The following is a 127,506-nucleotide window of genomic DNA, read 5'->3' as shown; positions in this document are numbered from 1 at the left end:
ATTCAGTAAATGTTGTAGAAAAAGACCTGAAGAATTCTTCTGTGTCTAACAACAAATTCTATCTATATTATTTTTATCTTTTTCAGAGCATGTCTTGGGCACTCAAATGTTTAGAATTTGCTCCTAAGTTCTGTAACTGTTCTACAAATGGCTGTTGCCAATGCCTGAGTAACAATTTTGTTCATTTCCAGTAGAGAGAGAAAACTGCAGCTGGAAGTAGGTAGCTGCTGATCATCTGCTGCTGAGCCCTGTGGAGAGTAGTAGTTCCCAGTCATTAACGTGAATTCTGTTTGCTTGCATTAGGAGAATGAACTTCAGGAGAGACAAGCTGTCAGCACTGTTTTTACTGTCACAACTTATTCCAAGTATCCTCATACACCAATTAAACATTTCAGCTGCAGCTAATAAAAGGGCACCACAACTGCCAGTGTTCCATCTTACATTCATGATTCTTCCCAAATCTAGTTCCACAAAATGCTAACTGGGTTAGCAAATATCTTTCTATTTAAAGTGCTGAAGCTAGCCATGTTGTTCAGATGGTTGTTATTAAATGTGTCATAGACCAAGAATACCTGCAGCAGAGCTAGAAAAATGAGAAAGCCTTCTCTGGTGGGTCTTTTCTAGAGATAAGCAGTGGCTTGGAGGAGCAGCAGTTGAGATCATGCCTGTGATTGCCTGTAGGCGATGTTCTACCCATGACAACAGTAACCAAAGTTAGATGCCAATTCTGAGTTTGCTGGTGGAGGAAATCAGTATTAAGGAAAAAAAGTTGTGAGTACCATTTTCTAAAAACAAGGTTTACAACACTGTTAAAATGCCAACACTGTATTTCTTTTAACAACAACAAGTTAATGGTTCAAAGTTTATTTGTGACTGCTTATGGATCATTTTTAAGTTGACAGGGTATCAAATGACTATTGATATCAGGGAATTGTTGTGTAATTCATTAATATTTCAGCAGGACACAGAGAGGACAGAGGAAAGGACTGACAATCATGAATCTCCTACAGGTACATCAATATATGCTAAACCAAAAGTTCACTGAGTACACATAAGCTCATGTACAAAATATGTACTTGTACAAGAACACATTTGAATATAAGTATTTATTATTAGAGTCCATTTTCTTGTATGTTCTTTATGGAAGCCCTTACATAGTTTCCTATAACCTGACTCTGTATCAGTAACAAAAAGCATTGGTTGAGTATTATGCTTGCAGTAAAGATACCATATCACACAACAGCTGATATTTCCTGACTTCCAGAAAGACTGCTCAAGGAAAATTTCTACCGACTATAAAAATAATGGTGTTGTGTCCTGAGTCTTTTTTTTTTTTTAAGCAACTGACTGAACTCCACATTGTCATTTCTGGAAATATTGTGTAAATAATGGCTTAAAGGAAAGAATTATGAGTATCTTAGTGTGTTATACAAGTATCTTATATACCCTTCACATGATCTGTGTCCTGTAAAGACTACTTCTTGGCGATTTTATCAAAGCTGAGGTAAAAGACAATTTCAGTTAGAAAAATCCTTAAAACTGTATCCATTTTCTCCAGAAAGCACACACAGTATTTCAATTATGCTAATTTAGATGTAGAAGTTACAATTAACTTTTAATATTAGCATTTGCCACAAATCTGTTTAAGGTGATGTGAAATTAAGAAGCACATCCCTGTCAAACTGGGAACTCTGATGAAAGGAAAAATAAATGAATAAATAGCAAAGATTTGGCAAGTCAAGCGTGAAAAATCTCCTGATGCAACATGAACCATCATAAATCACTTGTTATGACTCCTGTCTTTCCTCAAGAAAACATACTCTTTTTATATTAATGTCTGTTAAATGCATGAGCAGGTTAAGATTTGAATGGAATATAGTTCCAGTATATATTTTTATGCCATAATGCCAACTGTATAGTTAAATAGAACAGTAATTATTGTGAATGCCATTGTACCAATGTAACTGTATGATTTGGTGAAAATTAATGTGGTTTGTATGCAGATGAATGCAGAACCACATTAATTTATAGCGAATTTACTTGATTCAACAGCTGACATTTTACCAACCACTCTCCAAGTGAAATGAGTGCAGCTGTGCAAGTTTATGCTGCAAGGAGTTGGACAAATACTGCTGGACTAAGTGATGTTGCAGAGCACTATGTTACAACATTATAAAAATGAACCTCTGAAATTACATTAGAAAGTATAGTAATTCAGCCCACACACCTACCAGTTAAAGTGAATAAGATGAAGACTAGGGTGAGGACGAATTAATCAGAGAGGTAGTTGGAAATAGGTTTGGCTGGGAAGTAGGGTGGAAGAGGAAATTAGCTGAATTCTTCATGACTCATTTCAAGACAAGATTCACTTTAATGATAGTAAGTGAAGGGGATTCTTACCAGAACCTTCATTTTTAGCCTCAAATGTTTCTGAAACTGGCAGACATTTTAGGCAGACTGTGAGATTTTTCTGGTGTGTTGTTGCTATTACTGTTTTTAATGAACCCCCACATTTATAGTAGATTAGAAACTAATCTAGGAGGAGTAGTACAGTATGAATTACAAACCTTGACACAGCCCAGGACCTTCATTAAGGAGAGTCCTGTCCATAAGGGATTATATCTGTGTGAGCTCTCAGTGCAATAAACAGTGAAAAGGGAATGGGACAGAAAAAGAAGTTGTTACATATCACCAGACACCTGATACTTTTTATCATTTATGTTCAGGAAAAAAACCCACATATTTTTATAAAATGCCATGTGTATTAAAAGTACTCTTTCTTTCAGTTCCAATTTCAAGGAAATTTCTTCTATTGTTTATTAGGACTCTTCTGGGCTTGCTACAAGTCAAAGGTGACCGAGATTTCCACCTGTGACAGTCTGCACCTTCCACACTTTCCCTATTGTACTCATCTCATTCCCATGTTATTGACATCCCACTTGTATTTCTCTGTTCTTTGTTCACCATGCTTCTGTTCTCTTTCCTTTTCATGCATGTCTTCTATCAATACTTACCAAAAATCCCTAATAGTGAGAACTAAGGAACACCCAAAATGCAATTTGTGTATGATGTTTCAACCCAATACTTAAGATACGATTCTCTCTCTATCCCTTCCAATTCAGCTTTGTCATTTTTCACCACATATCCTCCTTCCAGGTACTCACATCAGCCTGACCAACACAAGTGCTTATACTAGACACACGACACAAGTGACTACTGGTTTTCTAGTCATAATGGATATTGTATTTGCTGATCTTAAAAAATCATCATTTGGTTTTATGCTAAAAAAGCTGGGGGAAGACTGGGACAGAAATGGTAACCACAGATTTCAGAGATCCGGTGGACAAAAAAGGAAACTAAAGGAGCATCTCGGAATTGTTTCTGTGTACAGGTATTCAGGTTCCTGTAGCTTAACCCGAGAGGAAAAGTAAAACAGATTAATCTTAGGAAAAACAGAAAGACTCTTAAATAACAAAGGCAGCTAAGTAGAATAATTTCTATTGCTAGCATGATAATTTTACACTTATTTCTTATAAGTAGGCTCTGATGTTTCTTGGTCTTAATTTTTGGCTGATCTGTGGAGAGGGAGTCTTTCCTTTTCCAGATTCTCCATACACCATGCCTCTGTGAAATCCATCATTCATGCCTCCCCTGCCTAGCTAAATGTGTGCATGTTCACATGAAAAAGTTCAGCTGATTTCACCTAAAGCCACTCCTGATTCAATACACCATCCCCAGTGCTCCTGTTTTGGCTGGACATAGATTGATTGTTCAAAATCACCTGTGATACCTGAAGGTGGAGACACCCCCCACCAGGCTCCCCAGAGTGTGTCCCGCTGTCCCTGCCCTCCATGAATTATGTGCTGAGGTCTGCTCATCTGGCAGCAGCTACTGCCCTGCAGTGATTCATACTTGCTTCAACTGGTAGGTCATGGGGTGGACGTGGATGGTTTAACCAGTATCTGAAAACCCAGCCACAGGAGTAAATTTACCTCTCTGTTGCAATCCAAAACTAATTCCAGCAGAAGGAGTGGCCCTGTGGTCTGCCTGGCCTTGAGGGCACTCAGTCACCTGTGTGCACAGGGCTTCCTTTAAGCATCTTGGATCTGATGATAGTTTAAAGCTATTCCTACCTTTAAGATGCTTCCCAATGGCAAAACACCCAACCTAAGCCTTTCCTCTGTTATTGCACATAAAGGAATTTTCCTGTGAAATATTTCTACAAGGCAGTTGAGATTTTGTGAGTGCAAAATTTCTTTATCTAAATTGTGCTAAAGGAAAAAGTGAACCTTGGCTGAGGAGCAGCAATAATATTGTAATACTTAGCAATTACTTTGAACTTAAATTACATAAACCAAAGAGTCAAATAAATTAATTATGATGCCAAAAAAAACTCGAACTGCCAACACAATTTATGGCCTAAGGTATTGATTATGGCAATTTTATCAACAAAAAAAGACATAAATGGCAGGCGATACTACTTTGTTGTTGACGTGTACTTTAAAACCTGTTGCTATTTAAGAACAATTAAATAGTAGTGGGGATTTTCATTAGTTAATTCCAGTTTACTAAAACCCAAACATTTAAGTGGACCATACCTATTCTTATAAATCTGTCTTTTGGAAGTCTTCACATGATCAGAATGGTGTTCCTGGCTAAAGTCACAGAGGAAGGAAAAACTTCAGAACTGACAACGTCAAGAATCTGCCTAGTTTAGTGCAAAGACATAACCTTGAATTTCATATATTTCAGGTGAATGCCCTTATCATGACTCAGAAGACGTTAACATCGTTCTGATTTTATTTTATTCTGCACTGAAGCAAAAGCAATTGCTGAAACTTCAATTTTTGAGGGAAAAAAAAAAGAAAACTACTTTTTCTCCAGTTTGGGTTATTAAAACCAGTTATTATATTATTACACAAATCTGCACTAAAAGTTACAATCAATTTGGAGAAGTTTGTAGGTCTTATTTCAAATGTCAATTTAAAAGGAATGCTGTACTTGTTTCGCAGTCCATTGGACAGCAGTGGAGCGGAATGGGAAGAGACAGTCTGTCGCTACTGGTGTAAAAAGTGACAGAGATTCTTTGAAGTCGAAGGGCACTCCACTTTGAATTGAGGGAATCTGAACTGGATTGCTGCTTATCTCACTGAAGTTCCAAAGGCCGCAAGGTGGAGAGTATACATAACATGCACTTCCACATTACCAAAATAGCAGCCATAAACTGACTCAGGTCAGTAAATGAGTAAGTAAACAAACAGGAAGAGGGATGTTGTCCAAATATGCAAAATTATTTGATAGTATTATATTTAATAACCAACTACATCAATCTGCTATGGGAAATTTTTGGCATCAGGATGCCTTGATTAGAAATATTATTAGTGAATTTTCAAGAATACTATTTAGAATAAAAACATGAAAACTTTAAAGTGAAAACAAGAAAGGAAATGACAAGAACATTATTCCCATGAAGCTGTATAAATAAAATTAAGCAGTGGATCCAGGCTTTTTCAGACTAATGTATTTTAAACTGCTGTTTCCTACAAAGTCACACTATTGGAAATAGAGAAAAATAAGCTGAACAGTTGCAGAGAAGAAGTATTAATTTCATCTCATACATGAAATAAGAATCTACATAGTAAACACATAATTTGGGAAACCTTTCTAAATTTTAACTGTTGTACCACCTTGTTCACACTGTTTGATATGATGACACAGGCATGCATCCAGTTTTGGGAGCTGCTGAAAATTTTCTTCCTGGGACTAAGGATTCAATCCTATCATTTGGCCTCTGGGTGCACATTCTTACAATTTTCCTTCTATTTCCTTGATGGGGCCTTTGATAAGCCATTTCTGCTCACTGTAGTGCTGAAGTGAGGTGACACTAAAATCAGAGGTACTTGTTCTGAAAGGCCATCACTAGCTTAACCTTGGTTCAGGACATCATCAATCTTTATGGACTGTACTCTCGTCTTAAAATGTGAAGAAAAATTTGTGGAAATGCAGGTAATACTGAAGAGAGATACAGAAAGATGAGACTATGAGGGCTGCCCTGGTCACTAAATCCAGGGACTACAGGCACCACGTTGCATATTTCCTGCCACACATTGTCTTGAGAACCTTATCTCAAGTACTCTCTGCTGGTTAAGCATATCCATATAATTTCTAGCCTAAACTTAATCTGGAAGCTCACAACCTATTTATTCTTGTGTGAGTATTGTCCTTTAACACTGTTTCTTCTTCTATTGTTTTTTACCCTTTAAATCAAATCATACACTTCAAAAGAAGTTTTAATTAATCCTTCTTGAACAGAGCCAACCAGGACACACACAAGTGAAGTTTTGCTAAGCTTTGTAGGCTGGCAACAATACTTCCTCATCACAAAAATATGGCCTGAAGCACAAGTGACTGGTATTTGTTCCCAATGGGTACATCCCAGAACTTATCACAATACTCACCCTGAAATCCAGTAATATACCCAAGTCCTACTCTTTTCCACTGATTCCAGTGAATGAACCTCTAGCTGATTACTGTATTGCCATTGTATACCTTTCTTTTCATTATGTTAAAACTACCTGAGTCCTCAGTATCACCATATCCTTTCAATACAGTCTTCCTTTATATGGATGATGACTCCAAAGTTTGCATTATCAGCAATCATTTGTGGATGCTAAAAGCACTGATGAAAATATTAAAGAAGATGAGCTGCTCCTCTTTTGGCCTTCTTTCAGCCTGATTCTCTCTCTGCTTTTTCAATAGTCCTTGTCCCCACAGATCCTTGCAGTCTACAAAAAATAACTTAGCACCTTGACAAGATGAACACTGAGCATGTGGTGCTCCTGCATTAAGTTGAGGTAAATATTCACATGTCCTAAGCATATTCCCTGCAAGAGTGGGAAACCAGGATCATACTTGGGCATCACCAAAATTCTACTTTTCCCTATGCCTCCTGTCTCATAAATGTCTTGCTTTAATTTTTCCTTCTCTGAGTCCTAGAGCTCTTGAGTGTCTATAAAAGCAAGCATCAAGAATTATTTTAGAGATCCAGATAAATTTATAGACTTACTGTTCTTGATATTAATATGAATATTAAGACAGAGTAGGAAACAGTGCATAACTAAGCTTTTCATTTTTACTTCTGCTTATTTATATTTCACTTAACTTTTACTGTGAAAAGAGGAATCAATGAGAAGTAAAGCTAACATGTTCCTTATTGAGATTCAGTAAAATGATTTTAAAACACTTGAAACTATGATCTCAATATGCTTTACTTATTTCTCCTCTTAAACAAATATAAAATTGCCTTAATCTATTTTTACATGTCCAGATTTACTTTCTTTTATAACTACTTGTTTGAGAGAGGCAGAGAGACAGGGAGAAGAGAGATACATTTTTATCTCACACTACTTACATTTTGGTGTCTGTGTTATTTAATTAATTTGGATTAATTATTAGTGATAAAACATAGTGCATACGGGCACTGCATCTTTCATTACTATAGGCTGATCATCAAATCTAAAGATGAATCAAATTGCTTTATTTATTCTGGTATATATAGTCTTTAGATAATATTGAATACTCTGGATTATCAATGGTGGTAGTTCTACAAGAAATATTAGTAAACATCTGTGTTTCTTATTTTTCTCTTGAGCAAATGTGTTTTCTTTCTCTCACATAATGAATTATGGTAGATTAAATTTTGGTCTCTTTATTAAAAAAATAGGTTTATCATAATTTAGCTTATGGTATTAATATGGGGCACTATTCCTAAAATCATATTTACTTTCAGTTATATCAATGGAAGTATGTTTATAATGATTTGTAGGCTGTGGGAGAGAGGAAAGAGGAAGAGGCCCAAACGTATTTCAGCGGAAGTAAGTAATTGAAATTCCTTTATTATTCTCTAGCTGCAAGCTACGGAGAAAGAAGTCAATCCCAGTTAACTGCTACCAAAGCACCTTCAAAACCTGCAGGCTGCTCAAAATTGTAATAGGAAGTGGAAAACAACATTCAAACAAAACTCCAGGAATAAACACACAGTTTCCTTCCAACAAGAAGTACCAGGGGCATACTCATCCTGCTCTTGAACTCCTTACTAAGCAACAGGTACTTGCCACTGTAAGAGAACTAGGTGACTGGTTTGAATCAGGGTGACCTTTCTTATATTCTTCTGTTCATATCTCATTTAGCTGTAGCAGTGGTGCTTATCAGTAACACTTAACGTGAAGCTTCATGATCTAGAAAATAATCTAACAAAGGAAAAAGAAGCTGAACAGCGTCAGTTTCTCATTATAGGGGAGGTTTCTGAAAGGTCAGAAAGTTTCTGAAATAGAAAGCAGTGGTGTATGAGCAATACAGCTTAAAAAAATTAAAACCATCAGCAGGAGTTGAGTCTAGACAATATTTTGAATGTTGAGGTTTTATATAAGCAAGAGACATTTTTAATAAAATTAGGAGACTAGAGCATTCAGTGATTTTATTATTTACTTGAAATAATGTGACTCATGCCCACAAGAATTGACTAAGCTCTTTACCACTCCTACCTCTAATTATTAGGATTGTAGTCATGGACTGAGTGATTTTTCTCCTGTTCATGAGTTTTATTATCCTACAATTTCACAGAATATTTCCTTGTTCCTGTTATTGATAGGAAGAACAAAAGATTCCACCATCTTGTTTCTTGTGTTATTTTACCATATGCGTTTAGCACACTGTTACTCACTTTTCTCTTAAACCATGTAATGCTTTGAACCTTTTCTTTAGATGTAAGAATTTTTGCCATGCTTCCCAGATTCATCAGTGTGGCTTCATTCTGAATTACTACTTCAAAATTTTGGAGTTGGATACAAGTTAATTTAACCTTACATGATATACCTCACTAAAGTTAGGACCGTACTCACTTCAGCATTCCCTAATCAATGGAAAGACACAGGCAGTCCATAGGGAAACTCAGGATATTCCAAAATAAAAATTAACTTCTTTCTGGACATGCCTATTAATGTTAAAAATAGGGTTAAGTGGTCTATTTACAGAATTCAGCTATCTCAATGATACTCCTATCAAGTGAGAAGAATGTGGACTGAAGTTCCAGTGAACAAAATATTCCAAATAAGATTGTAATTTCTTTTTTTCTTTTCCTTTTCCTATTTTTTAAGTAATTCTAATTTCCGTTATATGCTTGCCAGGGTTGTTTGATTTGTTGGTTTGGGGGGGTTTTCTTGAGTTGCCAAAAAATGACTACATACAACCTGTCCAGAAGATGGTAAGATTTACTTCCAAATTTTCTGAGTGGTTCCTCACAGTTATGTGAGTGAACCTAGTGGTTCCTGACTAGTTTCTGTAACATAATGTCACTTGGATATTTTTAAGTGTAGTAAATTGGAGGCTACTACAATTTAAGTATATTTGAACTTAAAGCATCTTTAACCAAGGAATTATTGATTTCAATAGGCTTGATTTCTACTGTTTCAAAAGTTCTTAATCAATTGCTACAAAGAAAACCATATCATCTGAACACTTGTTTTCAGAAGCACTATTTGAAAGCTAAAATCCCTTTGCATTTTCATAGTTATATAAAAATGGCTTGTATTTTCTTTTGAACTGATGAGAGTATGATCCTATTATAGATCAAATAAGACATCACTTTAGTTTGCAAACTGAACTGTAGTCCTCAGTAAACTCAAATTTTGGCAATGTAACAAATGCAACAACAACAAAGCCACTTCTACATGTTGTTCTTCCTTGCAGCTTTGAGTAACTTCCCATACATCAAACAAAAAGGCTAATATAATCTTGGTCATTCTTCTCCCTCTTGGGGGCCTTTGTAAATTGTATTGCTTTAGGAAATTGAATACAGTGACCACCCCACCAAAGATATCACAGACGAGTGGGGAATACACACTAAGCAAAAAGATCTGTTTACTTGTAGGACCTCTTTTTCCTCCTACATGTTACCCTTTCAAAGCTATATTGTTATCTAGCATATTTGAAATGTTTTAGCAGAAACTGAAAGATTCCATTCAAAAGAAAAAACAGAATTTACTGTTACATCTTTTCCTCGGAAAATTTGCTTTATTGCACTTAATTTTGTTCTGCATATATATGCACACACATACATTCCATCATGACCATTAAAATACTTTTTATAGAAAATACATTTGAAAGCAGATTGATAGCTCACGGCAGGAAAGCAAATGGCTATTCTGCACCTGGGACTCTGTGAAGGCAGGCAGAAGTATTTTTGCTTGTAGAGCTTGGTAATCTTTTGCCTGGGATCATAAGTGTATCTAGAAACAAGGGCTCTTCTCTTGTGGCTACCTTTGAATTTCCATTAAAAAATAATTCATGTCATTTTTAACTATAAATAACAAAGATGGAAATGGTCAGCAAGTATACAGTAATCATTCTCTTGATTTGCCCTAAAAAAATTTGGAAAACAGAATTAATTGGTTTTTATTCTTTTCCTGCCATGAGTGCTAGCTTTTTGGTATCTATCTATTAATAAGGCAGATTCTGATTACAAACTTATACCTGAGTAGAACCCAGAGTCCATTTCAGTTTTCACCAGCTGTTTGTAAACATTGTGGGATAACTTGATCTGAAGCTGATTGCTCTGTACTGAGTTCGTTTTTGGCAATTAAAATTGATTAAGAATTAAAGTGTTCCAGTATTATTCCACTGGACATAGGGACATAGTAGAAAATGAACTTTTCCTGTTATTGATTGTAATACACAGGAAAAGAAATGAAATTGCACTGATCAATAGGAACGGTAATATTTGGAAAACAAATTTCTATTATACTAATTCCGAATGTTGATCTCCCAACACATATCGCATAAATCTTCCAATTTATAGTAGGTCTCTCATTAAGTACAACTTGTTATTCTGGTACAGTACTGTGTGAAGAAATAAGTGAGCTAAGATTTAGTGTAATAGAGAATGAGTTAATGTCAAAGTGTTTCTGCCCAGACTATGTCTAAAACACAGTCTATTCTGAAGCAGATGTGAAGTACAAGGAGTTGTCAAGTTCCCTGAAAAGCAGTTTGCTTACTCTTGTTTACATTTGGCTGGAAAAGGTCTGACATTCTCTTCTGTTATTTGTATGCCCAGAACCTGAAGCTGTAAGGAAAGTGCCCCAGGTGCCTTGCAGCTGCTCAAGGAATTTAAAGTTCACTAGCTATCAGTATTCTTCTAACAAATTAATAATCAGAATTGACAGGAACAACAATTTCTCTGGGAAACCTGTGTGGGCATCAAAACCTGTCCTCGGGGTAGATCCGATCTGCAGGCTGCCCAGAAGCCACAGACCCATGAAATCTACACTAATACTTCATGACCCCCAAAGTGTAGAGGGAGATTAGACTCCCAGGACTTTCAGTGCCAAAGAAGAAAAAGCCAATTGATGTTCTGCATAAAGAAGTCAGTATTTTTCGACAAATTTTTGTTTCACTTAAAGGTTTATTACTAACTGTAGTATGAAGAAGACTTGCCAGTGAGTGAGAACTGTCTATGAAACTTCCTCAAGAGATCCCAGGAAAAGAGAACACTGCATATTCCTCTCTACTTGTAGTGGTTTGGTCCAAAATACTCATTACTTGCTAACCTATGACACTACTAAGGGAAGTTGAGGTGTAAGCTTACTCTTCTTTTGCATCTCCTCACACACTGAAAAACCACAGAGCATCACCAATGAATAGTGAAATATCTCAGTGAGATACGGATGCAGAAATGATCACAGTGTCATTATTTAACAATTAAATAACTATACGGTATAGTAAGAGCTGGCAAGGCTTTGCTGGCATTTCAGGTTTTGTCAGCCTGGATATATGGGACTAACTGTGAATATAACTATTCTCACTTTCACACATCCCAGGTTTTAGGGATAGTTCTCAGCGTGAATGACTCCAGCTTTTGCTGTCAAGATGTAGCCACAGGACATTCATTTACAAAACTTCTGAGAGGAGATACAAATGAGAGAAAGTCAGAAACCTGGTTTTCAGGTATTAAGGGAAGGCACAGTATAAGCAGTGTGAGTGGTGAAGAAAATTGGAAAAACCTGAGATGAAAAACAGGGACATGATGAACACGGGGCAAAAGAAAAGCACAGTGAAACTTTACTTGGGACAGCAAGAAAATGCCCTGAAATAGAAAGAGGTGTGGGTGGTGGCCTAGGGACCATGGTTCTGGCAGACACTTCATGTCTTGATGACTGTCCATAATTTGATCTCACTGGGAAGAAGCTTTACACCAATTTTTGTATTTGGAATGGATCTCTTGCCTCTCAGTAGGTCATGGATGGTGGATTTTGCAATGCTAGAGACTGAAGCTGAGAACAGAGGCAGGCACAACAGGAAGAAATGGTTTTTGCCATTCCCTCTGTATCACTGTAAGATTTGTGATACTGTTGTCCAGTTATTACAGTTCTGCAGCTGAAGGAGCATATAACATTATCAGACTTTGATGGGGGAGAGAAGTAACAAAAAATCTCTTTTTTTAATCGATATTTACTTTCTCATGAATGTAAATGAGGAGGTGAATATCTTGGCAGGTTTGATGAAGCATGCTATCCATGCAAACTCTCTTCAGACCCAAGAAATCATACTTTTAAAGGCACAAGCAGGATTCAGTAATACAGAACTAGTCTTCTATTAAGAAAAGTTGCATACTACTTCTGATATTCTACAGGAAGGAAAGTTTTCTTCAAAAGTCAATACATACATCTTTGATTCTTTCTTTTTTATATTAATTTAAGCTTACTGTAACTTCATTATTTTCAAGAGGGTGGATGAACATGCTGTTGTATGTTATAGGAAAATGGCTTCTTACTGAATTTCCCAGTCCTTGAGTTCTTACCAGCAATAGCTGATACCATTTCCATCCCATCTTTCTCCTCTATTTAATATCCTCCTGAATTGCTTCTGTTTGCGTTAGACAAGTAGGCTTTGCTCACTGTTTTTTCTACAGCTGTGGTTCATATCTAAGGTAGCTCAGGAGCCCATTAAGAGCAGCTATTAATTAAAGCAAGATAATTCAGCCATCCCATTCACACACTTCTTTGAATTTTGTGAACGGTCTACTTGCATTTGGGATTTCTCATCTGGTTTACTCATAGCCATGAGGACTCGTCTTTAGCAAGCATTGTTGTTCAAACTCCTTTTAGCTGCCACTCCCAAATTCAAATTGCATGCCTGAGTATCACAGCTATCCCAACAATCTGGTCTTGTTTTTCTGGACAGAAAAAAATTACATGAGTAAGCCATTTCTAGTCAAGAACAAAACAAAACAAAAACAGGACAGCATCAATTATAAAGGGATCAAGACAATGAATGGATGAATTTTATATGATTATTAAAAACTGTGAAACTGAAAATTGCAATGAGAACAAAACATTAGAAAATTAAAATTATTTTTCTTCTACTACTCACTGATCAAATAAAAAGGGGTCTTACATTATAAACAATACTAAGTACAGATATTTGCTAGTCACTGTTCACCCATCCATTTCAGTCTAATGGCTTTTCTTCTTAAAACTAGCTTAAATTTCCTTAGGCAAAGCCTGCAGTATGTTTTTGCTTTTCCAGAAGCAAACTTTGTTACTCCTGAGACTCCTCCTATTCATCTGACATCTCCTATTCATCATAGTCAAGTCAGAATTTTGAAAAATAGCAGTAGATAAAGAAATTACTGCCACTGAAGGAAGAGGGATGTGTACATGGTCTGCTACAAGAGAAATGAAATAGCACGAAGAACCATTCACTTAAACCTTTTTCAGTGGTAATGATTCCCACCTGTTGCTTTAACAGATTAAGAGCTCAAATAACCACAATCTAAGTAAATCTATCTCTTAAAACAACTTTAGATGGATATTATGGACATATTCTAATCAGACTGAGATTTTGAGTGAATTACTTCAAATCAAGTCTTTTGGCTCCAAGAAGCCCAGACAAATTGAAGAACACTGATGTTGGTATTCATGTACACTCAAACCTTTACCTTAAAATAATGTGTAAAAGTGTCTTGACATATGTAGGTGTGCTGGGGGAATCTGCAACTGAGAAGGAGAAACATTTTCTCAAACTGCAGCACAGAGACACAGAAATACTGATGAGTGCTTTTACATTTGCCAAAAGAAAAAGGAAAAAAATAGTTTCTTTCTGGCTTCCAAGGCCAAACAAACTGGATGAGCTAATGCTGTTCAGAACTCTCACTGTATCCCTGCACTGTGCCGCTTAACATATCTGCTTCCAGCAATGTGGGCTGCAGACAGCAGAACTGCACTCTGGCACAAGCAGAGTCTGTCTATTTGGGTCCTGTATTATATTTCATCTCTAGTGCCCATGTGTCCTACTCCTGTGAACCATTCATTAACAAACAAGTGGGAATTACTTGTACAGAACATTTATGGTTGTCTTTATACTGTGCCCAGGAGGAAAACACTTCAGTGCATTACTTCTACAGGAACAAAAGTACACATAAACCAGACAAAACACATTACTGCATTTCTTAAAGTTAGTACCCAGACCCTTGGATAAAGATGGGCACATGCAATGTGTTCCTTCAGTACTCATTAGTAACTGGTTAGTAACTCACCAGAGGACATTAAACCATAGTGTCTTTGTTGTTAAACTACATTTAGCTGTTATGAAGGCTTCTGTGGAGTGGGGCACTTCTAAAAATTACTCTCATTTTGTAGACACATACACATTCTTCCTCATGACAGGATTGTTAACAGACAATTTACAGTTTCTTTTTGTCTGGGCCTCTGCTGGTATTTTAGCAAATCCGCACAAACTGGTACAAGATAAACATATTTGTCATTCAGTCCTACCCTTTTATATTCATGGGCAGACTTCCTACAAAGGCCATTTGCCAAATGGGGGTACTTAGTTGTTTAATAATTATTTTGACATCAAAGTGAGACAAAAGAATAGGAAATTGCCCTCCAGCTGCTGTAAAAGACCAGTGCATGGATATTCCCATTAGGAACATGTCTCTCTTTGTGCATTATCACCTACCACTGTGCAGAGTTGTTTACCACTTCATTACTTTCTGTATTTCAGGACACTGGAATATTAATGTTGTCAATGAATCAGGGAGTTCTATTGGCCATAGCCTATCATTAACCAGGGAGAGCAAAGGGCCATTTTATGACCTTTGGCTCCTATCTGGGAATCTCTCTCTGAATAAACTAACTGAAGTAATACATGTGGAGGCTTAATAATGACTTTCGGAAAGTTCTGGGATGCTCATTTTCATATTGATTATATCTATTTGTGTCCTGTAAGTTCCTTTATTGGTTATTTTCTTTGTGTCCTGTAAGTTCCTTAATTGCTAGTATTAGAAGACATGACATTATGTGAAATCCTCTCCAGCCTACTTCTCAAGAAAAATATTTACTATGTGCTCAAAGCTTAACAACTACGCCTGGTAGACATGTGCAAACTGAAAAAATACAGGGTAGGCAGTCCACTGCTTTCAGTGACCATCAGCTTAGGACGTCCAGCAAATTGCCAGTGATACTGCAGTTACTAAGATGTAGGACTTCCTAATGCCTGCCCTAAGCTATACAGTAGCTTTGAAATACAGAATAAGCAGGACAAAACAAGTGCTGAAGTAAGTCAGAAGCCTATATATGCTTCCTAGTTTCAGGCAGACATATATTACACAGTAAAACTCCGATAATGTAGAAATGTTCCACAGAAACCTTGCAGAAAATTATGGCAAAGAAGAAATTATTACTGAATACTCTAAGTAACAAATAGCATGGGTAGAATGCATTCACATTATTTTTCAGCTTTATTTGGCCATATAAATAATCAATCAAAAATTCCTAGAACCATTGCCCCCATATGCGATGTATTAATTAACTGCACTATATAATGGCACTAAGATATACTACAACATCCACATTGGCAGCCAAATTAAAATCTGAGAAAATATGGGAGAAGTCAAGATGCTAAATTACGTTTAGCCTCCACAACCACATACATATAGGAAGCAGAGCAGAATTGAAAGCCCATTGCCCGAATCATGAATGCTTTAATGAATATACAATCCTTTAGAAAATGCGTCTTATAAACAGAAAGTATTCTGCAGCCCAGGCTACCACCATCATTTTGCATCAGTTATATGCCTCTTCAACATTCAAAGCTCAGCCCACCTCTGGGAAAGCCAAAGCAGCCAAAAAAATATGCCGTGAAACTAAATGTCATCTGCATCTTTATGAAACTAGAGCTCCAGAAGCCACAACATTTCACCTACAACCAGGTACAATGATGCAAAATTGATTCAAGAATATCTGAATACTGGTCAGGCTTTGCTTTGCACCCTTACAGTAGAAGACAGGGCCACCACCCCATTTCTTGGCTGACTGCATACAGCTAAGAGCAGAAATAAAAGCCTGAATTTGCTTCCAAAAGATACTCTTGGGCACAGCCCTAAGCAAAGGTTGGTGTTTAACCTTCCAGTGGGAGTCACGGGAGGTAACGTGTCCCAGAGCCACACCTCAGGGGCCAAACTTAAATACGTTGTTTCCTCATTGCTTCAAGGGGGTAATAATTTACTACTCAATCAGTAGCATTTCCCATCACCTTGTGGCATGTCTGATGTGAGGCTTAGGCTGCTTCTCTTCCATGTTTTCTGCCGGTCTCCATGCTCTGAAAGGGTTGTGAATGTTACCATGGAAGGTTGCCTGCACACAGAAAGAAATGAAATTGTGCATGAGAAAGTCTTTCTTCCACAATTACTTTTGTAAGTGCCTAGTCCAGATAAGTCACCAAGGAACTGAATCTCCAATTGAATTTATGTAGACATTATCCACAAGACCTGGCACTTTCCTTATGGTACTTATTCATCTTTTCTACATAATTTAGATTTACTGCTTCTTTGTAATTCCTTATTTTACCTGATTGAGGCAAAGAAACAGAAGGCAGTATTTACATCCTGGAAAACAGTGATCAAATAAGGCTTGGAGGGAAGAAAAGCATACTTGCTCTGCTCCTGTTATTTATTTCATATAAATAACCTCAAAAGAATTTATATGCTGGACTTTATTTTATTATATGTACAAATAGTCAAAAAATAGTTTGCAAAATCTTAGGAAGAAATAATTATTGAAAAATAAAAGAGAAAGCTTATAAAAGGTTGTAGACTCCACTAGAACCCATGAAATAGTTGGAATCCTAAAAGTATTGATATAAGTAAGTTTTTTCCAAACCTAGCCATATACCTTAGCATAGAAAAATTTGCCTTACTTTTTGTTTTGTTGGTTCCTTGCTTGGTTTTCACTTTGAAACTCATCAACCCATAAAAATTCTCCTGCCATGAAGAAAAATTTGCTTCTCTGTTAACTGAAAGACAGTGTAGGTGCTTCAATTCTTTTTCTATAAAATCTGAATTACTTTGTTGTTTGGGTTTTGTTTGTTTGTTTTGCTTTTGGTTTTTTGTTTTTTTGTTTGGTTTGGTTTTGGTTGTTGCAGTTTTTTTTATTATTTGCAGTAGTCCACATGCATTATCATTTTTAGGGTAAAGGATTAAACTAATTTGAAGAATGGAAAGTAAAACTATTCAATAAAGTTTTAGGGCAAGAAGTCTTACAGACATATACCAATTTCCCATTTCCTTTAAGAAAAAGCTGACTTTAGACTCCCTTTCTATCATGTTTTACTGATGAACAAACTAAGCTAAAGAACTGGCTTCTCTGACTCGTTCCTATTAAAATAAGTTTTGTTAGAACTCAACACCTGCCACTAGTTTTAGAGTTTCTCATTATCCTGAACTGCAATTCCTTTACAGACCTGCAGAATGAGTTCCTGGGCAAAAATTGGCCCAAAGAGCAAAAATTGGCCCAAATACAACAGGATTCATAACTGGCATTGCTTCTAGTCTCTTGTGATAGCCCACTTGGAGTACTGCCTTCAGCTCTGGGGCCCTCAGAAGACAAAAGACATGGATATATTTGAGTGGGTCCAGAGGAGGGCCACAAAGATTATCACGGGGACAGAACACTTCTCCAATGAAGATGGAGAGAAAGGCTGAGAGAATTTGAGCCCTTCAGCCTTTAGAAGAGAAGGCTTCAGGAAGAGCTTGTGGCAGCCTCCCAGTGCCTCAACGGGGCCTACAAGAAATCTGGAAAGGGACTTTTTTACAAGGGGATAATTACAGGACATGGGGTGATGGCTTTGAACTGAATGAAGGTAGATTTGGACTGGATATTAGGAAGAAATTCTTTGCTGTGAGGGGTGGTAAAATACTGGAAGAGGTTGCCCAGAGAAATTGCAAATGCCTTATCCCTGGAAGTATTCAAGGCAACCTGGTTTAGTGGAAGGTGTCCCTGTCCATGGGAATTTGGAACTAGATGATTCCCAAGGTCACTTCCAACCCAAATTATTCCACAATTCTATGATTCCTTTTAAAACCCAGGTAATTTCTGAAATTTTGGAATACTGATCTTGTCCCATCTAGGTGTAGCTCCCTTCAAGATGCACTGTGTTCATTCACTCTTACAATTACATGTAAGGATTTAGGCCTTCCTTGTTCTTTCTGTTGATCCTTTTCATTCTCTTCCTTATCTTGTTCTTATCCTTTGAAATTTGAAAATAGTTGATGAGCCAAATAATGAAGACGGAATATGAAGTCTCAAGTACAATATGGCAGGATGTGTTAAAGTTTTAACTTAACAATACATGGAAAAATATATGGTCTGATATTACAATTTACCTTCCTTCTAAATCTGTAAAAGGAACAGAATTAACTGGTATGAATAAATCTGGCATAGTTTAGTCATATACATGTTCATATTTGCACCAGAACAAAATATACTTTAGACTGCTGTCCTACCCATCATACAGACTTCATGGCAACTGGATAACCAGTACAATTATGGCATTGCATAGTTATGGAAAGTTATATATGTGTAATAGTTATGAAAGTGATTTGTAACCAATAGGTGAGGACAGGCTTTATAATTAGGCAATTTAAAATACACTAATTTTTATTTCATTTTTCTGTAGACAGCTGATCTCCATCAACAACAATCAAGGAAGGACACCTTTTGTTATTTATTTTCAAGAGTTTACCAACTTAGCTGAAGTGGGAGAACCTGTAAGCCTGGGCATATCTGGAGTAGGACCATTCTTAAGAAATGCACCTTCAATTCATCCAGTTCTGAAACTTTTGAATTTCTGAAGTAAAACATGGGCACATGACCCCTTTCTGAATGCAAAATGTATACAATACATTACTATTGTAATTTGTGTGCAATATAGAATCATAGAATGGTTTGGGTTGGAAGGGACCTTAAAATCACCTTGTTCCAACCCCCCTGCCATGGGCAGGGACACCTTTCACTAGACCAGATTGCTCAGAGCCCCATCCAACCTGACCTTGAACACTGCCAGGGATGGGGCAACCAGAGTTTCTCTGGGCAACATATTCCAGTGCCTCACCATCCTCACAGGAAATATTTTTTTTCTAATATGGGGAAAAAGTCACTCTCCAACTTTCTTGTAGCCTCCTTTACATAATGAAAGGCTGATCTAAGCTCTCTCTGGAGATTTCTCTTCTCAGGGCTGAACAACCCCATTTCTCTCAGCCTGTTTTTTAGGAGAGCTGCTCCAGGCCCCTGATCATCTTCTTGGCCCTTATCTGGACTCACTAACACTACTTTTATCATGCTCATATCAATGACCAGAAAAAAAAGTACAAAATAGTCTTTATTTTGGTGTCTAACTCACGCCAGGGATAAATCTAAGTACCAAAAGTACATCTGGATGTCCAGAATGTTCTTCCATTTATTTGTCTTTCTACAAGCACATAAATTCTTTCCCCATACCAGACTTGGTGCATGACAGGAAGTAGTATATTAAACTTTGCCTGATCTGATAGCACACAATGGACTGGTAACCTTGAAACCAAGATTCTTCCATTAGGTAAATCATCATATCCCTGTTCAAATTCCAGTAAGACAGAATTTTCTTTATTTATTTGCCATCTTGAGACGAGCAAAAGTCAAATTCCAACCATTATTGTTCTGCTTTAAAGCTTCTCTCTTACAGAGGTGTATAAGGGAAAACATATTGTCAAACTCTACCATTTTTTGGGTGGGGGGTTTTAAGTTTAAATACCTGAAGTACATAAGTTTGGATAATAATAATAATAATAATTCAACACTGAGTACTCTGAATTTACAGAATATAGTGCTTTGGGGAAGCTATAGCTACACTTACGCTATGAAAAATGACTTGAAGAGGCTAGGCCAGAGGGACAAAAAGACTGAATAAAATTATAAATATCAGCTTGTATTTTATGCTGAATGTATATATTAGGTTGTCTGCAACAATTAACGTGCTGTATTGCTGACAGTTGTCACACTGCAGGCAAGATGATGTCTCCATGAAGGACTATGCTTGAGAAGCAATGGGATGCCAAATTAAAGTGGTGATAAAGAAAAGTCTTGCTGGCAAGAGATCTTTTTCTGATCTAACATACTGAGAATCTGGGCTCACACAGAAAATGAAATCAGATTAGGATGAGGTTAGTGTTTTAAAGATAAGATCACTTGAAAAAATTCTTTGCTAAATTTATATTTCTGATTTTCCAGAGATGCTGTCCCTAAAGGGATTTACCTAGAAGTACTGGAATTTGACCTGTAATTCCACTGATGGAAACAACAGTGTTCCATATATTCTTACCTGGCTATCTGCCCTACAGGGCACAATGTCACACCAGTACACAGTAGGACTTGGTCAGGCTCAAACAGATCTGTCCAGCACATTTCAACCTAAATTTCCATCCCTCTGCAACATCTGCCCGCTCCTCACTTGCTAGCAATTTTTCTAAAGTAAGGCCAAATGTCCCAGAGTTCTTAGCTCATCTGTCACTGTCTGGATCTCTCACATGTATGGGAAAATGTACTCTGTAAAACAAACCTTATGAGTTCATCATGAAAGAAAACTAATAAACATGACAAACAAGGGCTCAATCCCATTTGTGTAGAACAATATTAACATAGGAATTCACTAATTCATTATTTAATTAATGAGGTTTCTAACTCAGATGGTCTCTAAATCATAACCTGCCACTCATGCACCTATGAACAAAGTAGTTACCTAGCTGATGGTGAGAATGTTTATCCTTCCTCCTTCCCCATGATGCAGGCACTCCCTGTATACCACCAAGAAGCATGAAAATTTTGGGAGTCCAGCTGCTCAATCAATCCACCTCAAATTTTGGGGGGCTAAGCTGATGTATTTATACCTTCCAATTTGGAAATCTGGTCTATTTCCATCCATTTTTACTGGATTCTGGGGAAACTTCCAGACAACTGCTAATGCAAGGATTCTGCAGGAGATCACTAGCTGTGGGTGACAGTGACTGCACAACGACCTTTAGCCATTTCTGCCCAATCATACCCTGCCTACATGTTGCCCTCATTTTGAGCTAATGGCAGCGCTCCCAGCATGGCCTTAGCATGAGCTGTGTGACAGCCAAAATTTGAGCAAGGTTTGACTGAACAGTCACACTCTATTTAGACAGAATTTTCTGATCATTATTCTGCTGTCAGTGGTAGGGCCACTCAAAGAAAGGTCTACAAATTTCTCTACTTCAGACATGAAAATATTTTGTGAAAAAAAAATTAAAAAGAAAAGTTCTGGAGATCATTTTCAGAAATGGGACTCCAGCATACATTCTTCCTTTTTTTCTGGCAAACTGTATTTACTCTTTAGTAACAGAGTTTAGCAATATGCAGCCTAATGGTATTTAATTCATGCCTATTTTCATTACCAGTTGGTGCTGGTGAGTGCAATATTTGCATTGCTATATAGATTAGATGTAGATAAAAATAAAGGATTTTAACCTTAATAACTGAACAGTTATGTGTAACTTTCCTCCAGAAGAAGAGCTGTGTTCAAGCTGGCCTCTTCTTAACAATGATTGCGCCATACTGCAAATTTGTTTTATAAATTCTCAAGCATGCAAGTTAAAGAAATGAGAAACACACATTAGAACATGCTCTCTATTGTCTCTGTAGAATAATCACTGTGCTTGTGTTGGGGTTTTAGGAGCTCTCCTGGTTTTTTGGGGGCTTTTTTGGTCTGTTTGTTTTTTTCCTGTTAAAGGAATTTTCCCCATACAGGCTGCTAGGGGGAAAAATTGCTGGGTACTTCAGAAAAACAAAAGAGCTACCCACTGAGGGTGGGGTGCATCTGGCTACTCTTTTGTTTCACCTGGGTGTGTGGACAGTCGGTCGCCGGCATTTGGACAGAGAGAGAGGCTGCTTCTTCGGCTGCTTTTTCCTTCTACCAGAGAAACCCCAGGATCCCAAGCCTGCCTTCCCTGCCCCGCTGGGAGCCGGGCTGTGGCCGCCCTGCCCCCACCATTGCTTCGAGCCTTCATTACGTTGTAGCCGTGCTCGCCCTGTCTGCCCAGACCTCCAGGGGGTTCCCACCACAGCTCTGCAGTTTGGATACATCTCGTCTGCCACCCAGGATTTGTGCTCGTCCCTGCCGTTCCAGCCTGCTGTTCCTGAGGATCCGGCCGGACACTGGGATCGGCTGCCCAGGGGTTGATGAAGCCTTTGTCCCATCCCTTCCCGGGATCCCAGGCCACCAGTGCCACGTGCTCCCTGAGCTCGCTCTGGAGCGCCCCCTGCAGCCGCGGGGGAACCATCGCACCTGCCCTGCTCACCGGGAGCCGCCAGCGCCCCTGCTGGCTGTGAGCGGAACTGCACCCGAGGGGAAAGGGCCCGACAGCCGAGAAGGCTGGGACTGGGTTTGTGATTGTTTGCTGTTACTGCCATAGTTATTGTTGTTTGTTTGACTGGTTATACACATATAGATATATAATAGTAAAGAACTGTTATTCCTATTTCCCACATCTTTGCCTAAAAGCCCCTTGATTTCAAAATTATAATAACTCAGAGGGAAGGCGGGTCACATCTGCCATTCCAAGGGAGGCTCCTGCCTTCCTTAGCAGACACCTGTCTTTCAAACCAAGATAGATCTTGGCGCCCAATATGAGGCCTGAGGGCATTAAGAGAAAGGGGTGAAAAAGGAATAACAGTTCCTGGATAACTTAATTTTGTGTGCTGAATATAGGAACCTTGTTAGGCAGCACTATGTGGTCTACTTTACCCTGGTTTGGGTTGCAGGTGGTCGTGGTTATATTCTTCCCCTTTCCAGCTCCTTACCTAAACATGGGTCCTCTGACTAAGGCTACCATTGCTGCTATCCAGTTTGCACTATGGGTCGAGAAGGTGAGGAATTCATGGGCTTTTACCTTCCTCCGGAATATGGGCACGTGGATAAAGGGCTATCACACACTAAGTGCATGTTTTTGGGGTTATGTTAGAAATGGTACCTTCTGTGAGGAAATGACACCAGGGGAAGTTTTCTCCCAACCCCTCAACCAGTTCTTTGGGCCCACCCCACCAATTTTCTAAGGGTTTATATTTCCTCTGGGTACTAACCAACTGGTACTGATAGGCCTACTCTATTTAGCATTCAGGAATAAGTTGAGATTGGTTTGGATAACTACCTAGACACCGGCCCCAGAGACTAGAGATCCTACCCCAGAGCCTGATCCTGCCTCAGCACCTGACACAGCCCCACACACTAGAGATCCTATCCCAGAGACTGATCCAGCCCCATAGCCTGACACAGCCCCAGACACTAGAGACCCTGCCCCACAGCATGATACTGCCCAGCAGCCCACCTCAGAAATGGACTACCCGAACTGGGTGGGGGTACTGGTGAACAGGATGCAGGGAATATGCCAGGAGATGGGCCAGGTGCGCCAGGGGATATGTCAATTGCTAAGGGAATACACCTCCTCAGCTAGTGAAAAACCCTCTCCCTGCCCCAAAGAGGGTGAGTCCGATGGTGCAGCAGTGGAACCCACGGATGTTACAACCGTCCAGGTTTCAGCTGAACCACAAGGACAATCACAGCCAGCAGCAGTCACCCCTGTGCAAAGGAGGAGGTATAAAACCAAATCAGTATGACCAGTTAATGATGATGGGGAACCAGGGCCCTCACAACCAGCAGGAGAGTCAGAGCCAGAAATCATCACCGAGTCCCTGTCGTACGACAGTCTCCGTAGTATGTAAAAAAACATTGTGCGAAGGGGACGTGAGCCTTATACAAGCTGGCTGCTTCAGGTTTGGGACCTTATGGGCATAGGTGTGCAACTGGATAGTGGTGAGGAAAGGTATCTGGGATCGTTGACCCAGGACCCAGGTGTGGACCAGATATTTGTGAGGGAGCCAGGGCCCCTTTCTCTCTGGGACCCCGATAAGGTCAGGTGCACAGGACAGATGATGTGGAACCTAGCAAAGATAGGGCCACCGCAATACACCACCTTCATTGCAACGACTGAAGCTGAGAACAACTGAGAAACAGTGGGCTCTGTCGCCAACAGGCTCAGGAATTATGAGAGTATGGTCAATGGCCCGCTGAAAGCTCATGTCTCTGCTGTGGTTAAGGACCTCAAAGAGGAGATGAAGGAGATGAGGGAGATGAGGGAGGAGATGAGGAAGATCAGTGTGGCACCAGTGCAAGTCACAGGCCCCCAAGTCAGAGCCCATCATCCCCCAGCTAGAGAGAGAGGGTACACCCCATGAGCTGAGCTGTAGTTTTTTCTGTGCGAGCATGGGGAAGACATGAGAAGGTGGGATGGGAAACCCACTTCTGTCCTGGCAGCGTGGGTGCGTGAACTCAAGGAGGAAGGCACTAACCGAGGGGGTTCTGCTGAGGTGAAAGTAGCCTCAGCCTCCCGTGACCGAGCTGCCAGGTATTACAGAAGAGAGGATGATATGTCAGATCCCCTTGAAGGGACCTCTAGCATGTACGCCCAGAGAAAGAATGATAACCAAGGCTAGAGGGGCCCTGCCTCTAGCCAGGAAGAGGCACAGGAGAACCGGGTTTTCTGGACGGTGTGGATCCGATGGCCTGGCACATCAGAGCCACAAGAATATGATGTGTTGGTTGATACTGGGGCACAGTGTACTTTAATGCCATCGGGACATGTGGGGGCAGAACCTGTATCCATCACTGGGGTGACCGGGGGATCACAGCAGTTGACCCTGTAGGAAGCTGAGGTGAGCCTGACTGGGAAGGAGTGGCAAAAAGCATCCGATTGTGACTGGCCCAGAGGCCCCATGTATTTTGGGCATAGACTTCCTCCGGAATGGCTATTAAAAAGACCTGGAAGGACTCAGGTGGGTGTTTGGGATTGCTGCTGTAGAGGCAGAGGGCATTAGGCAATTAACACCCTGCCTGGACTATCAGAGAATCCTTCTGCAGTTGGGCTCCTGAAAGTGGAAGAGCAACGAGTGCCAATTGCCACCTCGACAGTGCACCGCCGGCAGTATCGGACAAGTCAAGATGCTGTGATCCCCATCCACAAGATGATCCGTGAGCTGGAGAGCCAAGGAGTGGTCAGTAAGACCCACTCACCCTTCAACAGCCCCATCTGGCCTGTGCACAAGTCTGACGGGGAACGGAGATTGACTGTGGACTATCGTGCCTTGAATGAAGTGACACCACCACTGAGCGCTGCTGTGCCGGACATGTTGGAGCTCCAGTACAAGCTGAAGTCCAAAGCAGTGAAGTGGTACGCCACTACTGACATTGCTAATGCATTTTTCTCCATTCCTATGGCAGCAGACTGCAGGCCTCAGTTTGCCTTCACCTGGAGGGGCGCGCAGTACACCTGGAATCGACTGCCCCAGGGGTGGAAACACAGTCCCACCATCTGCCATGGACTGATCCAGGCTGCACTGGAAAAGGGTGAGGCCTCAGAACATCTGCAGTACATTGATGACATCATTGTGTGGGGGAACACGGCATTGGAGGTACTTGAGAAAGGAGAGAGAATCATCCAAATTCTCCTGGAAGCTGGTTTCGCCATCAAGAAGAGCAAAGTCAAGGAACCTGCCCGAGAGATCCAGTTCCTGGGAGTAAAGTGGCAAGATGGATGACGTCAGATTCCCACTGAGGTCATCAATAAGATCACAGCAATGTCTCCACCAACCAACAAGAAGGAAACACAAGCTTTCCTAGGTGCCATAGGTTTCTGGAGAATGCACATTCCTGAGTACAGCCAGATCGTGAGTCCTCTCTAACTGGTTACCCACAAGAAGAACGATTTGCACTGGGGCCCTGAACAGCAGCAAGCCTTCGCCCAGATCAAGCAGGAAATCGCTCATGCCGTAGCCCTTGGCCCAGTCAGGACAGGACCAGAGGTGAAGAACGTGCTCTACTCTGCAGCCGAGAACAATGGTCTGTCCTGGAGCCCCTGGCAGAAGGTGCCTGGTGAGACTCGGGGCCGACCACTGGGATTCTGGAGCCGAAGCTACAGAGGGTCTGAAGCCAAGTACACTCCCACAGAGAAAGAAATCTTGGCAGCTTATGAAGGAGTCCAAGCTGCCTCAGAAGTAATTGGCACAGAGGCACAACTCCTCCTGGCACCCCGACTACCGGTGCTGGGGTGGATGTTCAAAGCAAAGGTTCCTTCCATGCATCATGCCACCAATGCTACTTGGAGCAAATGGATCACCCTCATCACGCAGCGCGCCCGAATTGGAAACCCAAGTCGCCCTGGGATCTTGGAAATAATTACGAACTGGCCAGAAGGTGAGACTTTTGGGTTATCTTCTGAAGAAGAAGAGGAGCAAGTGACGCACGCCAAAGAAGCCCCACCATATAACGAGCTACCAGAGAGTGAAAGACAATATGCCCTCTTCACTGATGGTTCCTGCCGAATTGTAGGCGCTAGCCGGAAATGGAAAGCCGCTGTATGGAGCCCCACATGACAAGTTGCACAGGCTACTGAAGGAGAAGGTGGATCGAGCCAATTTGCTGAACTCAAAGCTGTTCAATTAGCTCTGGACATAGCTGAAAGAGAGAAGTGACCAAAGCTCTACCTCTACACTGATTCATGGATGGTAGCCAATGCTCCGTGGGGTTGGCTGGAAAGGTGGAAGAAGGCAAACTGGCAGCACAGAGGAAAACCAATCTGGGCTGCTGAGGAGTGGAATGGCATTGCCACTCGGGTAGAGAAGCTATCCATGAAGGTCCGTCATGTAGATGCTCACATCCCCAAGAGCTGGGCTAATGAAGAATATCATAACAACAAACAGGTAGATCAGGCTGTGAAAATAGAGGTGTCCCAGATAGACTTGGATTGGCAACATAAAGGAAAGTTGTTCCTAGCTCGATGGGCCCATGATGCCTCAGGCCATCAGGGCAGAGATGCCACCTACAGGTGGGCACAAGATTGAGGGGTGGATCTAACCATGGACAGTATCTCCCAGGTGATCCATGATTGTGAGACATGCGCTGCGATCAAGCAGGCCAAGTGAGTGAAGCCCCTGTGGTATGGTGGGCGATGGTCCAAATACAAGTATGGGGAGGCCTGGCAGATTGATTACATCACACTGCCTCAAACCCGCCAAGGCAAGTGCTATGGGCTCACAATGGTAGAAGCCACCACTGGATGGCTGGAGACCTACCCTGTGCCTCACGCTACTGCCCGGAACACCATCCTGGGCCTTGAAAAGCAAGTCCTTTGGAGGCATGGCACCCCTGAGAGAATCGAGTCTGACAATGGGACTCATTTCAAGAACAGCCTTATAAACACCTGGGCTAGAGAACATGGCATTGAGTGGGTGTACCACATCCCTTACCACACACCAGCAGCTGGGAAGGTTGAGCGGTGTAATGGACTGCTTAAAACCACCCTGAAGGCACTGGGTGGGGGGACTTTCAAAAACTGGGAGGCACATTTAGCAAGAGCCACCTGGTTAGTTAACACCCGAGGTTCCACCAGCCGAGCAGACCCTGCCCAATCCAAACCTCTACAAACAACAGATGGGGATAAGGTTCCAGTGGTACACCTAAGACATATGCTTGGAAAAACTGTTTGGGTTAATTCTGCCTCGAGCAAAGACAAACCAATCCCTGGGGTTGTCTTCGCTCGGGGACCAGCTTGCACCTGGTGGGCGATGCAAAAAGATGGAGAGACCTGATGCATACCTCAAGGGGACCTTTTTTTAGGGTGAACTACCCATGGCTCTGTACTTGTATCAGTATCTGCATATATATATGTATATAATTCAGGTGATGCATGTATTTATATGGTTAAAAGGGTTACGTTTCATGGAACGTGTTAATATGGGAAAAATTCAGGGTGGATAATGTTGGGGTTTTAGGAGCTCTCCTGGTGGGGTTTTTTTGTTTTTTGTTTTGGTTTTTCTTTTTCTGTTAAAGGAATTTTCCCCATACAGGCTGCTAGGGGGAAAAATTGCTGGGTACTTCAGAAAAACAAAAGAGCTACCCATTGAGGGTGGGGTGCATCTGGCTACTCTTTTGTTTCACCTGGGTGTGTGGACAGTCGGTCGCCGGCATTTGGACAGAGAGAGAGGCTGCTTCTTCGGCTGCTTTTTCCTTCTACCAGAGAAACCCCAGGATCCCAAGCCCGCCTTCCCTGCCCCGCTGGGAGCCGGGCTGTGGCCGCCCTGCCCCCACCATTGCTTCGAGTCTTCATTACGTTGTAGCCGTGCTCGCCCTGTCTGCCCAGACCTCCAGGGGGTTCCCACCACAGCTCTGCAGTTTGGATACATCTCGTCTGCCACCCAGGATTTGTGCTCGTCCCTGCCGTTCCAGCCTGCTGTTCCTGAGGATCCGGCCGGACACTGGGATCGGCTGCCCAGGGGTTGATGAAGCCTTTGTTCCATCCCTTCCCGGGATCCCAGGCCACCAGGGCCGCGTGCTCCCCGAGCTCGCTCCGGAGCGCCCCCTGCAGCCGCGGGGGAACCATCGCACCTGCCCTGCTCACCGGGAGCCGCCAGCGCCCCTGCTGGCTGCGAGTGGAACTGCACCCGAGGGGAAAAGGGCCTGACAGCCGAGAAGGCTGGGACTGGGTTTGTGATTGTTTGCTGTTACTGCCATAGTTATTGTTGTTTGTTTGACTGGTTATACACATATAGATATATAATAGTAAAGAACTGTTATTCCTATTTCCCACATCTTTGCCTAAAAGCCCCTTGATTTCAAAATTATAATAACTCAGAGGGAAGGCGGGTCACATCTGCCATTCCAAGGGAGGCTCCTGCCTTCCTTAGCAGACACCTGTCTTTCAAACCAAGACAACTTGCAGTTTACTTGTATAGCTAAATATGGGTTTTTATTACGGGGAGCCAAATTAATCTTTTTTCAGCACTCAAAAAGAGAGATCCCACTTCCTCTTTCCTCCATCTTCCTTGTCTAATCAAACACTGTTTTCACCTTCTGTTAACTCTGGCACTTGTCTGCTTGCATTGTGAACTTACTCAAGCTAAACACACAGATATTTTTGCTCGATTAGTGAATTGAGTCATCTTAGCATGTGACCAAAGAAGTAGTGCCAAAAGCTGGGAAAAGGCAACTACACAATTGAGAGTACAGAGACAGAGATCTCAGCTGCAAGGTGACACCAATTTACACACACACATATACTCACACTCTCTCCACAAAACCTTACTATTACTGAACTTTTTATTGTAGGCAAAGTTATTACTGGAGCGAGGCACTGTGTTGCTGTTGATTTTATTATCACACATTATGGCTACATAGTTTTTGTATTAAAAAAATCTTGTCTAGATTTGGATAGAATTTGTTTAGTTTTATTTTATCGCAAGTGATAACAGCATGCAAGTCAATCATTGCCGGTTTATTTTTAAATACACTTCATGTAATCCAGGACTGTATCGGTAACTTTTTCCTGAAAAATGGGAAAAAACTTGCAGTCATTTGTGCTGACTATAAAGAGCTTAGGTGAGAAAAAGCAGAGGGAAAGAGGTTTTATTGTTAATGAGAGACACTGTCAAAATAAATATTCAATACAGAGGAGCAGAGTTACACAAAACCATCAAAGCACCCATCGGCTCCCTTGGCTTATTAAATAAAATAAGCACATAAAATACAACAGTTAGAAAGATATTCAGTAAGTGTGTCTCCTGAAATATTGATAAAAAATTTTCAAAAATAAGATAATGGGAAAAAATTCTTCTTTTACCTTCCCCTTAGGTGACTTCTTAAAGCTCAATTCCCTCTAAGGGCTTGAGGTCAAGGTCAACCCTTTATATCTTTTAAGTGCTATATATGTCAGAGTGTAGCACAACTACAGTACTGTTTTCAGGGCAAAGAGCAGAGAACAGACCTGTGCTGAGCACTGACGAGATAGCAGGTTGCAACCTTAATAAAATTAAGCCAGGCTCCGCCCTTCCAGGATTGTGATACCTACTCCATGCTGTTTCTGGGGAAGAAGAATAATTACTTATTTATCAGCACTGAAATGAAGCAGCATGCTCCTTAAGAGACGCATTCCAGGAAATATTTGAAGTCTGAAATTACAAGCAGATTTGGATTAGTTAGGGAAGTTTTACACTTTTATCCCAAATCCTTCTATGCTCAAAAATCCAAGATGATACAATATATGAGCATTGCAGTATAAAATACCTCTCTGCAGCACAGGGCACAGACTTTCCAAGATATTTATTCTAACTGAAAACCAGCTAGCCAAGGGTCAGCATTGTGGCTACCTCAGTGCAAAGCTCTGTTGTTGTGCAGTTATTCTAACTGGGAAGCAGGGTATGCTACTGAAAGTTAAGTCTGAGCTGGTGTCAGTCAAGGCTCATATTTTCGTATGGCACTGAGCTGCCCTCTGTAGACACACCAGCTTACTCAGAACTAGCTCCAGCTTTATGTGTAAAGCTGCCCTCTGTGATGGAGACATATCCAAAGTTTCAGGCTTTGGACAGAAGGATCTGCTTTACAGTCCAAGTAAGGTTCCATTGTCCTGCACCATTATCTGGGTGAGTCTATTGCTCATGTAATGAGCCATTTATTAATCACACCATGGAAAGCACCATGTTGCAAGTTCATCACTGTTTGCTGTTTGAAGCAGTATAACCCAAGCACTTAGAAGAGTCCCAAGGGAGTTAGGGACTCTGAAGCCGTGAGAGAGGTCATGTTGCACATATTTACTGGTAGTACCCAATTATTCAGTCAGCATTAACTTACTCATAATTGAGATAAAGCAGATAAGTGGATGGGCACAGCATTTCAAAGGAGTTCTAACAGTCCACTAGCTCAGCACATTATTTGGTTTTGGTAAAATACATGAACCATCAGTCCAGTGGAAATGCGAGAGATATGGACTATAATCAAGAAACTGATAAACAGAGAAGCAAAAGGAGAAAGGTGATTTTAAAGCAGCCACGCTACCATTAAAGCTCACAGAATTGTTAAATAAAATCTTAAAAAAGGGACCCACTGCTCATTGAAAAAAACACTTGGAAGCTTTGATAGAATATCTAGCAAAGGATATTTCACTGTGTCCAACTGGAGAGAAATCTTGATAATCCGTGGTGCACAAAAGCATAATGTACAGGATACAAAACTCACAACAAGTTGAAAACAGAGATACTGTTATTACTTTTACTGCATGTTAAACATGTGTATTAGCAGGAATTAGTAGGAACACTAAGAACTTTCAAAATGTATGCACAGAACAGGTAGCTAACCCCAATACCTATTTTATTTCTTTTCAGAAGGCATTATCCTATGAAGTCCTATAACGTGGACTTTCAGGTCTATGGAATTCCAGTCCATCAATATCATCATATTCAGATGTGTAAAGTGACTTGTAGGGTTTTAAACACCTGATAACAGAATACTTCCATGTGAAATCACCAAGTTAATACAGGTTTACATCTCTTCACTACTGTTTAGTATTGTTGCAAACTTTGTGATGAAGAATTGAAAAGACAACAGAAACACCAGGAAAACCACACCAGACCCAGATTTTGGGTCTATCAAGCACACTTAGGGGATGCTACACAAGAGGAAAAATAATGTGTCAGAAACAACAGACCTGATTCAAAATCAGTTAAGACGTACTCAAACCCCCATAATATCAAAAAGGATCAAATAAAAAAATCAGAAAGGAAATCCATCAACAAAGGAAGAATGCTTGCCAAGCACTAACACACAAGCAAAGACATAACTCAGCAGCAGCATTTACTATGTTATTGGTTTATGCAGAAGAAATAATGTATATTATGTTCAATGTATTTTAAATACCATCTCTCAGAAGGATGTTTTTCCCTCATAACTGAACTGAACTACAAGCAAAAGACATGGGTCATCTTTACACGTTTGCTGCCCAGCTACTTCTTTGGACTTTCCTAGAAAGTACATGAGTTACCTTCTAGTAAGAACCAATAGTTTAGAAAGTTTTTAAGATCACTTTCCATTTTCCTAGATGAATTGCACAATACTGCTCACCAACACATGAATGAACAAGAATCTGAAGTTCTGTTTCATGATTCAGGTTCTAACACTACACATATAATTACTGGCAATAAATAATTTTTTTAAACTTGAACAAATTATTTCTTGCAAGGTTATATGTATGCCATGACTTGTAAATGTTCTTGTATAAATGATAAGCTCTTCTGAATAGAAGCATTTTCCCATTCATCATCTGTACACATCACATCATCTTTTAGCCAAATTCACATTACAATCCAATTAAAAATAAAAATTTTAAAAAGTGATCAATAAAGAATCTAGGTGTCTGAGTGATATGTTTCTGTCTCTACCTATGTGTATATTTTATTTAACATAAAGTCCCTGGGATAAAAAATGTCTGTAATTGCCATGAGGAGGTTACTTAGATTCTGGGTTTTTATAAAAAGAGAAACTGAACAACATTCTTACAATAATTCTTACACAGAATTTTTTAATATGCTGTGGAAATAGGTCTAAATCATTATCATTTGCAAATCAAGATACAATGACATAAAGAAGATTGCCTAAATTCACTGGCTACATCAGAAACCGAGCTGAGAGCAGACCAGCCCTGCTCCCTGTCCCCGACATTTCTTATGAAACTACAGGTCCTAAGGAGGGATGGCTGCAATCAGGCTGTGTCTGTGGTCTTAAGCAATGTGCTACCAATGCAGAAGCATTTCCCTGTCATTTAACTTAATGCAGGACATGTGACAGGAAACCCTGTCACCAAATGCAAGCGAAACCACATCCCTCTGCCATTACTATGCACCTTAGCAAAGCAAGCCAGGGTATTTTGGTAAAGTTACATCAGCTAGAACAGGAAATTGTTTTTTACTTCTTCTATATAAATGCAGTGCTTCAGCCAGCTTTAAGAACTGGATGAATCCTTTGAAGTCTGACCTAAAGTATGGAAGCAGAGGTGCTCTGTTACAGTACACACAACTGGGAAAAGCTAAACTATCTAAGTGACCTAGTGACAGCAGAGCTGTGGGACCTCTAACAATTCCAAGAGATAAAAAGAATTTTTAAAAAGCCACCATTGTTCTCAGTTTGCATGATGTAAACATAAAAATCCCCATCTGTAAACACAGAGAAAGGATTTCCCGCAAGTTAGGTGGGGTATTCAAAGCTTGTATCTGAAACAAATTGAGCCAAAAATGCAAGAATTCTTAGGACATTTAAACTCTTATACAAGGGGATGTGCCTGTGTCTGTATGTGCACATGTGAGTAAAATCCTAAGTGCTTCCTATCTCTTAATTGTTGCAGAGGTTATAACAGTGTTTGTACAACAGCAGTTTCCTTCTACTAATATTTATGTATTTTCTTTTTGAAAGTATTAAACTCTGGAGCAGGGACAATCTTGGTTTTGCTGTCTGAATCACTGAATGTGCTGTCAATTGTCTTACTAGACATCAGTAAATTATATTTCTGATACTAGAATGTAAGAACATATTCGTTTTAATATTTTAATCAACATACACTGTGGTCTCAAGAGAATATCCTGTAACAATTCATGCAGCTTGCAATGAAACCCTCAGATCGGCAGGAGCTGGTCTGTGCAGACTGGCAATGATTAGATGCAGTTCATATGGAAGTTTAAAAATGCATTATTTTTCCAGCTAGCTAAACACATTTTAAATGGAACTGAATTATGTACTGACCAACAAATCTCCAGCACTGCGATTAATCAAATCTCATTGTGGGTGAAATGTTTCCATTAGGATCCCAAGTTTCTACAAGGAGAGATGTCTGGATCTCTTCTGCTCAGAGTACCAAATCAAGAAGATCTGATTCAAAACCAGACATCTGACACAAAGAAATGCTCATAAGGCTTTGCCTCTTGTTGAAGGATGGAAAAATGTAGGTCAAAATCTCAAGTTCTCATGAAAAACTCTGATACCAGCTTTGTTCAGCATTTCTGTAATTATGATCTTGCTAAAAAAAAAATATTTTGCTAAACAAAGATCTTTGGTTACACCAAACTAAAAATATTACATTTCACATCCACATAGAGATGGCGAGAGACTGTCTTTAAACTCTAATGTAGTTCCAGTCAGTGTTGCACCATTGTGAACATGTCAATCTTACAATTAAAGAAAAGCCCTAGTTTATTGCTCCAGCAGAAGTCCTTGGCTGCTTTTTGATTTCACAAACTAAGTGAATTAGTCAACTAGTTGAGTTGAACACTGGTTCAATGGGTTTTTTTCCTTTTAAATAAAATAACTTTTTGCTATACTGGTGAAAAAACAAAAGCAGGAATTTTCCTTAACTCCTGAAAGGATGCAAGTTAGTGACTTGTCTACATACCTGAAAAATCTATTTTTTCAAGAGTCAGCATTTGCCTGAAACTTATCTCAGTTTTTTCTTTGCTGACAAAAGACCATACCCTCACAGTTATGTTAGCTGATTAGTGAAATACATTTTTTAACTGAGGCAAATGCTCCTTTTTCCCACCTGTCATTTCATTAAGTCTGCAACTGCTGTCAGCTGAGCTGTTTTCACTTGTTTAGCACCTGCTGAATCTGCATTCAAATTGAATGGCACAGTCCCAAAAGACGATGATGTCTCAACGATCCCAAGTGAATTTTCTGTGGTCAAGAAAAAAATGTGATTAGATAGGCTCCAGATCCATTTGCAAGGACTACAGGAACAAAACAGCTACTCTGCCTTAGAAATTATCAGTTTCCTGGCCCAACCTCAAGCACCTCCAGAGTTCATGACAATGAAGGCGGAACAATACCATCTTAATTACTCTTCACACTGGTCCCAATGTGTCTGACTGGGTTTTTAAAGAACTGTGTGACAGTAAATAGCACAATTAACACATATATGGTGTTCAATACTGAGTGCTTACATCTACTGAGACATGCTATAGCAGGGAGCAGCAGACTACAGTGAGAATCTGGGTTCATCACACGACCCTTGTCCTCCTCACAATCACTCACAGATCACAAATATTTGCTAGTTATGCTCCATAGCACTCTGGTATGTTCATGACCTTTCCTCATCTTAAAATACATTAAAGAAAAACGCTGTAAAGACTTTTGCTGCTAGAGCTGTTCATGTTTCCACACCTTGGGGCTAGGTGGATACACAGAATGACAGAAATAACTTAGAATCATAATGACAGAATACGCTGAGTTGGAAGGGAACCATCAGGGTCATTGAGTCCAACTCCTGGCCCATGTTGAAGACAGAGGCAAAGAACACATTATACACTTCTGTTTCTCTCTATCCTTGTTTGTGAGATGACCATCCTCATTCTATAATGGGCTGTAACTGTCTTTTACCATTAACTTTTTTGAAAAAACTCTTTCTATTGCCCCTCCACAGTTCTTGCCAGCTTCATCTCTAACCAAGCCTTGGCCACACTAATTTTCTCCCTACACTGGCAAATAATATCTCTGTATTCTTCCCATGTCACCTGACCTTGCTTCCACTGGACATAACCTTCCTTTTCTGTCCTTTTTCCAAGATCCACATACAGCCAAGCTGTCCTTCTGCCTTGTCTGCTTGACTTGGGACATTTAGGAATAACCCTTCTTTTTATAGCATAAAACTACTCAGAGATGCCATAAAATGAATTTTTTTTGAGACCAAAGAAAAAGAACCAGAATGAATTCTTCAAATTACTGTATAATGAAACACTTTTATGGCACTTCTGCATTTACACCATTCCTGCACTAAGGCAGAATTTTTAATTCTGATTCAAACTAAGTGATCTTTATCACACAGCCAGTCTTTGGAAAATAAGAAATTCTGTTTTCCCTGGAGCAGTACGTTTGTTCATATACTCCACATTGAGTGTAAAGCTCACAGTAAAACAAGCTCAGATGGGATCAGGATAAAAAGTATGAATGAAAAGAATAGGGAGTGTTCATGCAAACAGCTCTGTAAATAGATTTTAGAGGCTGTAAATAGCAACAGGAGCTAGCTGACCACTAGGAGCCAACTATTCCTGCTTTGGAGTAGTAACCTACTTGCTTATCTCAGCAGCTAAGTGACTTACACATAAATCATGGATTTATACACCTAGAGAAATGCTATCATCTCCAGAACAAGCAGTACATTCCAACAAAGTTTACATGTATTCTAAATACTCCTTCCAGGAAATCAAGACGTGTATGCACATGAGATAAACACTTACCTAGAGTGGGAAAGGTCAGTCTGTTGTGGCAGTGGATAACTTCTTGGTGTCTGCCAAAGTTTAAGTTTTCTTTGTGTTTCAGGAACTTGACACTACCAGTGTCAGGAAGGTCAGACAGCCAACTGTAGAATTTGTGTGAAAGAGCTAGTCTAGAAGCCAATGACCTGTCATATTTTTAGTCCAACAACAAGTTGATAGATACAGTGTTCACTAGAAGTATGTCATTGACACTGCAATATTCATCCAAACTGGCCAGTTGCACAGGACCTAGTACTGATTGAGTTGTCACAGAGCAGGGTCACAGCAAATCATTTTGACATCTTGGGCAGCTTGCCAGGTCTTGCCTAGGAGAACTTTTGCTTTCTTTGTTTTGAGCAGGTGAGAGGAGAGTTTGAGGTGAGGCCAGCACAATTTTTCTACCTCCTCTCTCTCCACTCAGAGAAGCAAATCTTCAACAGTGTGCCTGAAATAGTAGGAGTGATCCATGTTTTCTGGGGATGTGAAAGATACTTATGAGAGTGAGACAGCTGGTCACTGCTCAGGAGTCAAAGGTATCTAACTGGTCCAAGGCCAGACTTTGTCCACATGGAAATGACCTATTACAGGATGCTGCTCATCAGTGACCCACCTTGCCTCTATCGTACTTACCACAGCAGATGGAGCAGGACACTGTGTGATAAGTCTGTGACCATTGTGCTGGACTATACTCATTTTTTGTTGTCTGACTTGGTTTGTACAAAGCGTGTTTATCACACAGCCAATCTCACTGCCCAGCAGGCCCAACCAACTCCTACAAATTCATTCAACCTTGAAGCTCCTCTGTCATTAGCAAAGTTTCCCTTCTATTGGTCTTATTGCCATCTTGGTTCTATTACCCTATCTCATTTTCATAGTGAAGTCAGGCAGTCAGGAGCAAATTATGATGAACACAGGTAGTTGTTGCAAACATATACAAAACTGGAGAGAAACTTGTGAATCAGGATGATCCGCAAAGGAAGGGAGTAAGCTTCAGGCTCAATAAAAACCAAATCATTTTACAGAGCTGACATTCTCTAAATCAAAGAAGTCTATTGATTGTCAAAATGTTTGGGTTTTTTTTTTAACTCTATACCCCAAGGTTCATAAACAGAGAAAAATCTTCCTCTGTGGTATACCAGTGTTTAGTCTGCATATGCAAAAATTCACCTACAGTAATGAGATAGATAGCAAAAACCAAGACATAATACAGTGCCACAGCTACAAGACTGAAAGACCAAGATTCCAGAAGTGAAAAAAAAACCCAAACATGTTCCCTTTGATTGCTGCTGAATGAGTTTTGCAGAAGCTCAGGAGGGCAAGTAAGAAGGGAGTGCAAAGGGAGTAGGAGAAAAGCAAGCTTGGTAAGTCAGAAAGGAAGAACTCAGTAAAATGAGACAAAATCAAACAATGAGGAATGTTTTGTACTCACTGATACTAATTTCAGCTTTTCCTCAGTATACATTTTTTTCATAGAAGACGTTTTAGAAACGCTACGTCTTCTTAGCTCAGTGTAGTTTATCATAGTTTAATCAGATTTGATAAGTGTTACCACATTGTGTTACTTTTCTGCACATTCATGCATAGTTTGTAATACAGATCTTGTAACAAAGTTGAAGTTCCCATGTTATTTCACAGTCTTTGAATATGTTACGATGATGAAATAAAAGGAGGATCAATGATCCAAAACAGTAAGAAGAAAATGTCAAGTCTTTTATTCGTGAGAAAGCAATACCAAAAAATTACCTTATCTTATAAAAATCTTGTCCTAGGCTTTCATAGCACTATGCAGATTCAAGTGACTACTTTGGTATGTATGTTAAGAAGTTGTTTGCCTTCTCATCACCATTCATTACCCCTTCCCTCTCCCCATCCTTTCTTTTTCACGGTATTAGAGCTATAAGGCAAAAAGGAGAAAATGTTACCTTCCTCACATGCATAGCTACTCCCCAGGTGGGATATGAAACTTCGCAGTAAAAACTGGTTGCCCTGCCAACCCAGAGAAATGAACGACCACTGATAAACTGGATGTTCCTGTGAATATTGTAAAGACATATATTGACAGTGTATTAGTGAAAAGCTGAGAGTTATGTGTGCTCTTTGATCCTCTCAAAGATATCACTCACCCTTCCCTGTACGTCTGTCTTCAAAACTGTCACCTGAATAACACCCTTCTCAGAGAATCAGAGTCACCTTGGCAGAAAGGAAGAGATGATGCACCATGATCCCAGACAGAGTGGGACACTGTGCTTACAGGTGGTGTGCAGGACAGCTGAACAGAAGCCAGGATGCAGGCAAGGTAGTAGGAAAGGCAGTTAATCCACAAAACAAAAAAGGCTCGAAAAATGTGTTTGTGCCATTAAGCTATTTAAACCTCCCTACCCTCCTACACTGAAGTTGAATACCACTGTATCAATTTCTATTTACTGGATTTGACCCTATGCATTCATTTTGTCCTCTGCTTGTGGTTCAGGTCGATTCTTCAGTGTTTTCCAGGGTCTTCTAGTTCCCCATTTCTCTTTAGGGGTTTCTGAGATCCAGTGTGTCTGACATTCTTGTGTTTGTGTTACTGAGACTGCCAAAGCCCACTTAGCAAGGTATCATCAAACTTTCTGAAAAAAACACCGGATCACTGTAATTCTTATCCAAAATCTACTTAGGAGATATTTGGCAAAACCAGATTTAATCCCAGGTATTCCTTCATCTGTATAATGGTGACTGTTTATACAACTGCAGATCAGTTAAAATAACACAGGTCACTCTGGTGAAAAAAAGTCTTCTTTCCAAGCTTCTCAGAATATGACTCCATCCACCATCATACATGGCAGATGAAGCACCAAGAGCTTTGGTTTGTGAACTCCTTATGAATTAGGCACAAACACTTAAAAGTCTTCAGATCAGCATTTAAACAGCACAGTAACAATTTCTGTACCATGCCTTGAGGACAGAAAAGGCTACATGGATGGACAGAAAGCCTAGAAGCAGAAAAACAAAATAACAGTGGTAGGTTTTGAAAGTCTTGCAACATGACATGTTTCGCAATGCAGAATAACCCATACTGATTTTGGCACATGAAAACCTGTAATATTATTTAAGTAAAATTTCAATCACAAAAGCACAATTTAATGTCAGATAATTTACAATAAAGCATTTTAATCTGAATGTAAGACATTGTAAAATTCATCAACTCAGAGTAACCCACAACAGTTTTCAGATGTATGCATACTCGAATGACCTCAGAACTATGCATGCTTTGAGATATATTTGTCCTTAACCCTTAGTAGCGTTCTAACAGCTTTATTAGTTTTACACTATCAGATATTTCTAAGCAAACCAACAGACTCAAAAGGAAAATATTCAGAAAAGATTTCATGCTCAGTTATGTCAAAGAGGTGACACACTTGTAACAGACACAATTACAGATTGGTTGTGTATTAAGTACTTACATAGGAACATATTTGGATTTTACTGTTGTATGTTCATATAATGCACTCTGATGGTGTTATTTTATCAGCCAGTAAGTGGCTACTGCCATCTAGTGGAAAAATTATTAAAATACAGAAATTACATTATACTGCCAGCAAGGGACCTGGAGTACAATATCCTTTCTGGAAATAAATTCTCAATAGTTTATCAGATATAAAAATTGCTACAAGAATATTATCAGGGGCTGTTAGCTTAGATACAGATACATTGCAGATATGAAAGTATAAGTGAAAGAAATTTAGCTTAGCTCCATTTCAGAACTGCTGTTAAAAGTTTGCTTCTAAAATTCCAAGTGATTGTAACTGCTTTCATGCTCATACTCTGCACCACACAGCTCTGCTGACTGCTACTCTGTTGCCTTTCATCCCTGTTTCCACTTGACCTGTGATACTCAGAATCTAAATTCATACACTAAATGCTGCAGTATCTCAAGTATCTCATGTTACAGTATTCCCATGGAAATCAAGTTCTTAATTTACAGGTTGCATGACACTCATAAATTGGTTTCTTTTTTGGCTTTAAGTGGAAATTTTCCAGTTGTCAGTCTTACACATAAGGATCTAACTTTTAAAATTATTTTTAAATTTGTTTTTCAAGATACACTTTCCATTCTCTGATCAGATTTTTAACCAGGACCTTGGTTTTGCTTGAGGAAAAAAACCAGCAACCAAGTGTCCTGACATGGCACTGTCTGATAACTAACTGGAACAGAAGAGCAGCATCTACTGAGTAACCACCTCTGCTTGCTACAACATTTAAGGATGTTTGGAGATTTCCTCACAAAGGTCCAATCCTGCCTGATCTTTATTCATTATCCCAATAAACCAAAAACACCATAAGGTTAAATGCACTGGTATGAAATTATTTCATTTGCAAAACAAAAGACACTGAACTCAGCATGCCACTCAGAGTTCAGATTACAGATTTAATGTTGCACAGCTTCAGTTAAGGCAGTGCTGACAGGCAAAGTGTATTAACACTTCTGGTAATGATGTCAACACTGAGCTAAACATGGTGTCTTGTCGGCTTGGATGTGAGCACACGACTTGAGCAGACGTCAGAAAAACACCTCTCTCACATGGATGATGAGACTGTCACTACTCACAAATCACTGTATCTGTGTTCACTGGTTGGTAGGCGCAGCAGTTCTGCAGAGTAGAATGGTGAAACTTGCATGAAGAAACAGAAATGACAAACATTTATTTGTACCTACTTTGGATTCTTGATTGTTGCACACCACAGGATACCTGTAAAACCTTATTACTGAGAATTAAGAAATAAAAGAACAGATGTGACTTTACTTTTCAAATGCCACAATTTTTCTAAAGAATAGTGGTCATCAAGTCCAGATTCCTACATTTGCAACAGAAAATCCTTGCCACAAGGACCACATGATGCAAGCATTTTTATGGTAACTGATTCTAGGGTGACACCTGTTTCTAACCACCTATTTCGCAATTTCAGTAAGAAATACTTTTCCTTCCCATTGTATCTTGAAGCAATATGGGACAACATGTTTTATGACCTGCTTTAGTTTCTTATAAATAGCCTTAATCTGCCTACAGCTTCTGTCAAATAACTTCAAAAAGGGAGTAAAAACTGTGGTATGCTGCTCATTTGGATAACCAGCTCCTTTGAGCTTTTATCTACTAGAAATATTTAGAAAAAACATGTTAAAATACTCCAGTTATACCACTGCTTTTTGGTTATTTACACTTCACTCTTCAAAATGTATTCAGTCCTTTAATCAATTTAATCAATTCTGACTTCATATTCATCAAAGTGTATAGAATTTCATTAGTTATCAAAGCAAAGTATTATCTCTGGTAGACAATTGAAATTACCAAATAATTCAAAAGAGAAAATAACAATTAAAAAATATAACAGTTTTATTGATTTATATTTATGTACATCTACACATAAAGTATATATATGTACATACTAGAACTGAAGTCAGATTTAAATGGAAATTGGTGAGTACTAATTTACTGTACAATTTCAATCATGAAATTCAGATTTTTAAGAGCTTTTTAGAGGAATTGGGCGCACAAAATTTACAGAAATTAAAAAAAAAATTAGAAAAAGAAAGGAAAAAAAACCCCAACTTTGATTTTTGACTCATTCTTCACCACAACAGAGAATACAGATCTGAACTGAGAATTAGTCCCCAACATTCCAGATTTATTTTCTCTCTAGACACCAAACACAACACAGTAAGCTATACACTTGGCTTTGCAACTGGAAGAAGATTACAGAATTCTGAAAAAACTTCTCAAGTCTCTAAATTATTTTTGGTACTGTATCATTGACCTGCAAAACCATCCTTTTTTATTGAAATGAAGGCTTGTATCGGTTGAGTCAGGGAAATATATTGATACTTAAATGAGGAAGGACCAAGAGGGTTGGGGTTTAGTTTAGTAGAGAAGGCTCAAAGGTAATCTTGTCAAGTGTTTATGTTATCTGAATGTTGTATACAATTACAGAATCACAGAATGGTTTGGGTTGGCTGGGACCTCAAAGATCACCTGGTTCCACTCCCCCTTCCCGCCATGGGCAGGGATACCACCCACTAGATCAGGTTTCACAGGGCCCCACCCAATCTGGTCTCAAACACTTCCAGCAATGGGGCATTCACAACTTCTGTGAGCAACCTACTCTAGTGCTTTACCACTCTTTGAGTAAAGAATTTCTTCCTAACATCTAGTCTAACATCTAAACCTGCCCTCTTTCAGTCTAAAGCCATTGCCCCTTGTCCTGTTACTGCCTGCCTGTTTAGAACCACAGAACCATAAAATGATTTGGGTTGAATGGAACCTTCAGAGATCCAACACCACCCTGCCAATGGAAGGGTCTCTCACCAGATCTGGTTGCTCAAAGTCTTGTCTTTCTCTATCTTTCTCATTAGCCCCCTTTATACATTGAAAGGCTACAATAAGGTTTCCCTGGAGCGTTTTCTTCTGCAAGCTGAGCAACTTCTTTCAGCCCTTTTTTTTTTCCACAGGAGAGGTGTTCCATCCTCACTCTGATAATTTTCATGCCCTCTTCTGGACCTGCTCAAACAGATCCATGTCTTTCTTGTATTGAGGGCTCCAGAAGTGGGTGCCGTACTCAAGTGCGGTCTTATGAGACCAGAGCAGAGGGGCAGAATCACCCCCTCAACCTGCTGGCCATGCTGCTTTTGATGCAGACAAAGATATGGTTGGCTTTCTGGCCTGCAAGTGCACATTGCTGGGTCATGTCTGATTTTTCATCTACCAGTATCTCCTCAAATCCTTCTCCACAGACCGGCTCTCAATCCCTTCATTCTCCAGTCTGTATGGATACTGGGGAATGCCCACACCAAGTCGTAGGACTTGGCCTTGTTGAATTTCATGAGGTTCACACAGTCCCACTGCTCAAGCCTGTCAGGATACCTTTGGATGGCATCCCTTCCCTGCTGCATCAACTGCGCCACTCAGCTTGGTGCCATCTGCAAACCTGGTGAGTGAGAATCCCACTGTATAAAGATGCAGTCAGACTCTTCTCAGTGGTATCCAGTGGATGGACAACAGGCAAAAGGCATAAACTGAAATTCAGGAAATACCATTTAAACATAAGAAGAAAAAAACATTGTTATGGTAAGGTCAAACACTGGATCTGGTTGCATAGAGAGGCTACAGAGTTTCCATCCTTGGAGATGTTCAGAAATTACCAGACAAGGTATTAAGGAACTTGCTTTAGCCAACCATGCCTTGAACTGGTGGGGGATGGGGATTGGGCACATGGCCTCAAGAGATCCCTTCCATGACATCCAAGAAACAGCCTCACACAGAGCAACAACTGGCTCCTAGTCTGGTATGGCAAACCTCAGAAATAGACACAAGAGTGAATTCCATTCACTTACACAATCCTCAAAGTTGTTACCCTTTGTAGCATGATTTTATGATTATGTAGTGTCAGATATTTTTAGGTGTCCTTAATCTTTCTGCCTTTCTTTTAGCAACCCATACTGGTAATTTTTTACTGGAACATGGAAAGTCTGATCAAAAATATTTTAATGAGTTTGAAATTGAGGTAACACATTTATAGCTGTTTTAATGCCAGTATTTTCAATCCACAGATTTTTTCAAAAACATTTTGTAGACTTTTTAACCTTACCCAATATCTTCCAATTCTCTCTTTTTCACCTGGCCAATAAATCTGGGGTTAGGATCTTCTTAATTTTCCCCCTAAATTAGACTCTTAAGAGAAATCTAGTCTTTTATCTTGAACACAATGTATCCTTCTAGCTTTACTATCACTGCATTTGGAATCGTTTTCTTGTAGGTCTTGCACAGGAAGAAATTCTCTGGGGCACATTTTTCAAAGGCAAAAACAGCAGGTAAGAAATCAATCATCAAGAAAAAATATTGTCCATTGGGTCCCACTTTCCAGCAATGCCTTTTGAAATCTCCTTGCATACACTTGAATGAGAGCTGCAAATGAATGTTAGAATAACAGACAGAGATTAATTTTTAATAGTTATGCATCATTCTTGACAGCTGAACAAAAACTTAAGCACACAGGAAATTAGCGCTTCATAAACAGCAGCTGCCCTGAGCAGAGGGAACGTGAGCACAACCAACAGCCAGTTGTTTTGGGGTGAAGATAACTGGCATTAGAATGAGATGTTCAGGTGGTGAAAATTCTGGTACCTAGTACTGTGTTTGAGTCTCTTCATTGGCAATATTATGAATCTGTTCCTTTTTTTGTCTTACTTTATTTTAAGTAGATAATATGTTGACTGCAATAAAAATTTCTGAGACAAACTGTCTATACTGCTCTGAAAAATCCAGCATTTAGCACCTGGTTCAGAACTGTGTATGCTTGCAAAACACATCTCCACTATGAAAAAATAACCTTCCCAATGCACGGAAATACTTGACAATATCTGTTTTAACATAATGAGTTCTCCTTGGCTGGTATGTATTTGTTGGAGAAATCCTACTAAAGATAATATAAACAGTTCCAGACATTATCATCTTAAAACCAGAATTAAAGAGAAACTTTTGAACACTGGCAGAACATCAAAATACTTTCTCCTCTGCTTCCTTCACAGAATAACAATAATTAATTTCTTTTAAAATCTGCATTATTTGTACAACTATGATTAATGGAAAAAATCCACTGAACAGAACATGGATTAGCCACATCAACCCTTCAGCGTATGAGCAGAATGCAATTTCTACACAAATGCAGGAGACTTATTTTTCTGAGTCAAACAAAAAAAAAAAAAAAACCCTGCATAAACCCACTTTCTTTTCTTGTGAATCTTGTTTTTTCTAACTGCAACTTTCAACAGCTACTCAAAATCCTCTTTTGACTGTTTTATTGCAGGGACTTCTTGGCAGCTTTATATGGAGTCGGGTTTGTTTTTAATAGGAATGTAAAGGATTTGGATGCCAAAAAGATTTGGGGACAGTAACATTTCATTTTCCCCTGGTTAATGTCCAGTTGAAGGCACTCTGGGAACTAACTACACTATTTTAAACTTGTGAGAGTAGTTTTTGTTTCAACAAACTTGTATTGCAAAATTCTGTAATGGTAGACGTAAGTTATTATTCTCTCTATGTCTAAACAATATTAATTTTTAAAATATTAATGATCTGCAAATTTCTTAGTCTTCATATCCATTAATACGATGAACCATGGAAACATTGAACATGAAAAAAAATTATTGGATTAGCATTTCCACTCATGAAAAATAGTCCAGATGGGCTACATTACATGATCAAGCACTGCTGAAAATCAGGAGATCTGCAGAGGAAAATGGTACTGAATACCATATTCAATATACTTGGTATATTCACTTATAGTCATTACCTTATAGAACCTTTTCCTCTCATTCCTGTCAAAATTCATATGGTTAGAATAAAATGGGAACAAAATACACCTGAATTTAGGGTGAATGGGTAATGTACATAGTAAATACACTCTCTCTATTTTATCCACTTTAATACTTACAGAACTTGACTTGAGAATAGCATTAGACTAAAATCTGAACAAAACTTTGATAGATCTATGCCAAAAGCCTCCTGCCTGGCTTAGGTGGGATAGAGAGTGGTCTAAAACTGTCATCCAATCTCTGAAAGTTTTCCCTGGCCATAAGAAAAGAGAAGAAATCCTTCCCAGACTTACTAGCAAAAAAGTGTCAGATTGGTTGCTTTGAAGATGGTAACATGAAAAAAACCTGACTCTACTTTTAGAAGTTATTTTAAAGGCAATTATATTTATTTGACCCTGCTGCTTTTCAAGTTTCACTTTTGAGCTTTTGTCTTGCACCCTACTGTAAATAAAGACATTACATGTTAATGTCAAAGTAACTGATAATGGCTTTAATAGATTGATGAGTGTATTCTGTTAGCAATAAAATACTATCCAATTTCCAAAAACTGAAAAAGAATTTTAAAAAGCTTACATGGACAATCAGCCATATATTGTATTGGCGACAAAATTAGGCCCTAAACAGCTAACATAAAGAATGGCAGGTAGCCTAAAGTAGATCAAATTGAAAAGGTAAGATGTTTGAGCTAAAAAAAGTCTAATATTATAGGGAACAAGTATGTTTACTATAAAAAATTAAATTAAGGAAAAAATCTTTAAAAAACATCTACTAAGCAGAAAGAACACTAGGAAACTGAGACAGGATGCGAGGAAATGGCATAAAGCTCTGTCAGTGGACACAGATCGGGTATTAGAAAAGAGATTGTCACTGCAAGAGTGGCCAAGCAGTAGCACAGGCTCCCCAGGGAAGTGGTCATGGGCCCAAGCCTGTCAGTGCTCAACAAGGGTTTGGACAGCACCCTGACATGCTGTTCAATTTTTAGGCTGCTCTGTGTGGAGTCGGGAGCTGGACTTGACGATCATTGCGGGTTCCTTCCAACTCAAGATATCCAGTGATTCTGTGGGTTTGGATTCACTATACAGGTATTTCAAGACATGAGTATAATCTAAACAAAGGTGCTATCTAATGTATAGGAATTAAGAGAAAAAAAGCACACAAGTCAGATGTTTAACACAATGATAGATACGAATGTCGCAACTACTTTGCCCTTTGAGTCTCTTTTCTTCCTTCTCCCTAACATCCCTTAAACCACAAACAGCCAAAGATACACTATATAACCTGCACTTCAAGTTACAGAGGAATATAGTAATAACCCATCTGCACATTAACATAACTACATACGTCCTGGCCCTCTGTCCCAATTCACAGTACCTGCACAGATTCTACACTTACCAGCTCTTAAGGCAGGAGATAATGTGAGAAGATCAGATCTTGTGAGGAGATTTGGTTTCTTTTCTCTTTAAGAAATTCACCACTACTCAGAATCAGGCTTTTTATCTGTTCTGTATCATTAATCCAGTTCCCTTGAAACCAACAAAAAGACTCCCTATTAATACTGAAAGGAAATACATCAGATTCATAGTAAACATAATGTAAATATTCTGGGAAGATCAACAGAAATAAAACCAGTTAGACAATCAGTGCTCAAGAGAGTTTGTCTTTATATCAGTTTTTTAAAAAGCTGGCAGTACAGGCAGGTAAAAAGACAAGACACTTTCAAGGCTGAAGACTAAAATGCGACATGGTAACAGTTCAAAGGACTTTAAGGACTAGTTCACTAAACCTGAGTATAAGTTTGCTGTTTTAAACTGAAACTTGGTAAAAACTGATCGGCTGCATTCACAGACCATACACATATTACAGCTCAGAATGTCCCCACAGCAGTTTAAAAAATTCAGGAAAGCCATCATGTTAAAACGTATTTTATTTTCTGTCATAATGCAATTTTACACGAGAATACGATTACTTTCTCATCACCAATGAACAAAATATTTCAAGTGAACAGTTGACGAGGGGTAGCAGTGCTGCACGTACATGTGCCGAAGGGGGCCAGGCGCAGGGATTCCGCACCGGCTGGCAGCCGGCCGCAGTTGCTGGCGGGCCCGGCAGCCCCAAGGCCGCTGCTCCCAAGGCGCAGCCCGGATCGGTGACGTTTCCCGCCCGCTCTCCCGCCCGGCCCGGCCCCGGCCCCGCACTCCCCCCGGAGCACACAGGCTTCCCCCGCCCCGCACGGAGCAGAAGCCCCGCCGCCAGCCCGGAGAGCGGTAGGAGAGGAGCCCGCTCAGCGCCGCGGCTCCCGGCGCCCGCGGAGGGCGGATGCGCGCAGGGCTGGGCGGTGTCTCCGGCCGGGAGCTCCCGGGGAGTGGGCGGGACGGGGAGGCAGGGAAGGAAGGACCGGCCGCGGCTGATCGTGCCCCGCCCGTAGCCCCTCGCAGCGGGCGGAGTCAGAGACGAGTACGTGCTACCCCCAGTGCTCCCTCGGCTCTCCATCGCTGCAAACCTGAGCGATCGCAGTTACTGTAACACGGGAAAATTTAACTGGTGTCGCTTTTCCCCGACCAACAATTCATGCATTGATAAAATGACACCGCAGTGGTTCATGTCAGCAGACCATTTAACCCAGGATTGGGGTTTGGCACCACAGATAACTGTCCTCTCTGAATATTTAATCATAAGCACTGTTCTGTGTTTTGCCTACGAATGCAGCCAGTAAAAAAACCCAACCACACCATAAGAACACACTGATTTTTAGTTGCTGTGTACAAAATACACCAGAATAGCTATAGTGTTTCATTAAGTCCCTTGTCATCTTGCATTTTAGGTCGTAGTTTGCTTTCTGTGTTCAAGGGATGTAAATCTCTGCAAAATCAGAATGTGTAACTTCTTATTCAGATGTCTGTATATCACATAAAAGTACTGGAAGAGAGAAACATCCTCTTAAATTTGATTTCTTAATACAGTAATTAATAAGTAGTTGATTTTTGGGGGTGTTTTGTTTTTGTTGTCTTTCCTCACTGCTCTTCTTTCTCTTTTCCTCATTTGTAGTGCTATATCTTTCTACTTTGCACCATCTCTGGTGTTTATTATGTTGTGCAGTACAACAATTCAACTTGGTAACCCAGCACAAAGTTCTTGCATAATTCTGGTTTTGTTATCTGTTATTCCATGAAAGTTCATTAAATTACTACCAGAGTCAATGCAGAATAAAGCATCAGGAGAACATATCTGGAAGGAAGGTCAATATGGGAGGAGTGGGACCTAAATGTTTTCCAGCTTTAGGCAGTGGGTAAAAAACCCTCATGTTGCCTTATCTTTCTTCTTAAATTTGGCAGAAGGCTTGGAATTCCTGCATAAGAATTTCTATTGTTTCCCATCCCCTTTTAATCTGTTTCCAGGTACTGGCAGCAGCTGTTATTATTGGTTTCAGCTGAGCTGACATTAGTAACCCTTTACCTCTATTAGTAGATTATGGATCACAGAATTGTCATCGTTTGGCCTCTAAAGGATGACCTTTAAAGCTCATCTAGTCCTATCCCCCCACAATGAACAATGAACATCTTCAACTTTAGCAGGTTGCTCTGAGCCCTGCCCAACCTGGCCTTGAATATTATCAGGGATGGGACATCTACCACCTTTCTGGGCAACCTATTCCAGTGTTTTGCCACCCTCATGATAAAAAATTTCTTGCTTGTATGTAGTCTGAACCTACCCTCTTTTAGTTTAAAACTGTCCCCCCTTCCCTATCACAGAAGGCCCTGCTAAAAAGTCTGTCCCCATTTTTCTTATGAGCCCCCTTTAAGTACAGAAAGGCCACAAAAAACTCTCCCCAGAGCCTTCTCTTCTCCAGTTGAACAACCCCAACTCTCAGTATTTCTTCAGAGGAGAGATGTTCCAACCCTCTAATAATTTTTATGGCCTTTCTCTGGAATCAATCCCACAGGTCCATGTCTGTTCGTTGCTGGGGACCCCAGAGCTGGATGCAGCACTTCAGGTGGGATCTCACCAGAGCAAAGCCTGTGAATCACCCCCCTTTACCTGCTGGCCATGCCGCTTTTGATGCAGCCCAGGATGCAGCTGGCTTTAAGAGCTAACTTAATTTAGATGTGCCATTGGCATACTTCAGTCAATTTTTAATTGTTTCTTGAACTTTGAGTAATGTGAAATACAAAGGGTTTTTCATAATTCAATGCTTGAAAACCAAAAGTTTTCGAAAATGATGTAATGCTCTAACATCCCAGGGTACTTGGAAATAGCATTCCTAGATACGGAAACTACGCTCATTAAGGCTTATAAATCCTTCACAAAAGAAAATGTTACATGTGGAGTTAAATCATGGGAGGGGTAAAGGTCATGCCCGATACACAGACTGAGAGTAGGAGTTCCCAGTTTAGAAATATATACTTTGTTTCTTGTATCCTGGCTAGATTTTACTCTGAAAGCCTCCTGCACTGTATTAATACCCTTTCTTCACAGTTGTTCCTACAGAAATACTGTCATAGAGTTCAGCAGAGATAGGCCCAAGACTACCACAAAACTCAGGGAACACACAATCCACCTTCTCTCTCATAAACTACCTCTACATTAAAAAAAAAAAGAAATTGTATTTATGACTCATATGACACATGTTCTTTGTGGACAAAACCCTCATATATTTAGAAACTGAGTTTTTATTGTTCCGTAGCTTCTTTCCTAAGGAAGATCAAGCACAGGTCTGTGTACCTGATGTGTGTTTTCCTTGTACATGAGAGTGATTTGCATAATATGCACCTGCTATAAATACTTGTTTTCAAGGAAAAGTTGGAAGCATAGAGGTTATTTTATCCTGGAGAGTGGGTATGCAGGGTATTGAGCAAGTGTTGGCTTTATATTAAGTAGCATTTGAAAGACGTAATAGCTCTTTCTAGCATCTTTTTGCAATGGTTACCATATTATTAGTATTACCAGCTCTACCATTAAAAAAACACCAAAAAGCCCCTCAAACAGCAGCAAGAAATTAAAGCCTCCTATTTTTGTTTAATACTGAAAATGCTGTCCAAATTTTTGACATTCTGTAGAATAGTTTCATCATGCATTTTGTATTAGCCCTATTAAGCATTAAAATATGTAGAAGATGTTACCTGCCTTTCTTATAAATATGCTGAGGTTATGGATGTTCCCAGTCATGCCCCCACCCTGCCTGCCCTTTTTCTCTGAAGTAGGTGATGTGCCATCCTTGCTCCTTTCTGACAGGACAAAATTACTCCTTTTTGAAATTCTCTGAAAAAAATAGTCACCTGAAATCCCTAGATCTCTCTCATAATGCAGTGGTTATTCTGGAGGTAAGAACTTTGGTTGGTTGGTTGGTTGGTTGGTTGGTTGACTGGAGTTTTCTTAACAACGAAGGTTAAGAAAGATGTAACCAATACCCACAAAATCTTAAAAGCCTATAGAAGACAAGGTTACAACAGTGTCAGCTGTGCAGAGCAACATTGCAACAGTTACATTTGTGAAATGAGGGACTTTCAGTGCCTAAGTCAGTTGCAACATACCACTGTAAATAAGGCGGTGATTCCTGAGACATGTATCCTAAGAAGTGGGTAGGTTGCATGCAGAGGTGGTAACTTTACTTCTGCACTTGATCATCAGCATCTAAAACATATTTTCCTGAAGCTATTCAAAAGACCCTTTAGAACGCATGCATGGATTTAGTCTATTTCAAAGTGAGCACTCGGAACAAACCAACCTTTGGCAGTGACCTGAGTGAAGTAGACTTAGAGCTTGGAAAAGCATTTCAAACTTCTTGTCTTTCACAAAGACTGCATTACACCAGTGGGTGAGCATGTAGAAGAACATATTGCCTCTGCATGTTGAACTGACAACACTTGAAGGAACTTCTCTTTAATAGCAACTGATTTCACAGGAACTCACAAACACAGCAAATCGCAGAACTCTTGGCAGCATCATGGGAATCCAAGGTGCTTCACATGGGGATCCTGAATAGTTGTTTCTGTTCCAGAGGTACTTTAGCTACTTACGGTTTTTTATTGAAAAATGGCATCAGTATATTATTACTTTTGAAGTTTTTCTGACTCAGGTGGGATAGCAATTAAGTCTATATGTGAACTGAAGCTGAGCAGTAGTGTTGCTGAAACAAATGTATCTGCTGCTTCCTATCACAAACACTAAGACGTTTGTATGGCCGAATGTCGAAATAAATCTAAAAAAAACTTATATATATATTTGAACACTAAAAAATACCCCAGTTGGTAATCTTTCAGCTGGATCAGCTTCCCAGTTTGGTTAACTGTAGAGATTTAACACCTGTTATATTCAAAAGATACAATGTAGAAAATGGTGTGAGAACTTGAAAAAGTGACTGTAAGTGGCAAAGGAGAAATAGCATTTAGGTTTCACATGCTGCTTTAAAAGCTGGTTGTCATGCATTACACTAAGATTTTTTTTGGGGGGGGTAATTAAAATGAAATTTGTGAGTTTTACTTTTTGTAACTTTTTGCGATGGTAATACAAAAATAAAATCACTATTCTTCCAGGTTTGTAACCAAGAGAGTATTTTCATGAAAAAAAAAATTTGAGTGAATGAATGCCTTGCTGATGCAGCACGGCTTTTGTTCCTGTATCCTTCCTTGTCATGGCAGAGATCCTAACTCACTCCTTGGTCCATGGCTCCTGGCCACTTAGTCCTGCACATTCCTTTGCTTTCCCTCTGGCACTCATCAGACAACTCTTCAAGTTCATTAATCTAGCAAAGAAGAGAGTCTTCTTTTTCCTGAAAGACTTGTTTTTTGGCAAGTTGACATATGACATGAGCTCACAGAGGAATCCAGAGAACACAAGAGTTTGTGCACGGTAAAAGTATGTGCATTGGCAACTTCTGATAGGAAGCATGGAGAATGAAAAAAAACGGGAAAAGGACTGTCATCTCCCTCTCTTTCAGGGTACGTGAGCTTTTACATCAGGTCATCTTGACATGTAACAATCCCAGGTTGATGAATGCCAAGATTAAAGAGCAGAATTTGTAATTCAGTCTTGTTTATTTTCTAACTTTATGCTCATCTAAATTAAAAGGTTCTTTTGGACTACTCTGGCTTCTGTAAAATATCAAATTTCTATCAGTCTGGAAAGATAAAATTATTTCCGACTAAGGTTGTTTTGAAGTAGGGATCAAAGTAAAACCCAGGAAATACAAAACAGTACTATATTTTGTATTTAAGCTTTTATATTACTGTCCTATCAGGATATGACATGATTCATTTTCAGATATTCACAGGTATTCACAAACCCCACTTAGAAATTGACGATACACACATATGTTTTTGCCAAGATAGCTTTATTTCCTTTTCCTTGGAAATGTTGTCTTATCTTGTGCTCACAGTAGCATCAGGGAAGAAAACTAGATTCTGTTTCCCCTGGGAAGCTGTGCTGTTTCTAATTGCCTTTGGAGCTGCAAAACAAATTGCCATATTATTGCTTTGTAAACTTCCATCTGTCATCCATATTGTAGTTTATTGCTTTACCACTGATACAAAGGCCACAGTGAAGATAGCTACTTCTATTAATAGTTACTAGTGTAACTAACACTATTAACTGATTAGTTAACACTGTTAACTAACTAGCAAGAGGTATATTGGGAGTGGAAGTTAACTGTGAGACCTTCCTATGTTTTCTGTGACTTTTGTAGAGTTATTTCTGTACTATTTTTTGCAAGTAAAGTTATTTTTTCAATTTTCCCTGCTACCAAATTTCAAAGCAGACAGTTTGCATGCTTACCTTTGTGTGATTGAAATCACATAGTTTCATGTGTAAGACTAAGTTAAAGAATAGTCATCATATTCAAACAAAGTATTCGGAAGCTTTCCTAGTTGTACATGAAGTCCCAATGCTACTGACATCAGTCATCAACTTCAGCCCCAGAACCTATTGCCGAAAATTCTCATTGTTCAATACCAACCTGAATTTTCTACATGTCTTGCTCTTGCATGTTGCTGCTCTATATTTGTCATGCTTTCTTTATATTTCTAGATATTCTAAAAGTATCATCAAAATAAAGTCAGCAAGTTTGTTCCTAATGCTTCCTTTATAGCTCTAACATATGCTGTCAATGGGAGATGAATTTCAGCAACTTACATAATAAAACAGATTTTTCAAAATGACCATCACAAAGCAATCTTTTCCTGACATATGAGTTTAAAAAAATTAAAATATTCTTTTCTCTGAAAAATGGCTAAATTTACATGACTTATCAAGGTTTTGTGTACAGTTACTATGTCGGCATCAATGTCGTGTCCTACAATGCTATCTTGAGTACACTTACTTTTATCAACAACATTTTTTACCCACCTCAGTATTGATTCATGACATTACTGAAATAAAAGTTCATCAATCAAATCTGAAAGATTTCGTGGCATTGCTCAAACTTCCTGACTTAAACACTTGTACAAGTCCTAATTAAATCAATTCCTTTTGTAGATGATTGTCCAGTGAGTGATAAGTGAGTGAAATGCATCTCTGGTGCAATTTAGTACAGATAATGCATTAAAATTAGGTCTTCCTCAGCAACAGAATTGAACAATCAAAGGAACAAATGCATTAATTGAATTGTGATATTGCAATGCTGTCACACAAGTTTGAGCTTCATTCGAAAGTGAATAGTACAGTTAGATGAGATCAGGAAAAAAATGTAGGGAAACACGTAAAAAAACCTACAAGACTTCACTCACCATTTAAATTTTGCCTAAGTATTAGGAAGGATAATTACACATATAGTACTGCAGCCTCGCAGTGTGGTGAACTGGTTACATACAGCTTCATGGTTCAGCGCCTGGAATGTTTCTGGTACATCACATGTCTCATTTAAAAATAGCTGTCTTGCAGCACACTCAGCAGCACAGATGCAGCAGAGACATCTAACAAGTCTTGTCAGTTTCTTGTGCATTAATTCACTTTTGAAGGCACCTTTTCAGTTGGCATCCCATGTAATCAATTAGTCTCTTGACATTCATACATGTTTGTGGACTCATTAAGACATTAATTTTCAACACTAGCATCCTATGTTCCTGCTAGCTTGTTTCTAAATCTGGAATGGGTTTGCAAGCATTTTGGGAACTGAGTATCACTAGTTAGCATAGGGGAAAAAGAATTTCTGATGTGTTCAGAATGGGTTTGCTGTTTTGAAATACCTGGTTTGTGTGTGGTTTGGCTGCATTTAAATTTCCATTCTGTTGGTTCTTTGTGTTTGTATAACTGCATATTGTGCCTTTAAGTACCCCTCTGGCAATAAAAAACAAATTTATGTTTTGAATGCTAGCTTTGGCTCTATTATTTTGTTATGCCCAGATATAGTATTAGAATATAGTAATTACAATTAATTTTAGTATTCTGTTTTTAATATATTTCTGTGAATTTTTTTTATAACTTTCTATTTTTTTATATGTATGCTCACATAAATAGAGGCACAATATAATTTTTAGCTTGCCCAGTGTTTTCCAGTTCAGCAGTACTCCATTGTCTCCTCCTTACCTAGAAGATTGCGGCCTTCTGAGCTGCTCTCAGGCAAACCACCCTGCTATTAACTGGTCTAAATTAGCAGACTTATTTTAGCCATCTGATTTTAATTGTGGAGATCGTTAACTCATCAGGCTTTTAGTCCTACATTTTAAAAGCTCTCACAATGATTTACTTGTAAATAAAATAAAGGCTTTACATCATTTTTACCAGACCTATCACTGTCTGGAATACTTTTATAAGTCTCCTTTCTGTAAAGCTATGGGTAGCATGTAGAAGGTTAAGCAATATAAACTTCTAACAAGAAGTTGTGTTGTCTAGTTTCTATTCAGCTGAAATGACTCTGCAGCATGTGTTGTCTGTAGAACTTGCTCACATGGAGAATCCATACACTCTAGTATCTCTATTCTTGCTCCTCTTAACTTGTTTTATTTACATAACTTCCTTGGCATGCTCAAACTTAGGTGTCTAAGGTGGACCCATCAACTTATATTCAGGGCCGTCACCTTCAGTTATAACTGCTTTTTTTATATGAGCATGTGATTCTATAGGTATCTTTAAAAAGGTGAGTCAATAGAGCAAGTTATTCTGAATAAATGTATTCTGGGTAAACTTACATTACTTTTCCTATTCCCACCCAAAAGCAACAAGATAATTTCTAAATTACATTAAGTTTCATGTTTACAAATGTATAGCAAAGAGCAAACTAGACTTGGTTTACTGTTAAGAAGGAACTTAACCAAGCTTGAGAAGTTGGCAGACATAACTGAGTTCTGCAAAGACAAATGCAATGTGTGGTACCTTGGGTAGAACAAACCCCTGCATCAGGTACAGGATCTGACAGGTTATGTACCAGCTCTGCAGAAAATTTGGGTTTTTTCCAGGTACTGAGCTGAACGTGACTGCAATGCAAGTTGGGCTTTATTAATGAGAGCAGATTAAGGGAATAAATTATTTCTGTCTACTCAACACTTATGAGGCAGTGCTGTATCCCACTTTGGGGTTCCCCACGTAAAAAAGAGGTTATAAAACATAAGAGTCCAGAGAAAATGGTATAGGCTGGAACATACACTAGGAACAGGCTGAGAGATACAGTTTTGTTTACCCTGGAGGAAAACTGGGGAAAAGGGAGCAGGACGAGAATCTTAAATGCTATCTTCCACATGGGGGCATATGGAGAAGATTAAGCCAGATTTTCACAAATACACACAGTAAAATAACAAGAGGCAGCTAACATTTCCATGGCAACAAAGACAATTCCAGCTGGATGTAAAAGGATTTTTTCCACTGGTCAAGCACCTAGGATGACTTTTGAAATAAGACTCAACAGAACACCATGCAGCAGCTTTGTTGACATTGAAGTTAGAGAGCTCAGTTAAGCAAAAGTTGGACAATTGAGAACATGGAGAGGTCCCTTACAGCCTGAGTGATTTTATGATTCTAATTAAGATACAAGTAAGTTACATACAACATAGCATTTTAGATTTGATTTCTCCTCTAAAGATGGTGTTGGAAAATTTTCAAATTCATAACTGTCTTTCACTGAAACCCTGTTCTGAAGCTGTAATGTGAATTAGTGGAGTCACATGCAGAAATGTGGTGAAAAATTACACAGACAGTAAGTCAGAAAAAATTATGATTGACATCTCCATTTTATAAAATGGAAGTTGGAACACAGAGGAGATGACCAACACAAGAAAAGTCATAGAAATTTCTGATAGTGTCTTTACTGAAGAAAAGGCTGCAGTCTTTAGTCATTTGTGTATACCTGCGGTGGGTGGCTGAGTTTTGTGTACTCTGGCCAAAAATTGCCTCTTGCTTACTAGCAGGCAGTTTATGTGAGAGTGCTTCAGGGGCACAGGGAGGTAACGGCTTAGGTAAACATAAGGGAATTCGGCTAACAACTGGAGGTAGTGCTGTGGAGGAAGACATGCACATGGGCTGTACTGAAGAGTTTCTTGAGCTAACACTGGACATAATGGACACATATCCTGCAGTGGAAATGACAGGGGACTGATCCACAAGCCCTTGTGCTTCCATCCTCCTGTGTGATAGGAGAAATGGATGTGACCTTTGGGTTTCAGCTCAAGGTCATGCACTAGGTATGGTTCACAGTCGCCCTGCTCTACTCTAGCAATATCATATTGTGCAGGCTTTGGGACAAAAGGTTTTGTCTTTTTAGCAGTAAGATCTGGTTTTTTTCCAGATGTAGTCATTGAATCTGCATAGAAGTGCAAGGAGACTTTCATTGGCAAAGTTAAATTTGCTTGTATCCTGGACTTCTCATTGAGGTGTTTCATCAATGATTTTCAACTTTGATTTTTAAGTTACTTTTAATTCTTTGTGATGACTTCTTTTTTTAATTGAAAACAGTTTCCAGGTGGCAGTTAGATCTCCTGAGCACTGCCCGTCTCCCCTAAGCCTTGTGCACCACCTACTGGATTCTTTTTAATATCCTGACGAAGATTTAGCCTTTCACAGGTCCATGAAATACAGGATTTACTTGTTTCCAAAAGGAAAGTCACAACCCCATTACTTTGGTGAAAAAATATGTCTTAATTCATCACAAATATGGCTTAATTCGTGCCTTCTGTTCAACATCCAGTTGTATTTAGCAACATCATAAAGTGTTCTTACTTTAACATTTGGCATCAATAATCATAATTAATGGCATTCTGTTTGGCACAAAATATCTGAGGGAAACAGCCACTTATTTAATAATTAAAATGGGAGTTGTTATATGGTCTGCCTTCTGAGAGAAGTAAAACTTTAGGTTAAAATGAAATTTTAAAGACAATCTCATAGTACTTCTAAAACGAATTAGAAACACCACTTGGTCCAAAATTATCTCAGGTAATGTTTAAATGAGATCAAGCTATAGCCCAAGAGTATGTAGAAGCCCAGACAGTAAGGGGCTAATGTGTACGTCTCAAACACGAATAACCAGACAGCCATGGAGCCAGCCAAGGGGGTTTGTCCAAGAACAAGATTTGATTGGAGAAGAGGATCATGTGGAGGTAGAGCAGGGACAAACATCATTGTTCTAGTCCCTGGAGGGACAATAAACAAAAGACAGCATCAGTGAAGAAACAGGCACGAACTGTGAACCAAGGGCCAATCCAGCAGGAGGATATGAGACCACCCAAGACCCCTGTGACCCTCCAACCCATGTCCAGACAGGTCTGGAAGAACGGACTGCAAATGGTAACTAATTTGCATAGAAAGCAAGAAACCTGTCCTCAGGGCAGGCAAAACTGATCTGTAAAAAGGTACTCCCATCTAGCCCAGGCACGCACTCCCAGGACTCTGCACATCCCATCGGCCAGACAGATGATGTCTCTCTTTCTCTTCCCCTCTTTAATTCATCTCTTCCTTTCTTCTCTTCCTTCTGATCCTACCCCTTTACCCAAAAGCCACTGCTGGCTTACAGCGTAGGTCAGGGACTAACATACCAATTTCCATGCTAAGTGTGTAATTTACTAATAGAACTTTGTGGGGCCTCTGACTTTTGTCATTCCTTTCGACCACGAGCCATTTACAAATCTTGGGTGCTTCCTTCCCCATAGGGTGGGACAGACAAGAAACTGAGAAGAGCAGAACGAGACACAGCTCAGCATGAAAGCCATTGTCAAGTGCTGTTTATGAGGATGACGAGAATGAGAAGGCGGTAACAAGCAAAGATTGCACATAGGACAAAATGATGTCATGCTGCTTTAAGGCAGGCAAGATTTACTTAAGTAAAAGAAGTTTACATCCTTCAGGATGTCTGTGTCATGGCAATTAGCTAAAGCAGGATCCCAAAATCAACATACAATATCACTTCACACTGGTGACAGTGCCTAGGAACAGAGATGGAATTTCAAATAATGGGAAACATTTTATACCAATTTTATATATATATATATAGGTATGTTTTACATATAAAGATACAAGAAATTTTAATCTTATTGACACTGAACCATGCCATAAATCAAATCCCTCCTGATGGGAGAGAATTTTCTAGAAGTCCTTGCAAGGAGTTTCAAAGATAAACCGAGACTTTTCCTTGAGTTTCAATGCTTCCAGATAGTTGTTTATTAAGTCTTATCAGAGGAACAGAGCCACTAGCGTGACCCAGGTACAGCATAGAGCACAGAAAGCAGGACTGAAGTCTCTAATTAACACGATTTACACAGCCTTTTAAACATAATGTAACAATGGTTACTAAAAACATACATTATTTTCACTTTCCTACCAATTATTCAGTAACACGGGCAGGAACTGCAGAATTCTCTATCCAATCATTCCAAACTACTTTTACTGCAGAACATGGAGTAGTAGAAGAAGGAGAAGAAGGTTTAGAGAACAACAACAATCCTCCATTTTGATATTTTTTACTCTTATCTATTTACTACAAAGAGAAGCCCAAAACCTCTAAATTTTTCACCCTGTGACAATCTTACATAGTAATCTATCACCTAATTCACACCACTGTATTTTCTAGTTCCTGTCTGATCGTTGGTAATTTTTTCCAAGGTTGGAGGTCAAAACTGTTGTTCAGGGGGGTAAGAACCCTTAAAAACAGGCAGAGAAATATTCTCAGCACTCTGGGTTTCTACACTTATATTTAAAAAACTGTATTTATACTTTTCATATTTTATACTCCATCTGGTCCAGCGACGTCAACATATGAAACCTACTCTCACTGAATAAATGTCAGTGTATAACTACAAGAATTTTTTCCATTAAGAAACTTATAAGAAATGTTCCTTTAAAGAGTTTGCTTTGCAGTAAAAGTTCAAATTAGTAGTACTAAAATAGAATAAACCCACCAAAATACTACTGAAAGGAAACATTTAAAAAATAATTTAAATTAGCTGGGGAAATGAACAAAATTGGTTGCCTGAATTGTTTAATGTAAAGAACTTTAATTTCTATCAAGAATTAGCAGACATGCACATGCCTTGAGACTCATTTCGAGCAGTTTAACGGGAGCTATTATCAGTTAAGAAACACAACAAATCAACGTTTTTGTAACAATACAGACAACAACAGATGTTAGTACCATTGCAAAGAAGGCAAAGTTGTTTCATGATGGTAGTGTTGGTGGACACAGCAAGAAATCTTCCAAATTTAAAAAAACAAAGCCAGCACCACCAACAAAACCAAAATCAGTTCCAACAACCTGTCTATGGCTGACCAGGATGAAGGGCTGCTATTAGGAAACATGCATATATTTAATGTGATACCCTGCAAGACAGCCTATCCAATGTCCAGTGCCTGGATCCCTATTTTCCCCTGCTGCTGGAATCTGGACATGCAAGTCTGTGAAGATCACAGCTATACTTCATCTGCTGGGACAGTCCCATGTCATCATTCCCTTCCCACCCAATGCAGACCAACACATACTGGATCCCTTGACTAACTGAGATGAGATGTGCAGCCAGCTGAGTAACTATCCTGCAGACTCTATCATCTCCTGCATAGAGAGACACACCATCAGACCTTGTAGCCTCCCCAGCAGCTGTTACAGACTGCCTGGTCCCTTTGGTATGTGCTTCCAACTGTCTCAGAGACATACATGTATCTGGCCCAGTCTTATGAATGCTTTGCTAACTGATGCTAAAGCCCCTGCTTGCAGTCTAGGTTCAGCTCAGTATCTGCTGGCAGCCAAATGGTGCTAGACAAGCCCTCATCTGGCCCAGCTGCTGGCACCACAAGCACATGGGTTCCTGTCACCCACAGCCTCCACTCTAGTTACTGGCACCACAGGTAACACTGGCTATTGTGACCCACGGTATGACTCCAGCTGGTAGCAATTAGACTTCCATAAGCACATACGTACACAGAACAGATAATCCCCTCACCCAAGAAAACAGTTAGAAATTAAATGTAATAAGACAGGACAGCTGGCACTGAGGAGGTCCAGGGCATCACCAAATAACTGCATGGACCAGGGACTACCCCCTTATCCCTCTATTTTCCTGTGCTTGTTCCTCCCCAGACCACCTACATCCCTGCCTTTGGTTCCTTCCATATATATTCACTATTGCTGTGGAGAAGAGATCACTGAGAGGGGATCTAATGAATAATTATCAATAAGTACGTGAACTTTCAATGTGCTTGTGTTAGTTTACATTATTAGTAAATCAGTGCAGTGAGTTAAATAGAAAGCTGAGTAAATTAAAAAAAAGGCTAACTAGAAGACCAGGTTAAGTCCCCTGAAGACTCAGATTTGGCAGAGGTAGCCTTTGCCTCCACACTTTCCTCTGTGCAGTCCTGGTTGTGGTAGAACAGCTGACAGAAGCAGGAAAGATCAGCCTGCACAGCACATACGGACACGAGAGCAGGAGTGCATAGTTATTGCAACAGTAGCTACACAGACTGAAAACTAGCCCAAATAATTGTATTCCTGGAGTAAAGAGAACGCATCCTTGCAGAGGGGGGTTATTTTTCATTTTAAAGTCATGACGTGTAAGTGGTGTGTAGGGGTGAATGGGCATTTCTAGAGGCCCGACAGGAAAATAATAAAAAATCCCTAACTCTTTTGAAAATACAGATCTTTGTGTCTTACATTCTCATAGGGCAGAAGAGTACTATCTTCCCCTATCTTAAAGGCTTTTTGAATGGTAAAGAAAAATACTGATTTTTCTACAGGGTCTGCTTCACTATGTTTTTTACAGTTTTTCAGTAACCATACCTACTAAGAGTTAAAAGGAGTACAGGAGGGGGCAGTCCATGGTCTCGATGCAGGAAGAAAAGCTATATCAGGACACAGCTGTATTAGATTTCACTTAAAAGGCAGTTCTAAAGAAGGTTGTCTAGTGTGTGAGAACAAGGAATACCATTTCCAGTTTGAGAACAACTGGAGAAGAGACAGGGTAGCTGTAAACTGTTTAGTTATGTTTCCTTGCAGTTGCTCATCACTGGATTAGCAACTGACTGCTCATTTTGTTGATTAACAATTGATAAATTGTCAATTGACTGCTGCATTTCTAGAGCAGCACTGTGACTTGGTTTTTTATTGTCACATTATTAATTATGCTGTTACAATGTTCTGAATTAAATTAAATACTTCAGTCTTCCGCTTCTTGAATAAAATCATGGTATTTTTGCTACTGGAAAGCTGAGTAATATTGTTATTTATAAACAAAAGGTCCACATTTCCTTTTGGATGTAACATCATTAAAACAATGCTCTATGTAGCAAATTACTTTCCTTACAAGTAAAGTGTTTTCAACACCACTTAAAGAAGGTGAGAGCAGTAACTCAGGCTTTTGCACTGAGGATCAAGCTATCTTAGGTAGCTAGTCAAGAACAAATGGCTTAATCCCTGTCAGATCTCATTTGGTGGATCACCATTATCATGGCTATTCAAGCATCATATTAGAATTCTCAAAATATTAATGGTCAGCTTTAGTCATTATTCAAACTGTGAAAATAAATGGTAAAGAAGAAATAGATTCTGCTCAGAACCAGACAGCTGGATGTTCAGAGAGTATTTTGATGTAATTTATAAATTCATTAGCAATTAAATTAACATATAAACTGTAAAATAACTGTTGCTTACAAAGTTTATCAGCAAATACGATTTACTTCAATAAATCCCAGAACTGACATAGTAACACATTTATTGATCACTTTACCAACTAAAAATACAATTTTATACAGTCAGTCAACAGCAGTAACGTACTTTATGAGAAGCTATACTTTAAAGAAATGGTGTTTAAAATATGGATTTCACTATAACTTTTCAAGCCAAGCTTTTACAGTGCTAATCAAAACAACTGCTGCACTTGAACTTTTCCCCTAAAACATCAACAATAATGTTGCAGACAAAGTAGCTTTTCCATTGTTAATGTGGGTTTAGAATTTAACAAGACAACTTCAAAAGGCTTAAAACATCCATAACATTGTCATTACTTTAACATTCACACAGATAAAGTGATACATTTAATACTTTCTAGCATTAATAAACAGTGTAAAAATATATTGCATATATATATATATATATATATAAATTTGTTTCCTTTTCCTGAAAAAACCTAGTACAAACTAGTAGTATATGATTCCCCCCTTCAAGTTTCTTTTACTTGTTTTAAAGATTGAAGAGTAGTAGTTTTAAATTAACAGAAACAAAAGACATGGAAATAGAGAATCACTGTTGTGCTCCCCCACAACCTCTTGTCATGGTTACTAAGCCTATTAACCCCTTGGTAATGGTGGTTCTATTTTTGCTAACACCAGGTAGAATTTTGGAACAGGCTGCAGTGGGGATAAGATTTTGCCCAGCGTGCTTTGCACTGAATGGTGCCTGGCCCCCTTCATCAAGTGGTTAAAAATCTTTGCTTAGGACATGTTTATCTACTATAGTTAAGATTAAGAAATGCTACGCTCAAGTTGTTCATTTGCAATAATGAAGATTCAGTGTTAAATTGATGAGAAAAAGTAAACTTGTAAGGTTAAATGATCATGTAAAATTTTTACCATGTTGAAAATTTCACAGTGAACACAGTAGGCTAATACAGCTGCATGTTAATATTTGCAAAGCCTGCAATTAGAAATATTGCAGGTAATTATTAGCACACAGCACCTTCCTGGTTGATGAGAGACAAGTGAAAATAAGAACAAAAACTAGTAAGCTTCACTGGAAGTTTTTATCATGGTGTACAGTGCTCCAAGGAAGATTATGTCAAGACCTATCTCCATATCCCAGCTGCTTAACGATTAAATTTTAACTAGTGCTCTAGGTAATCATAGACAAAACAGTTTTGCCTCCACCCTTTATGATCAGGTCCTGACAGCATGCACATCCAGATTTGTGCAAACAAAGAATCAAAACATCTAATTGAATTAGAAATGGATGTTGGAACAGCATGGACTGATAAACAACCTAGCAAAGGAATAAAGCATAATGTGGATAAATAAATTGTTCATGACTGAAGAAAATCAATCTCATTCAAAAATTATACTTCTGTATAAATATATATTTCCCCTCTAATATTTAAATCTGTGAAACATAACACCTTGCTAAGAATAAACTTCAATATACTTATCCAACATTGACCATTTCTCTGCTTTACAGAATGTAAAGACATATTACTTTGTATTATAAGCATTATACAAAAAAATTTCCCTGCTGCAAGAATTTGCCAAAGCCGATATATTCTGAAGCCAGTACAAAGATTAAAAACAAACACACTTTTTTGCACCCTATAACTTGTTTTTGTCTATGATCTTACCTTTTCATACACTACAGTGCTAACAAAAGTAGTTTGCCAACACGATTTTACACAGGACATCAGTTTGTAGGTTAACTGACTTTACACAAAGCCTTTGTAAAGATCTATTACATATTTAGCATGAATATTACAGACATACACAGCATTTCAGTTGCATTAATAGAACCCTATTTAACAGAGCCCAGGCTGTATTATTTCACATTATTTAATTACTTTGTTTAAAAATAGCATTTGAGCAAATGTAAGCATACAGAAACTCATCTGATGTAAACTGGAACTTAAAATAATTTACCACTGTAGGGATTCAGACTGCCATCTTTTTTTATTTTGTTGCTGATCTATAATGTAGCTCCTGATCAAAATGCAAAGATGGATGAACTGAGTGTACTTTTAGGGCCACATTTTTAATTTACTTGACTGTAACTTTATTCATGTTTCTGATCTTTTCTGAAAAATATGCAAAGTAGTAGAAAAATTTTGCATGAAGATAACTGGAGGTAAGGGCAAATTATCATGAGCATTAAGACCTTTACAAATGTTGACATCAAAACTCACTTTGTACAGTGCCATAAGCTTTACAGTAACTCACAAAAAAGAGATGCTGTATAACTGTATTTGAAAATTAATTCATTGGCTATTTAGCTGCAATGGAATATGATAGTAGCTTAGCATTTTTTCCAAATCAGGTTAGTCAGTTCGGCATTTCAATGTCAATTTCTAAATGCAAGGTTTAAAGAGAAAAAAAAAAAAGCCTCTTCTGTAGTTTTGCCTTCATGTATATCTGTGCATGAATACAAAAGATAACTTCTTTTTTAAAAAATTGTTTCAGACTACCAGAACTGCAAATATCTGGAAGAATGCTCAGCAAAGAGGCTGGATTTTTCCCCTTTTTATTTATGATCAGGCTTACTCTTGCCAAAGTCTACCTTGAGTGGATGATCAATTAGTTTGAATGAAATAAGCCAATTCAAATATTTTCTGACAACAAAGCCAAGAGCTGTATCTTAAACTTGTGTTGAAATCCACCTTCTCCATAGGGTTTTTGAAGCAATATACCAAGGTTAATATACTGAAAAACATGAAAAAATACTGAATATATTAATAGATTTTTCTCCCTGCAAAAATAAATTACATGGACAACTAAGACGTGGAGGTTCTATCTGCAATATTCTTTTACTTCCAGAAGCATTACTCTTAGCTGGGACATCCTTCAAAGCATTGGTTTTGAATTTAATGAGCAAGCACAAAAGCAACTACAGGTTTCTTAGTAGTTCTAGGATTCTGAAGACTTAAAAAGAACAACCCTGACCATCACTTCCAGCTCATATTAAGTAAGCCAAATGGGCACTTTGGGGTTGCACAAAATGAGCAACTGACTGTTTAAATGATATTTTATGGGCGAACACTCCAAATACAGGAGGTACACATATCAATTTGAGGTACTCCAGACTTTTAAGAATTTCACACAAGTTTAAGAGCTGTCATTATGCTTCTGGTACTTAATTTTATAAAGGTCCAAGCAAGACTTGACTCCATAAGCAACGTATGACACTCCTGTTTCCTGTTCCCAACTCATTATACCACAGCTTTATACTTACTAATGGATGATGAACAACTGTTTACACTGTTTACACAGTCAGTGTCAGCTTGCTTCACAAAGCTGGGGCAAAGGAAAATATAGGGCCCATGGAGAGTATAGTTTTAAATGGTTTCTTGAGAGCACTCAGAGGAAAGCTTGCTTTTACCCTAACTCTCTCTCTCCTACTTCCTTACCATGGAGAAACTTCCCTTGTCACACCAAGTCTATGTTAGAATTGCTGAAGTGATTTCTCTCAGAACAGGGTAGACAGGTAAAACTGTAAAGGCCTCCTTAGATTGTTACCTTTGTGCTATGAAGGGAGAATGACAGTGTCCCCAGCTGGCCAAGCTGAACAGCACTGGCTGCAGAACTAGAGCTTGGCCTTCATAAGATTCAAGGTTTTCATCAATATTTATACAGTTTAATCACTTAAGCTGGATCCAAAGAGTATGTGTACACACACACAAACCTACACAAGTCTTGTGCATTACATTACTTAATACCAACTAAGTGACAAGCCAAGAACATAATATTCACACTACAAACAACGTACACAAAGGTGTCGTTATTTTGGCACACACGCAAGGCTGACAGTCAGTTAAGAGGACACATACCAGTGCAACATGTTACATTTGCTCTATCATGAAGGTAAAAGGTTTGCTCTTGGCCAGTGCAAACAGAGAATTCTTATTCACAGATGACAGGCATGTGCCCCCAGAATACATGCATCACTGAAGGCAAGGTTATGTTTTGACTGTCATACATGCAGGCACAAAGAATTGAAATTCATTTTATAACTATGAAAAGCCTTACAGAAAAAACCTATCAATTACAACTTTAAAGTTTTGGTTTTGGAGGAATATACATGAGGATTTTCTCTACAGATGGTTACAGATGGCTGGGATACCTATCACTTGCAAGCCAACGCATAGTAGTCATTTGCCTTTTTGTTCTGCCTAATTCCAGCTACCATAAATAATATTAATCGAGATAACAGAAGTGAAGATACGGATGTCTGAAATGGTAATGTGTGAAGAAAGCTTTTTGTAATGCTCAAAAATTGTCAGACGAAATTTTAATTTAGGTAAGGTCAGTAACACACATACTTCAAAGTATCTTTGAAAGACAATCTCTGTGCTGATGAAACACACAAGCTGTGACATGTGAGTAGTTTGGAAATCTCCCTTTCCCTCCCCTAAATGAAAAGGAGGTAAGAAGTATTATAGGTTTAAAAAAAAGGGGGCTAAATTCTGGCTACAGCCTAATATTCAACATTTCCCTTGGGATTCCAAATATTCGATTACAATTAATGACAACTGTTCATATAGGACTCATGAAACTATGTGTGTGTTGAATGTCTGCTTCTCAGTAATACTGTTGTGATAGCTTTGATAACCACGAAGAGCAGGACAACCATTTTTGGTTTTAATATTTCCATAATGATGGTTGCAAAACTTTCAACTAAAGCTCATGGAGTGACTAAAGGGAATTAGTAAGCAAGCACTTGTAAGAAAATCCCTTTTGACTGCTGTGTATTTTACTTAAAAACTAAGTTATTTTTAGAAAATTATTTGTAAGGACTATTTATTTGCCTCAGTAACGATTTTTATTTCTTGTTCTTGTAAAGGTTTTGATGGTCAGGTTAAGCTTCTGTAGACATACTGGTAAGGATTGTGTACTGCCACAGCATTTAAATAAAATTTGAGTTTGTTCTTTAAGGCGGTTATTTCTAAAAGCCATCTGAACTTTCTGAGCACATTTCTTTTGGTAGCATCTTCTGTAATAATGAAAGCAAAGATAATTAGGAACAACAGGGTTTTATAGAAGATGTCACATAACACAGTGCTATGTAGTGTAAGATGCTGAAAATCAGGCTGGAAATTTAGATAGAATGAATTGAGATGCCCCTGAAAAAGAGAGGACAGTAAACCTTATTAGGTTCCCATGTCCTTACTTCAGGCATGAATTTAGTTACAGTCTGCAGCATGGTGCATCGGAAGAGAATATGCTCTACAACACTCTAAGGGCTGAAAATGGGGCACCTCCTGCACCTCCTCAGCTATCCCTTCCTGTCATCTTTGAGGTATAAGCTGTACTTACTGTCCTGAGAGTTGAGGGAATAGCAGAATAAGAAAATGTACTTTGCCTCATTCCCAAGCAGGCCTGGAACTTAAGAGCTAATAATCAAGCAAGTATTTAGACTTTTAATTTCCTACCAATATTAGTGGAATAGTAAGAGTTAAGTAGGTAGTGAACCCCTAATACACAGCTGCATAAGATGCTTTTATTCATAGCCATTATCTTTCACACCAAGCATAGTAAAAGAGAAAAACCTTTACTAAGTACTATCTTCCCAGCCACAACTTTCCTTTGTAACTGTCATATCAGAATGACTTCTTTTCATGCACCACTTTGAGGTTTAAAACTATCAGACTGTAGAAACAAAGAAGAAACAAAGGAGTGTGTTCCTCAAAATACTGCCATCTGAACCATCTTCTCAGATTCCGATCCCAAGCTTAACCATGCCATTGAAAGAATTTCAAAGTTTGCATCAAGTCCATATAAAGTGCTTTTGGTTCATGGCAGGGATTTTATACTGCACAAGCAGTGCAAAGTAAACTCTGGCAGAACCTCAGCTCATTCCATCAGCCTCTTATAACAGAATAGAGTAGCTCAATTTCTAGCCAGTGCCAGCTTGGATCTGTCCGCGCTCTCAATTCCCTTGCATGCCTCCTGTCTTGTGAGTGTGCTGATCTCGCTCACTTTGAACAACTTCAAACCTAATTATACCTTAAAATCTTCCTAACCAATCACTCCTCCTGTATGGAAACATTCTGGCATTACTGACACTCTGTATTTGGGTACCTGAGAAAGCCTGTCCGTTGTGCACCTAAGACCTGATGTGCCAGACACGGCAGACAGCTAGCAATAAACAGCCAGGTCAAAAGTGTGCCGGCAGGACTCTGCAGTAGACTGGACTTCACCTTTTAGTGAGGCTTGTCCATTACCAGTGAGTTATTAGTCAAGTCTTAAAGTCAAAAGGAAAAACAGGGACACTGATTTTGCCTGTAACTTACTGAACGATTCATGAGGGTTGGAGGCTCAGCTTTTTTATTCATAAAAAACCAGGACTATCCTGGAGCCATCTTCAGGTGCACAGGCACCAGTAATGAAGAAGGTTCTTTAGATTTAGACAGTTTACTCCCATGCCAGAATAATTTAGCCGCTGTTGGTGTCAAGTATCCTATTTTCTGCTTTGGAGTGTGACAGGTCCCCATTGGCTGCACAGGAGTGGATAACCCTTCATTCTTCAAGAACACTGGGTAACTCTTGGAAAGGGTTCACAATGAACATTTTGCATCCTGAGCATCTTTACACACATCTAAAATCTACCCAGGTAACCAAAGCCATCCGTGCGAAAAGCCATTTAAATCTTTACGACAGTGTGTGCTGAGTTTCGTCAAACTTCCCTCCCCCTTAAAAACAAACACCAAAATAAACTATAAACAAACAAAAGGATGTCCAAGTCCACAAGGAAGCCCTTGACTTTCGTTTGGCATTGTTTTGGTTTTAGGCTGATGTATGGGCTCAAAGGGTCACTGAGGGCAAAGTTACAAGACAGGATACCACACAATGTCAGTAGAACAAAACATGAACAGTTTAAGGGCTGAAAAACAGTGCTCCCTTTTCCATACATTGGCCAAATTGAGACTATTCACCTGCATGGCACATAACAGCACACACTGCTCACCTACATTTTATGTACTCTGGGAATGCTGATAGGGGTGGGGGGAGAGCAATACATCTATTAAGCTTTATTCAGAGTTGAATGTGAAAATCAGTGCACAAGCTCTTTTTGAAAGAAAGCAAGGAAGAACTGCAAAGAGCTGGTTTTGAATACTGAACATCCTATCTTTCATAACTTTAGAGAATCAGAATAATACATCAGGGTACTTGTTCAGCTCTTGCAGAAAATTAGAATGGCCTTTTCTCTCCTTTTCAACCCATACTTTAAAAAAAGTTATTTTTATTCCAATTAATTTCTTTTGGCATTCTGGACCCCAGCTAGGTCACACTCAGCTGTCTGTACCTTAAACCTGTGGGACTGGTTCTCCTGGTAACAGTGGAAAGCCATTCCCAGAAATACTATTACTCCCAAGTCTGGCAGCAAGAGTGAACAGAGAATCAAAGCCCTTGGCTTCAAATGAATCTAACATAAAATGTAGCCCAGTTATAATGGTTTAAGGGTTTTTTGTGGGTAAATGCACCTAATTACATAGATATTAATTGTAAATGTCCTTACTCCAAGGGGCCATAAGCTTTCCTTACGTATGTTAGAGCTTAAAGGGACTACGTGCCAACACATGTGCAAAGTAACGTTCATTTAATAGCAATCTGATTGGCAGTGTTCAGTCATAAACAATATTTTAAAGCATTATTAGCTTAATGCTCCCTTCACTTCCAATGCGAGGCAGTGCAAACTTGAAAACAGACTGTGAAAATCCTTTGCTAGACTTTCTTAGTAATGTCTTGTTCTTTACCTCTCAGGTTAGTACAATAGCGCCATCCAAATCCAGCCAGTCAGAACCGTGCTACAGTACACACAATAACAAGCACAAAGTATAGACAGGAGGGAAGTTAAGGGCTGGTATTTTCCAACTCTTTCTGTTGACATAAAATACTTTAGGAGCCTATACTGTCCTAGAAATAGCTTTTTTTTCAGTTTTTCCATGAGTGGTATATGACAATCACAGGCTAGCACCTAGTATATTACTACCATTTACTTCCCAATAGTATATTGTTGAATGGTTTAAGAAAAGTGCCAGATCCCATATAAGACATTTAAAGAAAAACCCCAAAACAGTAGTCAAATAAAACTGCATTAAGTAATGGGATATTCTTCAGAAAGACTGCTACAAAAGATCCTCTTCTCAAGAGGTTCTCTTTGACATAATCAGGGCAACTGAACATTAGGAATGTTTGAGATATTTTGCTTGAATTGACAAAGTGTGGTATAACTGCTCTTGACTTTGGCTTTGCTGTTTTTTCGTTTGGGTTTTTTCTTCTAAAGCTCAACAAAATGATATATTTTTTTTATACCTACATATTTATTTATTTTTGCCAATATATGCATGAGGAATGTAATGAAGTGGCATTGTGCTGCATGTAGCTCAGCAGATGTTGAAATCAGTTCCAGTTCCTGAAGACAACTTCTTGACAACATAGTCTCAACATTCACAAAAACCGAAACATGTGGGATTCATAACGTCATCCTTACAAATATATACTCTATCCCCCTCTGTGTTGTAAACCCTCAGCCTTACTTGTTTCCTTGTACTTTATGATCGTATGTGCCTGCATGCTTATAACCAGATACATATCCTGAGTTATCCACCAGATCTTCTCGGCCAGCTCTGCCTTTTCCTTTCCCACTGGCATCAAACCTCTCTTTGTGAGAACCTGTGAATTTTGAAGTGTCTGTAAGGCGTGAAACAGTTGGAGATGCAACGGTTTTCTATTGGAAGAAAGAAAAGAAACAAAACAAAAAGACACATCAGAAATCAGTTACTCTTAATACAGATACTTTTACATGCTACCAAGATTTAAATCTTTGCTAATGACAAAGACTATGCAAATACCTACTCATTTCCAGGATAAAAAAGATGTGTGTTTCTTGCCATTACATACAGTGATAATAATAATATAGCAGAAAAGGAAATAGCGCAAATTACGTCAAAACCTTTTGGAAGAGACCTTCAGTATGAGATACTTCTGATTAATAATCAAGTTCTAAGTACCAAAGATACAAAGAAGTCATATCCTGATTCCACATTTTGAACCATGTTCAAAATCCATTATGTCACCATCAAAGCATAAAAGCCTGGCTCCACCAATATAGAAAAAGTATTCCAATACAACTAGAATTCATTTCTTCGAAAGACAATTTTATTCTAAACTCTAGGATTCATGAGTGAAGTAACCAACTGCAAGGACTGAAAGTGACTTCTAATGTCAGCAAAGTAGCAGTCTATGAAATGGCATTGAGCAAACACTTTCCTTCCACTGAGTTATATCAAGCTCCTCAAAAATCAGTTTTGTTGTCATCAAGACAAAGAAAATTTGACTACACAAACAGAAAAAAAATGTATTTCACAACAACATAGAAGCATGCTAACTTGTGTGCTTGGACTAGGAGCAGCCTCTTTGATCCTTAAATCTGTATTTTAAAATCAGGGGAAGAAAAAACACACAAGACTTTTGAGCTAAAATGAATAAAGACTGCTAAAATCTGGGCATCTTTTTTATGTGCACCACCTGTCACTGTCTGAAAGAAAATGACCCCTGGAGCATTCTTTCCTCAAAACAGCATTGCTAAACGCTCTTTAGGGACTTCTGCCTTGTAGACTTAAGAATACAATTTGCAGAAGTGGTTATTTTTCTATACTGAACAAATAGATATCAAGACAATGCTTAGGAAGAAGTATTGGTCTAATATATACAGTTTACTTGTTCAAAATGACCTGGTAGCACCTTATAACCAGGAAAATTCCAAATGCAAGACAAGGGCAGTATTCAATATGGAATTAATTAAACTTAAAACATACTTACTTTCCTTGCACTTAAAAACCACTACCTTACAGAAAAACAGTTTTATCTAGATGTGCATACACTCTCTACTGTCACATCCACAGAGAACTCTCAGAAACTCTAGCTGACTGCCTTTTCCTTTACCAAATTCATTCTCAGGACGCGCTTCTATTCTGAGAATTTGTAATGGTAAACTTAATCACTATTTGAAAAAGAAAGACTACAGGTTCTGCTCCTCTGTTTCGAAGGTGTGGCATGAAATATATGAAATTTTCCTCAATACATAAACTACAATAAAAATACATGAGAATTTTTGTACAGTAACATATTTAGTAACATACATACTAAAACTTGTGTGAGTGGATGGAAATGCACACATGTTAACATGAAAGAAGAAACAGTAAAATGAGGATTAATAGAATGGCTCATGTCAATAATGAAGGATATTCCCAGAAAACTATTCCCAGCAGTAAACTTGAGAAATCTGGTGTTTATATCAAGACACCTGCATTCTGGTAAGAACACAACACAGATGACTTATCAGAAAATCAAGTTGGATCTTTACAACAAGATGATAGCAGCATGCCACACAAGCCCTTCCTTTTCCTACTAGTCTGTAGGGAAAACAGCAACATGTTTCAAACCAACAAGAAAACTGAGGATGGGCAACAGCTTGGTAGGTTAAAAAATATGACCTTTTTATCCCAAAAAAACAAACAAAACCTAAAACCCCAGCACAACGAACATACAAAACCAGAGCAAGAACAGTGATCCCACATCCTGTGGTCTTTCAGCCTGAGATGGATCAGGCAGCTTCCTGCATCACATGAGTCACGATATGTGAAATGAACACTAAGGCAGTAGCTGCAAGGCGAATATTTTTTCTCCAAATTGCTTTCTACTGAGTAAGAACTGCAGCCGTTTCCTAAGTTGCATGTAAAGTCACTGGTGTGCCCCTTCCAACACGTGACAGACTATTACAACTGAAGTCCTGTTGATTTGCTGTTGGCAAAATTTCTATGAAATGGGAGGCTCACTTTGTATCCAACAAAATTCAAGCAATGTTAACTCCTTGTACATTATGCTCTCACTCCCTGAAATGATATATTTATATAAAAGATCAGAGATGAGATGCCACCTCATTTCTCCTTTTTTATTTCTTTTCCATCATTCTTACGATGAATGCGTATACATTAAAAAGAAAATACTCCTTTCTTTTTAAGGTTGTGTAAACATTTTTAAGGCTGTGCTAAGACGCCTTCATTCAAAAAAGCCTTTGTAAATACAGAGTAGAATATACAACAACTTCATATCCACCTTGGGCTCCTCAACCAGAAGCAGCTAGTGGTACTATACATCACAGAATCATAGAAAAGTCCTCTGACTGAGCACTACTGAAAAAAGCCTTGCTCCACCATCTTTGCACCCTCCCTTCAGGTATTTATATACGTGGATGGGATTCACCCTTGAGCCTTCTCTTCCCCAGGTTAAACAGTCCCAGCTCCCTCAGCCTTTCCTCATAGGAGAGACAGTCCAGTCCCTCCATCATCTTTATGGTCCATTGCTGGACTTCTTCCAGCAGCTCCATATCATTCTTCTCCTGGGAAGCCTAGAGCTGAATGCAGCACTCCAGATGAGACTTCACCAGGGCTGAGCAGAGGGGAAGGAACACCCTGTTTGCAGCCAAGATACCAGCAGCATTCCATACAGCAAGAACACCACTCAGGTTCATGTTCAACTTGGTGTCCACATTAACTCCCAGGTCCATTTCAACCAATCTCCTTTCTATCTGCATAGCCCCCTGCATGTACTGGTGTGTGGGGCTCTGTAGGCACCTCATTCAAGAGATGGGACCATCACGGTTATCACAATTTATTACTTGAAAAATCAACAAGGCATCAGTCTCAGAGTCCATAGATTTAGTAACAAGTCGCCATAACTGCAGACAGTCACGAGTTTCAAAGTTACATGGCAATTCATAACTTTCTGGTCCAATAAGCAATTAACACAAAGCTTCATTTTGACTTTGTAACCTATCACCTTTGGTATTTTTTACTGCATTGTGTCTGTTTCTCAATCAATAACTTGCTAGCTCACGTACACACATGTACTTCTATTATAACATCTAAATTCTTAACTTAAACTATAAAATCACATTACTATACTTAAAAACCCTTCACCATATCACCCAATACATATTCTTACTTATAACTATAGAAACACAGATTTATAATTCTTCTGCTTAAAGTCTGTGTAGCTTTGCCACTACACCAACCCAAGCTCTTTCCAGGGGTGTAAATCAAACTCATTAGTCCCTGTGGAAGTTTCTGCTCTTCTGTTTCCCACAGGGCTCTTCCTCGCCAATTGCAGGACTTTGCACTGCTTGCTGAGCTGGCAGAAGTTCCTGTCAGGCCGTATCTCCCACATGTCCCTCTGGATGGCAACCATCCCATCTGGATGACCTATTAGCCACTCCTCCCAGTTCTATGTCATCAGCAAACTCACTGAGAGTATACCACACCCTGTCATGAAGATGATTAATGGACTCAGTGGACCCCTGGGGTACACCACTGTTTTCCAGCCTCCAACTGGACTTTGCACTGTTCACCACCACCCTCAGGGCCCAACTATTCACCCTGTTTTCAGTCCACCTCAGTGTCTCCCCTTCCAGCCCCTACAGCAACAGCTTGAGGGGCTGTGAGGCTCTTGTAAGAGACCACATCAAAGGCCTTACTGAAGCCCAGGTAGACACTATACCACTCTCTTCTTCCCCTATCTCCTGGGGCAGTAATTTAATTGTAGAAATTTACAGGTCAGTCAAGCATGACTCTCCTTTGGTGATCAGCCATGCTGATTACTCCTGATGACTTTCTTGTCCTTCATGTGCCTGGATGTGATTTCTAGGATTAGCTGTACCATTACTTTCAGTGTCTTAACGTGAAAGGTTTATCCATAAAGATTCCTCTATGAGCTGATGACTTATTTTTAGTGAACGGCCTTCATGAAGTGAATGTGCAACCAACTGTTTTTATCAAAATGTTTTTTTCTGTTTCTGAACAACAAAACCAACTATGCAGATTAAAGTGGATATTGAGCAAAAGGCAGAAACAATTGAAAGGGTAGCTGTGAGCTCATTCTTCTCTACAACCCATCTTCTCATTTTTAATTCTACAAGGGTATTGGGAGACAAATAAAAAAGGTGGGGGGTGGGGGGAGAAAGCTGACCATCCTTCTTAAGTGAAGAAAAATGTAGGAAGAAATCTAGTGAAGAGCACAAAGGGCTGGATGAGGACAGTTTCCACATTAATGAGTTACTACTCCCCTTTCTTTTTCACAATTAATCACATACAAATGATTCTGTCCTTTATAAAGCAATTCTGCTTGAAGTGTTTACTATCTAGAGTAAGTTACATAATGTCTCTAGTTACATTATTCTAAAGGCAATAAATTCCTTGGAGCCAACCTCCTCCCTTTTCTTTCTGTGAGACCATAGAAGCCTTCCTTTTCCAGCTCTTACTTGAACATACGATTAACCATAAAGTTGGCATATCACAGAAGGTGCCCATGGACTTTAATTTTTTATTTAAAAAAAACTTTCTCATAGGGAGAAAGTTTTACTTAGCACAACAGAATCAATCATTTAGTGTTCCAAATTGAGTTTATTCATTTTTTTGTGCATTTTTTGTTAGCAATTCAGTATATTTCCTCGCTTTGTGTTAGTGTTGACTGAGAAGTGCTGCTAAGAGAGCAAGGGGCTTGGAGCATGTGACATACATAGAAAAGATGACGGGAATGTGTTTATCAAGACTCAGAACAAAAAAAAAAAGGAGAGACAAATCTTATTCCCGTCCTCAACAGAGTGATTATATTAGAAACAGAGACAGTTCAGGAGTAAACAGTAACAGACATGATTTGGAAGACACGAAATTCCAACTAGACACATAAGAATTTTTCACCACTGTGGTTGGTCAAGCCTGGAAAGAGTGGGGGATTCTCTGTCCTTGAGGAGTATCAGAACTTAAAATTACCAAGTCACAGAACAATTTAGGTTGGGAAGAACCTTTGAATATGAGTCTTTATCTAGATAAAGCCCTGCTTACAGCAAGGCTCAAACAGGCTTACACAGAAACTTCTCCAGTCGAGTCCTGAAACCCTCCGAAGTTCCACAGCCTCCATGGGCAACTTATTCCAGTGTTTGACCACACTGCAGGTAAGTAAACAAAACAAAACAATCCAACATCTCATCCAAATTACACATTACCAATATTCCAACTTCTGTCTCTCGGAAACAGCCCTCATACCAAAGACAGGAAGTGAAAGCTGTAGTCTTTGAACCCTGGAAACCTTAAATACCACATTCCTCCCTTGCCCTTTCTTGAGAAAGACAACTCTGTAAACTTACACAGATTTTGTCTTCTACTTGAAGATAACTAATGAATCAAGAAGCAGTTTACAGAGCAAGCAACACAACCCATTTCATCAATTTGAGAATTTGAACTAGTTTCAGAAATGTATTATCAGTCCTTAGGAAACTGAAATGAACTACAGTAAAGAGGAAATGAGAGCACAGAAGTCAAGAACATGTATTTTATCTACAGTAGTACAGAAGTATATAGCAGTTTGCTGAAGGAAAATATATCCACTGAAAGTTCTGCAGCTGCACTGGATTGGCTTGTTTGCAGCAGGAAAACTGCATGAATTTTATGGACTCAAAAGACCCCATAAAATCAACTTTTGTATTAAAAGGCTAGAAGCATCATATGAATCTAGTGCCACAGTCAAGAAAATAGGGTAACAGTGTGAGACTGAAAGATTTCCCGGACTTTCAGGACTTTTCCTTCCAGAACAAAGTTGAGGCAAAGAAGAAAAAAGACGATTCAGTGCTGCCAAGGTAGCGTTCCTCATTTTCTGTCAGCACACAGTACCATCCCTTCTAAAAAGCTCACAGTTCTCATCCCAAGCAAATGCCACAAAAGCTTTGCACCTGGCACACTGCAGTGGGCTCCACGAGCAGGGCACTGCAGTGCAGCACCACGCACTTGCAGCTGCACGGGGCTCACTTCTGCAGCACCACACCCCTGGCAAGCTCGCGGGAACTCTGTGCCAGGTGGCTCTGCACACAGCATGGCACCATTCCCAAAAGGCTCTCCACAACCAATTCCTGGGAAGGAAAAGCACCGAGAAAACCTACTGGACTTCAGGAATATCACATATTCAAAACAGACACCGAGTGCCCTCGCTTTCACAACGAACTCTTGGCTCCACTGAAACAACTCTTGGCTGAAGATGTTTTCCACCGCTTGCCACTACTGACAAAGATGCAGGTTTGATTTAAAGCTGTTCCACAGCTTAGGCAGAAACTTAATGATGCAACACCCTGCAGCAGGGTTTTCTGGTTGGTTTTCTTTCCTGAATTACAAATGTCCAGATAGTACAGAAACAGTCCCTGCCTGCCTGAGGACTGACTGTGCCTTTTCAGCAATCAGTGCTGGGACTGCGTGCACTGCCAAGAAGGATGGTGACAGGCAGTAGGTGAGCTGCTCATTACTCCTCACCACATCTTAGCCACAGCACTTCTGGCTACACTGTCACCTGCAGTCAGCTTTCCTCACTGAAACTGAGTGCTTTCCTACATCTGCTCCTTCAACCATAACAATTCAGTATCTAACACCACATTTTCCTAGAAAAAGTTGCCATGGAGATTTCTTTATGGAATTAAAATGTTCTGGGAGCCTGCAGAATCAGCACCAACATTCACAGTCTCAGCAAGGCTTAGAAAATTATTGGTCTGCTGGTAATATCCACAACCTTCGTAAAAATGAGAAACAAAAAATGACTGTAACATGGAAAAAAAATTTCAAAGGGAAAGTTTGCCCTTTTTTGGGGGGGGAAATTGTACCAGAACTCCCTACCAAAATTGTATTTACTTGGTTTTTACATTCATGGGAATACATGCACATTCATTAAAAGTCTGCACAAAGTCAGAAACCGAGATCAAGCTTCAAATAAAATTTGCATTTTGTTCGTGTTCCTTCAGTTTAGTGTGTGCACAGACACACTCACACAAAAAAACCCAATAAGCAACTCCAATAATGCCAGAAAGTGACACCATTTTAACTAATCCTGGTGAGGACTTTCAATTGAGTGGTTCCCAGTAACGCCACTCAGGTGATATAATATTCCAAGTCCAAACTCTATATACTGTACATAAACCTTCTTACCAACTAGGAGTCCAGCCAGAGCTAGAGCAAAAGACATCAAAAAGGTGCCTTACATAGGCACTTCTATGTAAGACTCACTTCTAGCAATAAATTCACATTAATCTCTCAAATCTGCCTGACTCAGGTGTAGCTCCAAGAGAAGACCATGTAATGTCCAGCCGTAAGGGCAGATCAGGTGTTGCCCATTTGGCACCTACAAGAGACCCTTTCCTTTCCTCCTCTGTAAGATTAGCCCCTTAACTCCAGTTCTCCAGCATTTCAACAGTGCAAGTCATTACATGGTCTCAACTCGTGGGATCTAGCAGCCTGATTAACATGACCTTCCACAAAGCTAAAAACAGTGTGCCAACACTTCCCTGAGGAGGAGTTTTTCATTCATATTGATGCGAAGACAAAACAGAAAGGGAAGTATATTATTACAGAGTTACTTTTTTATTTTAAGTGAGGGTGTTGCTGAATCCTTCTTACAACCAGTCTTTAATGAGACTTGTTCCAAAGCTAGATGCTGTCAAAATAGACTACAATCCTTCATAGACTACAATCCTTCTTCCTCATTTTTTTTCATGTATTTCCTGAAGAGCCTCTATTCATCCAGTGCAGCCCTCCAGTCACAAGAGCGGTGTTAACACACCTGCACAATCCCAATGAATCACATCTCTGTGACTAATTTGCCCTGCTTTCCCCATACTATATGCTTTTGTGCGCAGACGTAAGAGATGGACCATGTCCTGCTGCATTTACAGAAGGGCAAGAGCCTCCCTTGTCAGGCTTGTCACCCAGACATATCTGCTCTGCCCCTTATGATCTTTCATCTTCAGGTTATGGTAACCTTCCATACCCAGTCTAACAGTCTCCTCAGCAGATCAGTAAGCCTAGTTTGTAAAGTTACTCTTGTTCCACTTTGTTAAATTTATTCCATCCCTGCTGAGTAGCCCTCATTTCTCTGGTCCCAGAAGCCAAAGCCCCATCTTCAACAGAAGCCATACAGTCCATGTCTGCCCAATCTTTCCTCCTCCCTGGATTGGGAAGACAAAATCTGAGCTCCATACCCATCAGCCTCACTTCTAGACCTCTGTAGTTCCTCTTTATATGTTCCAGGTTAACTCCAGAGCAGTACTCTTGGTACCCACAAGGAAGAGGAAGAAGAGGTCCATGTTAGGAGGCTGGACAAATATTGTCCAAGCATCTGCAACAATCCCAGATCCCAGCACCTACCAAGCAGTAAAACTCCTGAGACATCGGGTGAGATCAGAAAATACATGCCTTAATCATCCATGAGAAGAATCTTCAGTGATCTGTGATTGGTACCCATTACTCCTGACTCCAGGTACAGCACTGTTGCTAGAGTATAGTGTCACCCATTTCGGAACAGGGAAGTGTAATAACACATGAGATATTGGGGATGGCAAAATCTTCTGCGACTGTTCACTCAACTCGTTTCCAGATTTTCACTAACACACAGCTCATGCTAAGGCCTGATGTAACCACAAATCTGTGGCCAGCTCTCATTCAACCAAGGATCCTTAAAAGAACCTGTCTGTCCCCACAGCGTGAGACCATGCTGGTCACCACTACCACTCATTTTCCCTCTTTTGTGTGAGCACTAAATTCAGGCTCAGCTGACTCTGATCGGTCTTGTTGATCCTCACCAGTGCTCAGGATACTGTATGTATTCTGAAATTGAAGAACTGCAGGTGGAGCGTATCTATGACTTTTTGCTGCCAGACGCCACAAGCTTTCAGCCTTCTCTATCTCAATAGTCTCTGTCCACTTGGTCTCCAGCTGTCACTCCCTCCTGACCTTGTGTAGCTTGGGTTTTCCACAAATACCACATCAGTCTCCTCTTCATCTTCTCCCGCCATCTGGAATCTCAGGACCTTGACCACAGCACGTCTCCCACAAGAGTGGCCACCACTGCCCTGACCTCCATGAAGACAGAGGAGCTCTTTGAAGCATGCAACATGGATATAGGACTTCTTCCTAACGGAGCCAAGGACTCTGATGTGCTAACGGCAGTCCTGCAGACTTCTTCTACATCTTAATGGATGTCCATGTGCTGGACAGTATGTCCTGCAGCTTTTTCAGAATACTACTGTATAGTCCTCAAGCAGATCCACATAGTCTTAAGTGGAATTTCTAGGCCTCTTTGCACTTCTGCTGCAACAACTCTTTTGTCTCATTTACCACACTCTGTGGGCTGCACTCTGGCTTCCTTGCTCTTGCCCTAACAGGTACATTTTGGTGAGAATGTGATCTCGCCCACATCAACATCTCCCTGAGCACCCATCACCCAGCTTTTAAAGTGCTGCTGCTGCTGTACTGCCCTGCCACCCATACTCCTCTCACAGTGAATCTGACTGGACTGAGCCCTAAACAACCTGATCTGGCTTTAAGTAAGCCCTCTTATGAACAGAAGGTTTGAATGAGATCATTCCAGATCCCTTGCACTTGAAATTGTTCTGCATTTCTATGTCAAGGACCCTGATGAATATACACTGAAGTTCAACTGGTTTTATTTTAACAGCAAGCAATGAACAAAGCAAGGATCTGTTACCCTGGAGATGTAGAAATGCATTCAGCATTGTTATGGCACACAGCTTTTGGAACAGGAAAAGAAAGAACCTCAGTTTTGCTCTTTGCAACCTTTGTGTAGGAATGAGGCCAATTAAAAGGCCCTAGACATCATTTACATGACTGTTTACAAGATGTCCAAGTTACACGGCCTGCACTGTATATTCTATTGACAGATCACTACCAAGGGAGCTAAATAAAGCCACTGGCTTCATTAAACCTTATCACTTTTCTGTTGTTTTTCTTCCTGTGTGACAAAGTCAATCATACATGTTCTGTTGCAAGATTAGAAAGTGGCCTAAAATTCACTCAGTTTCAATGTCTGGCTGCTGAGCCTTCTCAACCACATCAACCACAAGCAGGGATTTTTGTAATTCTACAACATTCTGTAGGAGAAGAAAAAATAAACAGAAAGAGATAAAAAATCTTCTATCACTTCTATCACAACAACATGCACTAAAATCCTGACTGTCCAATGTGAAGGTAAACTTTCCAACTGTCCTTTTGCAGGAGTGCTTTCTCCAGGCTGACATTTAGTCCAGACATACTGCCCCTGCTGCCTGCCTCCCCAAAATACCCAACACAGAACATAAGGAGCTAAGACTCAAAAATCCCCACATGCTGCTGAAGTATTCTTATTCACAAGCTTCACTTAATCACACTTCCAGCTCGTTCCCTAATATGTTTAGAGTAATGTGTCAGTAATCACATAAAGTTTTCTGTCTGAAACCTGAACCAAATCTACATGACCTATAGCAGAGTTTTACAGAGCAGGGCACACACTACATGGCATGACTGAATTACCCTAGAACTTCTACGAAAAGCTTAATGTAATTTTGTCTAACCATACAGAAAGCAGCACAAACTAAAATTTCCACAATATCGACTTCCCAAAGTAAACAAAGCATTAGAAAGCTTGTACAGAGATTTCACATATGCACTCCTGGGTTGCAGAAGGAGAGTGGCCATCTATTCATTTACTTACTTTAATGTCTTTAATTGCCAAGTTTGTGGGTCACTTTTACCATCCAGGAACTAAATTAGCATGACAAAACAAACATGAAGCTTGGTTTTACATACACACACACACATGCTCCCAGCCTGCAATCTCCCTCCTTTTTAAACTCTGCCTCCTGCCCCTTACTTTTCAAGATAGCAGAAGATATTCTGATCCCCCTTTCTTCACTTTAACTCTCCCCAGAACTGCACATATTGAACAGTCAAGCTTCACATTGCTGGCTCATACTCCCCCTTCACTCTTTTCCGCCTGCTGCTTGCACATACTTATACCTCTGCAGAGCCTATATGACACTACTCTGCATCTGCAAAGCTCTCTCATCCATGTCCCCCACACAGAAAGAGGCTGTTCCCTTAGTGGTAGACACAAACCATTTCAATGTCTGCCTGCTGAAATACCAAAAATGGAATCAGGAGTGAGGCCTAGAATAATGTACACAATTCAAACCAAGAATCCCTGAACAGATGAAGCTGTTATTCAAATTTACTAGAGTAAGTGAAGAAAAAAAAAGAAGGTTCAATATTTTAAGTCTGTATCAAAATTACCGCTTGTTTTAAATGAGAGTACAAGAGTAATAAAATAAAATCTTGTAAAAAGCTGACTATTTTACAACTCAAAAGAGATCTTTCCACTTGATACTTACACTGATCATTTGCAGAGAACCAGTTTCTGAAAAGATTGTATTTTTGTTCACAGCTTTACAGGCAAAATTCAGAAGCATCACAAATTTTAAGCAGATGAACTAAACCAACAGAACTATTCAAGTATAGTACTGAGTATCTCCTAAAATACTGGAAAAAAGCTTGCCTAGCCTGGTCACCTAAAAGGACAACCAAGCTTATGTACAGCATGCTTTATAGCTTCCTTTCCACATACAAAGCTTAATACCAATATTTTAAAATTAAAAAGAAAGAATATTATAGCTCTGACAGACTTGGAACAAACAAGAAACAAAGACCAGACCACATGATAATTATTCCCAGATTTCCAGTGTTCTGGGATTCACATGGTGTAATTAAACGCATTTTAAGATGCCTTTGCTTTAGTCTTTTTGGTATGTCACAAAACATCTTAGAACTTTTTTATCAAGGCTCTAAACTTAATGTCCTTCTACACTTTTTGATTTGGATACACCACTCTTCATTAATATTTCATTGTTCTAAGCATACACAAGAGCTCAGGATATTCCTGAGGTGCTACTAGGTGGTAGTACAATTTCTAGAAGGAGCAATGACAGTGCCACACAAGAATACACAGTAGTGCAATACTCAGCTGTTGCATAGTCTTTGCTCCCATTCTGCTTAGCAGTTGCTGCCTTCGGGCTCACGGAGAAATTGGATTTGTGGATTGTAAAGGGAAGCAGGTGAACATAACAACACTGCAGTAGAACAAAGGACAGGTAGAAACAATCTGTCCATTAGACCAGTAACATACCGTTACTCCAGTTAAACCTGGGCCTTTTCCTTCAATTAGTTTATATATCTCTTGAAGTGCTTCCTCATCACTTTTGCCTTTAAATCGCTTCTTGGAGAGTTCTTGAAGAGCTTCCTTAAACTGTTCAAAAGTAATAGTTCTTACAGACTTTCCCCTGTTGAAACACACAGCAATTGAAAGAAATTACAAGACAGTACAAAAAGCATTCCAAGAATAGCAGAATGGTTTCAGTTTACCACAGTGAACAACAGAAAACTGCAACAGAACAGGAAGACCCATGCAGCCAATTTATGGTGTCAAATAGAACATATCCCAGGAATATCACTTTTTTTATATGTACATCAGTAGACAGCACTTCATAGACTTCCCTTGATGAATGTTCAGAAATAAAAAGGAAATAAAGGGACTGGGTCTACTGTCAAAATGCCTGCAGCTCATCAAATTAAATACAGTCTCATTTGGTTGATCACTTATAAAGCCTGCATGTATAAGACAAGAACTGAAGCATCTTAGGTAAGTCTTTTTATTTACTACTTTTTTATTCCACTTTGAATAACTGGTTATCATATTATTTACAAGTCACCATGTATTCACAAGTAAATTAATTCTACTATTGCATAAAGCAAACAATTGAAAAGCATTTAAAAACTTGAAATTCCTCCTCAATCGAAGACTGACAAATTTTCAACTGACACATTTGAATTCAACACCTGTTTTCCTTCGTAGACCATCACCTTCAAAAAACATTCACAGATACACAGAAAATACAATACAGTAGACCAGTGAACTCATGAATCTCCCAGAAATCTGGAGCTGAATACTTGCTGTAGTTTTCACTAATAGGAAGACCATATTTTCACATTAGTAAATTACTTACCTATATTTACTTTTAACTGAGAGGATTTTGCTGTACAAGTGTGTGGTGCAAAATCTGACTAATGGGAAATTCACACTTTACGAACACCAATTTATACCATCATTCCTGCAGATCTTTTTTGGTCCATCACACCAAAGGGTTCAGTTGATAGAACTCTTACAAAGCATTCACTACAGAGATGTGTTTAACCAAAAGGAGGTTAATGCATGTTTTTTTTCTAGCATTTTAAAATATTTAGTTCAGGCAGGAGATAATGTTGTGGAGTATACACTGTTCTACTCAATTCCCTAATATTAAACAAGTTTTAGTGTTCCTCATTTTAAAATCCATTTTAAAATTTTAAACTCACAGCATTAGTGAGTTTACTCACCATTTAAAAAAACCCAACTATTTTAGTTTTTATGAATTACAGCAGACACAAACCACACCTTTCCCTGTATTAGTAAATTACATATTCTCTGATCTTTTGAACAAGAATTTACACCCCAAAATTTAGCAGATCAAAACAGAACCATTTTGAAAAAGATGTTTTGATACTTATGTTGATATAATCTTAAATAGTACCATCTTCAAAAGCAGAAAATGTTTACAACATTACAAAACTCTCAAAGTTAAAGTAATATTTGAGAGTCCACGTTGCTGGGAAACATGCTACTATACAAGCTTTGTTTGCTGCTTGAGCATTTCTTTTTATGCCAATTTAGAGAACATTTCAAGCAAATCAGGGGAAAAAAATAACCAAGCACCACCACACAACCCAGACCAGTCCTTTCAACAGAGACAGCTGTTTATATAGGAATAAACAGTAGATGCTAGGATAGTGTGTGCTTGCAACAGAAATCTCAGGCTAGAAAAGCAGTATATAGAAATCTAATTTAAATTCAAGTGTCAAAAAGACCATTATGAAGGGAATTTCAGTGATAGGTCATGGATTTATCTTTGATCTTCTCTTACACACCTTCAGTGGTCAAATCCCTCTCAGCTGGAGGATGCCTCCACTAATGAGACGGGGAAGGGAGATTTCTGGTTTAGCAACCAACAACTATAAAGGGATTCCGACTCAATTAACTAAACAAAAAATGAAATTTTATCCCAGGCTTTTAAAACAAGGAGAAAATGGCTATTCAAAACAAAATTCTAAGGGAAACACTTTACATAATTGCAAACACTAAGGGAACCCTTTATATAATTGTTCATTACTAATAATTCTTTATTTTCAATGCAGCCCAACATACGTAGCAAACATCAGCAACCCCCACAAAATAAACTTGATGTGTTTTTTGACCAAACATTGCTGTTTGCAACTACTTGTCTGCTTTAGGTAAAGCATGTGCTGGAGTATCTCACAGGATTAGCTAGTAAAAGAACATCATGACACTAGAAATGAAGAATATAATCCAGCATTTCATTAATCAGAAAGACACGTGGAATAAACTGCAATTAGCTACCTGGAATTTCTCCAGGATTCTCATTAATAGGATTAACATCCCTCTTCTGATTAAACATGTCCAAGAACTTTTAAGTAGCTCAAGAGGTCAAGACTTCATTTTGTTTTGCCTCTCATATAAAAAAAGAAAGCATTGGCAATCGCTGCAAAGCTTCAGCACAACAACACCCTAAAGCCCTAAATTCTCTACAGACTCACAGCCAAGTCTAGCCACACAGGCCTTGCAAAGGCAGTTTTCTGCAGCACATAGGTTTAGTTTCGATCATCAGTCAGGATCATCGCAATGGGAAAGAGAACGAACACTTTTCAGCAAAACCAGCAGAAATTCGTGTTGACTTGTTTATTTTTCACAGAATATTCTGAGCTGGAAGGGACCCACAAGGATCATCGAGTCCAATTCTTATGTGATCAAACTCATGACCTTCTCACTATTAGCACCATGCTCTAACCAAATCAACTGATCTCAGAGTTTTAGTAACACATGAAGATTTTTTTGGTTCACATGCATTAAATAGAACAGCATAACTTTTTTTGTGTGTGAATTAAAAGGAAAAATACATAAATATGGCTGTCAAAGGGAACAAAGAACACTTGGTCTAAGATACAGGTATACCTACTGCTCACATTTGGTCTTTTCCCTGTCACTTACACGGGGCAAAGAAATGAGTGGATTTTTCCCCTTCAGCTTAAGGTATAAGGCCAAACTGGACACATATAGACAAATGTAGTATTGCAGCTAAAAGAGAAACAAATGGGCATTGTAGCTGATATTCTCTACCAGGAACAACATTAATTGGAGTGATGTTAAAAATAGGATTGAGAGTAAAGGACTTTTACAACTGTATCCCCAGTTTTTTAAATAAAACAGCTTTAATTTTGAAATGTGTTATCTTTTTCTACACTCCAAAAATACCCCCTCTCACTCCCCCATCTATTACAATATTATCAAATCCACTTGTATAGCATCGTAATTAACTCCAAAACTGTACAGTTGCAACATATGTCAAGTCTTGTGGAAAACCCCAAGAACACAACGTGCTCTGGCACTTTTGGTATGTGAGGTATGGTACATGTATGCCATGTACCAGCATCTAAATTACCTAGCAGCAATCCTACACCCCTCCTGTCTCTAGAGACAGTCTTGAAGAGCTCTGAGCAGTTGCTGTCATCATGACTACTAACTACTACAGCATGCTCCCCTCGCTTCTGTTTGTACAGTCATGGGTTGAATGTATAGGAGACCACTGATGGAGTAGGTAGAAATGACAGAGGAAAAGTCTTTCAACCAACCTTGATTTACACTCTCTCCAATCCAGGTCCACAAAAACACCCTAGGGATAATTACTTGGGAGTACTATTGGATGGAAAATTGGACATGAGCCAGCAACATGCACTCACATCCCAGAAAGCCAACAACCATGTCCTGGGCTGCATCAAAAGCAGCGTGGGCAGCAGGGCAAGGGAGGGGATTCTGCTCCTCTACTCTGTTCTGGTGAGAACACTGGAACACTGCATCCAGCTCTGGGGTCCCCAGCACAGGAAGAACATTGACCTGTTGGAGCAAGTCCAGAGGAGGGCCACAGAGTTGACCAGATAGAAGGAACACCTCTGCCATGAAAAAAAGTTGGGAGAATTGAGGTTCTTCAATCTGTTGGAGACATGGATCCAGAAGACCTTACTGCGGCTTTTAGGGGGCTTACAAGAAAGGATGGGGGCAGGCTTTTTAGCAGAGCTGTTGTGATATGACAAGGTAATGGCTGTCAACTAAAATAGGGTAGATTCACACTAGATATAAAGAAGACATTTTCAGGAGGGTGGTGAAACACTGGAAGAGGTTGTCCAGAGAAATGGTAGATGGCCCATCCCTGGTCAGGTTGGATGGGGGTACGAGCAACCTGATCTCATGCAATATGTCCCTGCTCACTGGGGGAAGGGCGAGGTGGTGGTGTTCACCTAGACGATCTGTAAAAGGCTCCCTCCAACTCAAACTATTGTATGAAAAATTATAATCCTATGAACACTGCATAACACACAAGGCTGTCCCCAGTTAATTTTCACCTGTTCACATTCAGGATACCCCTTCCTTATAGCAGCTTTTCGGACCTCATGAACTAAAGAAAAAAACCCCAACCCATAACCCCCCAAATAAACTAATTCCTTTCTATTAAGCAACTGCTACAAAGAATCAGCTTCTTTGTCTATATTTGTAACTTTTTTTAGAAGCTCATTATAAATACCTCGTTTCCATGGGAATAGCAAAACAAATATATTCAGTTCCATTTTCCAAGTGTTACAAGTTCAAACAACTTGTCGACAATTAAGTATGCCAAGGGTGATCGCTCAGCTCTTAACACTCATCTCTTAGGTTTAGCATTCCAGAGAGTTAGTATAGAAACAAGAGAAAAAACTGTACATTAAAAAAAAAAAAAAAAAAACCTAAAAAATCAGACATCGGAACGAAAATTAAAACTGACCAGAAAATAAAACAAAATGGAAAATAGCAACAAACAAGGGAAGGAAGGAGGGAAAAAAGGTTTTTACAAATCTAGGTGTCATAAGGTTGGCCACATCAATGAAAAGAACAAAATATATGATGGACATTAATACTAAAATATTTTAAAGCCCTATACTTCATTATGACACAAAGAAACCTTTATGTTTAGAAAGGATACATTCTTACATACCATTCTATTTTAAGCTCTGCTTCTTACAACAAACAGAATTACTCTAATGCATCATCCTTCAGTGGTGGAAACTGTGTTCATGGCACACTAATGACAACCTCCTGTATCTATGCCTACACTTGGGAACAGAATGAACATACTCAGAAGAATTATAGGAAGCTTCCCATCACTTCCCTTTCCTTGGTAAGTCTCTCCACATGTGGCCACTACATATTGGGAGATTCTGAAGTTTGAAATCCTCAGTTTGCTCTTGGGAGCCCAAGCTCACCTATACAAAAGCATCAGTTCTGTGTCTAGACATTAGCAGAGTAAACAAAGTGCGAAGTATCAAACATTGACCCAAAGTAGATTGGAACAGCAAGTGATGCAGTTTTCATTTGCAAATATTACTACTAACAGTGCCTTGAGTTCTTAAGTGTGAAAGTGTACTGCTGCAAATGGATACTTGAATACTACTTGGATTAACAGTTGTCCACAACTTCAGCTGAAAAGCTACACAATTACACTCCACACACCCAATACACAAAATTCTTGGCTAGTATTAGAGACCTTCATCTCCAAAGCACTAAAACAGCTCAGTACTAATACAACAGTCTACAACTTAATAGGTCCTGATGTAATCTCCAAGCTACCCAAAGTCATCCTAAACTCCCATCACAATAGGACGTTTTTCTATTTTCTTACATTGAAGATAGGAAGGAAGATGTAGAATTACTGAGAGAAGCTTCTATTTTTGTTAGCATGCCAGGGAGGATTATGGCAGGATACAATAATCAGGACTGTTCTGCTGTGGAAATTGTCATCCACTCACAAAGGTCTAAGGAGTATAGTAGGTCTGACAAGGCTCTAAAAACACCATAACTAGAGGTGGGAGCCCAACAGATGTTTTTCCATAAACTCTAACAGAAGGAGTTTTGTTTGTAAGGTTTATTTATTCTAAATTCACCAGGGACTTGGGTGTCTTGATCAACTGAGCAGTCAAGTAAAACTCAACAGCATCTTTTCTTGCAAAGCAGAACAGGACTTTGAGTACTTCCTGTATTTATTCTCTTACCAAGGCAGTCTCATTCATTCAGAAAACAGAATGAAGGACCAGGCTGGCAAGAGAATGCATGAGCAGCTTATTTATCACAGTTTCTGACTTACTGGCACAATAAGACTGATCAGGCTATTTCTGATTTGCCACTATTGCTCCCACATCTACATAGGCAACTGCTAACCAATATTAAACATTTCTAAATTATCAGAAGTAATCATTGAAAATTATTCAAATTAATGATATAAAGGCATCATCACTGAGAACAAGACCATTAGTCAGGCGTTTCATCCTAAGGGGGTATCCAAAGGCATATTTCATAATGATATTCAGCCCTGACTTCAAACTTCAGCTGTTTCTCTTTTATCTTAACAAGCCATACTAAAAAACTCACTACAGCTGAAACTTACTGATTTTCACACAAAGACTTTTCTTATTTACCACTTTACAGCAGCAACTTTATTATTATTACTGTTACAGCCCAGAGCATTCACCCCTCTTTGTTTAGTAGAACAGATATTTTCTCTTACTTGCTACTTGCAAAAACACCAAATCTTCATGATATGGTCTATAAACGTAATGTATGTCAATAACAATTGCTAGTGGTATTTGTACTGTACACTTTGACAATCATAAGGTACCACAGACAAATTCAAATTCCTTGAAGCAAAATAGGTTTGTACTAGTCTCTGCAAAATACAACACTCATCTAACAGATGTATTTTTTTCCAAAAATGTCTGCTGTAACACTATAATCACAAAGTTCAAGGCTGTTTAACCAAGAAGCAGATTATGCTGCGGTGCTGGTGGTTTATTTTTTTCTGTTTGTGGTTTACAATTTTCATTTTCTCCTCTCTTATACAGCTCTGAATTTTTGCTGGCTATTAGCATGATAATTCATAGCCAAGAAGCCCTGAACTAAAGGTAGGTCCCTAAGTAGCTAACCAGCCTGGTAGAACCTTGCAATCTAATGGAGTATTTAAGATATCCTGTGAAGGTCTGGTTTTTGCTACGTATCAGTCAAGAATAAAATAAAAAACCTGCTAGATATATAGTGCAAAAAAAACCTTAAAAATGAAAAAGAGAACATTTTCTTGGATTAAACTGAAAAATGTATGATTAACCCAAAGCACAGGCTTGTGTATAAATTTTACAAATACAGCTGAAGACAGATGAGCAAACGAAGAAAGCTACTTTAATACTGTCAGGGTATTTGCACTGCACTAACAGCTCTAAAGAGACGTGGCTAATAAAACAAAATTAAGGTAACAAAACTTCGGATATCACTTCACATCAGACTTCTGCCCCAATTAATGGGTAGAACTGGGATACTGAAATTAGACATCTGTGTGTTGGTTCAAGCAGGAGTAATTTGGCAAATTGTGAGGAAAGAGGCATAGAAGATACCTTCAAAAAAATCATCCTAGGAAGAAGCTACAACAGATCTTCAGCTGAAATAGTGGTCACTTTTGAATGCAGGGCTATTTAACACTAGCGGATTCTTCTGAGGGGAAGAGTACAACTGACAACGAAGACATCCAGATGACCTTCACAATTAGTCTCTCTAAGATAGACAGCATCTCAGCCAAGTCACACTACAGGATTTGGACTAGACGGCTTCATTTACCATGACCACAGGGGAATGCCATTATCAGTTTTTCAAGAAAGAAAAACAAGGCAAGCACAATGCAGTACAGAACTCTCTCACTGTATCACTGCAAATAGTCATGACTTACAGAAACCTCTCTGGGAGTGGGCTACAAGGGCAGAACACCTCAGATCATTCACTCAGAAACTGAACCTGGAATGGCCAGTTTTTCCTCCAGGTGCTTTTGTCTCATTAATGAGCAAGGGTAAAGCAGCATATGCCCAGTTTATTCTAAGTATCCAAAACTGGGACAGCTGCTACACTATGAAAACCTGAAGCAAGAGGATGTCAATGGCTCACTAAACCAGCAGTTGATACCTTTATTAGACTTCATTGCAACTTAAATATTTTAGGCTTCTCTTATGAAAACAATTTCCTGAGACTTAAGCCAACACTTCTCTCCTCTTGACTTTTTTTTCTATCCTATGTGCTTCCTATGTGCTTCACTCATGGTGAAAATTCATTTCCTTTAAAATAAAACCTGAAATTTAAGAAAAGACAAGCCCAACAGCTATGACCCTATCAGATAAAATAGTACTGGGAAGGGAACGAAGGGGGACTGGAGAAAGAATATGATTTGGCAAAAACATTAATAAGTAAAAGCTTCCAAAAGAAAGCAAATCCCAAAATGAGTTAAAGGGGTTGAAGAGATTTAGGGGGATTTGCAAAGGATGAGGAAAAGAGAAAGTCCAAGCAGACAGCAGGTCTGATAGTTATATACGGCTTAGATTAAAAGATTAAATTAGATTAAAGAGAGTAGCAGAATCCAATTATTTCACATTTGTTTGAGGTTTTTTTCAGTTTAAGAGAACAAAAATAATGTTACATTTGAATATTTAATAATGAAGATTCATTTAATGGTTAGCTACTGATAAAAAGCAGTATTAGGAAAACTCTGTGAAGCCTGAAGAAAGCACATACCCCAACTTACATCAAAGGAGTTTGCAAGTGTATCTGGCATGACAGGCATGGACCAGAGTCTGGAAAGAGAAACGTGCTACCAAGTAGTCTGAGAGTACTTCAGCTTTTCCTTGTTACAGAAGAGAGATCATCCATCTTCTGGTTGTCAATCCTGTGGACCCTACACAAAGCATGTAAAAACTGTATACACACAACAGATAAAAGACAATAATCTTATCACTCCTTAGAATGCTGTCTACTCCTGTGAAAGAATCCAATAAATGACATAAAACTTGCAGGTAATGTTGTTCAGTAACATAGAAATCCATCCCTTGGGTGTATGAAGGACTGATACCATTTGACAGCACAATTTGGGTGGAAGTTAAGACAGTAAAGGACATGGCAGGGGTGAGTGAAACTAGCACGAATATTAGCCAAAGTACAGAAAGATGTAGGAAATTAGGAGCAATTTAAAAAAGAAGGCAGCAGATAGGTCTTCGACATATGGTAGGGGACAAACTAGTGCTGAAGCAGAAAGACAATGCCTCAAAATCAGGCTGCCGACATATATGCTGGTTTCTTCTCTAGAAGGCTCAATTTATTTGCTGTTCTCTTTGGTTCTTGTCATCTTAAGGATATGCACTAGGCTAGGCATACACACAGACCATAGGGAAAGGGAGCAGAAACTAAGCACAGTGTAATAACCCAATACAGTGCACAGCTGCCAGAGACACTGCTGAGCACATCCAAAATACAAAAATCCAAGAGGATGATCTCATAGTGCTCATTAAGTCAGCCTCAAACAAAATAAATTAATGCAGTTAAGAACAGTTGAAGATTTACTAATCAGTCTTAACAGCCAATCACTTCGTCTGTCAGTCTTCCCCAGGCTCAGCTTACCACACAAGCTAGTGGTAACAAGCTATTTTCATACAATAATACTTACCATTTTATCTTCAGAGAGCTGAAAAAGCTGATAGAACCACTGCAGTTTCAAAAGCTCTTTCTGCTGTTGAAGTGCAGGGGCTTAGGGCAAAGGCATAACAGCTGAGAGGACAGGGCGAAGAACCAACATCACCTGTACTTCCTCCACCAGTTAAAGAAGTGCACATAAACACACTGCCTGATAACCCAGGGAAAGAAAAGTAGGATACACAGATAAGGCATCCTCCTACAGGTCGGCAGCAATCCCATGTGAGCTGACATGTCTCATTCATGTCCCAGAACAAAAAAAACTAAAAAACAAAAAACCAAAAAAGAAACAGCACAAAAAACCCCAGCATTTGGGTTTCTTTTGATTTTCTCTCTTGATTTCACACTTAGTGTTAAAATATTTGGTTAAAAATGAGACCAATCAAAGTATAAGAAACAACATCCAACACAAACACTGTTGAAAGAAAACTAGAACATTGTGACAAGCCATGACCAAGAGTAAGGTCAATGCTGCATGGCCAAACATCCTCTAAGCACAAAGCGCATGCATTTGATCCCAAGCAGTCAATCCACAGAAACTATACAAAATTGTTTATAAGTATGACTAGAAAAAGATTCGCAAGGACAGCTTTCAGATTACTAGCTATTTTTCAGGACTTCATTTGTATTACTAACCTGAATTTATATAAATACATGACACTCAGAGATAGGAAAAGAGGCACAACCTAATGAACTTCCATGTTAGCACCCTCAGGCTATTGGTAACCTTACTGCTTTCTCTCTACATACAGCATCAATATTTTGACTGAGTTGACATTCAGGGAAGACATTACCTTTTTTCATGAATCAGTTAACCAAGGACAGGATATGACATTTGACAGGGGAATAAAAAGCAGAACTTTTACAATAGAAAACAGAGTTGCATAAGACAGTGCTGGTTTTATTAATGAGACCCAGAACAGAAAAGCTTCATATCTAAGAACTAGATATTGAATGGTTATATGGTATGACATCCTACTCAATTTAAAGAAAATTCAAAGTCAAGGGGATAAAGAACAATGGCATTATTAAATAGGACTGGACATAGTAACACCTTAACTCTTAAGTCTCAAGATACTAGAGCTTAAATTATGCTTTCATTAAGAACTGAATTGGACTTTGAAAGTAAACCATTGCACAAGGGACAGAATAATAACTGAAGCCAACTCTTTATCATGGAACAAGTAAGCATCCAAGCTTCCTTCTAGCAACATACTACCCAAAATTTTTTCTCCTCTCAGTTTTTCCTTAAAATTACATTAAAACAAAAACCCTAATTTTATGTGCTACTAACTTTCCTGGAATTTCTTTCTTATTTTCCTCCCCAGATTTTGTGATGCTTCAGTAAAAAGCCTGCTGTGTATCCTTACAATGTCTAATATTATGAGGGATTTTTAATTTCCAGACAGGAATTTAATAACTACCAAAATTTTGAGCCATTTTTCCTACACTGAACCAACCCACATCAGAGCAGCATGCAAAGTACAATGCAAAATGGTGGCAAGGCAAAGGGTGAGTATTGCGAGGACAAGTTTTTAAATCACTATGAAGCTCAAGTAAAACCACAAGTACAATTTGAACATTTTATGGCTTGTTCTTATGGAGAAAGATGTCTGGATCACTGTTTCAGTGAGGCCTCTAACAAAACTCCCATCCTAATTCAGAAATTACACTGGTCAATATAAAGAAAAGAGGTCCCTGGCTGATGACAAGAGAAATGAAGGAAAAGGGATGAATAACACAACCTTGAATTCATATAGAGCATATTCACTCTACTGTTCAGGCATGGCAGCTGTTTGTTAACCACCATACTGTGCCAGCATACAGCAAGGTTACTTGTGTTTCTTGGCCAAGAAATTCAGAAAGCGGAGTCTGATAGCTGAGGTACCCAGCTCCAAGACATTCCTCCCTACCTTCCAAGTAAATATTTCCAGTTGCAGACTGGTTTTCAGTGAGTTTTTTGTGAGAAAAGTACAATACCATTTAATACTATGCATAAGAAATACTATACATATTTTTCAAAAATAGCTTTGCATAGTTATTTCTGAAACATAATTTAAACATTAAGCAACACAGCTTGATCTATTTGGGAACTGCAGCCAGCTCAGCAGACAAGCTCAGCAGTAAGCAACTCATTGCTTACTAAAATGCTACTATGGAAGCCAGAGCAGCAGTTCAAGGTGGAATTTTCCTTTAGAGTTTAATACACAGAATTTAAAACCAAAAGTTTTATCAGATTGTCTCAATAAGAAAATATCATTGTCAGATGGTTTTACAACAGCAACATTCCAGTTTTTCAAAGGATTTTACAGAGCTGGATTGTTTTCCACATCAAATCACATCTAACCACAAAGGCAATTTCTGAACCCAGTGACAGCTCACTGATAGTGAACTCTCTAAGTGAAAAAGTGTGTGTTTGTGGGAGAGGTTGTTCCAGTGATTCTGATGACAGGGAGAAAACACAGATGTGTATCTGCTAACATTTTTTGCTGGCAATATGAGAAGGTGACAGCATTAAAAATAGACAGCTGGCGTTAACTGATGCCAGGATGATCTCAGTCTGTAAGAGTCATGGACCATGGTTGGAGATAGAAAGGTGTGAAACCAAGAATGATACACCAAGTGAAAAAAGAGAAACTAACTACAGTGTTAGTCCATATCCATAGGTCACATGCAGAGAAAGCCACAAAACTGTTTGCCATAACCAAAAGCCAAGGACCAAATCACCACCTTCAAGAAAGAAGAATCCAGACTGCAGATATGCAGAGAGAGATTTTCCCTTTCAAAGAAAACAAGAAATATAATAGAAATAATGAAGAAACTGCATATTTCTCCCCTACTGGAAGATTGCCTTCCCATATGAAAGGGAAAATTGGATTGTCACAGCAAAGCTCTAAATATACAGTCCCCAATCTTGCAGAATTTCCCATTCTATGTCTGTTTCTTGCAAAGGAGATTTCACTCTTTGTTAAACCTACAACTTCCACAATTATGTCCTGCTCCCCATGTCCTTCTTATCTTCATGTCTTCTGAAACAGCAGTTAGAGATGTAATTGTCTGCACTGGCAGCATTCTCATTTTACAAAACAAAAAGCAAGACAGAAGAATAGGTAGACTGTGGCCAAAACAGTCTCCCAATCAGTTTACAAACGAGAGTAGGAGAGTATTTGAAGAGGTATCCTCTTGAAGAGAACAATATTATCTTTAAAAAGTGCAGATGGGCAATATTAAGGCTAAATTATAGAGCAGCAAAACCCATGTAACACTTGCACATGAGAGCACCTCGTTTCTTCTACAGATCCACAAGTCTAAAGCCAATTACATATGTCTACCCATTGCCAATACAGAGAATATTCTTTAGTAAGTTCCTCTGCTATGCCTTTACCATTTCTCCTTACCAGATCTTGTGGAGACAGACATCTACCCTTGCACAGCTTAGGGAAAAAATAGCTAATGCATCTGACCACTTATCTTGTATACCTCAAGAGCCATCTCTAGGCATTTTCCATCTCAACACAAGGTTGCTGCAATTGACAATGCAACCCTCAATCTGAATGAAGATCCCCCTACTAATCAAAACCAAGAACAACTGTAGGAAGCCCAAACATACCTCGCAAGTAATGAAGGCACGCCTGTGAGCTCAGAGACCTAAATAATTCAACATAGGCAAAGCACTGATTGAAGAGAAAAAAATACAGATTTTGCAAAGCACAGAGTTTTATCCATCTCCTGACAAAAAAAAAACCCAACTCCAGAGAAAGAGAAAGCCTGCCAAACAAGTAGTTACAATAAAGCTACATTCAGCTTCAGAAAGAAGCCATTTTGATTCCTTGGATGAGAGAGACTGATCCTCCCTCTCTGTGTCCAAAGCGGGGAACACATTTTCCAGATGGAACACTCAGTTGTGCCACAGAATCTGTAGAACAGTCCATGCCAATAATGCCTTGGCACTTTGTGAAAGCTATAAACAGAGAGTGACCAAATTCTCTATAGGGATCTATCACCTCCCCTGGATTAAAGATCTATATATCGGTCTTTACAGTGCTGACCCATGTGCATTTGAAACCAATCCAAAAGAAAGGCAGAAAATTATGACGGTTGATACCAATACAGATATTCTCTCATTTACATCACACTTCTCTATTCAAAACATGCAAAAGTTCACAATAAATGGAGGTTTACCCACATAGTTGCAGACATCATCATCACAAACCAAAATGATAGGAAACGATTGGGAAAACTCCAGGACGTTGGAATTAATTGTGGAAGCAGAGAGGAGACTATAAAAGAGCAAGCTTTTGGAAAACTGTGACTTATTTAGACCAACAGCTACTGAAGGAAGGTATCAAGCCAGAGCTGGGTAAGATGTGCTGCCCTCTTGATTTTTGCTATGTACAAAAGGGTACTTTCTGTTCATCTTACAAACATCAGTACATTCTTACACCAGCAATCTCCAGCAGCTCTCAGTTACTTACATTCAGAAAATGTGGCTTCACATCCATTTTTCTTGGATTACTATATCAATTCTGAAACTAGTATTATTCTGAAACTAGTATTTTCTTCAAAGCCTCTGATTTCACCAGCAGAAGCAGCAAAGTATTACTCCAAACTGTCATCCACTGGCATGTTGGTGGAAGAATATTTAATGTATCTATTCGCACAATGTTTTGTATAGAAGGGCAAGTTTTCTAAATAGTGGGCATTTAATGGTGCAACTAGTATTAGACTTCTGTGCTCTTATTCCAATGAATGTCAGAAAACTGTCTTACTTTCCAGGTATATACTAACTTATCTGTGGTACAAAATCTTCTGAATGAGGACCAGTGATGAATTTCCAGGGGATCTAACTCAACATATGGGGTCTCACCCTCCACCAGCAGTGCCAATAGGGTAGATGCTGTTCATAAGCAAATCAAGTATATCCTCACAACCTATAAAGCACAACTGCAAACTGGTTCTTGCGAGAAAATAAGATGGTACGAAACCAACAGATTAACACAATGCCATGTATATATACACAGTTCAGCTCTATGTTTTGTGTTGCATATACCAGCCTGTGCAGGTCTACTCTGAGACCTCCCAAAACACACAAGTGACAAACATCTTTGCAGGGTTACATATTGGTCATTTTTATTACAGAACTTCTACATTAAGAATGTTTATACAAGTAGTCAATTTAAACTACCTTAAGTACTTGATGAATGTATTTATGGTTATTTAATGTCTCATAGTAAGGACAGCAAAGCCAGTAGGAATTCAACAGCAAATGTTTCAGGCTAATGTTCTCCTTCAATTACTTAGCAAAGTTTGACAGGGCAGAACACAACCAAAGCAAGCTTTATTCACTCCTGAACATCTTATCCTACACCTACAGAGTACCCTATACCTACACGCCAACAAAGCCCTGAGATCGCAGCTACAAAAACTACTATATGTCTTTATATCTTTCTAATCCACAGCACTTACAGGATGTCCACCCCTTTAGAGGCATTAGAAGCCAAATCCTCACACTTCAAAGCTCAAAAAACCCTCCAGGTTTTCAAATGGAGCTCAACAAAGATGACAAGCAGAAATTCTAGCCAGAAATCTTCTGAGTACATGCAAATCAGGTACACTATGCTTCATTTTCTTAAACAACAGCATATGACAATTAATAATGCTGTTGAGAGGTTAGTCAATAATATAACTCCTTTAAAAACCACTATATATGCTGCAGAAGCTGTGCTCTTCAGCAAATGACTTCCTCTAAGATTAAGAGATCACACCTGGGGCAAGCACATATAGGAATCTAATCAACACTTGGCCTAAGTTATTTGGGTAACTGGTCAGAAAGTATGCCTTGTCACCTTCTTTATCTCAAAGCTTTGACAAATGGAGTTGAACAACCTCCAAAAAGAGCAAATGTCGTGTTAGATAACATCAAGTCAGTGCCCCTAACATTAAAGAAGTCCAGTTCTCTAAGGGTAGTCCTTAAGTCTGACTGCTCTTTTACACCTCTCATGTTTACCACAGGTTACCATCACTTCACTGTCCACCTGGACTATGGCTTTCACAGATTAGTACTCAAAGACAATGACTGGGTGACACAGTATAGCATCTAAAAGGGAAATAAAAGGAACCATCTTCCAAGCATGGATGAGATACTGTCTTGTTGGGCAAAGAACACAAAACTGTATCAGGAAAGGAATTATCAAAATTGTCCAAAATGGCCAATGTTGACTGAAGCTGCAGGCAGCTGGATTTGCAGGTCAAACTCAAAACCAGAATGTTTAATCAGCACACAGAGGTCATCCTATTCAGTACAGAAATCGGAAAACCAAGCAGCTTACTTAACTGCCTAGTACCCTCTCTATAGCTTTCTCCATCTGGTTAGAGGAGTCCCAATAGGCCACAGTCTTTTGTCTTGGGGGGGAAAAAAAAAATCAAGCTAGTTCTGTGCATTTTAGATCAAGAGATTTCCCAGCCATGACATTCACTTCAGCATAATGTAAAGCTCTCCCATTACTCTCATCTGAGGAAGTGATGAAAAAAAAGCAACCTGTCTGGAAGAAGACAGCACAGTTCCATCTTTTCTGTAAAGGTAAGGAAATTATTTCTATTTGTTTTCCCAACAAAGTCTTGGAAAAAAAAGTCATGCTATTTATGTATTTTTAATAAAGGATGAACTGCTGAAACACATGGCAAATGCACTGGCTCTCTCAAGGATCTACTAAACTGAATACTCTTCATTGTTCTTTTTAAACTAGTACCAGGACTTACTGGGAACAAGAAACATTTAATCAGATTATAGTCATTAATTTTAGATTTGCATTCACACCATTCATTAATTCTAATTATTAGCATTAAAAATATCCTGAACTCAAATCTCAGACATTCAGTTCACTACCATTTTCATCTGACATCTAAAATTAAAATTCTTTATTTCTGCATATACATAGGACAATCACCTAATAGAGTGGCTATCAGTTACCATATGAGGTATATATTTTCTTTTACTGCAACTACCTTTCAGTACCTTCTCATATTGTTCTGTTAGATTTGAAACCTATGTCTCAACCTACAAATCTCTTTAGACTAAAAAAAGGCAGAACTTATAAATGCCAAATTATTCCCTTTTTCTTATTTTTCCTATTTATAGGCTCTTTTAAGAATGCCAGCTCACCTGTTAAATTTTTTTGCTGAAAACAAAAAGGTGCCAAAAAAACCCAAATAAAACATCCTCCCTAGAAACGCTCTTGTAGAGCTGAAAACACTTATCAATGCATACTGCTTAGAAACCTACAAAACCTTCCATTGACACCATGCTAAATGAGAACAGTCTGACACATGCTCATCTCCACTTGGATTACAAATGCCCCAGGCATCTTTTTTCTTACAGCATCCATGACAGGAAGAAAATGTAAACAGCCTAAATTTGGAAGAAAGGTTGCTTACTACCTGTTTCAAATTGCAACACAGGAAGAGAGCCCACAAGGAGTATCAAAATAGGGCTCCTTGTATTCCCCTAGTGACACGAACTCTCTTAGTGTGCAGCAGCAGTAGCTGCTGTGCACAGGAAGTCACGGGAGAGCTGATGGTAAATACTGCAGTCATCACTTTTAAGGCAGCCCATACCACAGAGGCTTGTTCTAGCAGAAGCAAACACACAACACCTTTTTGTGAAATACAGACTGCATATGATGATGAATAAGAACTGCCCACCCTCTACTCCATGATCCTCTCATCAGTAGCTTCTCATATTACTCCCACACCGGTCTGGGTCACATAAACCCTCCATTCTCAGCACGATCAGTTCCATTCAGAAGTTTAACAAACACCACCCCACAATGAGTAACAAACACCTCAAATATCACAAAGCAGCTAAATCCATGGTTAATTGGTACTGCATTGGGAATTGTAATGAGTATATCTGGAGATCCTGTATAACTGAGATAGATTCCAGACGGTAAGTACAGACCCATTTTGTTTTCTCATACTGCTGTAATGAACTACTATTGCGTTACAGTATCACTGTATTATCTGTTGTTAACTGAAAGAAAAACAACTTACCTTGTACACAATTATAATGATATAAAAGCTATCAGCTGCATCTTTTAATACCATTAAAAATGTCATATTGAGAGTACAATAACTACTTGTTAGCTTATTTTCACTTTTAAACAATATTTGCAACTGAAGAGCATATACTAAAGATCCAAGACATCTGGGCAATGAAGCAAGTGCTGTCATGAGTCATGAGAGTCACAGCCTGGTGCCAAAGATCACCAGTGTTCTGCAGCTGCCGATGCCCATGACCACAAATGGCACTAAGCGGTACAATGCTCTGCTGTACCAGCAGAGACAAACAGATGAACTAGCTCCTGCTCACCAGATGATGGTGGTGGCTTATTCTTTTCTTTAGAGTCTTCTATGTTTCTGCCTAGAAAACGAGCACTCTAGAAATCTTTTTGCTTTTCTGAGCGTCCTAGTGCCACAATCTGAAAGATCTCCCACACTTTCAGGACTTTTCCTTCCAGAACAAAGTTGAGGCAAAGAAGAAGAAAGACGATTCAGTGCTGCCAAGGTAGCGTTCCTCATTTTCTGTCAGCACACAGTACCATCCCTTCTAAAAAGCTCACAGTTCTCATCCCAAGCAAATGCCACAAAAGCTTTGCACCTGGCACACTGCAGTGGGCTCCACGAGCAGGGCACTGCAGTGCAGCACCACGCACTTGCAGCTGCACGGGGCTCACTTCTGCAGCACCACACCCCTGGCAAGCTCGCGGGAACTCTGTGCCAGGCGGCTCTGCACACAGCATGGCACCATTCCCAGAAGGCTCTCCACAACCAATTCCTGGGAAGGAAAAGCACCGAGAAAACCTACTGGACTTCAGGAATATCACATATTCAAAACAGACACCAAGTGCCCTCGCTTTCACAACGAACTCTTGGCTCCACTGAAACAACTTTGCCTGAAGATGTTTTCCACTGCTTGCCACCACTGACAAAGATGCAGGTTTGATTTAAAGCTGTTCCACAGCTTAGGCAGAAACTTGATGATGCAACACCCTGCAGCAGGGTTTTCTGGTTGGTTTTCTTTCCTGAATTACAAATGTCCAGATAGTACAGAAACAGTCCCTGCCTGCCTGAGGACTGACTGTGCCTTTTCAGCAATCAGTGCTGGGACTGCGTGCACTGCCAAGAAGGATGGTGACAGGCAGTAGGTGAGCTGCTCATTACTCCTCACCACAACATCTTAGCCACAGCACTTCTGGCTACACTGTCACCTGCAGTCAGCTTTCCTCACTGAAACTGAGTGCTTTCCTACATCTGCTCCTTCAACCATAACAATTCAGTATCTAACACCACATTTTCCTAGAAAAAGTTGCCATGGAGATTTCTTTATGGAATTAAAATGTTCTGGGAGCCTGCAGAATCAGCACCAACATTCACAGTCTCAGCAAGGCTTAGAAAATTATTGGTCTGCTGGTAATATCCACAACCTTCGTAAAAATGAGAAACAAAAAATGACTGTAACATGGAAAAAAAATTTCAAAGGGAAAGTTTGCCCTTTTTTGGGGGGGAAATTGTACCAGAACTCCCTACCAAAATTGTATTTACTTGGTTTTTACATTCATGGGAATACATGCACATTCATTAAAAGTCTGCACAAAGTCAGAAACCGAGATCAAGCTTCAAATAAAATTTGCATTTTGTTCGTGTTCCTTCAGTTTAGTGTGTGCACAGACACACTCACACAAAAAAACCCAATAAGCAACTCCAATAATGCCAGAAAGTGACACCATTTTAACTAATCCTGGTAAGGATTTAATGTCCAGTCTTTAATGAGACTTGTTCCAATTCAGTTGTAAAAAAGTCCTCCTCAACTTCTAGATAATGGGAAGGACACATCAAGTAGGCTCTCCCAAGTCAACCCACTGTTGTTTTTTTAAGGAAAGACAAACAAAAAGATTGAAGAAAGATAAAAACCACATCAGATGGAGCACACTTCCATTCATAAACATCACATCTCAAGCAGACCACATCTAAATTTTTGGTAGTTTTACGCACACAGGCAGATTAAATATATCTAATTGCAACATATATAGTATATTAATTATGAGATGAGGGATTTCAAGGTCATGTTGACATTTTAGGAGTAAACAACATACATACACACACACTTTTTCCCTATAAAATTTCCACTCTAATTTCAGAACAAGAAGTTAATTTGTACTGCCTATACAGGAGCACAACGAAATTTATTTTTATCCCACAGGTCACCATGTACCACAATCAGCCCTGTGACCATCCTGGTGGCCCTGCACCAGGCCTGTTCCAGCGTATCAATCTCTTTCCTACACAGGGGAGCCCCAGACTGGGCACTGAGACACAGTCTCAGGAGCCCAAGCTGAAGGGAAGGATCACCTCCCCAGACCTGCTGACCACACACTGACTCACGCAGCCCAGGATGTCGCTACCCTTCCTTGCTGCCACAACTCACTCTCACTGCAAGGACTGCTGTCACCTCACCTTCAGAAGTTTCCCATCTGTGCTAGTTTTGGCTGGAGTAGAGTTAATTTCCTTCACAGTGACTAGTATGAGGTGGTAGTTTGGATTTGTGGAAAACAGTGTTGATAACATAGAGATGTTTTTGTTATTGCTGAGCAGCACTTACACAGTTTCAAGGCTTCTGCTTCTCCTATTGCTCCTCCAGCGAAGAGGTTGGGGGTATGCAAAGAGCTGGGAAGGGACACAGGCAGGACAGCTGACCCGAACTGACCTATGGTATATTCCATACCATACGGCATCATGCTCAGCATAGAAGCTTCAGGAAGGAGGAAGTGGGGGATATTCAGAGTGATGGTCTTATACTACTCTGCATGATGGAGCCCTGCTTTTTTGGGGACGGCTGAACACCTGCCTGCCCATGGGAAGGGATGAATGACTTCCTTGGTGTGCTTTGCTTGTGTGAGCAGTTTTTGCTTTTCCTATTGAACTGTCTTTACTCAACTCATGATTTCTCACTCCTCTGATTCTCTTCCCCATCCCACTGGTGGGGGAAACAGAGCGGCTGCATGGGGCTAATTTTCCAGCTCAGGTTAAACCACAACACTGACACCACCACCACCTCCAGAGCTGCCTCCTAGACTGCTGGCCCACTCTCCAGCCCATACCTCAACAATTTGGTGATGATGTGACTGGGGTCAAGTCCTTGCCATAATCAATGGATACTAACTACACCCCTTTACCCACAGTGTCAGTCATTTCATGGGAGGTGAATGATTAACCTCAAGCAATGAGGTCAATCAGGCACAACTTGTCCTTGGCAAATCCATGCTGGTTGCTCCAAATCACCTTCTTGTCCTTCGTGTGTAGAGAAAGGACTTCCAGAAGGATTTACTTCACAACCTCCCTGGGGACTGAGGTTATGCAGACCGGCCTGAACTTTAACTTTCCTCTCTCTGTTTCTTCAAGCATGGGCTGTATTTTTCCCACAAACCTTCTCCCTGCTTCCGTCTCTTGTGTACCTCCTCCTCATGGTCCAGCCCAGTCACAAGCTCCATGTATACTCTTGCTAGCCTGCTGCCATGCTTGCCCGACTTCCTGCACATGAGAATGAAACGTTCTCGTGCTCTGATGAAGCTGCCTTGAAGATCAACCAGCTCTCCTGGGCACTTCTACTCTCCAGGGCAGTATCCAGAGAGAAGATGAAGAGGCCAAGACCTGCCCTTCTGAAGTTCAGGCTTGTAATTCTGTTGTTAATCTTGATCATTCCTTTCAGGATCTTAAACTTTACAACCACCTGGTTGCTGCAGACAACGCTGCAGTTGTCCTCTACATCTTAATCATCTTCCACTTCAATCCATGAAATCAAAGTCCACAGTAACAGTATGGAAAATACTTGCTTGTTACTTAGTTTATTTAGTCAGTAAAACTAAGGCAGATTTCACATAGCTGCTTTTATAAATGAAAAATAGGTAGTTTTAAATGATGGCACAATAGGCTGACCTGCCAAAAAAAAAAAATCCAAAAACAACAACCGACTGCTACTCTAAGCCAGCAGAAGTTCCTGTAGCACACAAGTGGAATATGCCACAAAGTGTGGCAAATACCAAGTAAGCTGCTATATATAGTACCATGTATGACATCATGCAGCATTCCGTATCAGCTGGGAAATGAATCACTCACCACTGTACCTATAGGTTTTCATGTGATGTCTGCTCATGCAAAATGGTGTTTTTAAAATCCTCATCAGCAAACATCAATATGGGTATAAAATTTAGCCATTATACATGCATAAAACAAGCCTGTGTTACAGCAAGTGAATTTAAAACCATCTTCCTTCTCATATGCAATCACTGTTTTACTTTTAGAATTTATGCCTCTTGGCAGAAGAGGGAGAAGAGCTGTTTTGTCTTTTTAAATAAAAGCTTTTGAAGTATAAAGTGCAAATGGCAACATTACATTTGGCTCTTTAGGCAAGAAAGGCAGATCTTAATTTCAATTAAAATATAGATGTGGCAAAAAAGAACACTTTCTGTTGAAACTTACCTTCACTTCTACCTAAAAACACACAACTTCACAATTTGTCTGAGAATTACCAGAACAGATTTTGCCCTGCATATTGTTCTATATCTACTTAAAATGTATTTCCTGATGCAGACAAAGTACAAAAGTTAACTGTTATGCCTACTTCATGCATAAAGTAGGATTACAAAAATCCTTTTCTATGTCATTATCAGAAGAATGTCTCCAGCAGGGATGTAAAACATAGCTTGCAACTACTGTGTGCTTCATTTATATATAAAGACCACTTCATACCTATTTACGCACTTCAAAAATTTAAGAGAGGCTTCAGTAAAAATCTCTGTTGAAGACTATTTGCTTCAGAGAAACCTCGTGGATAGGTATTTGTTTTGAATGAGCTCAGATGTCAAAGTACTAGTCCTTTCAAAACAATAAGAAAGCAAGAAGCATCATACTTGTTCAATACAAAGAAAAGACAACAATTATATTACAGTTGACAAATGAGGAAAGCATGTACTCATTCTTGCCAAGAGTTTTCTTGTCAGCTTCTCAGAGCAAACATTACCCATTTCAAGTCTTGCAGCCATGGTGAAGTACTGCTGCATTAAGGCCCAGCTGTTCTCAGGTGGAAGCACTCCTGCAGAGACCTGACTGATCCAGGCTGTGGGAATTAGGCTAAACAGCCAAGCATGCAAGACAGCAAGGACAGAGCACGGGTGGGTCTGCTCAAAAGTCAGGGAACAATAAAGTGTGTTGTGAATATTCTCCATGGGAACAAAACCTTCCTTTCTCAAAAAGATGGAGGAGAGTTTTCTGGCCTTTATAATACATGGCTTCCTCAGCAACAAGAAAACATGTCAAAGCAACATCAAGAACTACTAATGGAATTTCAGAAGACAATTATTCTGTCACTTGATCTTTTACCAAGAATATTTTAGAGGGTGGGGAGTAAGGTATATTTACAAAGCTTCTGTAGCTTAACTCATCTTCAGTAACAAACCAGTATAGAACTGCAAAAATTTGTTTAAAATTTAACACATAGTAACATCAAAACAAACAAATGTTTCCATGGAGATGACTACCTAAATAAATGCTCACAACAGATCCAAGGGCTGACGTCACCCAGGCCTGCCTGCAACCATAGTAACATGCCAGTGTAAACAGAAATATTTTTATTTTTCTATCTAATAGTGTCATAGAATTAGCAGTTTTATGGCAGTGCTTAAAACATATTCTTGCAGTGCTCAGTGGTAACACTTCTAAAATAAGAGCAGAGGTATTTATATCAGGGCTATTACTATTACCATGTTAACTACATACAACAAGTGAAGTATGTGTATGGCATAGCTAACATATCAAATTTCCCAGAGCAGTTGTTGACCCCCAATAAACAAAGAAATTTAGAGTTCCTAAGGCAACATGCTGGAATGCTGGTCAGAGCTCAGTAGCATCTATTATTCTTGGGTGTTCTGCTTTCCTTAATACAAAAATCCTGAAGTTCTTAGACTGTTGTGCCTCACCATCTTGCTGGAATAAGAATGCAGCCACATGTTACTTTTCATACCAAGTGCAGAACCTTTCAGTGCCCTTCTCTTCTGTCACCAATGACCTTGCTTTCTCCAAGGCAACAAGATTCACTAAATCCATACTTGCACTCTGCAAGCACAATACAAGACACACAGCTGACAAACTTTTGGAACTCCAGAAGAGTACCAGAAAAGAAACAGTTAATGAAGAAATTTTCCAAGAAAGCAGGCAAGTGTTTCAGCTACTGAAAAGATACCCATGGAATTCCCACTGTCATGAAGAACATCCATCTTCAAATGCTATTGCATGTCTGCATATTGTATGTCTCTAAATTCAGTAGGCCCGGCACTGCATTATCACTTTTCATTAAAAAAATATAAAAGAAAGATATCTATATAAGGTTCAGATAGTATGTGAAAAAATTAATGCTTTGAATGATCTAGTATTACTAAGATATTTATATTAAACCCCTATATTTTTGCAGAAACCTGAGCTACAGGGAAATATCATAACAAAAAAAGTTGGAGTACTAGTTTTGGTCCTGTCACAAATACTTCAGATAAAGTAATTAAGAAGCCTTCCATTCCCATAGAACATGACTGTGACTTTTCTTTGTCTTCAAGTATGGCAGAGAATTTATGGACCAGTTAAAAAAATTACTTCCCATGAAGTATTTTCAGGCTTGTTTTTAACAATCATATGAGCCATTTTTTCTGAGAAGAGGTTGCTCCATTTTCGCCATTTACAGAGAAAAAGTTTTCCTGGTACCAGTTAGCAGAAGGGATTTTTATATAACTTTAAGCTAGCTTTGAAATTAAAATTTACCCTACAACCAGTGTTACTGTTTTATGTAGTCCAAAAAGCATACAAAGAAAGGAGTACAACATCTCAGGTGTTGACCATGAAACTACAAAAAAGAAAGCTTACTGCATAATACCTTTACAGTTATGTACACTTCTGTTGGCTTTGCTGCATTTTTTAACAGATGTCATCCCATAAGATATGGTAGAACTTTGTAATTCACTCTTCACAATTTCTTCTGCTCTTCCAGGTGCAGGATGTATGGAAAGTTAATGACATTTTAAGAGATGGCTTTATTGCATGCCTGATAACCTAAAAATAAGGAAAGTTTACTCTTCTACTTATTATAGAAACTGCAGTCTATTCCAGCTGCATTAGAACAATCCAAATATTTGGCAAAAATGCAGGTGTTTTTACTTTGTTCTCTAGGGATGCAAATCATAAATATTCATACATGCAGCTACTCTCATAAGCAGGCTTTAGCTTTTCATTTCAAGTAATTCCATTGTGAAATTCTTTGCTGCCTCATTTCTTGTATTTTCTGAGCTGACAATTTTAAAAAACATAAACTTATATTACAGTCCACCAAATTGGAAGAACTTGTGGGACCCTATAAATTACTGTTAAACAGGAATATTGGGGGGGGGGGGAAGATCACCCAATTTACATATTTTCTTACCAAAGAACACAATTATAGCAATAATTCTTTCATGTCTACTACTGCAGATTCTTCGCATTAGACTATTCCTTCTTCTTATCCTCAAGCACATATAAATGCTGTGCTCACAAGAAGGCCTTCAGTAGAACTTTTATGCAAGATAAACAGACAAATTACGTTTATGTCTGACCTGACATCCTCACGCATTCTGCACTTTTTTTCTTATTTGTAACAAAGGCTCAATGGAATTTCTACAACCTTTGTAACAACATTAAACTTAACTTTAAATGAACTAATGAACTGAAAGACAGAACTAACTCTGAGAGACAGACACATGGGTCCCAGCTTTGAAGAAGTATCACAGACTATTTAAAACTTTCAGATGGTTTGGCAGAGGTGGAGAGGGGATGTTAAGTCTACAAAAATGTTCATTACTTCAGAGATAAAATCTCTCCTAGAGCAGAGAAAGTTGCCAATCGGCGAATAGAACATTATCTTTCAGTAGCTCTTAGGTAAACATATCTCTTATTAATTTTCCTTGTTACTTTACCCTATCAGCAACGTTTAGTTCCTACTTATTTTGCCAGTATCTGTAGCAGAATAATAAATGAAGCCTGGGAAAGTTAGCAAGACAACAAATGTGGGCTTTATACATAGTAACTCATAAATCCAAAGAGCATTTCTACTAGATTAATTATTTTCTAGTGTCTGAACAACATGTGCCATTGTCATAAACTCTAAGTATAGCTTGCTGGAAAACAACCCTGCTAAGTACAGTGGCTTCCCAGTAACAGAATCAACAGAAAATACGTTTGGAAATTCTAACACAATGCTAGATGGCAATTGGAGTTGAGAATGACAAACACTTTTTCTTATGTTTGTTGTTCGCTGGCTAGCCTACAACTGCTAAAATCCACCAGCCCCATCCCATTGAACCATCACTGCGGCTCACCATCAGAATCCCAGGCTGAGGGTAATCCTTTGAGACACACTTTAGCTTAAGAGCCCAAAACCAAGAGTGAAGCACAGAGCCTCCTGGTAACCATAAGCAGAATTCTTTTTGAGGCATGGAAACTGCACTTTGCACTTTTGGGGGGAGTTGGAGATTCTTTTATAGTGTTTAAGGTTTTACATTTAACACAGAGGGGGAAAAACCTGGTCTCTCAAAAAATCGTAAAGCTCTGCTTGGAAAAAGCTGCTTGTAAAATAAAAATGAGTTTATTATGTGAGCATGCCTGCTTTGATGCACTACCAAATCTATCATTATCCTTGAGCTTAGGGTTAAATATGAAGTAAAAGAGAAAGCAAGGAAAAACAGCTGTCTGAACATGCTTGAGAACGCCTGTATACTCAGCTTATGCTTAACCCTCCTAAGTTAAAGCATATTACTAACACAAGTTCCTACAGCCATTAGATCTTTCCTTTTTAAAACCTAAAATACTGTATGTGAAATGAATGTGATCTAGACTAAAAAGAATTGCTGACACATGCACTCAAGAATAAAAATGTAAAAAAACCACAAAACCCCAACAGTTAAGAAAATGTGGAAGTATACCTACTGAAAGCATACACTTGAAAAATACAGATCCTCCTAATAAAGATAGCAGATCTCAGCTATTGTAGGTTGTCCCATATGCCATTTAAGCAATACAATTTAAAAATAAAATCATTTTAAAAGGGAAGAATATATAAAATACATGTTATATGTACATGTAGAGGTAGGAAATGAACAAAAAGTTAATAAACAATTAAAACTAAGATACTTTTGCATTTGATGCAGTTACTACTAAACTATTAAACACTATTGTGCTGGTTTTGGCTGGGGTAGAGTTCATTATCTTCACAGTGGCTGGTATGGGGCTGTTTTGGATTTCTGGTGAGCACAAGGTTGATAATTAAGAGATGTTTTTGTTATTGCTGAGCAGGACTTGCACTGAGCCAAGGCCTTTTCTGCTTTCCATACTGCCATGCTGACAAGGAATGTGGGGGGTGCTTGGAAGGCTGGGAGGAGACACAGCCAGGACAGGTGACCCCAGCTGACCTGAGGGATATTCCAGACCACAGGACATCATGCTCAGGGTATAAAGTGTGGGGAAGAAGGAGGAAGGGGGGAACATTTGGAGTGATGGTGTTCGTGTTCCCAACTTGTTACCATGTGATGGGGCCCTACTCTCCTGGGGATGGCTGAACACCTACCTGCCCATGGAAAGAAGTGAATTAATTCATTGTTTTGCTTTGCTTGTGTGCATGGCTTTTGCTTTTCCTATTAAACTGTCTTCATCTCAACCCATGAGGTTTCCAGCTTTTACCCTTCCAAGTCTCTCCCCAGTGCTGCTGATGGGGGAGTGAATGAGTGGCTGCGTGGGGCTTGGCTGCTGGCTGGGGTTAAACCAGGACAACTGGATAGAGGAAAAGATGGCATGCGTCTTCCAAGAGAAATGACAACACTTAACAGAGGTCACGGGAGCAAGGTCTGAGGAACTGCTGAGCTAGCCCTCCCCCACCAGAGACAAAGACAAGAACCCCCAAGCTGGGAGTGCTCAACAGCAGCAAGGGGATATGCTGACATTCCCCGGGAGCCTCAGGTACCCGCCACCTCACAATTCACTCCTGCGGAACAGGACTGGATTCCTTCTGCCCCAACAGTCACCAAACGTGATACTTCTTTATATCTGCTAACAATGCATATCTGTTTATGTCATATCATGGGATTGTCCTATCACTAAAGAGCCCAGAAACTGATATGAAAAAGTAGCACTAAGATTGTACTTATCTACAGGAAATAATAAAACAAAATTTTAAGCTGATGAAAGTCAAAGAAAATTTGAAAATATAACAGATCAAGAAAGAAACAAAACCCCACAGCCTAAACATTCATTTCAAATAAGCCAGTTCTCTGATGGTATATCTAACTCCATCAACACAACTTTCAAGAAAACACAAGTAGGGACTGATACAAGGACAAGAGGGTGGGAGTGTGCATATGTAGTGTTTTCATTTATCTAGATAAGATCCCCAAGGAGCAAAAAAACAAAGAAATCAATCAAGTAAGGTCATTCTAACTATGTATGTCACACTGGACAGGTTTCAAGATTAAAGGTCTTTACTTCTCTGCCTTTCTCCACTTTGATGTAGTCTAAAGGGTCAGTGCTTGTAGCAAGATTTTCCAATTACCTTGTAAGAAATGCAGCTTGCATCTTCTCCCAGCATAACACCAGAACAGTTGACTGCACAAGCCAAATAAGTGTTCCTACAAGCTACAAGTACAACTAAGGGACTCCTTTAAAAATAATGTTTCTCAACACAATGAGGTGGGAAACAATTTAAACAGTTACAGTGGTAATAAAAAGCAGAAAAAAACAAGATTATCATATCAGATGTCAGGGGAATAGGAAAGGTGAAAATAATCCAATTCTACACATAAAGCAATATAAAAAAAAATTATTTGGGGCTTCATACAAAATATGCCATAACAGATTAATTCCTTGTTAACATCTTTCCTTTAATATCTTCTTTTAGATTTGACGAGTTTCTAAGCCTGCCTATGTTTTCAACTGTAGAGGAAGTTTCACTAAAGCTCCAGTCTGGTCACAAAAATAAGATCAGACCACCAAGACAATCCTAATTCATCACAGCCATGGGTCACCATGCCATATTCACCAGCAGTTTGGCATGGCCCTACACTTCGAACCTGAGCTGGTGTTGTGACGAATATCATGACTGTTGTTAGAATATTGACTTTTAGTACGTATCCCACCTTAGCCTCAGTCCTCTGAGGCCAAACTTTGGCAAGATCTTCCTGACTTCATTCAGATATCTTTCAGGAAACAGTGACAGCACTTACTGCAGTTTATTGAAAGAGCCTGCATTTGTCCTGATCACACTATACCTCTTTTTACAGTATAACACCTGTGAAACCAAAGTCAATTTAAGATAGCAGGTCAGAAGCTGAAAGCTGTATCTTCAGACCAAGGAACAAAATTTTGTAAAGGAACAAGAAAGAGATTGATTTTGACAAAGAGTGTCACACAACATCTGTAAGCAACAGAAGGTAAATTTATATAGTGTCTACAAAACATGGTGGGGGGAACAATGAAATTATGGCTAAAATGAACTTACTTGATTTTACTGAAGACAATGTCAACATCTGTGGTTGTCACATTCTTCCCATCTATGATATGACAGTCCTTACACAGCTTTGACCAGTTCTTCCCATGCATTTCTTTTCCTGTGGCTCTTGTATCACCATGGACGGCAAATTTTCTAAAGGCCTCTTCCAGTGCACTTATTTCTCCTGCCGCAGCTCCCTCATGGGAGTTTGTTGGTTTGGCCGATTTGTCAGCCATTGTGCTACAAAGAAAAGGAGGGCAAACTTATTACATTAATTTGCACTAGATTACTTTCTGTCCATCTACATGCTACAGTCCATGTCACAACTTATGAAGAACAAATGGTCCATAAAGTTAGTGAGAACTCACTGGCCTCCACCATCAAACATCAGTCTAAACACAGAACTATGTAACTCTGCCCATCTAGGAAAAAATTCTAGTACATTAAAAAAAAAAAAGAAAAAGGTAGGCCAAGAAACTAGGGACACAACGACACAAAACTAGTTTCACCATCATACATCAGCCATCAAAAGAACACTTAGTATTTGCTTCCTTTCTTTTTTTCTTAAATGCAATCACCACAGTCACTCTGTTGATTTGAATAGAATTAAGTCCTTTACACTGTAGGCATTACTACGTACTTGTATTTCTGAAGAAAAAATAAACATTCCTTTATTTTCTGGACTTTGGCTTTTTAATTATTTTTTTTTTTACTGAAAAGCTAAGTATTTTTGAAATGCAGCAAAAATATTAATGTTAGGGCTAGCAAGTACAAGACAAGTCTCATATCAAGACCATTTATTTCTCAAGTTTCTGTGCAAAGAATCGTAGCTGTGGAATTCATTTGGAATGAACACATCCATGATGCAGGAATACTGAGAAGGGATGTCATTACTGCAGACAAGAACTTTCAGACTACTCCAAGTACATATAGTATACGTTCGCCTTTCAAATGAAACCTTAAACTGAGCAACAGAATACTATTTTCAGGTGTCTTCATAAAAAAAAAACAAAAAAAACCCCTAAAGTGCCAGAAGATGTCACAGAAACCTTTGCCTTCTGCCCACACACTCCTGGCATGGCAGAAGCAAGAGGCACTAGAAAGCCTAGGCACAGGGTACGCTGTCTGCCTGCCCCAACATCTGCATAAAGACTGCTGCCACAGTCACATCAGTGGTGCTACTACAGATTTTAACCCATAAAGAGATGCTTCAGGTATCAGAAATCTGGCAAGTGCTAGATAAGTGCTGGAAAGCCCGTCATACTTACCTGGCCTTTCTTCTAAAGTCCCAGCTGTACGTGGGATGTGATTAACATATGCAGAGATTGGTAGGTATTTCTAGTTAAGGTTTTATTTCCTCATCAGATAGGAAGTTCTTTGGCCTTATATACTGTACATCAGTACAAACACCTCAGGAAGGGAATGGGTTCTAAAATTCTACCTCTTCCTATATTGCTTAAATGCTGTCACTCAACCAACCATGACATACCATTTCCTGCATACTGTAACAGAAATAACCTATAGCTACTTGCTATGCAGCAGTTATTGTTAAGCTTTTTGATTAGAAAGAATATTTTAATTAAAAACATACTGAAAGGACTTTTGTCCTTCACACTTGAGCAAACACAGCATGGCCAAAGCACTTCTGCCTATTCTGGAAACATTTAAGTAAATGCTTAAATCCCTTGTTATATCTTAAGCCTGGGGGTCCTTCCGTTTTGTTTACACAGTCAGCAGAAGTTTTGGCCAACAAACCAAAATGCTAAATTAAAATTAATACGACAGAAATGTACTAACTGTAGCCTGAGAACTGTATGTGCCCCTATGAAATAAAAAGAGAAGCAGAGAGGGGAAAAAAAGAGTTTGAAAATGTCAAGTTCATAAGTAAGTTTAAAAAGCAACCAATTCCCATTTTTATTTCCTTTGCATCCTGCCTACTATCTAAAGAAGAGGAATTTTACCTCAAAAAACTTATCTGAAAGCATCCCAACACTGAAACTCCAAAACAAAAAGCATGCACAGTAAATTGTAAGCTACTACACACATTACAGATGCATACATTTTTACCAAAGTATATCTAGATCAAATCTTCTGTTTCATCAGGCTACATTCTTTTGCTACCAAAACAGTAGTAAAAGAACATAAGAAAAAACCAAAAAATACTATAGACGCAACATATATAAAAGACTAGTTCATTAAAAATCAGATCATGAAGATCTATGATGTACCTCTGTATTCAAGGAAGCTTGACTTCCAAAACCAGAAGTCTCTTCCAAGCTTGTTCCATTTCAAATCAACTGAAGCTGGAATACAGATCCAGAAATTTTCCAAGCTAATACTAACTGGCTAGAGAAAGAGCACAGATCAGCGAAAAACAAAGTCTGTGTAGGATATTAAAAACCGAAGTTACCTTCATATACATGCAACAGGACAGAAAAGCATGGAAATTTGCCATGGTAAGGTATGTACGGTTGCGTCATTTTGTAATTTTATCTTGCGGCAAATAAACTTTCCAAGAAATTTTCAGGGATAGCTCCTTCTTGCTCTTAGCAATTCTCTTAAGAAGCTATACTCAGGGTGAATATCTTTAAAAGATACAACAATAGCACGGTTTACAAGCTATAAACAAGAAAACATCTGTGCCACTCTGTCTCATCTGAAATTGGAAAATATAACCACGTGCCTACATTTTTAAGTATCTCCTGAACAAAATCTTCCTTAGCCAGTGTCAGTGCCTTGCTGGCCAATTTTGCTTAATGCTTTGTTGCCTATAACCATAACCCAACTTTGCACAGCACAGCAGAATAGTGTTTTACTGTCTTGTAGAGTCTTTAGTATGATAGCTGTATCAATTGAAAGTATTTTTAACTTACTTTCAGTAGCTAATAAATTAAAACTTTATAAACTTTCTATAAGAAAAATGCTCAAAGGAACATAATTGGCCTTCAGAAAGATAGTTCCAGACTTATTTCTCTCACTCATTAATAAATGAACTTTGTATTGGGATGTTTTGAGTACTTCTGGATCAGGCAGAACAGACCCTACAGAAAAGGATTTAGTTTTGAATGGTGAAATCTGGTACGCAAAACAGACTTATTTCAAATAAATCCTCACCATCTAAAGCAGAAAGTCAAGGAGAGATTAAAACCAGGGCTCTGTGGTGGTTGCCAAATATTATCATGGACACTCCTTGTTGAATCATAATTACAGTTTACCTGTTAAAATCCTATGTAATAGCATGAAATGTATTAAAAAGAAGCTACCTGGATTTATGAAAAAATTACCTAGTCTCAATTTAAACTTTTCTTTCTTAACACTACAAACAACACAGTGTGAAGAGAACTATATTAACGTACTATAATTAGAAGGTAAAGAACTGCACCACACAGGATATGAAATTAGACTTTTAACGGGGTCAGCTCCTTTAACTTTTTTTAGTGATTAGAGATAAGGAAGCAGATCATGTCATGTGGAAGAAATGACCTCTCAAACAGAAATGAAGAACAACGTGTTTGACAAAAATTCAAGATCAAATGCTGTTTTGAGTCTTCCTTACCCTTTTTCCCTGGACAAAGAGATCAAAAGGTGCTTGGTAGATTCTGCTAGAAGTAAAGATTAGCAGTAATTTGGGGCATAGCAAGATGATAGATGAAAGAGACAAAAGAAAGCGATTACTCTAGAATACCAAATCTAAAACTCAGTAAAACAAAATTAAGCTGCTGTTTAAAAGCACGAGCTGTGTAGATGCTGACTACCGCAATTACAGCTAACCAAAGAAATGCCTTTCATCACCATCCAAGAAGTTTAATGTGTACACAATCAGATAATACCAATTTCCAGAACCAGCAGAAAGAAGTAAGGTGGGACTAGACACCAATACCACCCTCTCCAAATACTGCATGCTCCAACCAAGCAGGTCCACATCACCAAAAGCAGTCAGATAAGAAAGAGGTATAAGCAGATGCTAGAGTATAGGAGGTTTGTGAAGGAACAACTGTCCCCCACAAAAAATGAAGTTTCAGAAACCCACAGAATACTTGTTAGGTGTTGTGTTATGAACTGCTACAGTCTGTGTCCTTTAGCAACACAAAAAAAAACAGTTCTTGTCCCTCCCCTCACTCTGCAGTAGGTAAATAATACAGCACATTATATAGAGATTAAGCCCGGGATCAAACTAACTCATGTTAACTGATGTTAATCACTGACATCACGACTATCTATGCTAAATAGACTGAAAGTGCAGATCTGTGTTCTCAGCACATGACAAACCCATTAGAAAAAGTTTTCTAGTATCATCAAACTTCCTTTTAGCCAGACTAGAATATATACTCATCTGCAGACAGACAGCTGGGTGACCTCCACTAGATAAAGCCATTTATTAACCTGGATTCTGCCATAAAAGATGGGACAAGAAGTTACTGTTTCTGTGAATTTCACTTGTCAATTTTCTAAAGCTGTGTGAATACCCAAAGCCTCAGTACTGACCAACTGCCAACTCTACTGAATATTTACATTAATTTACACTCTTTAACTTATCAACACCCTCTCCAGGTGTCAACAAATTGCAGGAATTCTGGTACAGCTTTGATTTAGATTTGTGGGAATTGCTCCTAGAAGTAATCCATCTCTCAGCAGCTAGGAAGACTTATTAAAATCCAGAGTATTTTTTCCAACAATTTCAGAAGCTTATGCAACTCTTTGAATATGCACGTATCCTACCAGGTCAGAATTCATCATAGTATCTTGCCTGCCCTGTCCCTGACAACTAATTCATGGCTTATTTGCTCAGCAGAAAGCTTAGTATTTCTAACACAGTTACCATTGCTGCCATGCCACAGATAGAGAAACCAAAGGAGAGGGATGAGGAAACATGTCTGCTCTGCTGCCAGTATTCATAACATCATGAGGACCCTGGGACCCATATTCTACACCACTTTAATTGTTAAGGTCACATAAAACAGATACATGAGTGTAATGACTACTCTAAGAACCAGCGTTCTCTGGCTCGATAAAGGAAACATATTCTCACCAGCTACAAATCTATTTAAGCCACTTTAGGATCTCCACACCAAAAAAGTGTTTTCTGGGGGAAAAAAAAAAAAATCTGTATCTATATCTGTATATATATCAGCAGGATACAAAAATCTGAATGCCTATTTTTTGGGGCTATACCACATACTTTTTCATCTGCTTTGTATAACCTCTAATTGCTTTCATTTGCAGCAAGTTTTAAACAATGTTAAAAAACAGTTTTAATGGAAGTCACCTCACAACATTAACTGCCGTGGATGAATATGAGTGCAACTGTCTAAGACAGAACAACAGACTAGAACACTACAGCATTATTACAGCCTCAGATACATCCATGTTAATGGAAAAGACAGTGTATTTTAAAACTCTTCATTCTTTAGAATACTTATCAACCAAGAATTCACTAAAATGAGGTCAAAAGTCTAGTGTGAACCAAGGGAAACTTCCAATTCACATTTTAACAGCAGAATCATTCAAGGATCAAGCGGACCTCTGACTGCTAAGATTGATGAATTTGCAGAAAAGATTCAACAGCACAATGGCACAGTTGCGATGCAATAACAGTACCACTAGTGTCTCCTCTTTCCTGTAACACTCACCTTTGCACAGGCCAGCCTTATTTCTCAGGTGTAATACCTTCCTCCCATGCAACCCCCAACACAACAACAGAAGACCCCAAAGTTATGTTTACACGGAGCATCAAGGCTACCATCTAGCTAACAACCAAAGTCTGCAGTGTAAATTCCTCTGGCTCCTACAACCTAAAATGCACTATCTGCTCAGGCTCTCAATCTCAGCCCTGATACCTCCCTAATTCCTTAATCCTTTCTACCATATGCCCCAGATGACTAGTTTTATATGTTAAGTGTTACCTGTTTTTACCTTCCATTCTGCTCATTTTTCCTGCCCATCAAGTGTTGGTAAGCATGCAGGTGCTTAGGATGCAACTTCTATCAGAATCTGTTTCTGCACTGTTGGTAAAACTTATTCAGTGCACCACAAATAGCTGTCATCCAAAATTTCTTAAGACCTTCTAGCCAATCCAAGCAAAAAAGAAAGCAACTTTTCAATGAGCACAGGAGGTGTTATTTTTATGAGTTAATTTAATTCATAATGAATTATGAAGCAGAGCAAGGCATTTGAATTTCTCTGACTGCCTCTGGTTTGGTTTAGCACTTGATCCATCTTCCCCTTGTTATAAAAACTTCACAAAATTGCAATGAAAGGGAAGTCTCATTTATTTTGTCTGTAATCATTTATGCCAAATAAAAACAGGAGAGACAAAGTACAGCAGATGGAATCTTTTTCCCACATTTTTGCATAAATATTCAGGCTTAGGGAAGGATAAACAGATGGAGAAATGCAACACCTTCCTAATAAAAAGCAATGCCTTAAACTGCTCTTAAAGCTTCCCTCAAGCTTCCTTCACAGCTACGTGTAGGAACAAGAGTTAAAGCATTTCTCTTCAGAGATCTGCTCTGGTTATATTTCTCCATATGTGATGCGGAAGTGAATGACAGCCATCCATTTTCCCTAGCAGAGAAGACAAATGAGCAGAGACCACTGCAAAACAAGCAAAGCTAACAACTTTATCTACAGTTAAACCCATCTTTACCTAAAGAAAATTAAACCCTTTTGCAGGCTTTATGAGGAACTGCATGGCTGAACCTCAAGTTCTCTTAACAATATATGTGAATTTAGCACTATGGACAAGGGCAAGGCTGGCCAGATCATGCAGATACATTCAGACTTTCAGCAGGACACACACAGAGTAACAGAAAAGGTGCCTACTTAAACTGTTCAAAGTTTCTTCTCAGCAAAACAGTATTTCAGACTGTGAACATATGCCATCACATATGCCATTAAAGGATCTAACTTAGAAAACACATTATCAAGCACAGAGATTACTTTGACTCCTGACAAATTATTGTTACTGTTGTATTTCTAAAAACTATTGCTATTCAGCTAGTTACTTCTACAGTATCACTTACACACAAAACTAAGTTTAGTTCTTAGTAAATTACATTCCTCCATTTTAAAGAACCACTTCATAAATATCACCTCTTTATATAAACAAAGCACTTGTACACACACACACAAACTTTTATCAGTAACGGTTTTATTACAACTTATTTCTTTTAAAAAACATGTTCTCCTGACTTAAAAGTATACAAAAATTCTCTATCTACCTAACTCTTAACTAGCTCTACAATATCCTGTAATACCACCATGTCACTTACACAAGGTTTTAACTATGAAGGTAAAAGCATAAATAAGACATCCACAACATATACATGTACTGGTGAACTCTTATTATGTTGGGTTTTCTTCATTATGCCACTACTCCACTCGGGAGTTCCACTTTCTAAGTACATATCCTAAAGCTCTGCCAGGCTGCCGTCAGTGGTAGATGAATAATCTGGACACAAACATTCTGCAATTTCACACACAGGCAAGGGTACAAGCCAGTGTCTAGAACCGCCTTCACAGGAGAAAGAGAATATGACACCAACTAAGGCACAACAAAAGAGGAGACTCAACTGTTTAGATGAGGTATTTTTTCATGGTGTATCAAAAAAAGACTTGGGAATCACAGATCCTAAAAGAGTGGAAGACAACAGCTGCTCTTCACAGTAGTTAGTCATACAATTAATTTACAGCTCCAAATAACATGCTGGGCCTGTCATCACTTTAGGATTAGTTGACTACAGGTTCCACTACAACTGTAGAGCTTGCTTAGCCTCATTTCTTCACACACTGTACATTGTATCCTCCCACCACCTCCACCCAGCCCAGACTCTACCCTGAACTTCACAGAATCCTTTAAAAATATTTCCAGAAAAGCCATAAGTAATGAAGATCCACTCCATGAAACAGGACCAGAGACTGTACAGAAAGATCACTTCAAACTCCAGTAAGACGGGGGACTTTGAGTACCACCCATAAGTAAAAGTATCTAGAGAACCATACTGATGTTATTGACAGAGACAGAATTAGATCTAAGAAAAACTGAGCTAACAGAGACTTGAAAGCACTGTAAGATTTAGTAGCCACAAAGCACCACCTCTGATCAAAGAAATGAAGATGATATAAGAGATGCAAAATCATGAGACAAGAAGTTTTATCATAAGACACGTTACAAAGTACATTGGCGGAATTCTTGAGAGATCCAAATAGCTCTGTAGAGAAACTGAATCACCTACTAAATGGCTCTTTACTGTCAAAGATATCAAAAAACTCAACAGTTGAAAATTCAGGCTACGCCAGTGCAATTCAGAAACATAACCTTCTTATGAAGAGACAATCAACCATGCCAGGTACTAAAGGTAACTTCCAAGAATAGCTGAAAATTCTTTACTTCCTCATGTCTGCATATTAGGCTGCCTTTAACACAGAAGATAAATTTAGTCAAGTATCTCTGAAACACAGACTTTTACCAAACATAGCTTACTGCTCTTGGGTACCTAACTCAATATAACTAATATATGAATCAGATTAGGTGGTCTAAAGATCCCTTCTGTTCTTAAAATCTGCTACTTCACTTTTATCTGAATCCACGAAAATAAACCAACCTTTAAGTACAGATTTTTGGCAACCACCCACAGCCTGGTACAAAATAAGAAGGGAAATACATCGTTTGCTAAATCAGTAAGTTCTTTCACATCTATAAGCTCCTCTAAGATGAAATATTTGGGTACGAGTCCTTTCAAGACTCAAATCAGAAGAGACAGGCCAAAACAGGTCTGTTTTTAAAATAAAAATAAACAGTGTCATCAACAATGAAAAAATAATTTTGTGAGCAAGAACTCTTAGCACTTTCACTACTACTGCAAGAATTTTCTTAGCATTGATCCAATAAAACTCCATTTAAGAATCTGAACTAGGACTGCAACCCTCAGAGATTCAAGCAAAAACTGTTATATTGTTGATTTTTTTTATTTCAAGTTTCTCTGTGCTCATTTTGTCAAATGCTCCCAATACATGAACATTGACACAGAAGCGTATTCCTGAGATTACCCAAACTGAGCAAGAATTAACTTCATATGATTATTTAAAACAGTTACACTGCAGATTCTTTATTATCTTTTCATCAGCCACATAATGCATTGAACATTTGATCTGTACATTCTTGGTTCCCAGCTCTTGGGTTTCTATCCAGGACAAGGTAAACTCATACCACAAACTCAGGACACTGAGGCAGGAGAAGGGTGAGGAGGAAAAGAGGGAACCTTAAGACAACTAGCAAAAGTAAGAGTCTAAGCTTCTCTACAGCTGCCTCAGAGTCCTGACAGAGTTAAGAATCCCTCTTAGCAGCAGCAAAGTGAATTGGCCACCCACCACACATAACTAACAATAAAGAAAAACTTCCCATCTGTTTTGATGGGACATACCACTGCAAGCCAAGAAAACTGAGAGTAGCACAGAATCCGTCTGTTCTGCTCTGTCAGCACTTGAGATAAACACCCACTCAGGAAGAGTGTCCTGAAACCTGAGCAGGATATGCATACTTGTCCTGTAACACATGTACAGTCCCTGGGTACTTAAAGACCATATTTATATAGGGGTATTTTACCAGTAACATCCTTTCAATGCACAGTTCTCTTCAGCACTATTCCAAAGTATCCCAATAACCAGGTTACAATGAAATGGGAAGTTCTTGCAGTACTCCTATGTATGGGCAATTTGGGATGAGCAGAGTGATGCATTCATTCAGAAATATCTCTCAGCTGAAGGTGTAGTTGTTATTATGTATTTCAGAGGGGTCTAGGCACATGAGTGGGATGAGATGAAGAAAGAACTAGAACAGCTTATAGAAAACACTGAGGAAAAGGAAAAACATTATGATTTTTTCCTGTACAACCGGAATCTGAAATGAAACTCCATTTCAAAATTCTAAATAACCTTAAATTTACAAAACTGTAAAAATTAGGTAGCCTGAACAGAAAAGTTTTCATATTGGGTTGATGTCGATTTTTTTTACCTTAATTTTCAGCATTTAGTCAAGTTAGATACATTTCAAAATCCCCCAAACCCAAGCCATCCATATGGCCCAAGGATATTCCTCAGAGAAAAGTGGGAGTCTTACATAAAGTTCTACAATCCCCTTTGCTCTTACACATGAGAACAAGAAAGTACACAGCGGGATAATGCACACACATACCAATGCATCCTTCTTAACATCAGCTTGATTCCCCTTTTGCACCACTCTTCTCCACCACTTACAGTTCCTTATTTTGGATCATAATATTTAGGGGGTCATGCCCAAGTTTTTGTTACATTATATTGGACACAATACATTAGTAAAGGTCCCTGACCACAGCTCCCAGACACTACGGCAATACAAGTAGTAAGCAAATACTTCCTTTCAACTGGCAGAGGCTTCTAAAAGCTATAATGCCCACAGTAGTCATGCCAGTACAACAGAGAAACAGGAGGTGTGGAAATTATACCCCTGCACTTAATTTCAGTTACACACTGCATAAAAATGGTTTCAGGGGGAGGCAAAAACAAACCTTGTTGCTTGCTGAAGAGACTCCATTCCATTTATGCAAGCCTGCAAGCAGTATCCATGTACAAATAAAAAGGACATGAGATCACTGAGTGACTGACTATGCCACAGAATGACTGTTCTTGTTGTAATATATGAAATATATATATAATAATATATAAATATAGAGAGATAGAGGCTTGTGAGTATGGTCATATCCTCACACTGGAGACTTACATAATTTAAGTATGCAAAGCAAGAAAATTATCTGATATTGTCTTCATTTGTATCTTAGCTTATCATCTGAGAGCAAGTTACCAAGGTTAAATACTGTATGGCTTATTCTCTGAAGCCCTATGAGATATATTGAGTACAATTAATTGTTTCTATCTATAATGAGAATACCCTTAACATAAATTGACATAACTGACTGCCTCACTCCTTCAAAGAGCCTTATTTTATTTTTTCAAATTATGCTCAATATACAAGAAGTAAAAATAGCTTCTACCACACAGATGCCTCTAGAAAGTAACTGGAATGAATACATCTACCATAAAAATTAAATTAAAAGACATTATTTCTCACCACAGTCAAACCACAGATTACAAATGACACAGAAACGACTACTTGGTGGATGTATATTTCCATTTATAAATATCTTTTCTTAGATTTACAAGGGTCAACTGCAAGCACTGCAGGAGATTCCTATGTGAACTTTATCTGCAATTTGATCCTTGCATGGCATGCTCTCTAAGCATTACACTGTACTATAATTTAATACTGGACATACACTTCAGCAGTTACAAATGACAGACTATTTAAACGCATGTAACTGTGACACAGAGATGTAAAAAGGTATTCAAAACAGCATTTTAGTTTGGACTGGGGAGATGAAAGGTTGAGTTGGGAAAGGGTCTCTAAAAACATAAAGAAGTGGCTCATCACTAAAGGATTAGAAAAATGGTTATTGCCATTTTAAAAATAAATTGTCCAGGTTTGATAAACAGTGATGCTACTTTAAGCCTAGGACTATGAAAGTATATAGGCATCTCTTTGGTTTTCATCAAAATTTTCACAGCACTAGAAGAAATAAAAACCAAACCTTAATGTTTTATTATCATGCTAACCCTTTCCAGCCGTCTAAAGCATGCTATTTGATGATGCTAGCTGAAAAAACAGTGGGAAGGCTCAATAAAAGACAGCCTCACATCATGTGTTTCATTTCAGGCTAGGGCTTGGGTTTGCTCCTCCTCTTCTTTTCAAATAAACATGAGCAGTTATGCAACCCTCTGTAAAATCCGAAAAAATTTGTCCCCTCCCAGACCTGCCCATGTAGAGCCTGCAAAACATAAACAGGGAATCTGGTTGTCAGCAGCATCTCCTACATGATTCGAAGCTGTCAGCGTTTAAGATGCTATTCACATGTGTGTTCAGCACCTTGTACTCAACTTCCCCTTGGAAAAATTTCACCAGCGTACAACAGCTTTTACCCAGGACCGCAGAAATATTTGCAACCGCTGGTAATCTGACGAAGGAGGGACGGGGAAGGCGCGCAGGCAGGGGATGTATTTATTTTCAAACGAGCTTGCCGGGGTCACAAATTAATTCACATGATTTGTCTCGTCCTTGTTTTCCACCCCGGAGTACTTGGCTGTTTACGTACGGGTATTACCCTGCAGGCGCTAAATAGTCTCCCACACCTGATGCTGGTTTAGTGGAGGACGCTATAAAAGAGCGGCTCTCGAAGACGAAGCCCCTCCAGCTACCACTCCGGGATTTAAAGGGGAAAAAAAAAAAAAAAAAAGGAAACGGCAAATCGCCTCTCGCCATCGGTCTCCATAAAAGGGGACAGCTGCCTCTATGTGAGCGCATGAAGTAGCAGTAGCTGGGGCGGCCGAGGCTTTGTTGAGTGCGGAGCAGTCGGTGTGTGCGCGCAAGGTGGCTTCTTCCCGGCGCCTCCGGGAGACGCCCGCGGAGGCAGCGCGGGGCTCACCAGCCGCTCGTAGCCAGCCTCCAGCATCGCCCAGCCACGGACCTGATGCCACCGGGAGCCGGGAAGCCGCCCCGGGTCCCACGCTGGCTGCGGCCGCGCGTTCCCCTTCGATGGCGACCAGAGGATGCGGCTTCGGAGCCCATCCCCATGGCAGGCAAAGGTGCGCAGTTCCGCACTGAGCCCCGCTCCCCGCCGGCCCCTTGCCCCCGGTTCCCGGAGGGACGCAGGAGAAGCGCAAAACATCGGGAGGACAGCACGGAGGTGAACCCCAAGGAGGGATGCGGAGCCGCCGCCCGCAGCGCCCCGCAGGAGTTACATAACGACGACGGCGACCGCGCCGGGCTGGGCTCGGGCGTCCCTCCGGTGGGGGCGGGCACCGGGAGGTGGCACCGGGGCCGCCAGACCCCCGGCAGCGCCGCCAGCGTCCCCTCCTCTCGCGCCTTCGATAACCGACCGGCGATCGATTAGCGGCGCGACGGGAAGGAGGTAGCAGGCACGGCACACGACATGCACCCCACCCACCCCCGGCGGAGCGGTGCTAGCCCGGCCCGGGAGCGGCGTCCGCGCACTCACCGCCGGCTGTGGAGGGCGGCAGGTCTGGCTGCGCTGGCCGGGCTCCGTCCGGCGCGCTCGGGAGCAGCCGCGGGTGTCCGCAGCCGGCGCGGCCGTTGCAGCGGCACCGCCCCCCCCGCCCGGCCATTGGCGGGCTCGCGGCACCGCCCGCCCGCCGCGAGCGCCCATAGGCGGCGCGCGCCGTCCTTCCGGGGCCGCGCCCGCCCCCCGCGCGCTGGCTGAGGGGCGGCGGGGCGGCCGCCGCTGCCTTACATGGGCAGCTGGTGCGGCGCGCTCCCGCCGGCGCCGTTTCCCCCGTTATTCCCGTTATTCCCGTTTGCCCCGCCGCCCGGCGCGCAGCGGCAGGTGCGCGGCGGCAGGTAGAGCCTCGCCCGGCTCGCGCATCCTGTGCCTCCCCTTTCCGATACACTCAGGGGTACCAATGTCCTCTGTGTCCTGCCGCGCTCCGGCAGGTTTGGGTCTGGATGGCCGCTCGGCTGTGCTTGAAGCTGGGGTTGTCGACGCAGATGAAAACCGTGTGAAAGACTGGGCTGTGTGGTGCAGCGGGCATTCCGTCAAAGCCTCACCTTCCCTCAGCTTGCCTCTCGCCTGGAAGCAGCCTGAGGCCGGCACAGCGGAGAGGGGCAGCCACCAACCTAGTCTAGAGCAATCCCATCCAAAATCCTAGAGCACAGACACAGTCCAGGAGTCAGCAGGAATCTAGTGAGCCGTTGTGCACCCTCATTTGTGAATTTACAGCCCGAGTCCAATGACCCCGCAGAGCTTGGTGGACTGTAACTTGATTACTGCTGTGGTGGAATGAAGTTAAAACGATCTGCCTGCAGTCGTGAGGGAGGAGAGCAAAATGCTAATGTGCAATGGATTCTAAATTTTTCAAATACAGGAGATATATGGCTAATTTTTTAATTGGTCATATAACTATACTTGCCTCAGGATGCAAAGTAGTTTACAAACTATTATACAATTATCTTATAATCTCTGATTTCAGTAACTTAAGGCAATTATTGAAATGACCCAGAATGTCATTTAAAGGGCTTTAAAGGACCCTTCATGTTAGGATTGAGTTTGGCTGTACTACGAATGAAGGTTTTGTGGTAGTGTAAGGCAAATGCAGTTGTAATGTCTCATAAGAGCACAAATCAAAGTCATCCACAAACACCTCCAAGTCCTTCTCCACAGGGCTCCTCCAAATCCCTCCATCCCCCAGCCTGTACGGGTACTCAGTAGTGAAAGTAAACATGTGTTCTTGGTAGGCACAGACATACAAAC

The 127,506-nt window shown here is 39.5% G+C and overlaps 1 protein-coding gene across 3 annotated transcripts; it reads right to left on the bottom strand.

The window, feature by feature from the left end:
- Positions 1 to 39,628: 39,628 nt before the first annotated feature.
- Positions 39,629 to 126,345, bottom strand: LOC121672012 (tubulin polymerization promoting protein). 3 transcript variants are annotated; one of them, XR_006018722.1, is made up of 6 exons: positions 126,238 to 126,345; positions 113,162 to 113,392; positions 83,983 to 84,136; positions 71,475 to 71,665; positions 47,242 to 47,372; positions 39,629 to 44,440 (listed from the first exon to the last, which is right to left on the bottom strand). XR_006018722.1 is itself a non-coding variant. In XM_042044400.1 (5 exons), the coding sequence occupies exons 2-5, from the start codon at positions 113,386 to 113,388 to the stop codon at positions 47,360 to 47,362; spliced, it is 585 nt and encodes a 194-aa protein (XP_041900334.1). In that variant the 5' UTR covers positions 113,389 to 113,392; positions 126,238 to 126,345; the 3' UTR covers positions 39,629 to 47,359. The 3 variants fall into 3 exon arrangements, 2 of the variants coding, with proteins under 2 accessions (XP_041900334.1, XP_041900332.1); XM_042044400.1 differs by having other exon boundaries at positions 39,629 to 47,372; XM_042044398.1 differs by lacking the exons at positions 39,629 to 44,440; positions 47,242 to 47,372 and adding an exon at positions 53,158 to 53,290.
- Between the last annotated feature and the right edge of the window lie 1,161 nt (positions 126,346 to 127,506).

This window comes from Corvus kubaryi, unplaced genomic scaffold (assembly GCF_017639235.1).
Source record: "Corvus kubaryi isolate FWS band 111438036 unplaced genomic scaffold, C.kubaryi_AGA036_p1.0 37398, whole genome shotgun sequence".
NCBI classification, from domain to species: Eukaryota; Metazoa; Chordata; class Aves; order Passeriformes; family Corvidae; genus Corvus; species Corvus kubaryi.
The sequence above is the reverse complement of the archived record's forward strand: the minus strand, read 5'-3'. Positions and strand labels throughout refer to the sequence as shown.

What these genes read in the sequence shown, in the direction of transcription:
- LOC121672012 (XM_042044398.1), bottom strand. Translation starts at nt 113,388, where the DNA reads ATGGCTGACAAATCGGCCAAACCAACAAACTCCCATGAGGGAGCTGCG. An exon ending in ATTGTCTTCAGTAAAATCAA is followed by an intron (nt 84,137 to 113,161) that starts GTAAGTTCATTT and finishes GTGTTTCAACAG; the next exon opens with GGGAAAGTCTGTAAGAACTA. An exon ending in CAGGTTTAACTGGAGTAACG is followed by an intron (nt 71,666 to 83,982) that starts GTATGTTACTGG and finishes TTCTTCCAATAG; the next exon opens with AAAACCGTTGCATCTCCAAC.